General features: G+C 43.1%; 4 protein-coding genes across 13 annotated transcripts; all 4 read left to right on the top strand.

Moving 5' to 3' along the window:
* Positions 1–4,258: 4,258 nt before the first annotated feature.
* LOC105017554 (bromo adjacent homology domain-containing 1 protein) lies at positions 4,259–38,901 on the top strand. 2 transcript variants are annotated; one of them, XM_029114656.2, is made up of 7 exons: positions 4,259–4,862; positions 24,768–26,555; positions 27,003–27,361; positions 29,276–29,435; positions 31,568–31,647; positions 32,094–32,185; positions 33,908–38,901. In XM_029114656.2, the coding sequence occupies exons 2-7, from the start codon at positions 24,788–24,790 to the stop codon at positions 34,095–34,097; spliced, it is 2,649 nt and encodes an 882-aa protein (XP_028970489.1). In that variant the 5' UTR covers positions 4,259–4,862; positions 24,768–24,787; the 3' UTR covers positions 34,098–38,901. The 2 variants fall into 2 exon arrangements, with proteins under 2 accessions (XP_028970489.1, XP_019911979.2); XM_020056420.3 differs by lacking the exon at positions 4,259–4,862 and adding an exon at positions 21,152–21,302.
* Positions 38,902–40,875: 1,974 nt separating this feature from the next.
* Positions 40,876–55,038, top strand: LOC105017529 (echinoderm microtubule-associated protein-like 1). 4 transcript variants are annotated; one of them, XM_010882207.5, is made up of 7 exons: positions 40,876–41,151; positions 45,074–45,259; positions 52,655–52,802; positions 52,992–53,114; positions 53,444–53,472; positions 53,865–53,891; positions 54,314–55,038. In XM_010882207.5, the coding sequence occupies exons 1-7, from the start codon at positions 41,001–41,003 to the stop codon at positions 54,607–54,609; spliced, it is 960 nt and encodes a 319-aa protein (XP_010880509.1). In that variant the 5' UTR covers positions 40,876–41,000; the 3' UTR covers positions 54,610–55,038. The 4 variants fall into 4 exon arrangements, with proteins under 4 accessions (XP_010880509.1, XP_019911632.1, XP_012993927.1 ...); XM_020056073.3 differs by having other exon boundaries at positions 40,878–41,151; positions 52,658–52,802; XM_013138473.4 differs by having other exon boundaries at positions 40,879–41,151; positions 54,325–54,472.
* Positions 55,039–55,931: 893 nt separating this feature from the next.
* Positions 55,932–109,360, top strand: evlb (Enah/Vasp-like b). Of its 5 annotated transcripts, none has more exons than XM_013138467.4 (13): positions 55,932–56,364; positions 92,672–92,846; positions 93,002–93,179; positions 99,549–99,615; positions 105,497–105,561; positions 105,719–106,008; positions 106,359–106,465; positions 106,642–106,681; positions 107,260–107,314; positions 107,453–107,513; positions 107,728–107,788; positions 107,881–107,938; positions 108,319–109,360. In XM_013138467.4, exons 1-13 carry the CDS (start codon positions 56,360–56,362, stop codon positions 108,354–108,356), a joined length of 1,200 nt encoding a protein of 399 aa, XP_012993921.1. In that variant the 5' UTR covers positions 55,932–56,359; the 3' UTR covers positions 108,357–109,360. The 5 variants fall into 5 exon arrangements, with proteins under 5 accessions (XP_012993921.1, XP_019911877.1, XP_012993920.1 ...); XM_020056318.3 differs by lacking the exon at positions 55,932–56,364 and adding an exon at positions 73,197–74,000 and having other exon boundaries at positions 92,672–92,840; positions 106,645–106,681; XM_013138466.4 differs by lacking the exon at positions 55,932–56,364 and adding an exon at positions 73,197–74,000 and having other exon boundaries at positions 92,672–92,840.
* A 751-nt stretch (positions 109,361–110,111) lies between these two features.
* On the top strand, positions 110,112–114,515 carry yy1b (YY1 transcription factor b). 2 transcript variants are annotated; one of them, XM_010882216.4, is made up of 5 exons: positions 110,112–110,782; positions 111,908–112,070; positions 112,658–112,718; positions 112,843–113,001; positions 113,335–114,515. In XM_010882216.4, exons 1-5 carry the CDS (start codon positions 110,236–110,238, stop codon positions 113,515–113,517), a joined length of 1,113 nt encoding a protein of 370 aa, XP_010880518.1. In that variant the 5' UTR covers positions 110,112–110,235; the 3' UTR covers positions 113,518–114,515. The 2 variants fall into 2 exon arrangements, with proteins under 2 accessions (XP_010880518.1, XP_019911878.1); XM_020056319.2 differs by having other exon boundaries at positions 110,113–110,782; positions 111,920–112,070.
* The last annotated feature ends 7,878 nt before the right edge of the window (positions 114,516–122,393 follow it).

The raw sequence follows: 122,393 nt of genomic DNA, 5'->3' as shown, positions 1-122,393 counted from the left end.
GTATGTCAGATTAAAAATGTCAATTTTATAAAGAATGTATTTCATTGATTATGGTTGAGATACTACTTCCATGCCCAGTGTGTCACCTTAAAACCAAAGAAAGAAAAAATCTGTACATCCAAGAATAGACCTCTTTCTGGAGGTCTGCTTATGTAACCTTTTATTCAATTCTAATGATTGGTATATGGGTTGAATCCAGACATAAGATGTAAAAGCCCTAGAACAAAACCTTTCCGCCCACTTAGAATGATTCAGAGGTCTGAGTCCCTTTCTGTGTGGACAACATTGAAAATAAGTTTGTTGTCAGTCTTACTAAAAAAATGTGTCAGCAGCATTCATACAGGTATTTGCATCTAAAACACATCTAGTTCAACATCACTAAATGTTCACTCATCCTCTCTCCCCTTGTTCCTCTTGTCAAACCTCCAATCCTTCAGACACCCACTCTCTCCCCGCTGTCTCTTTTCCCTTTCATTTCTCATCCTCACTCCCTCGCTTCTTTGTCCTCCCCAACACTTACCCAGTCTAATTTGAGAGCTGCAAAGGAAAGTGAACGAAAGCATAAAGGACCTTGCAGAGGGAATTGTGGAACTTGCGAGACCGAAGCAGGGGATGAGTTGTCGAGGACGGACACATAGGATGAGTTGCATTCACGTCATGAAGAGTGAGTGAACGAGTGAACCCATTGGTGCATGAGTCAGGACAAGAGATGAGAAACATTTAAATCAAGCTTCTGTTCCGCATTGAGATATTAGAAGCCCAATCCTAAACCATCTGTCCACCTCATAAGCCTTACCCCCTTATGCACCTGCAAAAGTTTAAGAGGATTTTATTGTTATATAAATAATATGATAAATGTTACGCTTAGCCTATCTGAGGACAAAGTGGAGCATTTACCAGCTTGCTTACACCTGTAAAACCCTCTGAAATGTCCACTAGTATGAGAGGGGGGAGGAGTCGATTTGGGACTGGGCCACAATGATTGGGTGCCCAGCGATGAGTGAGTGAATGAGTGAGGAGAAGGAGACACAGAAAGGAAGCCACTTTCAACTGTTGAGATGTGGCCCCCGCAAACCAGAAAGAGTGGGTGGAGTGTCTGCCGATACATGAGTGAGGAGACGGGATGTCCTCAGCCCTGCGGTTCCAAGCCTATAGCCCATTAGATCGAGTCCAATCTTGTCTATTGGTTCCACCAGTTCTCTAAAGCAGGTCTCCAACCAACACCACACAGCCTTGTTGAGAGCACCCTCTTCTTCTCTCCGTTCACACAGACAGACATTTGTCCGTCCTGCAGCAGCACTAGTTGTAAAAGTGGCGCTATCGAGCCAAAAAGGCTCCCTGAAAATGGTGTACTATGTCATCAAATCCACTCACTTTTAAACTTGCAATTTCATGGCTAACTCACATATGATATTTATTGTACTTATTGATTATACACAAATACACCATATATTACACATCCAGTCCAACATGGGAGATTTAAAACATTATTTTGTTGATCGTAAAAGTCCAAGACTGCATCGTTAATGAAATGGCTATCTATCTCCTCCTCTTCCTCCAAATGTGCCCATTTTGTTTCATCTGAATAACGTGGTCTACTTCCAAGGGTCTTGGAATGCCATAGAAGCCTCAAACAGAAATCTTAAAGACGACTAAGTCCTTGTGTAATAAGGAGTAGGCTATGCTCCCTGGCCCTTTGCCATTCTCTCTTTTGACCGAAACAGGACAAAATGGCCCCTTGACTGACCGCCAGATATAGTCAGTGTTCTAACAGTCTAATGCTAGAGTGCATAGGCCAACAGACTGAACATGGCCCAGTGGCTTCACCTAATGGTGCTGTTAGAACGGACAGTTTTGACAGAGGAATGATATGGTTTCATTGAAATGCTATTAGGGACTTTTGTTTTAATAGTTTAGCCAACAGCTTAATTTGACCTCTGACATCCTCTGATGTATGTAGGCCTGCCTTAATTCAAGTGTGGCAGACGGTAAATCATTGGAGCTAATTATTCATTTCATTGCAATTCCATGTTTAAAAGATTAAACTTGGTATATATTTGAAATGTTATGGTACATTTGCTTTGGTTGGAAATGGTATTGGGTCAATGTAAATAAATATAGGGCCATTCATTTTGATCCACAGGACTCCCTAATATCATTTGTCTGCAAAAGCATACCGCATTACAGACTCTTCAGCATATGTAATTACTGTGATCCATAAATGCTATTGAATAATTGGAATTGCTATGGAATGTTCAGTGATGAAGCATAAAGGGTAAGTGATTTTACAGTTTCTACAATGGCCTACAAAAGCAAACTTCATATGCATTGTGACATCGTTGTTGCTCAGGTTACCAATATTCTATAACTCAAAACAATGGAACATAAAGTGGTTTGTGGTTTGACACTATGTTTTTTTTCATTCCAAAAGAGAGAAATCATGGTTTTAAGGCAATGGCTACAAAAAAATATACACACAACATGCAATGTGTTCCCATTTTTTTTGATTCCAGAAATGTTTCCTATGCACACAAAGCTTATTCTCAAATGATTTGTACAATATTTTTTTTTACATCCCTTCTAGTGAGTATTTTCTCTTCGCAAGGACACATGTTGTCCATCCACCTGACAGGTGTGGCCAATACAGAAGCAAATTAAGTAACATGATTATTACATGGTGGACCTTGTGCTGGGGACAATAAAAGGCCACTGTAAAATGTGCAGTTTGGTCATTACAATGACCTTGATTTTTCAGGTTTTGAGGGAGCATGAAATGAGCAGACGGTATGACTGCATGCATTTCCACCAGTTCATAAGTCACCACAATTTTGCTTTAGATCATTTTGCAGTAATTGAAACTGGCCAGACATCTGGTAGACCAAATATAACCATGCTAGGCAAGGACCTCCACCATTTTTCTTCAATGTATGTTGGTAAATAGGAAATCTTTGAACTTGTTGCATGTTGCATTTTTATTTTTGTTCAGTATAGCTTAATGAGTAATAGATAAGAAGTTTAAATCAACTAATGCTGGGATGAACCTGGCTGGAAGAGGATCCAAATATATTCTGCCACCACGCAGAGTGAGAAGGATCGTTGGAGGGGTAAAACATTATTTAAGGATCACCATTGGAGAGTATCAGAAGTTGGTTGACTCTTGCAGTCATCAAACTATTGGGACGTATTGCCAAAAGATAGCCTAAATGTCAAGACATAAACGTAAAAAAGAGATCATCCAGGGGTACAAACCCTACCCACTGCGATGAATCGGGATGGGTATGTTGCATTGTAGTACTGTATTAACTGCAAAGGCCAAGTGAACTTGGTTAGGAAACATGACATCATGGATTCATGTTACGCTTGTTTAATACCTGATTTTAGAGCAAACGTGTCTGCCTCTGTAGGAGGCTTAAAAGTGGATTGTAGTTGGTTATTCCTGTCGGACAATGATTCAAAACATCCCGCCAGATCCACTCAAGATGGCTCAGTGACCACCGAATCAAGCTTCAGCGATGACCATCCTAGTTCCCTGAAAACCTGCAGGGTGAGCTGATGATATTCCACAAAAAAGGATGAAGGGTTGTGAAGAATCCGGGGGGATTCTGTATTCTTGAATCGCTACGTGTTCCCGGCTCGACAGTTATTATAGTAGACTCAGTGCTGTTATCTTGGCAAGGATCGGTTCATGAAGTATTAAATGTATGGGTGCCTATGACAGGGACACATATTTTTCAGATTTTAGCAGATTAACGTTTTTGTTTTATCGGTATAGCGATTTGATACTAAGATTTAATAACGATGTTCCAAACATTGCTCCGCGTGTCTACTTCATAGGGAGCAGAGAGCCACCAGAAAGGGTAAATGATCAATTTCGGAAATAAACTAATAAGAACACGTTTTCAAGAAGATACACATGAGTTTATACAGCAAACTAATCAGTAACATACTGGGTTTGAGTATATTCACCTTGTTAATAATAGAAGATGTAAGCTGATTCATTATGTTGATTAACTCTAAAGATCTGTCTACTCTAAAAGTTGCATCCAATAAAAGTTGCATTAAGGGATCCATGATGGCCCTTACTCATCCCTGAACGGTATTAACTGTTGAACAGTTGCCTGACCAAAAGCTGGTGCCCCTTTAAAATGCTATCTGTGTTGTGCTCGGTTGTGCTCACATGTGATCCGACACAGCCGCTCATGGATGATGCTGTTATGTAAAACACGCTACGATAATAAAATATGTAGTATTTTATTACATGCTGCCAAAACATTGCTGAAATTGTTTACTGCTTGGAAGCCTGGTCGATTGATGGTTGTTACACTTTTTACAGCCAGTGCGACAGGGTAGGTTACGGTAGTTTGGGTTGCAAGCAACCTTGTTTGTGACTGGTGCGCAACTGAAAACTGCTTCGCAGTGCCAAAACGGATAAAGCTACGTGTATCTCTACACTTCAGCCCGCCCCAATCAACTGTATGAACTCGTGTGTGGAAATAGATCCGTGTTTGAGTTGATGTAACGGTGGTAAACAGTTACAGAGAGTAAGCTACCTTTCGGAGAATAGGTGGAACATGCTGCTTAGAGTTGTTTGCTTCTTTCGTCGATAATTTTTTTGGGGGTTCCTCGAATATAGTGGAAGAGTCGAGGAAGCCAAATCTAATTCGGCGACATTGACTTTCGCTGAAGGCTAGTCAGACAAGCACTTGCGAGAACAGAATCTGAATCCCAAGCATCGGACGATTTACGTAAGCAAGCTATCCACCTCTAACAACAAGGTGTCCTGGCTTGGATTATAACCTACCTTACCTACATCGCAGATTGTAAGCGTGCCAATTAGAAGAGTGCCACAGAGACCCACACGGGTGAGTAGCTTGCGTTGCTGCCTCCTTTCTCCGTTGAGTTCGTTAAGATAGGCGAGCTAAATAAATGCCACAAAACTAGCCATTCGATAATGCTGTTCTTTGCGTAATGGTTAATGCCTTTATTGTGGTTGTTTTGAGTAGTGTGTGCGCGAATTAGTGTGGAAAATAGCCTTGAGAATAGGAAGATGTTTCGGGGAGTGGTAGGCTACTTGTCTGTGCTGCTAGCCAGCCAGCGTGCGCTAATGTAACTCCACCATAGACCAAGTGAGCATTCGGACTCGACATCGTATGATCCCTAAGAATTCAATTAGTTTTTATGTCTGTGTAGTTACAAAAAGTCGCTAGACTTCTGTGAATGCAATAATTAAGAAAAGTTATAGCCTAATACACATCTTGAGTTGAAACACATGAATTAACTTGCTAACCCACATGGATTCATTGCTCTACAGGAGAATAACGTTAGACTAATTGGATAGGTACATGTTAAAGCGTTATTCCTCCTTACGATCCATTATAACATATGTATTAAGCTTTGTTACTTTTTGAACATAATATCGGTGTTACTATTATTTTATTTGTCGCATCATTCTTCAGTGCCAGCTCACTATTAGGTGAAAAAGGCAGTCCAAATGGGAGAACCATTTTTGTTTCCAGGTTTCAGAATCATTGTGGGTTCCATTCAGAGCCCTCTGTGGAAATGGTTCTATCAGGAACCGAAAGGGTTTTACTTAGAATAAAAATGGTTCTACCTGGAACCCCAAAAGCGTTATTCAAAGGGTCCCCCAACAGGGACTGCCAAATAACCCGTTTGGAACCTTTTTTTCTGTGTGCACACGACACAGATGGGCAGGACTCAAAAAGCTATTTAGCATAATCTAGCATTGATGTATCATAGACTTACATTTTATCATGACGGTCCACAGATGGTGATAAAGATAAGTCACATGTACACATTTCTAAATATTATAAAATGTATTTAGCGGTTAACATTTTGTGTGAACCAATAGACTATAGTCAGTCACCGACTCAAGCAGGTGCACTCAGTCATTGATGTCATAAGAAAATGTGACATCATTATCCAAGTTCCATTTACATCATAAAGATGATATCAATCATGAGTTCCAAACATTCCAGCTCGCTTATCTCCTGGATACGCAAAATGTATTCTTCTGCTGTGGTATTCTTTGCCACATATTTTAGTCTGAGACTGCTTGCATTGCAGTTGTTTAGGTGACTCAAATCGAGGAGGTTGTACAAAATACAAAGTCGTCTATGATTACAGACTTGTAAATTTAATGTAAATGTAACTGGGGTCTCGAACAGCTCAATTGTTGGAACATGGTGCTTGCAAGGCCAGCACCATGTTTTTTTTTTTTATGGGCTGACCAGATTATGGAGTTAGTAGGGATCCATAGACAGGAACATTCTTGGCCAATACTGATATTCATATAACACAGTCAGCGAATGACGATACAGATGTTTGTTATTTCTGTACCCAGGCATAAATTAAATAAAACATTTGCTTCTGATGAGCCTTCTTATTGGCAAATTCAATCATACAAATAACCACAAAAATAAGTCTATTAATATATGGACATTTTTTCATTTTTATCATAATATATGCACATCCCCTTCTTCTAATTGTACATTATATAATGTCTGGATATGAATGTTGTAAATAAAGTATTAGAAATCGACAACAAAACTGCAACAGAAAAAAAAGAATAACAATAAGACACATGACTTACTGGACGGTATTGGATGCCTATTTAGACGAAAGCACAATCAATCTGAAATAATACTGCAAATTTAAAGCAATCGGCCTATACTGATTGTTACATTTTAGCCTATAATCAGCCAATGATTGATGGCCGATATATCGGTGCATCCCTAGAAGATAGCCTAAACAAAACTACAGTATTGCTCCACCAGCCTGTAATGATGTCACTTACTTTTACCAGTATACCAATAGGATCTTGCTAGCTTGTGTTTAGCTCTGTTCTTCTCTTTTCCTAGGATCTGCCTACTTTAACCTCGCCTTGGAAATGGCAGCTTGTGGGCTATTTTGGTTTAGTTATCAAAATCTTTTCTATTGTTTATCAGATTGATGAGCATTTGAAATATTCAAATAATGTCATGACTTTTATTTTAAAACTTACTATGCTTTTTGAATTTAACATAAGCTGAACAATTTTGTTGCAATGTGAACTCTCACTTCGACTGGCCAACTTGTAAAGGTGCAATCTAAAAGTTTCCTTGTGGAAGATATTTAGACAGGGGACAGCAAAAACCCTGCTGGCAGGTGTTTTTTTGTATTATAATTATGTCACTGCTCCCTGATCATCCCCTCAGATGAAAATCTATTTCTCCAGTTTTAAGGGCTTCTCAGTAACATTAAAAGGACTAAAAATCCTCAAACAATCCTTTATAGACTAACTTTGGTAGGCATTCCCTGTATGGTGAAGCGCCTTGCAGAGATTCATGTAGAGATTCTGTGTATCCATGGCCACACCCCTCCTCTCTGTATCTGCCATTTTTTTGTCCATGGTGCCAAACATTGTGTTTCAAAGCCCTGGGGAAATAATGACACTAAAGACATTATTTCACCTTTCAGTATCAATCAGAAAAAACAACAAAGATAACATCGTACACACAATAATGACACTGCTAATGCGGCTAACCTGTTTGTAGATACACTGATTTGAAATACAGAGGAAAGAAAAGACTGTCTGTTACACCAGTCTGACATACATATGGTACACACACAACATAAGAGGGCTCTGTGTGAAGTGCATTTACTTTTGTAAGTCATTTGATCTGTTTTATTTATTATTAATTTGGTCAAGTTAACTATATTTATTGGTGTGTCTGCGTGTGAGCGTGTGCGCGGTGGTGTGCATGTGTTTGGACAGTCATGCATGTGTTTTACCTGTTTGTAGAGACTGTTTCCCTAAAAGGCACTCGTTTGACATCAATTGAAACAGCCAATCTTTTGTATTTCGTCTTTTTGTGGTCAGGTTAAACAAAATGTACTCACGTCCTGTCTGTCTGTGTCTGTCTTACCTGTTTCTGGAGGCTGTGTTTTCCACAGCGTTCAAACCACCCTGCTGGACACACTTAAACATGGATTGAAGAGGAAGATGGAAGGAGATTTTGAGTGTATCATGGCTTTATTTTTACGCTAAATGAAAATAAAAGTGCATCATGTGTTGGTCGCGTGTGTTGTGAGATGAAATAAACGATCCCAGAAATGTTCCATGCATAGGAAAAAAATATTCATTTTGAACTTTTATTAGTGAGCATTTCTCCTTTGCCAAGATAATCCAACTACCTGAGGGCATATCAAGAAGCTGATTAGACATCATGATCATTACACATGTGCACCCTGTTATAGGGACAATAAAAGGGCGCTCTACTGTACAGAGTAAAGTACAGTTTTGTCTCAAAACACAATGTCACAGATGTCTCAAGTTTGTCTCAAGTCTGAGACCAGCCACCCAGAGAACTGATGAAACTGGCTTTGCGAAACTGAAGAAGTTCTGCCCAAACTGTCAGGGAACTGTCTCAATGAAGCTAATCTGCATGCCTGCAGTCAGGTCTTGACCTGACTGCAGTCCTGCACTGTATCCAACTTCAGTGACAAATCCTCACATTCCATGGCCACTGACACACTGCAGATGTGTGCTCTTTGCGGATAAAGCTTGTTTCAGACTGTAAAAGGGCAAATTGCAGACAACGTGTGTGGTGTTCTGTGGGTCAGCGGTGTGCCGATGTCACCGCTGTGAAGAGTGTGCCATGGTGGCGGTGGGGTTATGGTATGGGCTGGTTTAAGCGACTGATAATGAACACCCTTGCATTTTATCCATGACAATTTCAATGCACAGACAGACCTCAATGAGGTCTGGAGGCCCATTGTTCAGCCATCACTTCATGTTTCAGCATAATTCCACAGGACAAAATCAACAGCCTGACCAACTCTTATGTGATTGAGATGTGTCCCTCTTTCTTCCAGAAATTGTGGTCCCATTTTCTGATCCACTCCATAGTTTTTTTTTCAAGGTATCTGTGACTAACAGATTAATATCTGTATTTCTGGTAATGTCAAATCCATAGATAAAAGGCTACTCACTTAATTAAATTCAATATTTTTATATGAATTGTAACTCTGTAACCTCTTTAAAATGGTTGCATGTTGCATTTATATTTTTGTTAAGTGTTAAGGATGGCTTTCATTTGTCAGTATCAACTCTTGCTAGCTAAAGTAAGATAGCATAATGTTTGAATGGTTGCGGCCCAGCAACAGTGTTTCAAGTCAACGCTAAAGGGGGTTCTTGGATTTGCTATGTAGAGTGACTACCGTAGAGGCCAATAAAGAAGGGCTGATGGCTGATATATCAACCCGATATATGTATCAGCTCAACCATATCTAGGCTGTTTTTATATGCGCAGAACATGCACAGACACTTAAACAGGCGTTGAAAGATGCTGTAAGGTACATGCATGCAGAATGCATTGGGAATGGTTTGAGATCTTGATAGGTGTTATATCATGGGATTTGTAAAATGTATTACATGACTATCCACATAATTGATGACGCAGTACACAGATGAAAATAATGCTTTTCAGTTAATAATAGTTAATGGCTATTACGAAGAGGTCACATTGATTTGTTTTTCATTGGTCCTTAATGACTTGAGATTACATCAAGTATCAACACATGAGAATTTGCTGTTTAACTCTGGAATCCAGCTGCTAGGGGCAGTTTTAATAGTTAAATCAATCAATCAAATGTATTTAATAAAGCTCTTTTTACATCAGCAGTTGTCACAAAGTACTTTTACAGACCCTGCCTGAAATCCTAAAGCGCAAGTAACAACAGTTAAAGCACAGTGGCTAGGAAGAACTCCCTAGTAGGTTCCAAATTTAAGATGAAACCTAGAGAGGAACCAGACTCTGAAGGGTTGTCTTTTCTGTTCTGACTGTTCTGGGTGAAGTTTATATGACCCCATGACCTTCTTGTTTTGCATGTGAGCAGACTCCTTAAACAGAATACAAGTCAGCTTCATAACCAGGTGGACAGGGACAATCAGGTGTGGTCTGGTCAGTGGCAGCAGGAATTGTCAGGCAGCAGCTTGATCTGCAGCACGACCTGGAGGACTTTGGACAGGGAAAGCTTTGAGTCATTCGGGCCAGGTAGTCCTGAGGCATGGTCCAAGTGCTCATGTCCTCCTAAGGTCAAACAGGACACTAGGAAAGTTTGAGAGAGCATTTCTAGGATTCACAAGAGCCTTTTTCGCACTGCATTTTTCTAAGCCCTGGGCTATCTTAGCCCCAGGCCAAGACTGGCCCTGTGTTAGTTTAGTCTGTGTTCACACAAGAGTTCGTTAGCCATGGGCTACGGTTTAACCCTAGGCTAATGATTCACATTTGTATTCCTATGCCCTGGGCTAACAGACAAATACGACACAATACCATTTTACATTTTATCTAATTATGTACATCACTGTCACGCGATCAATGTTATGCTACCACGATTCAATTAATGACTTTATGACATCAGTTGATCAAGATGCCCACCTGTCGATACATGCTTTCACAACTTTGTTAAAACTACGCAAAGAACAGAAAAACAGTGACATGAACATATGTTCTCGAGGCAGAGAATGTGACTAGTCGACCTTTATTCTTTTGACATATTTGCAAGATTTACTACTTTGCTACGATTTAGCTGGTATAATGAAACGACGGAAGTTTGCAGAGTGAAAGGACCAAACAGAAATTCATTGTAGCTGTTGGTTACGACGTATGTATTTAAATTAAGTGAAAGGGCAGGTTTTGTCATTGGACAATAAACGTTCTATGGTTTTGTTCCTGACCCAGTTTCACACTGGTTATTTTGTCAACATGTTTCTGGGGCAAGCCCTGAAAATTCGGTGTTAACCCTGCTCCAGAGCAGGGCCAGCTAGCCCTAGGCTAAGGGTGGTGCTAGCCCACTTCAAAAATGTAAGTGTGAACACTTGTTTAGCCCAGTGCTTAGGAGGGTCTTATCCCTAGGCTAAGGTGCAGTGTGAACACACCTTGAGATACCTAGGCCTACTTTTCAGACTGACCCTTGTCCCCCGTTCATAAAGTAACAATTAGGACTTTAATTCAATCAATCAAATGTATTTTTATATCAGCAATGATCAGATAGTGTTTGTACAGATACCCAGTCCAGAAACTCAAAAGAGCAATCAACAACAAGAGTTGATGCACAGTGGCTAGAAGGAAACTCCCTAATCCCCCCAGTCCACCAGAACATACACTATTACAGCATAATAACTAGGGACAGAGTCGGTGGGGGTGGGTGGATCCGGTGACATTTATACCCTGTCCTGAGGGTGGCGTAATAGCTAGAATTTTCCTCCCCCAGGTTTGGGCTTGAGGACAGTCCTCCCAGTGGAACACATAACCCCCAGACTAAACTTCATCATAGATAATTGCTGTAAAGAAATTAGGGACTGAAACAGGGGGCTGGTCACTTGCTGCCACATCTGAGGTGTTTAGGGTGGTGGCCCCGAATTAGAGTGGCTGTTTGCCAGGGTGTTGTGGCCTGGGATTGTCAGGTAAGTTTAGGCATCACAATTACTGTGATGCCTAACCTTACCTGTAATCTAACCATAATGCTAACGCCATTACTTTCATGCCGCTACCTGCAAGTGTTGTTCCTAACAATACGTTTTTGATTTTGAATCAATTACATTAAGGACCAACATAATAGCAGAATGTTAAGAAACATAGAAATTGTGAGTCATTAAAGACAATTTGATCATTTGATCAAACAAGTTGATATAATACCTGAAACAATCTGGAGTAATTGCTTATTGCACTGGGAAGGTATGGGCACAGTGAAGTGATGGAGTAAAGGACTCTTTCCCCTGTCTCTGTACCCAGGTTCAGTAGAAAATATTTTACTCAGCCTGAGAGCAGGATGAGTCTGGTTCTGATTCTGGGTAGGTTAGTTTTTCTTTAGACCCTAGGGAGGACCAATGACCTGTCAGCAACCTTGTAGAGATGGAGAGACAACTACAAATAGGGCTGAGATTGCTTTATGCAGGCTTGCATCGTCAGTATGCACCTGTAATTTAAAGATACTTACACAGTGAGTCTCTGTGTGTGTGTGTGTGTGTATGCATGTGTGTGAATGTATTTCCCCTCTTTGTATAGATGAGAAAATAATGTTACAAATGTCCAAATATATTAGAAAGTTGTATTATTTATATTATAAATTGATCAGAAATGTTATTTAAACAAGAAGTTAAAAGAAACGGGAAATGTTAATTAGCCTGGAAGAGGACGTGCATCTACATTGTCACCACACACAGCGAGGAAAACTTTTCGAGTGACCAAAGAATCTCCAAGGATCACAGCTGAACAATTGCGGACATTAGTTGTGGAGGGTTGCCTTGAAGAAGCCTTTGCTGACATCAAGCAAGTTCTCATCAAACTCAAGTGCCTACAGTTTGCCAAACGTTAATTTGAGCTTTAAATGGGACCAGGTTCTATAGTCAGTGGAGACCAAAATATAACTTTTTGGGAACAAACACCAGAGGTGTGTTTGGCGTAGACTGAAAGATGCAGAAAAGTACCTAATTCTCACTGAAGTATGGTGGTGGATCTTTAATGTTGTTGGCTGTTTTTCTTCCAAAGGCCCCGGACAACTTGTTAGGATACATGGTATAATGGACTCCATCAAGTACCAGTACATTTAAAATGAAAACCTGACTGCCTCTTTGAAGATGCTTAAACTGGGCCGTCGTTGAATCTTCCAGCAGGACACTAATCCAAAGAGCACCTCAAAATCAACCCAAAAATGGTTCACTGGCCAGAGAATCAAGGTTTAGCTTCTACTGAACCCCATAGAAAACCTGTGGGATGAGCTGAAGAGGAGAGTCCACAAGTGTGGACCTTGGAATCTGAAGGAGAGGTGAAGGAGTGTTTCTGTGTGGAGGAATGGTCTCAGATCCCTTGCCATTTGTTTTCCAACGTTTGATTTTGCTCGTATTTACAAAGAATGCCAATATCAGTGAAGGGCACTGTATTTTGTGGATGTAATAAGAATCACCTTTACTTTGATAAAGACATTTACACATACCCAGAATTGTACTTGCTGTGAAAGGTAGACAGCGTACTGAGACACAACTTGCAAATATTCTATGCAGATTTGGCATACACTTACATACAGTGAGGTGTGAACGGTATTATCCAAATATATAGGCACACTAAACAAAGATGATTGAATTATAGTGTACTAAGTAAATATTGCAAATATTGAGCTATGTTTCGATATAATACATTCACCCTGAGAGATTTTGTTTAACTAGTAATTAATCTTTTAAAATCTAAAGTAACTGTTTAAATCTAAAAACAGTCACACTTATTTGCACCACTAAAGATAAAACCAAAATAACACCCCATTACTATTCTACTTTTTAAAATGAATCTCAGGTTAAGAAACTATGTTGTGGCTCACAAGGCTTACTGTTTCAGTGGGATGAAAAAAAAATGTGTTAAAAAATGTGGTTAAAAACATTATAATTTTAAAAGACACAGAACTCAAACGAGAATATGAATGGCTCTTGACCTTCATAAATCACACATTGGGGACAAAGATATACTAAATTGAACATTTTAGTGACTAGTCAGTCTATGGTTCCAATCCTGGTCAGGGCATACGTCAATGGCCTCATCCATGTCTAGAATAATGAATTGGAAAAAAGTGGTAGCATTTTTAAATACTGCTTACCACTATAAGGACATTATTGAAGAGGCGTTATACCACTGGGAAAGTAGTAAGCTATACGGATGTGTAGGGAAGACGCTCTAAGAAAGATGGTTCAGAAGGCAAATGAAAAGGACAAGTGCCAAGTTCTAGGATTACAGAATTAGTCTCAACTAAAGAATCATAGTTATTGTGTAGGGCTGCACAATCAATTGAATTATCATTGAAATTGCGAAATTGACATGTGCAATATCAAAATCGCCAACTTGCGTGATTTTCAGCTCCAAAATGGTGAATAATATGCACTTCACGCAAGGCAATTGTTTTTCTTGTGGGTGCTGTAGATATTTTTGTAGATTAGTGGCACCAAGATATATTGTCCCACATACAGTGAGGGAAAAAAGTATTTGATCCCCTGCTGATTTTGTACGTTTGCCCACTGACAAAGAAATTATCAGTCAATAATTTTAATGATAGGTTTATTTGAATAGTGAGAGACAGAATAACAACAACAAAATCCAGAAAAACACATTATAAATTGATTTGCTTTTTAATTACTGAAATAAGTATTTGACCCCTCTGCAAAACATGACTTAGTACTTGGTGGCAAAACCCTTGTTGGGAATCATAGGGGTCAGACGTTTCTTGTAGTTGGCCACCACTTTGCACGAATCTCAGGAGGAATTTTGTCCCACTCCTCTTTGCAGATCTTCTCCAAGTCATTAAGGTTTCGAGGCTGACATTTGGCAACTCAAACCTTTATCTCCCTCCACAGATGTTCTATGGGATTAAGGTCTGGCGACTGGCTAGGCCACTCCAGGACCTTAATGTGCTTCTTCTTGAAACACTCCTTTGTTTCCTTGGCTGTGTGTTTTGGGTCATTGTCATGCTGCAATACCCATCCACGACCCAATGCCTTGGCTGAGGGAAGGAGGTTCTCACCCAAGATTTGATGGTACATGGCCCTGTCCATTGTCCCTTTGGTGCTGTGAAGTTGTCCCCTTAGCAGAAAAACACCCCCAAAGCATAATGTTTCCATGGTAGGGATGGTGTTCTTGGGGTCATAGGAAGCATTCCTCCTCCTCCAAACACGGTGAGTAGAGTTAATGCCAAAGAGCTTGATTTTGGTCTCATCTGACCACAACACTTTCACCCAGTTCTCCTCTGAATCATTCAGATGTTCATTGGCAAACTTCAGATGGGGCTATACATGTGTTTTCTTGAGCAGGGGGACCTTGCGGGCACTGCAGGATTTCAGTCCTTCACGGCATAGTGAGTTACCAATTGTTTTCTTGGTGACTATGGTCCCAGCTGACTTGAGATCATTGAAAAGGTCCTCCCATGTAGTTCTGGGCTGATTCCTCAGAGTTCTCATGATCATTGCAACTCCTCAAGGTGAGATATTGCGTGGAGACCAAGACAGAGGGAGATTGACAGTTCTTTTGTGTTTCCTCCATTTGCAAATAATCGCACCAACTGTTGTCACCTTCTCACCAATCTGCTTGGCGATGGTCCTGTAGGATATTCCAGCCTTGTGTAGGTTTAAAATCTTGTCCCTGACATCCTTGGACAGCTGTTTGGTCTAGGCCATGGTGGAGAGTTTGGAATCTGATTGATCGATATCTTCTGTGAACAGGTTTCTTTTATATAGGTAACAAACTGAGATTAGGAGCACTCCCTTAAAAAAGTATGCCCTTAATCTCAGCTCGTTACCTGTATAAAAGACACCTGTCCACAGAAGCAATCGATCAATCAGATTCCAAACTTTTCACCATGGCCAAGACCAAAGATGTCAGGGACAAGATGGTAGACCTACAGAAGGCTGGAATGGGCTACAAGACCATCGCCAAGCAGATTGGTGAAAAGGTGACAGCAGTTGGTGGGATTATTCGCAAATGGAAAACAGAAAAGAACTGTCAATTTCCCTTGGTCTGGGGCTCCACGTAAGATCTCACCTTGTGGAGTTGCAATGATCATGAGAACGATGAGGAATCAGCCCAGAACTACAGGCGAGGATCTTTTCAATGATCTTAAGGCAGCTGGGACCATAGCCACCAAGAAAACAATGGGTAACACAGTACGCCATGTACAGGCCCATCTGAAGTTTGTCAGTGAACATCTGAATGATTCAGAGGAGAACTGGGTGAAAGTGTTGTGGTCAGATGAGACGAATATCGAGCTCTTTTGCATCAACTCAACTCGCCGTGTTTGGAGGAGGAGGAATGCTGTCTATGACCCCAAGAACACTATCCCCACCATCAAACTTGGGGGTGGAAACATTATGCTTTGGGGGTGTTTTTCTGCTAAGGGGACAGGACAAGTTAACCGCATCAAAGGGATGATGGACGGGGCCATGTACCGTCAAATCTTGGGTGAGAACCTCATTCTCTCAGCCAGGGCATTGAAAATGGGTCGTGAATGGGTATTCCAGCATGACAATGACCCAAAACACACGGCCAAGGCAACAAAGGAGTGGCTCAAGAAGAAACACATTAAGATCCTGGAGTGGACAAGCCAGTCTCCAGACGTATAAAATCAGCAGGGGATCAAATACTTTTCCCCCTCACTGTACCTCAGTGAGCCATGACAATGAAAACGAAAAATCCTGGAATGCTTCTTTAACAGCTGCACTACAGTATACAGCACATTAAACTCTGCCCATCTCCCTGCATACAGTGGATATAAAAAGTCTACACACCAGGTTTTTGTGATGTAAAAGAGTAAGACAAATCATGTCAGAACTTTTTACACGTTTAATGTGACCAATAATATGAACAATTCCATTGAAAAACTAACTGAAATCTTCGAGGGGGAAAATGAAAAATAAAAACCTTACAATAACCTGGTTGCATAAGTGTGCACACCCTCTTATAACTGGGAATGTGGCTGTGTTCAGAATTAACCAATCACATTCAAATCATGTTAAATAGAAGTCATTACACACCTGCAATCATTTAATGTGTCTCTGATTAATCACAAATTAATTTCAACTGTTCTAGTAGGATTTTCCTGACATTTTCTTAGTTGCATCTCAGAGCAAAAGCCATGGTCGGCAGAGAGCTTTCAAAGCATCAGAGGGTTCTCATTGTTAAAAGGTATCAGTCAGTAGAAGGGTACAAAATAATTTCCAAAGCATTAGATATACCATGGCACACAGTGAAGACAGTCATCATCAAGTGGAGAAAATATGGCACAACAGAGACATTACCAAGAACTGGACATCCCTCCAAATTTGATGAGAAGAAAACTGGTCAGGGAGGCTTCCAAGAGGCCTACAGCAACATTAAAGGAACTGCAGGAATTTCTGGCAAGTACTGGCTGTGTGCTACATGTGACAAAAATCTCTCATATTTTTCATATGAATGGGCTATGGGGTAGGATGGGAAGACGGAAGCCTTTTCTTACAAAGAAAAACATCCAAGCCTGGCTGAAGTTTGCAAAAACAAACATCAAGTCTCCCAAAAGCATGTGGGAAAATGTGTTATGGCCTGATGAAACCAAGGTTGAACTTTTTGGCCATAATTCCAAAAGGTATGTTTGGCGCAAAAACAAAACTGCACATCACCCAAAGAACACCATACTCACAGTGAAGAATGGTAGTGGCAGCATCATGCTTTGGGGGTGTTTTTCTTCAGCTGGAACCGGGGTCTTAGTCAGGGTGGTGGGAATTATTAACGACTTCCTTTGCAAAGAAGAGTGGGCAAATATTGCCACGTCAAGATGTGCCATGCTAATAGACCCCCTACCCAAAAAGACTGAGTGCTGTAATAAAATCAAAAGATGCTTCATCAAAGTATTAGTTTAAGGGTGTGCACACTTATGCAACCATGTTATTGTGAGTTTTTTATTTTTGCCCTCAAAGATTTCAGTAAGTTTTCAATGGAATTGTTCATGTTATAGGTCACATTAAAGGTGAAAAAAGTTCTGACATGATTTCTCTTTGTCTCATTCTTTTACATCACAAGAACCTGGCATTTTAACAGGGGTGTGTAGACTTTTTATATCCACTATATGCTGCAACTGTAATTCTTAAATTGTTTACATCAACTGTTAATTAATGTATCAGATATATTCACAGTTCACATCCCATTATCTTATGTATATTGAGGAATAAAGTTTAAGTGTGTGGTGGCTTGCCATTTATACTATTCTGTATAGTCTACATAAGCCATTTTGTTTAAGATATGTTTTATTGAGCATTTCATTTTAAGAACAACAAAACAAAGCAAACAATATTAAAAGGGAAGACTCTGACCCATACCCCCCCAGCCCCCAAGTAAGGAATAGTAAGTTAACATGCCTTCTGCTTACATGTTATAAACTATTGAAATGACAGACTGCTGTAATATGTATGATGGATTTTGATGGACATCTTTTTAAGATTCAAATGCCTATTTTAGACTGCATGCGTAACAAACGGCACAACATCCATAACAGTGCTCTCTAAAGTATGAATGGAAATTAGTCTATTTAAATGTAGTTTTTTTGGTTCAGCAAAGCCTTTTGTTCATAGTGGCTATCTATGTTGGGACTTGAGATTTACAAAGGTCAGTTTTGCTTGTATGTTTAGTCTTTCCAAAAGCTTGTCTAGTTTATATCACTTAACACTAACTTGTTACTTTCTTATTACAATGTACCAATAATGAGAAGTCTGATTTTTTTTTGGGTCCCCCAGGGGGTAGTCCTGGTACAAGATTGCCAAAACAAAAGTTTTATTTCCTCTTTAGTTTGTTCATTCTGTGAGACCTAAATGTGTTTTTGCATCCAAATGTGAAGCACTGAAATCGTCCACATTTGATTATTTCACTGTGATGCGGAAACAATCATAGGAACTAGCCAGCATATCGATCCACCATTGGTTAAATCAAAACGACTGCTCACCTATGACCGAATCGCGTTCATTTGACTACAGCACTAATGTGTCTCGATTATTTCCTCATATCGCTTGTGGTAGATTATTATTTTAACAATATTGTTGAGAGTAATACATTTCCAGTGGCTTCTAGAGGATACCTCAGGTTGATGGGGGATTTGAGTGAGTACTGAAAGTTGAGAGCAAATATGTCTGGACATGAGACTGACCATCACCGTCAATGAGTCCATGTTACTCCATGGACCTCTGAACTAAGCTGTTTGAAAAGATACTCTAGGATTTTGGCAAGGGTCAGATGAGCATGTGGATACCTTTTCTTTGTTTCCATCCAACCATGTATTTAAAGAATACATTATTTAGTTTTGCCAGCCAATGGTAGCTAGCATGAGTGCAACAGATGTAATTAGCGTTAGTGCTAAAAGGTACCATAGACATCCAGTCTATGAGCTAATGTAATTCAGATTGGATGAGTGGAGATACATAAAAATATAATCCACAAAATCAAAATGGATTCCTGTGACAGTTTTTTCTTTCAAAGTTTTTACACTGATAAAACTGCCCTGGAAAAAACAGCATTGGAAATGTTCCCTTGCAATTAGGTAGGTAGATGAAGAGATGGTACAGCATTGATGTGACAGATACGTGGTGTGGGAAATTACCAATTTGAATTAGTCACTCAGCTTTCTCCTTCCTGTTCGCCTACATTTGACCAGACTTTAAAAAACAACTCCATGGGGTGGTTTTAGGTGGTATGTAAACAGTCGGATAGCCTAATATTTCACCTTAAAGGAGTGTTGTTTAAATGTCACTACAAAGACTTTTGAATCCTTATTTTTGTTGTAAGTTTAAAGAACATAATTTTTTTGGTCTCTTCATTTACAGCTCTATGCATTTGCTTAATACACACACACACACACACACACACAGAGAGAGACACACATACTCGTTTATTGCCTTTTAGATATTGATCTCGGTGTAGAGGATACTGAAGTTGGCAATTAGTTGTCTTGAGTGTTTGCATTAGGCTACATTTTATTTGTATAACTGAGGTCTCATCAAGGTTAAGACAGTGGACCCCTAAAAAATGTATTGGCTTGGGTTGTGTGAATTGTTTAGGAGTTGAAAACGGATGGTAACAGCTTTTAAAAAGTTCCATTCTTAGTCATGACTGTTGACAGCTTATTATCTCGTTATTGGGCCTACAAAACACATGCATGTACATCTTTTCTGTAGTACAGTTGATGAGTCTGGGGATATAAAACAGTTGACATTATAAATGTGTTTCATTATTCCACGAGTGAAGATGGCGTTATGTATTAGGACAAATAGGCAATAACAGTTGTCTCCATAAATAAGGCTTTAACAAATCGTCTGTTAGTTATTTTAAGTTACGTTCGGGTTGTAGCTGCCTTTTCGTCAACTAATTTTCTGATGGAAATTGTGCAGATATATGGACTGATATTAACATATAATCTTAGCTTCAATAGGGATATTCTGGAAACATACATCAGAAAGAGTGACGTTTGCTGGTTGTGTGGCTAGATGTCAAGGCCGTGAAATCAGTCATTTTCACCTTCATGCGCAAAGCGTTGTGGGTGTTAATCTCAATACTCTACAGCAGCTTCATCTCTCTTCAATCCTTCATCTCGATAGGAGCTTCCTTTCTCCTTAGTTTGCCCAAATCTGAAAACACATTAAGGCAACGGTGGATAGATGGGAATTTGCTTTCAGCTGTCTAGTTCATATCTGTGTAGCTGAAAAGAGACCATTTAAAATCGCTGCCTAGGTGATTAATTTAATCACCTGACACCTGCGCAAAAAGAAGGCCCATAGTGCACTACGTTTTTGTATCAGTAAATTTTTTAGCAATAACATTTTGTGCGTTACAACATGGACTGGGAATGAATACGTCTTATTGTTGTGATGATTTAATTCATCCGCAACATGACTGGGTCGATAATGAAGTAGATCATGTAATAAAGCTATCAGTGAAACAAGTAGGTGTAACAGCGGTAGGCTAATGCATATGAAGTCATTTTGGAGCTTAGATTGTAGTGTTGGAATTATTTGTTATAGATTAAAATTATAATATTTCCATAACCAATTAAAAAGGTTTGTGTGGGCAAACAAATGAGTCACGTCATTGAGGACTGTGATCTGAAAAGCGTTGTTATTTTATTTCACCACAGGGAATGGGAATGAACTGTTTCCCTACATTGTATTGGGTGTTCATAGCAATGTTGTTGTGATAGCTGCCTACACACCGGGCGATGTGTAAAAACATGGATTGTGGTTTACTGGATGTGGTGTGGTCACGACAAAATGACAGGGTGAGGCTGGCGTTGGGGGGGGGGGGCATCAACGTTCCACGGTGTTGAATTAAGTTAATTCTAACCACTTCGTATGGGGACGCAAATTCTACAAAATTATGTTTAATTTATTAACAATCAGTCTGCATTTTCGCCATTGGAGGAGTGGGATGTCAGCGAGGCATGTCTGTATAGCAATTGGTTAAGATTAAGTTTTCTGCAAATCGTTGAAGCCGAACCAGGAAGAGCAAAGCACATCGCGCAGGCAGCCACCGTCCTCTCGCTTGCTCGCTCGCTCGATCTCTCTTTCCTCCTCTCCTCACTCTCTCTGTCTCGCTCCCTCTCTCTCTCTCTCTCTCTCTCTCTCTTTCTCTCGCTCCCTCTCTCTCTTTCTCGTTCGCTACTCTCCTGCTCTCCCCCAGTACAGAGATCAGTTCAGCCATCACACCAGTCCAGGAAAATTTCGACGCTTCTCCAGGCATAGTGTGACGGAGTGTGTAAGTTAATATCTCAAAAATATTTCTTCCGTAATGATATTCGAGTGCGGAGTGTTGAAGTTGCCTTTGAGCCCGTCCAAAAAGGAGTGCAGAACCTATTTTCGCTTCGGCGAACGAAACCCCTTCTGGCTGCCATGCAGAATCGATAGCTGTAGCTTGCTAGCATGCGATATCCCTGGGTTTTAGACTAAATAGTTTTTGAATATATAGTTCTTTCGATGTTATTTTCGTTAATAGCATGGAATATCTGTTTGTGGTACCCTTATGTTGGCCGCGGTGTGTGTTCGGGTCGCCCACAGCCCCGTAGATGGCAGTTACTTTGGATGGCAGGCTACTCACAAACGTCAAGCGAGCGAGGCGCTGCCTGACTACTATATATCGGCCCCGATGTCCTCAAGTAGGCTATCGGACGTTTGGTATGTTTGAAGTCAAATAGGTCACCAGGGCGAAGCTAAGGTGTTGCATTTAATAGTTGAAACGATTTAGATAAGCATCACACTACCTTGTCCCTTTCATGGCAAACAAACTGACGTCGCTTGTTTTTATTCTGTCATCGAAAGTGTTCAAAATATCTCCAGCATCAGTTTAAAACACCTTATCCTGTGCGGGATATTTTGATCGAAGTTGTCGGTCTGCTTGTCATGGTCCCTATGTCTCTGTGTTAAGGTGTTATTACATAGGTTAATGAGTGGGTGAATGCCTGATCATGAAAATTAGCCTGTATGTTTAGGCTAATTACATTTGTCTAAATGCGGAGTTGGTTGCAGAGTTAGGCTTGATATATGTGTGTATGTGTATATCTATATATATATGTGTGTGTGTGTGTGTGTGTGTGTGTGTGTGTGTGTGTGTATGTATGTATGTATATGTGTGAAGAAACGCGGCTATAAACACAGACATCTAATATATGTGTTTATAGCCGCGATACTACACAGGACATTGTTGTTTGTTATTGTAGTCTATAACTTATTTGCCGAATGAAACCAGTGGCAGTAGGTTCTATAAAAACCAATTATTTAATAATGTGTTATGATGTCTGGTTGGTTTCTTCACATTTAGAATACTTGCTGTATGGAGAATATTTGCTGGATTAGAATGTCGGGTGAACTTCATTGTGTGTTTCAAATGCCAAAAGGTGTCAAAAGATTGTCCCTCCGCAGATGGAATTCCCCGACTTATCACATGATCGATGAGGAGGATTCTTGTTTTCACTGTTTTATCTATTCAATGTTAATTATTATTTTAAGATCTTATATTATCCAGTGTTTGTAAGTAGAACAGTAAGCGTATTAATGGAAGAACATACCGTGTGAAAAGTTGCCTTCTTGACTGCTTGGTAGAAATGCAAAAGCAGGATCAAATGTTCTTAAGCGTGTGTGTAAAGTTCGGCCCAATTATACATGATCGCACTGGGGGTCCGTGATCTCTTTGCTAAAGATGTAAAGTGAAATTCAGGGAAATCCCTTTTTTAATGACAATACTTAGTAGGGCCAAATTGATATCGGTATCAGCTTAGCATATTGTCAAACGGATTACATTCGTATTTTTATAGTCACGCTCCTCAATTTTCCTTGATTTATTTGATTATTCATGAGATTAGCGTTGGTGATGTTATTGACGAAAATATACATATGCATAAACTGCAGGTTATTTCTGTGTATTGTTCATAATGTGGACATAATGTGTCTATAGTTTCTGCTGCCGTAAAAAAATTCCAAACCCTCATCGAGATAGTGTCTAACCATCAACAGGCCTGCTGCTGAATGTTGACAATCAAATGTCTGTTGAATTCTTGCCCTTTTACCACTTTAAGAACGTTTTACTTTGACAAAACCAATCCTGATTTCACCAATCTTTCCATTAAGAGACATGATTATGTTTTACTTTGTCAAGGCAATAGATCACCTATATACCAATTATATTTCTGGTTATTTTTGTCGTTGTTGTGCATATGGGTAAAATGCGTAGCTTCTTTGGTACTGTATGTGTCTCTTGTTAGCCTGGTTTCATGTTGGCCCCTAAGCCTTTTCCCCAGGGGCCCTACCACTTGAATGTTTACAGAATGGTAAGAGATGTATAGGAGAGAATGAGTAAGCAGTATGAATATGTTCTATGTAGCCATCCTTGATCTTTTGTAGACGTGGATCTGTGTAGCTTTCATATGGCCTGCATTTATTTCAGGTGTGTAGAAGGGCTAGTGATAAGGGACAAGAGATCAAAATGTAACTGGGACATATTTAAACCAGTTCAAATGAAAGGGGTATGTAGATATGGAAAGGGGTTGAGCTAGAGTTTCCCAAACAAGTTTGTCCCGTGGCCCGATTTAGATATTGACATTTGTTTGTGATCGCACCATTAAAAAAGTGATATCTACAACAACAAATGTTTACTTTCATAATTGCAGCTTTGACAGTCACATACTTTTAGACTAGTATTTAGTTCTGAAGGAAGAAAGTTTAAAATGGCTGAATAATAATCAGATATTACTTGTGTATATGAGTTTGTGTGTAAAAACAGTTTGATAGGTTTGCCGTTAAAAGGACATTGCATACAGTTTACTTCATTACAAGATTTTTCTTTCTTCAATGTATAATGATAGTGTGCACAGGCTTTTAGTCTTTGCAGCCTTTTTCAGTTTGTAGGAAAATTAGGGGTTGTAATATTTAGCAGTTTAAACCATTAAAAGTAAGTCACATTTGTAGGTAGAAGACTGAAACCCTTCAGTTTAATACGATCACATTTCATAGATACAAGACCTCTGGTTTTCAAGCACTGGGCTGTCGGGTTTGAAAAATTAACAGGGCTGTATTTATTAGGGCACTCTGGTGAAAAACCGAAACTATAAAAGCGTTTCTTATTGGGCAAATTCAGGTAATTTCCTGCCTGTTTTTATACTCTGCTGCCTAACATCTGCCTAACACCTTGACCAACCACGCACACGCACATGCATTTGCAAGTTGGCTTTGTCTGGTCTCGACAGAGGCAGTCAAGTCACACAGGCCAGATACCAATACTTAACCGTGAACCAACTATATTAATTTGGTGACAGGTTGAAACACGCATGAAACATACATTTCAGCCAGAGATGAATATGTGTACTTTTTTAAGCTAAAATGTAGTAATTTTTTGTCCAAGGGCAGAACGGGAAACCAGTGTTATTGTAAGTTTACATTCACTAGTCTCTTTGTTCATTTGTCAGTGACCGATGCTGGGGGGTGTATTAATGTATGCACTAGCTATAGTAAGTCACTGTTGATGAAAGCGCCCAGTTAAATTATGTAGAAGGAAGTTCAAGTGTAGCTACTGGCAACGCAGACGTTCGTTGACACCCGCATACTGTTTAGATTGAATAACCTGCTACGTGAAATGTGTCCGTTCTAGTCAGGTTGCAGTGAACACAATGCAGACAGTCAGCCGTTACAAAGCTGATAGGAGTGACATTAACAGTACCTCTCTCCTGCTTAGGCCCAGCGGTGCAGCATGTGATGACCCACGCCCGGAACAAAGGTTCCCTCAGCCAGAGCCGCAGCACAGGGAGGCGGGAATACTGCCCCCATAGGCCACATGGTGAGACCATGGGCTGGGCCTGGCCTGAGCGCACACTGCGATTTGGCAGGACCATGAAGAAGGGCGGGACCAAGCAAGGAAGGGGAGGGGCTAAAGAGATGATGGACAAGAGGGAGAAGACACGAGAGCGAAACAAGAGGCGGAGCAGGAAGTCCTATCCCTTGCGAGGAAGGGGAGGGGCGACAGAGGAAGAGGGACTTAGCTGTCATGTTTTACTTACCCGATTGGAGGAGGACATCCGGGAACAAGAGGAAAGCAGCGAGAGGTGGAGTGATTCGCCCGATCAGCCGCTGGTCAAAACAGAGCAAGCGAAACGGAGCAAAAAACTGAGCAAAGGAAACGACAAAGCCAAGAGGAAACTCACGGCTAAGAAGATGATACCAAAAACTAAATCAAAATCAAAAACCACCATTAACAAGCAGGAATCGCCATTTCCGGAGCCACGTAAGCGACGGCTAGCTTCTCTCAATGCCGAGGCAGTGAACAGTCTATTGTTGGAGAGACCCTGCGAAGCCCAGCCGGCTGCCAAACAGGCCAGAAGACAGCAAGAGGAGACCACCAGCAGTGAGCCAACCTTTGGGATGGATCCAGCAAGGGGAGGCCTGGCCGGAGGTCCTAAAACTCCAAAAGCCAGCAGCAGCAAGGCCTCCACATCACACAAGTCAGAAATGTGCCAAAGGTCCAAGAAGGTCCCCAAGAAACAAGCCAAACAGGACAGAGGAGAGAACGAGACCGGGATGATGACTCTGCAGATGCTACATGCCCCTGCTCCTCGCCGGCTAGCCGGACTCAACGCTGCTGCGTTGCTAAAGTTAACAAGCACATCCGCGACCAGCAAACAGCGAGCGAGAACGACGTTGACTGCTACGACGGGCGACAGCAAGGCCACAAGCCCCGTGACGGTCGTCACAAAACCGAAGCAAACGAGACTGAGCCTGGCGCCGCCTAAACACAAGGGGAGGAAGTTGATTCCGGAACAGGGAGGCTGTTCAACCTGCAAGAAGTCCAACTTTGAGCCCAAAGTGGAGTGGGAGTCTGACGGCTGCACCCATCGGCTAACCAAACCTGGCTACCAGGCCCGCAGCATGCTAGCCTACCCGCTAAAGCCCCTGGTCAAAGAGGAGCAGGTGGAGGCGGAGCTGAGCCCGTACTACTGCTGCCACCCGGAGGGCTCAGTGGAGTACTGCCACCCACTGGCCTTGTTCCTGGGTCAGAAGGCATACCCTGACTCGGAGGAGCGACCTTTGAACTCTCCCATGACCTCTGTGAAGCGGGAGTGCCTGGTGACGACTCCCTCCATGGCCCACGCCCACCCGCATGCAGCCTTGACCCTGAGCCCGCACCCGTGTCTCTGCTCGGCTGACCCTGCCTGCTTCTCCAGCTACTACGTCCACATCGCCCACCCCACGCACCCCGGGGCTCCATCGACCGCCCTCGGCTCGCGACCACTGAACTTTGGTCCGTCAGCGCTGTGTCCCGGCAGGGTGCCTGGCTCCAAGCTAATGGGTCCCCCGGTGTCCCACGCCTCGACGCTGGCCCACCCGGCCTTCTGTGGCTCGGTGGGGCCCTGTTACAGCGAGGCCTGCCAGGTCAGCGGCTACGCCTACAGAGCCATGCAGCCAGTGAACAGCAGGGGGTGCTCTTTCTCCACAGGCTGCTCCGGTTGTACCCATAGCATCAAGACAGGTAGGTGGTGGACAGTGGAATGGCTGCCCACTGACTAGGTCTTGTTTCCTGAGGTAACTAGTGATGGCAGGTTTCATACGCTGACTGAACCCACTGAAACGGCACAGCCTCATACAAAGGAGTGCAAATAAGAACCTGTCATTATCGTGTGTTTTCGCATAGTTTTGATTCATTGTGTGTCGATTTCTTTATTGTCTTCCAAGCGGAAGACCTCTCTGTGTCACCCTCCCCTCAGTCTTTGAGTACATTACAGTAAACAAACAATATCTACAGGGAACCAGAGGAAATAATGACATTGGAATTAAGTTAGGCCCATGTGGTGTGACATCTAGTTAGGTCTATGTTGCCTTGTGTATTGTGTCAACAGCAGCCTGTTTCTTTCTGGATGCCTACTTTCAGTGTTGACACTGGTGTCTTGTCTTTTCTCTCTCTCTCTCTTCCCCCCAGAGAGTTACTCCTCCCCCAAAGGCGAGCACAGCCCCTCCACTCTGGTATCCCCCTCCCTCCCCCTCTCGGGCTGCCCCCTCCCCACCGCCCCCTCATCCACCCAGGCCAAGCCCTGTCTCCTCACCCCCCTGTCCGACCGCAGTGTACCCCAGGGCCGGCTGAAGCTAGCTAGGGAGTGCCCTCAGAACACCAAGCCCCCCCACGGCTCTCTGTCCATGGGGAGGACCAGGCTGTTGCAGAAGCAGCCAGCCCCGACGCCCAGCCTGTCTCCGGCCAAGCAGAAGAGGGTCAGCCACCGACGTCCCACCAACGGGTGGCTGCCTGTGGGAGTGCCCACGGAGAAGGAAGTGTTCATTGCGGTGTGTAGAATCAAGTGTGTGTGTGTGTGTGTATGTGTCTGCCTTTTAGGTACAGAATGTTCACTTTCGTCAAAGCAAAGCGGCAAACTGACCATCCTGAGCTTTCAGTTGGCTTATCGTTTGTTCCAAGTCTGATGTAGCAATTAGGGATGGGCACGGACTGTCAAATATACGAATATCCTAAATTAATTTAGTATTTGTGTACTTGTGTGTGTATTCAATTTGGCCCCACAAGTTTCTTTGCATAGCCTGTATGTATTTTTTTGTTGAAATATATAGAACTGAATATTATTTTTCTAAATACTATTAAAATTCCAATCCCAAGTTTTTACATATGATATACCATGACATTTTAAAAGATTATAATTTTCTACGTTGTTTTCATAACGTGGACATTTGCACGTGTTTGTTGTTTACAGTCGTCAATCAAAGTGGTATAGTGTGGTGGGGCCCAGTGGGTGGGATATATTAGGCCGCAAGTGAACATTCTCTCCATAAAGTTGATGTGTTAGAAGCAGGAAAAATGGGCAAGCGTAAGGATCTGAGCGACTTTGACAAGGGCCAAATTGTGATGGCTAGATGACAACTGGGTCAGAGCATCTCCAAAACTGCAGCCCTTGTGGGGTGTTCATGGTCTGCAGTGGTCAGTAACTATCATAAGTGGTCTAAGGCTCATTGATGCACGTGGGGAGCGAAGGCTGGCCCGTGTGGTCCGATCCAACAGACATAGCACAAATTGCTGGAAAATGCTGGTACTGATAGAAAGGTTTCAGGACACAGTGCATCGCAGTCTGTTGCGTATGGGGCTGTGTAGATGCATTCCAGTCAGGGTGCCCATGCTCACACCTGTCCACTACCGAAAGCGCCTACAATGGGCACGTGAGCATCAGAGCTGGATCAAAGAGCAATGGAAGAAGGTGGCCTGGTCTGATAAATCACATTTCCTTTTACATCACATGGATGGCCGGGTGCGTGTGGGTCACTTACCTGGAGAACACATGGCACCAGGATGCACTATGGGAAGAAGGCAAGCCGGCGGAGGCAGTGTGATGCTTTGGGCAATGTTCTGCTGGGAAACCGTGGGTCCTGCCATTCATGTGGATGTTACTTTGACACGTACCACCTACCTGAGCATTGTGGCAGACCATGTGCACCCTTTCATGGCAACGGTATTCCCTGATGGCATTGGCCTCTTTCAGTAGGATAATGTGCCCCGCCACAAAGCAAAAATGGTTCAGGAATGGCTTGAGGAACACGACAGGTTAATCCAATCCAATAGAACATCTGTGGGATGTGCTGGACAAACAGGTCCTATCCATGGAGGCCCCCCGTGCAACTTACAGGACTTAAAGGATCTGCTGTTAACATCTTGGTGCCAGATACCACAGCACACCTTCAGAGGTCCATGCCTCGACGGGTCAGGGCTGTTTTGGCGGTGAAAGGGGGACCTACACAATACTAGGCAGGTGATGGGTCATAATGTTATGGCTGATCGGTATGTATAAACGGCATAGTCTACTGTTAGCAAGTGGATGAATATTAACTAATTTGAGGGAAGATGGAATATATTTAAAATCAAAAGTGGTATATTGTGGTTATGTGTTGATAAATATTGTTCTCTAGTTCTGTAGCCAAGTTTTGCGTGTCTTACCACGTATGCTCGCTCGCTCTTTGGTCACACGAACGGCCATCAAGCCAATGTTCATGGGAACGACACCCACTCCTTCGCTCGTCATGTTGCATCGTTTGTTTTGAAAAACATGTATTTGGGTGAACCGAATACTATTCCAAAAAGAACTCTAAACTCTCCGGATAGGAAGATCTTGTCCCGTGCACATTCCTGGTAGCGATGTGGCTGATGTAGCCGGGGACTGGTTTGTCCTTGTTGTTGACCGTTGCGTCTGTGTTGCTCAGGGGGAGGACGAGACGGCCTTGCGGCAGTGTTACGAAGGAGTGCAGCGAGACGGCGAAGTGATACGCGTCCGAGACACGGTGCTGCTGCGCTCAGGTCCCCGGAAGAAGTCCCTGCCCTACGTCGCCAAGATATCAGCGCTCTGGGAGGACCCCAAATCTGGTGAGACAGTAGGATGTCTGGACCTGTTGTTGGGCTGTAATCATAGGTGTGTGTGTGTCTGGGTATTGGTTGTTGTAGGCTGTGAATGGTTGTTTGTGTCAGCTGCCTGTGATGTTATTTGAGGACTGTTGTTTACGTCTGAAATGCTGCTTATGTCTGGCTGGTGTGTGTGTGTGTGTGTTTGTGAGCATGTGTGTGTGTGAGCGTTTGAGTGTGCGCGCGTGCTTGCCATTCCTTTGTTCTTCTATGGTTGTCTTACTGATTCTGTTTGTCTGCACGCGTGTGCGCATCGATGCGTCTTCCTGTCCGGGGTTTTGTTTGGAAATACGATTTATTAAAAAAACATCTAAATATGAATGCAGTTAGGCCTATAATCTAAAATAACAGGGGTTTGTTAGCTTGTTTTAAATTATTTCTGGATTGAAATAGGCTTTTGTAGTGGTGGGGACTGCAGTAATAATGGTGGCTCGTTATAGTTGACAAATTTGATATGAATATAAATTGATCAGATAGAATAGCAGGAACATGTGAAAGTTGGTTTGGTGTCTTTAAGGTGAGACACAAATATGTGCACACTTTGAATAGTTATGAATTTCAGGTTTGGATTGCCTGTAGATGTGATCACACCAAAACTAAATTGGTTTAAACAATCCAAAATGTACTGGTTCAGTAATTTTATGCTTATTAATGCATCTAAGAAACTACTTTTGATGGAGCGGTAACATGCAGAAGACATTGCAAGAATTCTTTATTAGCTGCAAGGCACCCAATATGGCCAATTCTTGTAGAAGTCTACTTTGAGTCAAACTTTTTTGCCAGATGCTGAGAAATCACTTCCCCGGATTTCATTTTGTTTCATTTTTGACTTTCAAGTACTGTTCAGATACAGACAAAGTTTTGGGTTTTCCACTGCGGGTTTTCTGTCTTCAACTGGCCAAGTTTCGGAATAAAAATCTATAGGACATTTTTTCTATTCATCTGACAAAATCAATTATTGTTTGGACAACAAAATGCATTCTTGTTATTTGTAAATGTATTTGTATTTATTATGTTGTTTAGTGTTTTCCCACCAAATAAATTATTTCTTCCAAGGTTAAGAGCTTTAAACAGTTTTCTCCGGTGTCCTTAAACCTGTGAACTGTACTGTATTAGAATGTAGTACAATAGGCTATACATTTTAAAATTGGTCTTGTAACTTATTTTGGCCAAGGAGCAAGACCATTTTCAATAGCAACCACTGAATTAATTGTCAATAGCAACCACACAATTAAAATGCTTATAATTTAAAACATACATAGAATCAAAAGTCCTTTGACAAACAATGTCAATTTTGCCGGTCTGAACATCTTGGTACGTATTCAATGGCCCTTTATTTCCCATTTGGAATGCACTACGAGCTCATTTTTTTATAGTTATAGTTCAGAAGTATCAATTCTATCAACAATATTTTCTCAGGCAGTGTGGGTGTGTGTGGAGGTGTTTTACCGACAGAATTAGGACCCGCTCTTCTCACAAGGATAGTAAAACATCTTAATAGGACCCTTCAGCAGTAACCCATGAGGGAAATGTGAATGTTTCGGCTTGGGGCTAGGATTTGGTTAAAACGAATCATTTGGGCTAGTGTTAAAATTTGGGTTGAGTTTGGGTGTAGTCATTACTGATTAGATTTATTGTGATTAGGCATTAGGACTAGGTTAAGTTTACACTTAAATAGTAGGTTATTGACTTCAGGGTTAGGTAAGGGTTATGATTGGGGCATTAGTCCAACTATGGGATATATACACCTGGAGATACTTGGCCAATTCACAGAGGGTTCTTGAAGAAGCTTATAGGACTAGACCTATTAATGAACATGAGGGGATACTTCAGTGGCACAAAGATAGAAAATCTGACAAGGTTTCTTTAACTGGCCCCCGAAAGGAAAAAGGCAATATTCGGTTTAGGGTCTGTTTTAGGGTAAACCAGTTTCATTTAATGTTGGAATTGGGGTTAGGTTTAGGTATTGAGAGTTAGGACTGGGGTAAGGTTCAGGGTGATGGGATATAGAACTTGGATTAATGTGTTTCTGGCCCCTACTGGGATTGAAAACTTTGTTTGTGTGTGTGTTCTAACAGTGTGTGTCCACTTCTCAGGAGAGCTAATGATGAGCCTGTTCTGGTACTATCGACCTGAACACACACAGGGAGGCCGGGACCCCAGCATGCACTGTGAGGTGAGGACAGCTCTCTGACTCCCTACTCTGAATGACTCAACTCTCTCTGACTCCCTACTCTGAATGACTCAACTCTCTCTGACTCCCTACTCTGAATGACTCAACTCTCTCTGACTCCCTACTCTGAATGACTCAACTGTCTCTTACTCCCAACTCTGAATGACTCAACTCTCTCTGACTCCAGCTCTGTAAAACTGAAGTCTGTCAAACTCCATTTCTGAATATGTCCGCTCCCTCTGACTCCAACTCTGAATAACTCGGCTATGCCTGGGCTGCATCTCAATGTTTGAAAAGGCATCTGCTTATCTCCAGTTCTTCATGTCAATAGTCTAAAGAGGCCATTTCTTATCTCGTCTGCATGTCAATAGTCTGAAGGGGCTTCCTCTCAAGTCTTTTGTCCTTTGATTGTGTGGTGATTTGATATTTTTCCTTTTCCCTCTTTTCAGAACGAGATTTTTGCCTCTCGGCATCAGGACGAGAACAGTGTGGCCTGTATCGAAGACAGATGCTATGTACTCCCACTAGCGCAGTACTGTAGGTAAGAAAACGTGCCCACACACACAGACAAAGACATCCCCTGTGAAACTCATCGCCATTTCCCATTACAAATCCATGGTATCACACACAGTAATACATATTATCCTGCAACCTTGTGGTCAAATTAAGATCTTGCATCTGTAGAGGGTCAACATACTTCACACAGTTTTATAAGAGATTGCAATATGGCCTAACCCAATGGGGGACCAAAGGGTTCAAAATTAAATAGTTCAATATATAAATAATTAATTAAATAAATATGTTGAAAAATGCCATTACATTTTGAAATATGTAATTAAATGATAAAATATGCAATTAAATGATAAAATAGGTCACAATATTATGAAATAGGTCATGATTTTATGAAGTACATCTTAAGATTGGGAAATACAATGTATTATTATGAAATATACCATTATTTAAAAAAGAAGCATCCTAAAAATGGTTTAATAATAATGTGCCACTTAAAGTAATATATTTATTTATATAACTTATTATGTATAGATTATTTCATTTTGACCCCTTTGGTGCTCCATATAACCCATGTAGCAAGCACATTTATTTATATAGAACAATTCATACATAAAAGCAATTCAATGTGCTTTCCAAATAAAAAGAAAAAAAATACAATGGAATAAAAACAAATACTAGATTAAAAATATGGAATAAAAACAAATACTAGATTAAAGATATACATAAAATAAGCAATTCAATGTGCTTTACATGGATTTTTTATTTTTTTAAACAAAATAGAATAAAAAAATTACTAGACCGGTAGATTCCGTAGTAGATTCTGTGAGGAAGCTATGTAACTATAAAAACTGTAAGGCTAATAGTGTGGTAAAGTTAAAGCGCTCAGTCATAGGCACGTGAAAAGAGAAGCTTGTTAACCTGGATTTCGAAATTGATACGTTTGGGGCTCATCTAAGATCTTCTGGTAGTTTATTCCAGTTGTATGCAGCATAACAGGATGGCCATGATGGCCGGTGACCGGTTTGATATGACTGCTGAACGGGAGATCTGAGTCTTTCAGAACACCAAGATTACGCACCTGGTCCCTGGTTTTTAGGGCCCGAGAATCCAGCTCCTTACCATTACTAGTTCTCTTATTTTTATTGAAAACACAATAATGTCTGTTTTATCTTGGTTTAATTGTAGACAATTTTGATTCATCCAGGTATTTATGTCCTCTATACCATGACTCATTGTGTTTATTGAGCTGTAGTCATTCAATTATATATTTGAGTATCATCTGCATAGCTATGGTAGTTAATGTTGATCTGCATAATTTGTTTATTCCAGAGATAGCATATAGAGATTGAACAGAACCAGTCTCTGAGTCCTCAACTCTCTCTGACTCCAACTCTGACTCCAACTGTGAATAACTCAACTCTCTCTGACACCAACTCTGACTCCAGCTGTGAATAACTCAACTCTCTCTGACACCAACTCTGACTCCAGCTGTGAATAACTCAACTCTCTCTGACTCCAACTCTGACTCCAACTGTGAATAACTCAACTCTCTCTGACTCCAACTCTGACTCCAACTGTGAATAACTCAACTCTCTCTGACTCCAACTCTAACTCCAACTGTGAATAACTCAACTCTCTCTGACTCCAACTCTGACTCCAGTTGTGAATAACTCAACTCTCTCTGACTCCAACTCTGACTCTAACTGTGAATAACTCTCTCTGACTCTCTGGATTTTCTTCCCGTCTCCAGATTTTGTGCCTTGGTGAAGCGGCGTGCGGAGGGGGCACCCCCGGGCGCTGCCAGAGTGGTCCCCTGCCCCTCGGACTTCGATCCGCCCAACCACCGGCAGGTGCCGGCCAACGTCGACCCGGAACTGGTGTACCTCTGTCGCCATGTGTACGACTTCCGCTATGGGCGCATCCTCAAGAACCTGCAGTAGGGGGAGGGGGCTGCGAAACGAGACACACCCCCACGCAGACACAACCACACCACTAGCGAGCACACACGCTCCTACACGCGTGGCCGATGGGTGATAGGGGGAACCCCTGAAGTACTTTGTGGGGGGACCGTGAATTGACCCTTGACCCCTGATTGCATCAACTGGAGGTTGAATGCTGAAGTATTGAAGCGGGGGACATGGATATCTTAGTTCCCAGAACGAAGCGTAAAGGGGCGGGTAAAGAAGTACGGTAGCCCCCCCCCCCACACACACACACACACACACACACAAAACTGAAACCAGACAGGCTTGGAGAGGTGGATTCTTTCACCGAGATCTGCTCCTCCACATCACTTACAGAGGTAGCGGTCCCGGGTAAACATGTTCTGCTGTATCAGGACCCTATTATACATCAACACGCACCAACTGAACTGCTGATGACCATACCAAGGAGAGGAACTGCACTACCAGAGCGACGCCGGGCTCATGTCATTGTTTTAGAGAGAGCCCGGCAATGAAAGCCCTTCTTCTGTTTTTCTTTACATGTATTTGTCCCTGAGAAGACTGCGATCGAGATGAGCATTTGGAGCACGTGCACGGCCTGTCGGGGCTGCATTGAAACCACGTGCGCAGGTTCAGAAAGGAAGTGGAAGTCTCACCTTCCTCTCAGCTTGTTTGTGAGAACAGAAAACGGCGATGACACACTATTCTGAAGTACCTGAAATAATGCCCTGTTCCCTATATAATGTCCTGCTTAGGGCTTTGGACAGAGAACCTTCATTATATGGAGAATAGGGTGGTTTGAGATCAGACCCCCAACCCTGACCCCGTTTTGTTTTCTGTTTGTGAATGACTATTGTCATGGTGATTTTGTCCCAACTGTCCATTGGAGAGCCCTGTAGTAGAAAAGCTGACTCCTACCCTGCTCTTCCATGGACACCCGAGGAGGGCTGACGTCAGTGCTCAACCTTCCGGAGACGTTTGAAGAGTGGAAAGCTCCGGGACGTTGAAATGGAAATGGACCGTATTGCTTATTCTACATGTCTATGTTAACGTGGCTTCTTACAACTGAAATGTTGCACGCTCCTGAACCCCTGCTGCTCCCCGAGACTTGCCTTATGACTTGCAGGTAGAGCTTTAGGCAGCTAGTCCCACACCGTAGACAGCAGATGGTAGAACGGACAACAGCCAGAACCCGTCCCCCTGAGCAGAGGGACATTGACAGGACACTGAAAAGACATCTCTCCGGTTGAAGTGATATTGAAAAGACGTTGAAAAGATGCCTTTCAGAGAACTCCGCTCAGCGGGGACCACCTGGCCCTCGGTCCAGGCGGTGTGTGCGACCTAACACTTTGCCGTGGTTTGTTTGCGCAGAAACACGGAGAATCGCCGAGGCGTTCTGAGCGTTAAGCGTCAATCCCTTCAACATTCCAACTCGGGACATCCAAAACGCCACTGGTCCATGTGTCCATTCTACTCTTTCTTATTCTAGCCCCCCCCCCCCCCCCACCCCCCCAAGCTCTGCCCTCTCCACGATAAACCAAAGGATGTCACAAAGCAGAGCACCACTCTTCCTCCTGCCCCTCCCTCCCCCTTTCGTCTCCCCCCTCCCTCGTTAGATTGCACTAATCCATTCCTTAATTAGAACGTGTATGATTGTGTTCTGATTTATGTTCAGCTACTAATATATTATATTATTAACGGGGGACAATACTGTGTATTATAACTGTCTGTGTGCTTAGTAGAGAATGGAAACTAAGGCTGTGTTATGGCAACTTTATCAATGCAGAACTACTTCATGGGTTTTACCTTCCGAGACGTCCGCCAGCATACTATCTGCGTGCCACTTCCGGGGGTGGACTGCCTAACTCTTGAGTGAGCTTCCTGGGTCACGCAGGCTTTCACTCCGACCCTGCTCTAACCCCTTACTAGGGGATTCCGCTGTTAATTGAAGTCGGGCTGGAGTGAAAAGCCTGTATACCCTGTTGCTCTCCAGGAAGAGGGATGACCCCCTTGGCGTATTTCTTTACCGAAAATCCAACCTACCTGTCATCCACTTAATGGAATAATATGTATGATGATCAGTCATTCCTGCAAGGGAGTGGATCCATTCTGGCGTTTTTGGTGTTTACACACTCTGTCCAGATGGGTCGTCAGGTATGCGTTGGCGTCTTGGTGTAACTTGCTGTGCGGATCAATGTAATGTGATGTTCCAGAGGTTTCTGTTGGAATCTTCTGAAAAATGTCTTTTTGATACGCATTTTTTGAGCAGTTTTTTTTTTTTACCACAATCATTCGACATTGCCTTGTAACCTTCTGTCTGCCACATCTAGTCAAAGAGAAATGGCAGTGTCTGACGGTTTTAGTTATTATATAGGAATGAGTACTGTGGATTGCTTTCTTGCTCCACAAATGTTCTATTGCTGGACTTTGCATCTAATCTGCAACGTTTTGAATAATACCCAAAAGCCATCACAGATGTTCTCCTATCTAACAGTTTGAAATCCACCCCAAAATAGACTAAAAAAAGCTTGTATCTGAAGTTATAATATGGTAGAAATGTTAACATTTTCAATAGGTATTTTCTTCTTATTGGTGCCCAGATTCTTTAAAAAGTAATATATTCTCCTACTTTACAATCTTTCCTTATTGAAAATATTTTATGTCAATTTCTCAAGATGGCATATGCAATATATTTTTCAGAGGGACTATTTTTGACAAATGTATGTGTAAATTGCAGAAGATGGAAAAGAACATTCTTTTTAATTTAATATTAGATTTGTTTTGAATTGGAATCACAACCCCTCTCATTGTTCCAGGAAAAGGAAAAATGGAAGTGTTTCTTTTAGTTTAATTAATTTCTGAAATGGTTTGGAACATGATATCTGAGGTCCCTACCTAAAAAAGAAAAAGAAAGAAAAAAATATATATTTTAGTTCCACTTTATTTTACAGTCCAGTATTTACCTGGTATTTTCTTTGAATTCATATGGTATCATGGTAGTTCTCAATTAATTACTTAACCATGACAATTTAGTTTCTTAAGTTTCATTGGAAAAATTACAAGTAGGTTCCTTAACATTACCAACTGAGCAGAATGTTTTGTTATTATCAAAAGAGCGAAAGAGCTATTTAAGACACAAACCTACTCTCCACTTTACTGTGGGCTTTGCATTGATTTGCATTTGTTAACACCTAATTTCCTTCTTAATACTAGATAAATACCAGCTAAAAGAGGACTGTATATAGAGTTTTATGAAATATAACATGTACATACAATATCTGAATTCTGATCTTGTGGCCCCTGACCTTCTGTACACTTGCAGACAGACATTGCACCGTAGTAGTATTTTTGCAAGACCTGTAGCTAATGATTATATTGAAAAGTATTAAATAAATATTTAAATGGAGTAAACAATACAATATATAAAGATTTCAATTTAACTTATTTGGAAAATGTGTTTAATTAATTGAAAAAAGTTATGTTGCTAAGACTCTTATCGTCAAAAATGATTTGTTTCTTATTTCTTTTGTATCTTATGAGTTTTCAAGATGAAATTATTGAATCGAGATTCACAGAGGTTGTAGTCATTTGTATTTTGCTAGCTAGCAGTTTGTGCTAGATGCTGTATTACGGCCCTACCAGACAATGGCAAAAGTGGGTATAGCAGAAACAGACTGGCACTAGATTTAGCTTCTGTCTAGAGATGCCTACGGGCATCATGGGTGAATAAGACCAAAGCACATCTTGACACCAAGTTAGTTAGTTAAAAGTTACACGCTAAACATGTATCCAGGATCAAATATTTCCTCACTTCCTTTGTAGTAATAGATATGGTTGGAGGTGTAGATCAGTGGTTGGGGGAGTGAAACTTCGACCCGGTGTTGTCTTGGCTGACCTTAGAGTTTTGTGTGGTTGCCATGGGAACAGAGTCACCCCGAGCCCTACCCTAATCGATCTGTCCAATTACAGGACAGAGTCACTTTACACCTGTGACGTCCCTTCGCGGAGGTGTTCTGTCTTGTGGGGTTTCGCTTTTCAAATGTTCTGTGACGTCGAAAAACTACCAATTTAACTAATTTACTTTTGGATTTGGGGCTCATCGTTTTCTCACGGGTGGATTCAGGGGACGGGTTTCAGATACTGACTCGGTCGTGATCCTCTGTCCTGCACCATCTTGCGAATCAGATGGATATTGGCTTCACTCCCAAGGGTGTATGTTTACAGATCTTTGCCCTTAGAGGGAGCCACGTGACGTTTCTAGAGCAGTAAACCGTGACTCCGTCCCAAAGCTCTTTAACGTTTCTGTTCCTCATGGCCTTCGTGGAGGTCAACCGTGAGGGAGAATAGACACAGGAAGGAGACTAAACGAGGCCTGTGGGTGATGAAAGGAGACGCCGGATTACGTTGGGACTATTGGGACAGAGTCGTTGTGGCTTACTTACGGTTTCCGTGGTTACACGGGTCAGACACTCCTGGTCTCTGATATCCACTGTACATTCACACACACCCAGGAAGTGTTTTTCTCTCCACTAGTCAAAACGAATCCCCTGACCAAGGCCTGAAACTCTGCTTTTTGTGTTCTTCTGTATTACTGCTAAATGTCAGCATATATATTTTGATATATTTAAAAAAACGGGGATCTAAAAGTCTAGATATTTTTGGAGTAGAGAAAGGATGTGTGTATCAGATAATTGTTACTGTCATGCTCTCTGAAAATCTCTTGAATTTTTGGAAAGAACTCTAGCATCTCTGCTGATTTAATGTTCCATTGAAAGACTATTTATAAAGTTTAAGTCCTTTGTGAAAAAAAGTCTTTGGTGTGTTTTTTGTGTGTGTTCATTTGAAAAATGTATATTTGTTATCTTGGCTATTGCTATAATACTATGTTGGTGGCCAGCAACCGATGACCACTAGAGGTCAGTGGTTACACTACCACTTTGGGAAACAGGCTTTGGACTTTACTTAGCCCATATTTGTATGTTGTGTATCTCTGCTCATAGCAATTCCATTGTCCAGTGCTCTGAGCCCAGAGGCTAGCACATTACACCTGCAATACTGACCCAAAAACAGGACAGTATTGCACTAATAATTTCTCACTTTCTCTTTGACAAAATGTTTTCTTCCATGAGATCTCAGAAGATGGACCAGCCCGCTGGGCATTTGCCTTAACTGCCCTATGGTCAGTCAGTTTCCGAGTAGTACCCAGCTCAAACCCAATGTGTTGTATCAATGCACGGGCAATCCTTGCTCCCAACGGTAATGTAGTAGTAATGTAATTTAAAACAACTACGAAAAATCCCAAGGACACTTGAAGAACAATGTCATTAAAACAGAAGAAAAGCTACAGTACATAGTTCAGCAAGAGTGAACATCTGAGCTAGGCTGAGTGGGAAGGCCAGGCTGAACAGGTGCTGTTGGAGAGTTTTTAAAGTTGCGTATTCATTCAGAGCTGGGGTGCTTGGGGAGAGAGTCCCAGAGTTCAGGGGCAGCGGTTCTGAATGGAAGAGGAAACGGGCACCTCCGTTTGTTACGGTCAACTCGGTGCTGGAAAAAGGATTAAACTCTGCCTCTTCCTCAATATTAAACCATGTCTGCCGTCGATGGCGCATCGGCGCCGTTGGTAAGGTACTCCCACTCAACAGATAACTGACATAGTATCCAGAGTAGAGCCAATGACTCTGCTGCCTACTCATCACTTCAGTATTTCAGTCATTTTCACTCTAGTTTAAAGGAAGCTGTGGAAATCTGCAATAAAATTCACTTCTATTGCCAAATAGCTTTTAGAGCAATTTGTTTTATTTTCAAACGCTGAATTGTGCCTAAAATCTGTTTGTGGAAGGCAGTGGCCGCTGCGATAGCAATATGCACTCAAACTAACCACAGGTATTAATCAACTGGCTTTGTTATACCACATAGCAAGTGAGCAGTGCAAGAAAAAACACACTAACACGGCACATTACACGGCAGAGCATCTGTTAGAAAACCAATCTAGTAAGTGCAAAATAAACAGAAAGGAGCTTAGTATAGGTGTAGCTGAGGCCCTTTCATCTGTTGTTTAACCGTACATTGGGAGTAGTAAGATGGAGTTTCCCATCCACGTGTTATAGCTGGTCTTGGATCAGTGGGCCACCTACATCTGAAGCTGCAATTCCAGTAATTATAATGACCATGGCCAGCTTATTGTCCTTCGGATGCTTTAAATGAATGGTGTTTTCCTTCCTAATCTTCTGTAGCTCATCAGCCCTTCCAAGCCTACGCTGCAGAACCCAGGCAGCCTGGCAGTCTGATGCAAGCGCTCCGGCTTAGAGAGGCTGGATGGACACGGTGAAAAATGTCAGCAGTTTAGAACCAGAACAAGATCCGTACATGCATGCACGTTTGGTGAGGAACATGAAGAGTGTGTGTTTCCTCAGCCATTCTCTCTATGGCTCGGAGAAATGTGTTGCTTAACACCCAAATACAGAAATGCCCACCCAGGAAGACCATGCATTTTCACATGGTGATAAATGTTTTATATAGGTTTGAGACCAGGTTACCTCTCCCCCTCTCCCTCCATCTTTCCTTACCTCTATCTCCTTCCTTTCCTACTCTCCTCGTGTCCTCTGTCGCTTCTTTCCTTTCCTTCTTTTCCACTGCCCTGACTGTTTCGTGACTGAAGGCTTGAGATGGCTTACGAGGCCCTTTAATCTCTCCTCAATTACATCATCACCCCCCCATCAACCACCACGCCCCATCTACGGTCCTCTCCCGCTCTGGAATGAGGGATGAGAGGGCGGGGAGGGGAGGGCTTCGGGGGAAGGTCATTCACTGAGCTCAGTCAAAGGGAAGGAGCGTGAACAAGATTCAGCCTTGCATATGACCACACCTCACACACACTGACATACACCCAGGCAGGTCGGCATGGCGTCTGGGACGTCGATGGAGGACAGTCCCATGGAGGAGTTGGTGGACCAGGGTTTGGGGATGGAGGAGACGGGGCTCAGGAGGTCCTCGCTCAGGGGGACCTCCCGCCAGGACTCCCTATTGGCTCCAGACACTGACTTCATGACAGGTATGAAGGTGTGTGTTGGTGTGGGACGACTGAAATCTTGGGGGGGGGGGGTGGAGGATTCCCGAGGTGTTGTGCAAAATGATCACAGGTGAAGAAACCAAATAGCTTTTTTAAGGTCCTTAAAAACAATTCAGTAAGTTCTTTGGGTCTTCGCCACACACTACAAGGTCCCCAGTTTACTGGAGAATAAGAGGCGTTGTTGTGTGGTTGCGTGGCTGTGGGGAGTACCAAACGTTGAAAGTTTGAAAAAAAGATTATGCGCGCCAGCTTTTGTCCTCATGGGACCATTGGTGTTAGTAGGACTGAAAACAGCAGGGCTTTGTGTGGGTATGAAACAGCGTAATGTCTGAAATTAATAGACATCTGGCTTGTGCCTTTTACAAACCAGGCCATCTGTGTAACGTGAATCCCTGAGTCCTCTTCATCCCCATTAATGCTAGCTAAGGGCTTGCAGTTAAGGTGCGTGCTCTGGCAACAATGCATATAAAACAGTGAAATATACTTGGTCAAACATTTTTCAAACACCATGGAGACTTGCAAGATATGCCAGAACATTCAAATTGACCACACGGCGGCGCTACAACGGGCACCTGATCTGTTGATCAGTTTAACTAATGTCACACAAGCTCAGGGAAACTAATTTGATCATCCCATACGATATCAATCTCAGACACCACTTTAACCATTTTGATCAAACCTGGGTGAGCTCTGCGTCTTCCTAAAAAGATCGGGAATCAGTTACACTGATTGGACCAATGGGGGCGCTATAATCTACAGAAATCCTTCAAGTGTGCTATCTTTTTGGGCAAATGGGTGTTCTCCATCATTTCTCTGGGACGACATGTTTACTGTCATAGGGTATTGTTGGGTTTCTGCTATGTTCTGTAGCGTGTCTATTTCGTAATCCTGTTAGCATGAGAATGTATGCGTTTAACTCACATCCATGTGTGTATGTAGGCATGCACGTGCGGTGGTGTGAAGGCTGGCCAAGGGGTACAGGGTTATGGCTTTGTTTGGTTGAGGCAGTGTAGCAACAGAGATTGAGCTGTGTGCTGCTAATTCCTTTTTCCAGTGCTGGGATTACAGGCTATTCTAATCCCAATCCCATATGGTGTCTCTGGAGGTGACACAGGCCAAGGCACGTTAACGCAACCCCACGCAGCACACTGAGGAAGACAGGCGGCTGATCGGGTTTTATTAAAGAAAACTAATTTAAGCACACTAAGAATAGCCTGCAATTCTATGTTTTATTACATGGGTTATTCTTTGTTTCATTGTATGGATTATTCTTTGTTTTATTATATGGATTATTCTTTGTTTCATTATATGGTTATTCTATGTTTAATTATATAGGTTATTCTTTGTTTTATTATATCATTTATTATATGGGTTATTCTTAGTTTTATTGTATATGGTTATTCTATTATTTATTATATGGGTTATTCTTTGTTTCATTGTATGGATTATTCTTTGTTTTATTATATGGATTATTCTTTGTTTTATTATATGGGTTATTCTATGTTTAATTATATAGGTTATTCTTTGTTTTATTATATCATTTATTATATGGGTTATTCTTAGTTTTATTGTATGGGTTATTCTATGATTTATTCTATGGGTTATTCTTTGTTTCATTGTATGGGATATTCTATGTTTAATTATATAGGTTATTCTTTGTTTTATTATGTGGTTTATTCTTTTCTTTATTATATAGGTTATTTTGCTATATTATATCATTTATTTTATGGGTTGTTCTTTATTTTATTGTATGGGTTATTCTATGTTTTATTCTATGGGTTATTCTTTTGGTGTGTAAATCTGTTGATTTACATAAATACTGAGGAGAAACCATGTGTCCCTGGGTCACCCTATGTCTGGGCTAGTTTATGGTGAATAATCAGGTGTTTCTAAGAGTATATTATATGTGAATGGTAAATGTGTTTTTGCATAAGTATGCTGCCTCCCCCTGAGACAGGCGTGGAGAGTTGAGTCAGGGGTCAAGGGCTCCCATTATGGAAGGCCACCCTTGAACAAGTTTGGTAATGGCCTTGCCTAGGGGCACATCACGGCTCTGGGATTATCTCCTGACCATTTGTTTCTTTTATGAAATCGGTCTTTAAACAATATTTCAGGTTTTTAACCGTTTTTATGAAAAGTAATCTAAAAAGCAATATTACATTTAATGTAAGAAAAACTAAAATCCACTTTCAATGAAGGACTTCGCTAAAACTAGGTTGTTGGTGATCTCGGGTAGTTTACTGATCTCTCTGTCTACCGTCGTTGGATTGCGTCGTCTTGGCGTGACACATCTGGCTCCTCCTGTGATATCTCAAGCTGTGAACTGGCAGCAACTGGTGGTGTGTCACCTTCAAGCTCTATTACTCATAGTGTTCTGTACTACTGTAAATAGATGACCCGGTGGATCAGATGATCAATGAACCGGACAAGCTGCTTACAGCAGAACAACAGGACAGGCATCCAGAACCTGACTGGGTAAGAAGAGAGCACAGGCACTCCAGATGGTTTTCTCTCTCTTACACACCCCATTTCATCTTCTCACTCTTTCTGTTTCACCACTCCCCCTATCTCTTCATAGCCCCCTCTCTCCATATCTCTTCTTCACATCCCTCTTTCTCTACATCTCTCTCCCCTTTCGACAGAAGGTTTATCAGGGTGGGGGTAGGGTCGCACTAGCCAAAGAGGCTCAGTCTGAGGGATTATCAGTGTGCTACACACACACACACACACACACACGCTCCAAACCCCACTGTTTAGGCTGAATGGGAAATCTGATCAAACATTAAACCCAACTACCCCTCCTCACACACACACACACACACGTGCGCACGCAGACACACAAACACACACATACACACACAGACAAGAATACACATGCCCCAGATCCCAATCGCAGATCAAGGCTTTAAACAATGTTGTAAACATCAGTATGGCCCACATCGGGACACACCACCCACCCAGAGAGACGGATGGAGCCAGAGGGAAACAGCACCCAAACATCAAGACATTAACCTAACCATGGACTCTGTCTTGACTGGAATTCTACTGTCCAGGGAGAAAGTGCCATCAATATAAGCGAGGAGAAACCTGTAATGTTTTGACCGTAGCCTGAAAGGAAAGTAGAACAGGAGATTTGTGTGTGTGTGTGACATAACCGGAGGAGCGGATGAAACTGTGGCGATGAGACCTAGCAGACATCAGCCGCTGGAACACTGAGAAACACACAGAGGACACGCTCACTCAGATGGAGGAAGATATTGTCTGTCAGATGTTAGAAGAGAGGAGGAAGAGGAGGATGAGAAGGAGGTCTGGTGTGGAGGAAGGTATGAGGAATCGTCCTTGACTCCTCCCCTCAATGCATTTCCAATGGTGGAGGAACGTCTCTAATCTGTTTGTTGTGGTGCAGAGGGCACCTATTATGTTTTTCTTTGTAGTAGCAGCTGTATTTCACTTGAACTCTTTAGTATTTCCCCAGAACCGTTCATTTCAGGTTTTCTATTCCCTTTTTTATATCCATATATGTACAAATGGGTACTATTTCTTAGGCCTGTTCTTTCCTACTGATGCCATTTATAGAGGATGTTCTCTAAGGTTCTTATCTGAAAGAAGTATGTGCTTCCGGCATGTCTATGTTTTCTGTAGCGTGCTTGTGCGCATAATGTGTGTTTTGTGTCCATCTCCCCTGAGTGTGCCATAGTATTTTACAGCATGCATCTACAGTATTTGTCACCATGTATGCGTGTATTAAGTACAAGTCTGAAAAACACAGTTGGAAGAATCTGTATGGCTCAGCTGGGAGCATCCGTAATGCCTTGTGGTTGCCTGCACGGTCGTGAATTTCCCAATCGTCGCCTGGGATACGTGGAGCAGCGGCTTCAACTGAATCAGTGGTTCTGCTTCCCAGATGACCGCAGCTCCGCGGCGAGCGGCGTTGACGTGGCGGACCGCCTGACATACCTGGAGCAGAGGATGCAGATGCAGGAAGACGAGATCCAGCTGCTGAAGATGGCCCTGGCAGATGTCCTCAAAAGACTCAACATCTCCGAGGAGCACCAGGCCGTCAACTCCAAGAAAGGACCTGCTGGGAAAGGTACGAAAATACAACCGCGCGCACACACACACACACACACACACACACACACACACCCACAGGTATAAACATGCATAGATTTGAGTCAACAAATCAAATGTATATTCAAAACGTACCAATGTTGTTTTGCGCATCGACACTCAAGAATACAAACAGCACCTTTCTCCCATAGAAAGCCTGCCAACATCCGCTGACCCCGACCCAATGTATGCCTGCAATCTGAAGGCCACGTACAGCCAGCCAATGGATGTGGCCTTGGCCCCAAAATATCAGCACTTCAGATGCTGAAAAGCACCGAAAGCGATCTGAAGTGGGAGCTGAGGCTATTCAGGCGTGACACTAGATGTTGGTTTTTCATTTCTTTCGTAAATGACCTCATTCATGTGGCAGTCAAATGACTCGCCCGCTTCCAAAACAAGCACCTCCCCCATGGCCTCTGCCCACAACAACATCTGGTTAATGCGGTACACCAAGGAACACGTAATCGCACTCACACAGTGCTTGCTGTAAGGTCTGTAATTCTTTGTACAGATGATGCTGTGCGCTTAAATAGAATTCTCCAAGATAGGTTGGCATTCCTACAAATATACAAATAAAATCTAATGTAATCTGCGCTAACGTTCACATTTTTTTTAAAGGTAATTTTTATTTAAATTATATTTCAACAAGTGGATACATAATGTTCACTTCAACACTACTGAAAGATAAAGGTAACCTAATTCAACAAATGACATTGAAAGATTATACAATCATTGCAATCATTTATTTATCAAAAATCAACAGAAATGCAATTTCATAGTGCGGAAAAAGTAAGTACACCCCTTAGCTCGTATTGCCCCCTTTGGCATATATAACTTGTAGTCATTCTTATGACTCTTACATCTCTTACATCAAATGAAAGGATTTTGCCCACTATTCATTCCAGTACTGCTTCAACTGTGTCATGTACAAGGGCTTTCTGGCATGCACGGCCCGCTTCAAGTCTTCCTACAGCGTTCCAATAGGATTGAGATCTGGGCTTTAACTTGGCCATTCCATAACCCGCCATTTTTACTTTTTGAGCCATACTTTTGTGGCTTTGCTCCAAACGCTGTGCATTTTGGAAGATCTGTTGCAAGATCCACGTTCGGTTAAGCTTAATCTTTTTGACAGATGTTTTCACAACCTCCCCAACAAATCACTGGTACAATTTGGAACTCATGATTGACTGTATGATATGAAGTTGGCCCTGAGGTAATAAAGGAGCACCAAACCCCAATGCCTCCATGCTTCTTTTGTTCAAAGGCAATATTTCATTTTAGCCAAACATGGCAACTGGCATTAAGGCCAAAAAAATCTAGTCTAGAATTTTCTCCAATTTGTAGATGATCCATCAGACAGTGGAATGATGTACTTCGGATTGCTTGTAAATACCTTTGTAACCCCTCGCAGATTAATTGGCATCAATAATCTTTCTTGTGAGGGCTTCAGACAGGGCCACAGACCCATATGGCTAAGAACAAACCAGACCAGATTTCTAATCTTCATGGAAGGCTGTACCCTCCCAATTTCTCTCTAATGGTTTTCTAATCATTTGTACCTGATTCAAACTTTTGCCATTTCATGTGTCGGCAAAGGTATGGGGGACTAACTTTTTAGGGTGTAAGAACCTTTTCCGCATAGGAAAATTGCATTTCTGTTCATTTGAATTACATTAATGGTATGAAAGGAATATTTTGTGTGATTTGTTAAATTGGGTTACCTTAATGAATGACTATGCTGAAATGTAACTAATATATCTATCAGAACTCCTGCAACATTTATTACATCCTCCAATCGTCCCCGATATCTGACCTGAAGTGTGGCCAGTGAAGAGGACTTGTTAGCCAGTGACTGATAAGATCCCAACTGTGATATCGGAACAACCTAAGACAGGCACCGTCATGCATCTGGTCACAATCCACAATATACATACCTGAGATGCATGCAAACATGTGGTGCTTTCCAGGTCCGGGGAGTTTATCGTGTGTCAGTCAAACAAATGCACTGGATTTCCAACTGCACACATTGCTACAGTCTTACTCAAGACTGGTGCACCAACCCACGTGCAGATTGTTTTTTTGTGTGGCTTTCCTGCAGTGTGGGCCCTCACATCTCCCGAATATAAAAGCAAGGGACGACGCACCACTTACATTGTATTGCCTGAATGTATTTTGTGTGTTTTTTGTGTGATTGAGTGAGAAATTATGCATTAAAAAGGGAAGAAAAAGGGAAAGAATAATGGGTGCAGAGGTGATGCTATTGACAGTATTCACCATTGACTTGGTTGACATTAATGAATGATCTGCACAATGAATATGATTCATAAAATATGTACAGAACAACTTTTCAGTGGGTGCACTTACTTTTTCACGTGACTGTATCTGTAATATATACACTCACCTAAAGGATTATTAGGAACACCTGTTCAATTTTTCATTAATGCAATTATCTAATCAACCAATCACATGGCAGTTGCTTCAATGCATTTAGGGGTGTGGTCCTGGTCAAGACAATCTCCTGAACTCCAAAATGAATGTCAGAATGGGAAAGAAAGGTGATTTAAGCAATTCTGAGAGTGGCATGGTTGTTGGTGCCAGACGGGCCGGTCTGAGTATTTCACAATCTGCTCAGTTACTGGGATTTTCACGCTCAACCATTTCTAGGGTTTACAAAGAATGGTGTGAAAAGGGAAAAACATCCAGTATGCAGCAGTCCTGTGGGCGAAAATGCTTTGTTGATGCTAGAGGTCAGAGGGGAATGGGCCGACTGATTCAAGCTGATAGAAGAGCAACTTTGACTGAAATAACCACTCGTTACAACCGAGGTATGCAGCAAAGCATTAGTGAAGCCACAACCTTGAGGCGGATGGGCTACAACAGCAGAAGACCCCACCGGGTACCACTCATCTCCACTACAAATAGGAAAAAGAGGCTACAATTTGCACGAGCTCACCAAAATTGGACAGTTGAAGACTGGAAGAATGTTGCCTGGTCTGATGAGTCTCGATTTCTGTTGAGACATTCAGATGGTAGAGTCAGAATTTGGCGTAAACGGACTGAGAACATGGATCCATCATGCCTTGTTATCACTGTGCAGGCTGGTGGTGGTGGTGTAATGGTGTGGGGGATGTTTTCTTGGCACACTTTAGGCCCCTTAGTGCTAATTGGGCATTGTTTAAATGCCACAGCCTACCTGAGCATTGTTTCTGACCATGTCCATCCCTTTATGACCACCATGTACCCATCCTCTGATGGCTACTTCCAGCAGGATAATGCACCATGTCACAAAGCTCGAATCATTTCAAATTGGTTTCTTGAACATGACAATGAGTTCACTGTACTGAAATGGCCCCCACAGTCACCAGATCTCAACCCAATAGAGCATCTTTGGGATGTGGTGGAACAAGAGCTTCGTGCCCTGGATGTGCATCCCAGTTGCAGTTGATCTCCATCAACTGCAAGATGCTATCCTATCAATATGGGCCAACATTTCTAAAGAATGCTTTCAGCACCTTGTTGAATCAATGCCACATAGAATTAAGGCAGTTCTGAAGGCGAAAGGGGGTCAAACACAGTATTAGTATGGTGTTCCTAATAATCCTTTAGGTGAGTGTATATACAGTTGGGCTCAAAAACCCTTGGAGAATTGATCATATATGTACCATTTGTAAAGGAAACATGAGTGGGCAGGCAAAACAGATGTCTTTTATTTCTTATGGGATTCACATTCAATTGTAGGTCTTAACAGAATGGCACAATCATAAAACAAAACATGGCAACAAAGAAAAAAATGAAATGACCCCTGTTCAAAAGTTTGCATAACCTTAGTTCTTAATATTGTGTATTGCCCCCTTTAGTATCAATGACAGCATGCATTCTTTTGTAATAGTTGTCTATAAAGCCCCACATTTTTGCAGGTAGTATAGCTGCCCATTTGCCTTTGTAAAATACCTCCAGGTCATGCAATGCCTTTGGTCGTCTTGCATGAGATCTCCTCGAGTGGCTCGATGATATTAAGTCAGCAGGCTGTGATGGCCACTCCAGAACCTTCACGTTTTTCTGCTGTAATCACTGGAGGGTTAACTTGGCCTTGCGCTTAGGGTCATTGTCGTGCTGGAGTCCAAGAGCATCCCATGTGCAGCTTTCGTGCAGAAGAATGCAAATTGTTTGCCAGTATTTTCTGATAACATGCTGCATTCATCTTGCCATCAATTTTCACAAGAATCCCCGTGCCTTTAGAGCCCACACAACCCCAAAACATCAGTGAGCCACCACCAGGCTTCACAGTGGGGATGGTATTCTGTTCACTATACAGTAGGCCTTGTTGACCCCTCTCAAAACATAGCGCTTATGGTTGTGACCATAAAGCTCATTTTGGTCTCATCACTCCAAATTACAGTGTGCAAGAAGCTGAGAGGCGTGTCAAGGTATTGTCAGGCATATTGTAACCAAGCTTCTTTGTGGCATTGGCACAGTAAAGGCTCATTTTTGTTCAAGATTCGTCGTATTGTGCTCCTTGAAACAACCACACCGTCTTTTTCCAGAGCAGCCTGTATTTCTCCTGAGGATACCTGTGGGTTTTTCTTTGTATCCCAAACAATTTTTCTGGCAGTTTGGGTTGAAATCTTTCTTACTCTACCTGACCTTGGCTTGGTATCAAGAGATCCCTGAATTTTCCCCTTCTTAATAAGTTATTCAAGGGTTTGGATATCGTTTTATATCCTTTTCCATCTTTATAAAATTCCATTACCTTGTTATGCAGGTCTTTTGACAGTTGTTTTCTGCTCCCCATGGCTCAGTAACTAGCCTGCTCAGTACATCCACATGAGAGCTAAAAAACTCATTGATTATTTACACACAGACACTAATTGCAATTTAAAAACCCACAGGTGTGGGAAATTCACCTTTAATTTCCATATTCACTTGTGTGTCTGTATTAAGGCCAAACATTCAAGGGTATGTAAACTTGATCAGGGCCCCCATAGGCCATTCATATGAAGAATACGGGAGATTGTTGTCACATGTAGCACACAGCCAGTACTTGCCAGAAATTCCTGCAGTTCCTTTAATGTTGCTGTAGGCCTCTTGGAAGCCTCCCTTACCAGTTTTATTCTTGTCTTTTCATAAATTTTGGAGGGATGTCCAATTCTTGGTAATGTCTCTGTTTTGCCATATTTTCTCCATTTCCTGATGACTGTCTTCACTGTGTTCCATGGTATATCTAATGCTTTGGAAATTATTTTGTATCCTTCTCCTGACTGATATCTTTCAACAATGAGATCCCTCTGATGCTTTGGAAGCTCTCTGCAGACCATCGCTTTTGCTCTTAGATACAACTAAGAAAATGTCAGGAAAATCCTACTAGAACAGCAGAACTTTATTTGTGATTAATCAGAGTCACTTTTAATGATGGCAGGTGTGTAATGACTTCTATTTAACATGAGTTTGAATGTGATTGGTTAATTCTGAACACAGCCACATCCCCAGTTATAAGAGGGTGTGCACACTTATGCAACCAGGTAATTGTAAGTTTTTTTTTTTTAAACATTTCCCTTCGAAGATTTCAGTTTGTTTTTCAATTGAATTGTTCACATTAAACAATCTGGCATTTTAACAGGGGTGTGTAGACTTTTTATGTCCACTGTACATGTATATATATATTTTTTGTTTGTTTGTTTGTTTATATATATATTTATATATATAGCTCTGGAAAAAATTAAGAGACCACTGCACCTTTTTCTTTCCTTTCCAAAAAAGTCAAAAAGGAAGGTTTTGAGTGAGGAACAGAAGGGTTAAATTTAAGAGACCATTGCAAATTTAAAGCTTCTATTCCTCACTCAAAACTTTCCTTTTCAGCTTTTTTGGAAATGAGAAGAAAAAGGTACAGGGGTCTCTTAATTATTTCCAGTGTAATATATATATATATATATATATATATATATATATATATATATATACAGTCATGGCCAAAAGTGTTGGCACCCCGGAAATTTTTCCAGAAAATTAAGTATTTCTCACAGAAAAGTATTGCATTAACACATGTTTTGCTATACACATGTTTATTCCCTTTGTGTGTATTGGAGTGATTCCCTAGTGTTCAATGGGATTTAGATCTGGACTCATTGCTGGCCACTTCAGAACTCTCCAGTGCTTTGTTGCCATCCATTTCTGTGTGCTTTTTGAAGAATGTTTGGGGTCATTGTCTGGCTGGAAGACCCACGATCTCGGACACAAACACAGCCTTTTGACACTGGGCCCTACATTGCGACCCAAAATCCTTTGGTTAACCTCAGATTTCATGATGCCTTGCACACAGTCAAGGCACCCAGTGCCAGAGGCAGCAAAACAACCCCAAAACATCTTTGAACCTCCACCATATTTGACTCTAGGTACTGTTCTTTTCTTTGTAGGCCTCATTCCGTTTTCGGTAAACAGTAGAATGATGTCCTTTACCAAAAAGCTCCATCTTGGTCTCATCTGTCCACAAGACATTTTCCCAGAAGGATTTTGGCTTACTCAAGTACATTTTGGCAAACTGTAGTCTTGCTTTTTTATGTCTCTGTGTCAGCAGTGGGGTCCTCCTGGGTCTCCTGCCATAGCGTTTCATTTAATTCAAATGTCGACGGATAGTTCGTGCTGACACTGATGCACCCTGAGCCTGCAGCACAGCTTGAATTTCTTGGGAACTTGTCCGGGCTATCCTGCGTTGCAACCTTTCCTACATTTTTCTCTTCCGTCCCCGTCCAGTGAGATTAGCTACAGTGCCATGGGTTGCAAACTTCTTGATAATGCTGCGCACTGTGGACAAAGGAACATCTAGATCTCTGGAGATGGACTTGTAACCTTGAGATTGTTGATATTTTTCCACAATTTTGGTTCTCAAGTCCTCAGACAGTTCTCTTCTCCTCTTTCTGCTGTCCATGCTTAGTGTGGTACACACAGACACACAATGCACAGACTAAGTCAACTTCTCTCCTTTTTATCTGCTTTCAGGTGTGATTTGTATATTGCCCACACCTGTTACTTGCCCCAGGTGAGTTTAAAGGAGCATCACATGCTTGAAACAATCTTATTTATCCACAATTTCGAAAGGGTGCCAAGAATTTTGTCCAGCCCATTTTTGAGGTTTTGTGTGCAATTATGTTCAATTTGCTTTTTTTCCTTCTTTTTTTGGTTTTGTTCCAATACACACAAAGGGAATAAACATGTGTATAGCAAAACATGTGTTCATGCACTACTTTTCTGTGAGAAATACTTGATTTTCTGGACACATTTCCGGGGTGCCAACACTTTTGGCCATGACTGTATATACACAAAAACACCCAGGAAGATACATACACACATCCTCCTCACTCACGTGTTGTCTGTGTACCAGTAGCGAGGCCATTATCTTTGGCCCTGCCGTCCAGACCATCAGTTAACAGCCCCGTTGCTCTGAAAAAGAGCTCCACCACCTCCACGCTGCCCTCTACCCCGACCGCACGGAACTACAGCCCCTTGCCACCATCAGCGTCAGCCAAGAGGTACAGTACACAATAACTCACAGTCACCTGCAAACACACCGAGGTACAGTATGACCGGCGTGCTGTTTCTCTAACTGTAGCATTCGACACATTCCAGCAAATTGATCATGCACCTGCCTTTCTCTCACTTTTTAATGTATCACTCCTCCTGTTTCACCCACTCGGTTTTCCTCCCTCTACCTCGCCCAGTGGTGTGAAGAGTCCGGCTGGCAGTGTGAAGGAGATTCCGTGTACCTCTAAGATGGCTCGGCATGGCCCCCGACTTGGCCCCTTGGCCTCCTCGGCAGCCCCCAGCAGCAAGAAAGCTGAGAGGTAGGTTGGTAGGTGGGCACTGCAATCTCAAAGGCCTTGGCAGGAACAGGAAATGGTCTTCAAATGTGACGTATGTCCTGTTGTGAGTCTATACTTGTTTTTTTTTAAGATATTCAGACCGGGAGTCACAACCTTGGTTTTATAGGTCACTCTTGTTTTTTATTCAGCCACTAGTGTATACTGAAGTCCAGTACGGGGTGCATAAAAGCCAACAGGCAGTTTGTGGCCCAATTGGGCTAGACTTGTCCATCCTTGTTCTGGAACTGGTGAGTCATTTGCCTGCTTGTGTGACAGGACCTTACTAGTCTTTTCTCCCTCTCTGCTTGCAGCAAAACCAAGGAGCCTGCAGCCAACGCAGGTAAGAACATGAGTTCATTTATAGTGTAGGACAGATGTTCCTAGCTCCAGGCCTTAAATACTCCTAAAAGCCTCCCATTTTTGTTGTAAGGCCTGATGATAAGTTGACAAGTATAATCGGGTGTTTTAGTCCAGGGCTCCAATAATAACGGGGATACTCAAAGACCGGAGTTGGGAACTACTGCTGTAGGGCACTCTTCTGACCAGTAGGGAGCAGCACTGAGCTATATAATGGGCCATTGGGGAGAGGAACTGACGATTTATGAAATGGAAAACAGCTGTTGGCTAGATTGATTTTACTGCAACATGCTGTTAGATGGCAGAAGTGACATGTTTGGAACGGCCGCCCTACCTCCCACTTCGAACTAACTGCTCTGTTTTGTTTCTACGCAGGGTCGAGGCGTGTGACACATTGTAAAGGTAGGCCTCAGCCCGAACTCCTGGGATAAACATTCTTGAACTCCGGCTGGATATTTGAATCTAACTCTGTAAAATGGCAGCATTATACACCACCAGCTGTTTGATCCTCACACACTTTCTTAATCTCAGAAAGGACAACTTCTATGAGGTTTATGGAATAATACCGACTAGAAGCTCAAATGTAACCTGTGGCCTCTTCTGGTTTCTGAAGGGCAAGTATTGTATTTGAACTGTGGTTTTATTCTTGTCTTTCATTTTCTCACCATGATCTGTCTTCCCTGCCCTGTCCAACCTTCCCCTGCCCTGTCCATCACACACCCAAACCCTCACCCACTCCTTACCTACTGCTCCCCTGCAAACCCAATTTCCCTACTCACACCCCAACCTTTCACCCTTACCCCTCATTTCACCTCTTCACTTAGTGACTATGCAGATCTATCTGAGCCCCCTAACAAGAAGGACTGGGTCTTCTGAAGCAGCTAAATCCGCCCCCACAGTCCCAAACTCCAGACCCACCAGAACCCCCACCCCCCCAGAATCCAAAGGAGGCCCCCACACCTCGGACCGCAACAATTCAGAGACACCCAAAAAAGCACCTCCCCCATTCACCCTCCCCCTGCAGAAAAGCAACAATGAAATCACATATTCTCCTCTGGATGCGTCCAATTACAAAAGCCCCCTCAAATCACCAAGCCAATACTTTCAGATCTGTTACTAGGCAATAGACTTGGGATAGATGTTTCGCTAACCACTGGTCTGGGCTCAGATATAGTTGGTTTCGGTTAGAATTGAGAAGAGGGTAATCTGATTTTAGATCTGTGGTTGAGTGTAGGCCTGTACGCTTACTGTTTTTGAGAAATTCGGAAGATGTTTGTGTTCATAGCAACGTGAAGGATTTAGAAGTGGAGGTTGTCAGTAATGACCGAGATCGGCTTATAGTTTAAACGTTTTGGTTTTGCGGTTTTTGTTTGACCACCAAGAAAGAGAATAGGGAGTTTGTTTTATTTCATAGAACCTTCCACGCTTCTCTTGTTCCTCTTGTTTAATCTATTAAGTATTTCTGTCTCTGTCAACTGAAAGTTTTCCCCCCTGTTTCTGTTTTATTGTCTTTGTCTCTGTTGAGTCAATAAACATTTTAGTAACTACCTGCTTCGACTATACTTTCAATTACATGTTTGAAATATCTGTTTGTAAAATAACAAAGAAATGTTGGTTCTGTATTTGTTGTATGCACTGGATACAAGGCGAACCACGGAACAAAATTACTAAACCTTTTCAAATGTTCATAAATATATAAAAATAGATGGCTAATAAAAAACAATACAATACGAATAACAGCATTAGCTTATAAGTGTCTCTGTGTGTCTGTGTTTCTGTGTCGGTGAAGCGTGAACATTTCTAATGGGTGACTGTGTGCCTACATGTATGGTCCAGCTGAGCAGTGAGTGTAGTTGTAAGACCAGGTAAACGGTTTAGCAGTTCTGATAGAATGCAGAAACGGCCTCCTATTGGAATGATACCCTCTGCTTCATTACCGTTCCAGTCTGACCGAAGGTAACAAATGATCAGCTGGGTGTCAAGGCTCCTCGATCACGTATACCAGTGCGCGTGTGTTGCAAAACATATTTTGGATGAGCTCTGCAGCACCCCGGTGTGGAATTACTGGCATATACTCTGCTATTGGCTTATTAGCTTACTTTTTTGAGGAACTGGCCAACAGCTGGCCATCGTGTTTGTGCAGTCTACCAAAATGGGCTGAATAAGTATTTGACGAGGAAATCCAATTCCTAGCATCATGCATTAAACATCTCAACAGTTGTTTTTAAACAGTACAGTCTACTAGCCATGCTAAGGATACTTTTGCAAAGGTGGGATAGTTAGCTTTTTTTTTGCAACAGATAGAGCAGTTGTAGGCCTACGCACAGAGGAGAGGGCGCTGACCCACAGCAGACGAAGCCATCGTGAGTCAGTGCTGAATATTTTAGCCAACCGATCTCTCCCTCTCTGTCTATACACCCCCCCCCCCCCCCCAACACACACACACACACACACACTTTACCGCGTCCACGCTCATTGCTGGAGAACGGGAATATGGCAACTCAAATGCCGCTGTCACTCGCACCGACCGGTCTTTCGTCAGGACAGCTTTCCTTAGCGCTCTGAAATGGGACCGACAACACCAGCACCACCTCGAGAGGGACTGTAGAGCGAATCGCTTTAAAATAGAGACTGAAACTGTGGAATCCTTTTGTAGCATCTTCCCCACCCTGTCGCCTTTCCAGCATCCGCCTTGCTTAGCACTTCCCCGGCAGGCTTCGTAGCATCGGCGTAGACGTTGTAGCGTAATATTAGCCAAAGCCTACGATATTTGCATTGCCTATATTCTGGTGTGATAGAAAAACCAAGACAGAAGAGAAACTGAATACTAGTCGTTCTTCATTTGTTACTAAGGTGGAGAGGAGAGGAAGATGAGGTAAGCAAAAGCATGCGCTTCATTTTACAGCCCTTTCACGTTATTAATTCACAATGAACGGCACAGGCTGCTGCTGCAACGCTGGATTAGATTCGAGGATCTTTTTATTAGATGTTGAAGGATGACCAAATATAATTTATGTTTTCCGTGATGTCCTGAACGCACTCAGAATTTCATAGGGCTTTTATTACAAAAAACGCAATTTTGGAATTACTGTCTAGTCTATTTTTAAGCCTGAAAGGCGGGGCAGGTAGCATTGTGCCGTGTTGCTGTGCATTCTTCCTGTGAACAGGGGGAATAACTCTTATCCCTTTCAAACAGCAAATAGGAAGGACGTGGTTTATTTCATTTCATGCACACGGGGAGCAAGCACTGATAAAACACGCAAGCAAACGTCTCCAGGACTTGGCCAGTTCTCCCATCGGTTCTCTGTGGTGTTGAGGGAGTGGTCTGAGGTGGGAAAAGATCTGTTGTCATAGAAACCAGACTACACACGTGTGCGTGATGTGTAACGCACTCCGTGGCCACTTTATTAGGTATACCTATCTAATAACGGGGTAGGTCCCCCTTAGAACCGCCTGTGTTCTCAATTGACACCATTGATTAAACAGTGATTTTGGTCCATTCTGATTCAACTGCATCCGTCCCTGCAGATTTGCATATTTATGCGGTGAACCTCAAGTTACACCAGGTCTCAAATGTGCTCTGTTGGTTTGAGACCCAAGGACTGTGCCACATAATTGGTGTAAATTAAAGTTACTGTCATGTTTGTGTAACCACCTTGATATGATGCGTGTTTCGTGACGTGGTTGCATCTAGAAGTGTCCATTTGAAACTGGTAGACTGTGACCATGAAGGGATGAACATTGTCAGTGACATTCAAATGATGCTCAGTTGGATTTAAGGGACCTAATGTGTGCCCAGACAACATTCCCCACTATTAGAACTCACCAAGCCTGTACCGTGGACACAAGACAAGTGCATTCAGAAAAGAGTGGTTATTTCTGTATTTGTGGCCTTTGTCAGCATCATCAACTTTGGCCATTCTTCTCTGACCTCTCTCATTAACAAGATGTTTTCACCGACAGAACTGCTGCTCACGGGATGTTTTTGTTTGTAGCACAATTCTGTTAACTCTGTGGTGGGTAAAAATCCCAGGTCAGCTGATTATGAGATGCTAGAACCGCAATGTCAGGCACCAGCAATCATTGCATGGACATAGTCGCTTAGATCACGCGTCTTCCCCATTGTAATGTTAGGTCTTACAACAACTTAACCTCTTGAGTTACACCGACATCATTTGCTTTTTGGCTATTTGTGTGTACCTAATAAAGTGGCCCAAAGCCCTGGTCATAACATAGACATTTGAAATGGAATTGTTATTCTCTGATTCATTGGACCTATTTGGATTGTAGGTTACTGTATTCTGATCAGAAACGCTATTGATAGGTTCACAAAAAAATAACAACATACAAGCACTTTTAAATGCATTTTATATTAATAATTGTGCTATATGAATAAAGTTTGTTTGTTTGAAGTGCTGTTTAATCACGCCATCAGAGCTTGTTTCTACAAGTCCATATTTAAACAAGGTACATTTGAGTCTTCTGGGAAGCCCAGTTACAATGTAAACCTCATGCCTTGAGGTCCAGCAGCACGCTGAGTTGAACACACACACACACAGGTTTTTAACACCATTGGCTTTAAGTGGGTTTCCTGGTTAAATAATGATGAAGTAAAATTAACTGTGTTTAGTTGTAATTCAAGAAATAATTTCCCCTTGTGTTGATAGTATTGAGTGCAAAATGTGTTTAGTGTTGATATAGCTGAGTGACAAATGTGTCTTGTGTTGATAGTGTAGAGTGCTGTATGTGTCTTTTGCTGGAAGTATTGAGTGCTATGTCTGTCTTGTGCTAATGGTATTGTATTGACTGTGGTTTCAGTTTTTGTAAACAGCAGGTCCCACTGTTTGAAAAGTGTCCACACCGTTACAGTTTTCCACATTCCATGTCACTGAGCCATACCCAGAAGTCCCTTGTTCCCCATCTGCACGTTATGCGCGACCACAGCCACCCTAAACAAAACGGATAGTTCATCCTGTCTTCTGGAATCCCCCAACCCGTCACAACCAGCCTTACTTACTGAGTAGTGTTACTCTGAACGGTGGCCTTTGGCCAATCATCAGAGGCGTTCGTGTCATTATGTGGGTGACTGGCAGCATTTGGCACAGGTCTTCTACAGGCGGAGGAACCCCACAGTGAAGCTAATTGTTATTGGCAGAGCTTTGGGCAGCCTGCGTGTGTTCCTCTGTGGGCGTGTGTGTGTGCGCACACATTTTTCAGTGAGTGTTTGTGCATAAGCGCTGCATGTCTGTAAAGCTGCATCTCCTGAGGTCGGAGTGCAAGTTTGCCAGGAGGGCAATGTCAGTCACTGCCCTCTACGCCCCTAGGGCAGTACCACCCCTCCATGCCCCCCCCCCTCCCCGCCTATTCTTTCCCATCCACTATTATCAGCTTGTAGTCCACACTGCCCTCCTTGTCGCCTTGTTCCCAGCCTTTCCCTGCCAACCCTGCCTCTCCGGTACCCTCTACTGATCTAGGCACCCTCTACTGCCACCCTGGCGCCCAGAGCATTTCAAGTCGTGGACGCCACTGTGAGACACTTCTCATCAGCACCGTTTGTATTCTCTAACCCTGTAAGCAGACTACGGCTTAAGCTTACCCAAACTAACCGTGACCGGCTTCAGCGATGATATAATGTCTCGGCTCCGGCTGGGGATTAAAACATGTTCACTCTTAGGGGTGTACTGTAGGTGGCATCATTGACTGTGGTTCAACAATTCTTCATCTTATCCGGCTTAGTACTGTGCACGTGTGTGTGTGAATGTCTGTCTGTGTGTGTTGTTAGCGCGTCATATGTCATTCGCGTGCTTGTGCATTTACGCGTGCTCTTGGCTGATCGTGCCTGCGTGTGTGTGTGTGTGCTGTGACCAACTTGCAACTGGGTATATGGTCATTCCCCTGCTGTGTGTGTAGGCCATTAAGTGATGGTTTGCTTTCTCCAACAGTGGCTTGATGCCCATTGATTCAAACCAGATACAGCCCATCACATCCTTTAGTCAAGGGTACAGACTAAATAACATCATGTTCCAACTGTGTGGCTTGTTGTGGCACAGAGGGGTGGCCTTTTCACCATTAGCATCGGGCCTATGCCGCCAGGGCAACCACCTGCGCCTGAACACTGTTCGGCGGTTTCCCCTTCCCCACAACCGCTCACAATCAGGCCTTGTTTAAGGGAAGATAGAAGGAGCCCAAGGGAGCAGCACTGGAAGGAGAAGCTGCAGCAGATGCCGGAGCTTCAGGAGATACGAAGAGAGAAAAAGGCAATACCAGGCCTCAGCCCCCAGTGACCAGAGGACTGAAAGGAGGAAGACGATGGGGAGACGATGGCTGCAGAGGCCATCTGACCGGCCACACCTCCCAAACTTCACCGTGAGGCCTCCTGAGATGCCGCCACCTCCCCAGCACCGTGCTTTGTGGCCTGGTTTATTCCCCACGTCCTTTTTTTCTCAGGCTAATATTTGCCCTCAAGGGCCTTGAACATTTGCCCTGTGTCCTTTCCCTGTCTCTCCCCGTTTCAATATCTGTTCTTGTTCCTTTCCGTATAGGGTGAGTCCGCAGTGAGAACTGAAATCCGTCCTGAACTGTTGGTGTACCCACGGTGACATGCGTTCAGTCGCATTCATAAGTGAATTTCACATTGCTAATTGAGTTTTTTATTGAACCGAACCCCACGAGAATGGGGCTTAATTGAGCGAGAAATGAATCATCTGAATGAACCCTTCCAACATGTGGGGGAGGGTTGGGATCCGGATTTAAGGAGGGCCCGGTCATATTTAAGTCTACCTCAGACATGTTATACCCCATTCAGTCCCAACAACTGATCCTTTGGCGTGGTATTCTTAAGTCTTTCTTGAGGTGAGCTGCGATATCGTTGCAAAAAGTAGGTCTGGGGATTTGGACTTAATGTGGATTTTGTTGAAATGAATGAAGACCCTTGGCTATATCTCTGAAGAGTGTATTTAGTAGTATTACATGCCTGTATTAGCATCATAATTGTGAGATTGTAGCAGAGTTAGCCACCCGACTTGACATTCAAAACTGCAGTTGGTATTGCATTTCGGGTGCAATCAATGGAGTTGGGATTTAACAGAGGAAATACAACCGTTTCTTTGCCATTCAGAGTAGTTTGGTGAATTAGCATGGATTTACGTAAGGAAATCAAAAGTGTTTTTGCCTTTAAGTGAATTGGAAGGTTAACTGGAAGTGTTTCAGTTTGGGGTGAGGGTACTCTGGGGGAGAATCATGGGGTTGTTGGTTGACCTACAGTCTATTACAGTGGCTGTAATCTGGATCAGATTAGGAGTGTCTTTTCAATCCCTAGACAGTTCCACATTGGGGGCTCTACACCAGGATCTGTATGTGGTTTTAGGGACAATGAAATATGCAAAAAGTATTATTATTATTATCATGCACATTATTATTATTATTTATTTATTAAGGAAGGACTAAATTGCATAAACTGAAGTCCCTCCATTTCTCCCCTTTTTTGTGATGTTCAATGAATGGGCCACACACCCCAAACCTGAAGCACCTTATATCTATTATAAATTGATATGAAAATGTATTTAGAACGGTTAAACAATACTGTTTCGTCATGCCATTGTTTGATAAGACAGCTTTTAGCCAGTCGGTATCAGGAACTGAACTACCAAGATTAAGATTATATACTATAAGTCACTGATGCACTAAAACCACCTCTAGAGTGAATTCAGACAATTCAATATGTACTGAAAGCATGTGGGCCATGGATTCAACTAGATGCGTATTGATTTGGGATGCTGTTGGCTGGCGTGTGTTTCAGTGTTGTGTGACCCTTGTGTGCTGTTCTGATATGTGTGAGTTCATTTCCAGTGGCCTACAGATGACCACTCAATATAATTATTCTAGTTTTATGGTTGCTCTCTCCCTCCATAGTTCTGACCCCCAACCACCTCTCTCAATTCAAAAGTGCTTCCAAATTAAGTGAATTATTATAATTATTCATATTAAGTATTAATGTGATTATTATTAATTAGCCCAGAGACGAGGTTCCTCACCTCCTTTTAAGGATGCTTTGAAATCAATCAGTAGAAAACAATGTGGAACGACATTTGTTGTCTTTGTCAATCAGTCTGTAAGCCTTAAGCTGGCTGATAAATGGCAGTAGCATCATCTAAGGGATCGGCATGTGTCGTCTCTTATTTCTCTGTACTAAAGACAAGAAAGCATGTCCACTGGCAAATAAAAGAACTGTCCTTAAACTGAGCACAGTTGATGTTTTACAAATGAGTTCTGCATCTGTCGAAAAGAGAGCAAACAAAATAATTGAAGGTGTTCTTATCTTAGTCTGCATTTATTATAGTGAATGTAGACTACAAACACAGCAGAAGCATGAGGAGCGTGCAGTTTGGTCGTACACGCAAGGATCACAGTACCAGAGAATGTTTCCAGGGATGCTGGGTAACTAACCATGGATTACAGCACAACACATAGTGGACAGCAAACCAATCCAGGATCAGTGGGTCACTGTGACAATTGCCTGCTACTACTGTGTAAAATATTTGCTACCCCACAAAAGCTTGGCTGAGTAATTGCATTAGCCTAGTTACAAGACTCTCTACAACCTCTTCAGCTGTAGTGCTTGTTAGGGGACAGAGATCTGTCTGTGGATCCATGAATACAGCTGTTGGGAGATTCAGACAATCCACTTGTTTCTTATAGAAGTCCAGTTCTGCAGCGGTGAGCTCTCGTCTCCTACTCAAGAGCTTTAGGGATCTGTAGGGCTTCCCATTCTCATGCCATCTCTCCAGGGTCAAGAAACAGTCCGGGCATGTTGTCAGGAGGACCATAGAAGAAGGGTTAAGAAACACTGAGGACCACGTCTTATTGTCATGCTGAGTGTAGTTATAGCTGATGCTGATGCACATTGTATCTTTTCCTCCCAGAGTACCGTTATAGAACAGTTTGACATCAATCGTTTTTTCCTGAGTATCCACAGAGGCATGTATCCAGGCACTGTTGATATGGTTTTCCTTCCAGTAAACGTTCTCTGAACTCACAGCAATAGTGGACCACATCCCCAGAGTCTGCAAGTTGGAAAGGCAAATTTGACAGAATGACTGGGACAGCCGAGGCGACTGACAACATCTGCCTTACAGTGGTTGAACAGATAGACAGGAAGGCATGTGAGGTGCGAGGGTATACAAAGGAGAGACTAACGGAGAATTAACTGCTTGTCTTTCTTTTTTAATACCATAACGAAACGCACCACACAGTCTCAAACTTAATGACACAGTAACCTGTGAGGTGCAGGTGAAAACAAGGAACTCAAATGGACACCATGATGATGAGCATGTGTGTTTGGGTGCGCTGCTGCCATCATTTGCCGGCGGTTAGTACTTCGGCGAGGTGGAGTTGCCAGACAGGTTGACAAGTAGGCAGACAACAAGGCAGGTATAGAAGCAGATAGACAAGCAGGCAGCCTGCCAGACAGTCAGTGTATCTCAGTAGAGATGGTACCTGGTTCAGGCTGCTTAACTCCAGTGGTTTCAGGATCTCCTCACAGGTTAGAGGGGCTGCCTGAGAGCCCCCCAATGAGAGAAGGCCCAAGAAAACAGTTAGACACACTGCCGGCATCATATTCCAATGTCTCACTATAAGGTCTCTATGTCTCACAGTGTCTCTGTACAGTGAGCCTGTGTCTGCCTTTCTATTTCTCAGCAGTTCTTGTATGGTTCCAGTATTTTATACGCTCTGTTTGTTCCACTGTGCCCTTTTACGGTACTACCAGTTAGATTCCAAGAACATTTGCTGTTTGTTTGAACTGTTTGAACCCCAGTCCCACTAGAGTTGCAAAATTTTAGAAACTTTATCGGTGGAACTCACTCCAGCAATTGTACAATTGATAGAGAATTTGTTTAGCAAGGAATTGTTTTACTTGTTGAACTGGCCTGTATTGAATAGTGGTAAGAAAGAAGCAGGGGTTACACTTTATTTTGAGGGTCCCAATTTCCTTCTGTAGATGTTCTTTGGATAGAACTACAATCAACATATTTTCAACCAACTATCAAATGATAAGCAACTGCTTGTTAAGGTTAGGCGTTGGTTTAGAATATGGTTTAGGGTAAGGGTTAATGTTAGGACAAATGTTAAGGATAATGTAAGGGTTAGGATTAGTAGATAGTTAAAATGTTATTGATAGTCTGTAGATAATCTGTAGAGCATCTATAGATACACTTTTATAGATACACATTTGCTGGCTTAACATACAGTAGTTACGTTATAGTAAGCCTTAACCTAAACTGTATACAGTTATATTGTGACTGTTTCTGGCATGAAAAAGTTCATCTTCCGTCTCGCTATGAAATTAGACAAGCATTATATTCCAATGTAAGTCTGTCTCTGCCTTTTTAATACTCATTGGTACACGTATGGAGTATTTGATATGCTCTGTTTGATTTGCTGTGCCCTTGTATGGCACGACTGGCTGGATTCCAGGAACTTTGGAGGTTTATTTGCTTTGTCGGGGCCACAGTCCATCGACAGTTGCAAAATCTAGAAAGGTTATCAGTGGAACTCTGACAACTATTTATACCGTTTCTTTCTTAAAACAAAAATAGGTTATCAATATTTCTGGCACCCCGGAGATCATAGGCTATTTAGACCAAATTTTGGTATTGTTTATCTGGACTCATGGACTGGTCTTTTAGATTCAAATCAGTTTTAGTAGAGTTTAATTCTCTTTTGTCGAACAGCGATGTTGCTTAATGTTGGCCCTTGTACCGGGTGAAATTCATGATACCACAGACCAGTAGAAGCAAAATAGACCACCACAGTGTTATAAGTAGCTGAAACTTTCATTACCACAACCACATTAATGTGGCAAACTGACACATTTGAATTTAGTAAAATATTGAGAGAGGCCAATCATCCTATAGAAGGAGCGACAAGCATCAGTGGATAGCAGTGGAGTAATGGTGCACCAGTTAACCATATCAAGAGCCCTGCATGAAACTGGCCTGTATTAGAGGTCTCTGTTACATTCAGTACCATCTGAATGCATTATTTTGACCCAGCAGCAGTGTGTGAAAAGGTTGTGTTGTTAAATGAGACCACTGTAGAGGTCATTGTCCAAAACTCTGTGGCAGGGACGTAATCTGCCAATACCTCAACTAACACCATCCATATAGTGAAGTGTGCTGGTGGCCACATCACCCTGTGGGGGTGCTTCTTATCTGCGGTGGTATCTTGTTAAAATTGAAGGAAATTGATTGTGCAAAATACAGCAAAATACAGCAAGAGCACCTGATTAAGTTCACTAAAACAACAAAAGCTTGGGAGGAAATTCACCTTTCAGCCAGACAATTATCACTTCATCACTGTGTGCAATGCTGGTACATACAGTGAGGGAAAAAAGTATTTGATCCCCTGCTGATTTTGTACATTTGCCCACTGACAAAGAAATTATTAATCTATAATTTTAATGGTAGGTTTATTTGAACAGAGATTTAACAACAAAATAATCCAGAAAAACACATGTCAAAAATGTTATAAATTGATTTGCATTTTAACGAGTGAAATAAGTATTCGACCCCTCTGCAAAACATTACTCAGTTCTTGGTGACAAAACCCTTGTTGGCAATCACAGAGGTCAGATGTTTCTTGTAGTTGGCCACCAGGTTTGCACACATCTCAGGAGGGATTTTGTCCCACTCTTTGCAGATCTGAAAATTATTAAGGTTTTGAGGCTGATGTTTGGTAACTCGAACCTTCAGCTCCCTCCACAGATGTTCTATGGGATTAAGGTCTGGAGACTGACTAGGCCACTCCAGGACTTTAATGTGCTTCTCCTTGAGCCACTCCTTTGTTGCCTTGGCTGTGTGTTTTAGCATTGTCATGCTGCAATACCCATCCACGACCCAATGCCTTGACTGAGGGAAGGAGGTTCTCACCCAAGATTTGACGGTACATGGCCCTGTCTATCGTCCCTTTGATGCGGAAAAGTTGTCCTGCCCCCTTAGCAGAAAAACACTCATAAAGCATGTTTCCACCTCCAAGTTTGATGGTGGGGACGGTGTTCTTGGGGTCATAGGCAGCATTCCTCCTCCTCCAAACACGTTGAGTTAAGTTGATGCCAAAGAGCTCGATTTTGGTTTCATCTGACCAAAACACTTTCACCCAGTTCTCCTCTTAATCATTCAGATGTTCATTGGCAAACTTCAGACGTGGCTATACATGTGTTTTCTTGAGCAGGGGGACCTTGCGGGCGCTGCAGGATTTCATTCCTTTACGGCATAGTGTGTTACTAATTGTTTTCTTGGTAACTATGGTCTCAGCTGTCTTGAGATCATTGACAAGATCCTCCCGTGTAGTTCTGGGCTGATTCCTCTCAGTTCTCATGATCATTGCAACTCCACGAGGTGAGATCTTACATGGAGCCCCAGACAGAGGGAGATTGACAGTTATTTTATGTTTCTTCCATTTGCGAATAATCGCACCAACTGTTGTCACCTTCTCACCAAGCTACTTGGCAATGGTCTTGTAGCCCATTCCAGCCTTGTGTAGGTCTACAATCTTGTCCCTGACATCCTTGGACAACTGTTTGGTCTTGGCCATGGTGGAGAGTTTGGAATCTGATTGATTGCTTCTGTGAACAGGTATCTTTTATACAGGTAACAAACTGAGATTAGTTTGCTCCTAATCTCAGCTCGTTACCTGTATAAAAAACACCTGGGAGACAGAAATATTTCTGATTGAGAGGGGATGAAATGCTTATTTCACTCATTAAAATGCAAATCAATTTATAAAATGTTTGACATAATTTTTCTGGATTTCTTTGTAGTTATTCTGTCTCTCACTGTTCAAATAAACCTACCATTAAAATTACAGACCGATCATTTCTTTGTCAGTGGGCAAACAAAGTGGGGGATGAATCTGTACGAGCCAAAACACATCTGTTATTGCAAACAACGTTGACTCCACCAAATATCAATGTAGTGGTTGAATATTTATGCAACCTATTTATCAAACCTATATACCCTAACATAAAACCAATGTAATTTTACAAATGTTCTTTTGCATCTCTGTGTTTTTAAATAAAATAACAAACAGAATAACATTTCAATATACCATTTTTAATTCCGTAAATTAGTAAAATTTCAGTAAAAATCGGTCAGGGGTTTGGAAAACCTTTGCAAGCTTCTGTATTTATTTTAGAAAGGTTATTATTTTTTGATAGAAGCAAGAAAGTGTGAAAGACGGTGGAGAGATTGTCCTGAAATGGAAGAAGGCCAGAACCAAACCCACACCACATAATTGAATGTGCTCCAGCGGCAGCTTAAACCACTAGAGCCCTTAAGGCTATAATAAATGATACAATTGCATAAATACACAGATGAGACGTTTTTCCATTTCTATGTTTAACACAAAAAGCATTTGATTCTGTGCTGTTCTACCATTCCTGTCCGTGTAACTGATGTGAGAGGGCTAACTAGTTAGTGGTATGCGCTGGTAGAGTTTAGGTCAGTGCCAGGGGCACCAGCCATCTTTTAAAGGTGATTAACATTTGAAATCCAAAGTTTATGTCCGCGGAGGGTGGTATTTTAGAAATTGTCAGGGAGGGAGTTAAATCCAGACTAATCATGGTGCAGAAACGTTACTTTGCTTGAGGAATGTGGATGGGTAGCCAGGCAACATGTTTCGCACTCTTGACAGTGTGATTGATGAATGTGCACATTCTCGAGGACATTGTTTTAGCTTTGCTCATGCCAACCTGTCGACTTTACTGGCCTGGGAAAATCATTGACATGACTAAAATATGTACCATATAGCATGCTTTACCTTGACTAAAGTATGTTTTATAGTAATAAACGGTCCTGTACATCAACAGTATGTGCATTGCCTAAGCACGTCTATATTGCCATTCCTGTTCATGGTAAAATGCATGGTGGGTAAACCCCTCATTTCCTGTTGTGGCAATCAGGTAGGGATTTTTTGACCTATTTTGACCTATTTAATCTTTTTGACTGGGTTGTATTACTTTCGGGAAGCTTTTTCTTGTCCAGCTGTCACAATGTTATACTGGAATGGAAGGTGGTACTTTGGTTATAAAAGGTGAAGTGAGTTGGTGAAGCTGCCCTAAGGTGGGCAGGGGAGAACAGGAAGGAACACTGTTGAGCCACAGTTCACCGGCCATGCTTCGTTCACTACTGTGTAGTGAGATCATCGCCGGGCAATTTGGGCTATTGCAGCGCGTTGTCAGATTAATCCTCACAGACGAGTCGGGTAATCAAGCCGTTGAATGAGAGAAAACAAGCCCCCGTTCATCTCCCACACACACACACACAAAGTCACACACACACACACACACACACAAAGACACACACTTTTTCCTACATCCCCTCTGTCAAGCTCCCTGCAGTGTGTGTGGTAATTAAAACAGATCAGCTCGTGTGTTTCAACCTCTTTATGTAGGCCTATTTGTGTGTCAGAGTGTCTGTGCTGCGGTCCAATCCCCTGATAGGATGAGCTTATGTGAGTTACCCATGAATACAGGGGACATCACGGAACTAGACACCTTCCCCTCTCTCTCTCTCTCTCTCTCTCTCTCTCTCCCTCTCTCCAGCTCCCTCTGTATTTGTCAAGACTCAGGGGTAAGAGGAGCAGCATGTCAGATCTGTATCCCTACCCCGTTCTGCCCTCTCCTACATCTCACTTAGAATCTGCTCTGCTCTCCTCCTCCGCTCTCCTCCTCCGCTCTGAGGCCATGCAGTCGTGGGATAAGTGTGGGGAAGACGGACGTTAGTCATCTTTTTCCACAATCTGTCCATTCAGTTCTGTTGACAAGTGAGACAGTGTGTTCCTCTAGAAATGTGTGTGTTTCCAGTGTGTTCCTCTAGAAATGTGTGTATTGCCAGATCTTCATTAGTGTTATTACACTGACAGTGAGGGATTCAAGCAGTGTTTGTAAGCCATTCACAGCTGAGAGTGCTTGTGTGTGTGTGTGTGTGTACGTCTTTATGGTGGACATATTACATGGAGTGTGACTCACATGTTCCGCTCAATCACAAGGTCTAAATCTTGCTACAAAGTCCCACATGTGCAGTTAGCTTTGTGTGTGTGTGTGTTTGTGTGTGTGTGTGTGACACTACACATGTTAATTTAGAACAAGGCCATTATCGCAGGAGTGGCAGGATGACTGATGGAAATAGGAAGGAGCATTTCTGTGAGTGGATTGAACAGCACCGGCAGAATGGCAATCCCACCCTTACAGTTCTTAGCAAATCATCTGTGGCAGGGTGTTGATTGGCAGCTGAGGTGATGGATATGATTGGCTGCTGCAGCTGCCCCTCCTGTCCAATCCCATGGCTTGCCAGTCTTTGACCTTGGTGAGAGATCACCATACGGGATGGCTGCCAGCCCAAACAAACTCACACTGCCTCCCCTCCCCTTTATTCTGTCACTTCTCCTTACCCTCTATCCGCGTTCGTCCTCCCCCTCCACAGGGTTTCCCTGTCTGCTACTTCCTCTACCTCTATCTCTTTTTCTTCTCTCTCTCCTTCTCTCTCCCTGTCTAGCTCATTCTCTCCCTCCATCTCGTGTTGTGTCAGACAGAAGGCCATACCCCAGGCAGCATGGAAATGATTGGCTGTTCCAGTAGCATTCTGACAGACACACAGATGGAGGTGTATCTCTTTAAGGATTAGAATGCCATCTAACCAGAGAGGCTGATGTGGGAGGAGGGTGCAACAACATCAACCATTGCAGTTTTTTCTTCATATTATCCCTGTTTCCTCTTTCCAGTGTTTTATCCTTCTAACCTACTCAGGTACATCCGGTCTTTCCTGTCTCACTACCTGTTTTGTGTCTGTCTGTTTCTGTTCTTTCTTTCCAACCTGGTCCCGCTCTCATCTCTCCCTCTTTAGGCCCTTTCTCTCCCCTGTCTTTTGATTCCTGTTCTTCCCATCTTTCTCTTCCCTTCTCCTCACTCTGTTATTTTTTCTTTGTATTCGTTTTCCCACCATCCATCTTTGTCTTTACTGTCTTTTGATCAGTTTCTTTTATGTAATAGTCTCATTCTCTGTCTTTTGATTTCATTACTGACTGGGACATTTACAGTTCTAGAAGTTTTCAGCACACACACACAAATATTGGCACCCCTTATGAACATTGATTATAATAAAAAAAAACATCCTAAACTCTATTCCTAACCTGAATCCTAAACCTATCACCTAACTCTAACACAAGAGTTAGTGAGGAGTGGCCAAATCCCTTCACTTAAAATTCTCCCATTTCAAATCTTCTATGGTTTACAACATTGCTCCTCACTAGTATTGTAAGATAGGCAGGCACACACACACACACACACACGATGGTCAGTAAAACTAAATAATATCGTTAGACTGAAGTGGGGTTCAGTGTGTCAGGACCCAGTGACCTCACAGCTGATGGATGGTCAGGAAGGTGTATGGTGTGCCCAGGGCTCAGCTTGGCCCAACTGTTTTACTACTAGCTCAATCAACATACACGTAGGGCGTGTTTCACAGACACGGATTAAGCCTATTCTAGGACTAAAACATCTAATACTTGATAGTAACGTAAAAAAAGAGTGTGAATATCTGGACAGGAGGTTTGGTCATGGTTCCTTGAACTACCTTAGGAGATCTGCTTGCTGGAGGAGTTCAAAACAACCCAACCCGTTAATTGGTACAATACCATTATATAGTTAGGTCCAGAAATAACTGGACACCGACACAAGTTTTGTTATTTTGGCTGTTCACCTAAATATATTCAAGTTACAGTTAAATAATGAATATGGGCTTAAAGTGCAGTCTCTCAGCTTTAATTTGAGGGTATTCACATCCAAATTGGAGGACGGTTTAAGAATTACAGCTCTTTAATATGTAGCCCCTTCTTTTTCAGGGGACCAAAATTAATTGGACAATTGACTCAAAAGCTGTTTCATGGACAAGTGTGAAGATCCATCAGAGAGATGCCAGGATCATTGGGAATGGCCAAATCATCAGTTAGGTACATTCTGAGAAAAAAAGAACGTACTGGTGAGCTCTGCAACACAAAAAGACCTGGACGTCCACAGAAGACAAGTGGTGGATGATTGTAGGGTCCTTTCCATGGTAAAGAAAAACCCCTTCACAACATCCAGCCAAGTGAAGAACCCTCTCCAGGAGATAGACATTTCATTATCCAAGTCTACCGTAAAGAGAAGACTTCATGAGAGCAAATACAGAGGGTTCACCACAAGGTGCAAAACATTCATACGCCTCAAGAATAGAAAGGCCAGATTTTGCCAATTAACATCTAAAAAAGTCAGCCCAGTTCTGGAACAGCATTCTGAAACTAAGATCAAGCTGTACCAGAATTATGGGAAGGGTGTTTGGAGAAGGCTTGGAACGGCTCATAATCCGAAGCATACCACATCATCTGTAAAATACGGTAGAGGCAGTGGGATGGCATGGCCATGCATGGCTTCCAGTGGCCCTGGGTCACTAGTGTTTATTGATGATGTGACAGAAGACAGAAGCAGCCGGATGAATTCTTAAGTGTATAGGGATTTATTGTCTGCTCAGATTCAGCCAAGTTGATTGGACGGCACTTTACTTCACAGATGGATATTGACCCAAAACATACTGCTAAAGCAAAGAAGTGGAATATTCTGCAATGGCTGAGTCAATTACCTGATCTCAAACTGATCAAGCATGCATTCAACTTGCTGAAGACAAAACTTAAGGGAGAAAGACCCATGAACAAACAACTGAAGACAGTTGCGGTGAAGGCCTGGCAAAACATCATATAGGTGGAAACCCAGTGTTTGGTGATATCCATGTGTTCCAGACTTCAAGCAGTCATTGCCTGCAAAGGATTCTTGACAAAGTATTAAAAAATGTATGATTGTTTAAATTTGTCCAATTACATTTGAGCCCCTGAAATAAGGGGACTGTGTATGAAAATGGTTGCAATTCCTAAACGTTTCATACAATATTTTTGTTCAACCCCTTGAATTAAAGCTAAAAGTTTGCACTTCAGTTGCATCTCGGTTGTTTAATTTCAAATCCACTGTGGTGGCGTACAAAGCCAAAATTATGGAAATTGTGTTGTGTCCAAATATTTCCAAATAACTGCACGTCATCTAAAGCATGCAGTAAGCATACATGATATCAACCAGTAAACTGCAAAAAAAGAAAATGTGACTATATTTGAAAAGATTTCTGCTTGAAATAAGTGAAATTATCTGCCAATGGAACAACACAACTTACTTGATATTCAAGGCATATTTTCTAAAACCAAGCAGTATTATCTAATACAACTTTAGCTAGTTAAGGACAATTTACCTTATTTTGAAGGATAGTTCGATTTTTACCTGAAAACAAGATAAATATACTTGATAAGAGAGATTTTTTGCAGTGTATGTTTTGAATGTTGTTGTACTGCTACGAACTAGCCCAGTGGACAACAGACTGACATAGGACTACAGACACCACAGCCTTTCTACAGACACAACAGACTCAGCCACTGCCTCTCTACAGACACAACAGACTCAGCCACAGCCTCTCTACAGACACAACAGACTCAGCTACAGCATCTCCACAGACAAGGAACTGAATCCCATTAAGCATCAGAGTGTTTTAGCATAATACACAGCATCTCTTTATATTCATCATAATATATTAACAAATCAAAAATCGCTTCTGGTGGTTAGAAAAAGTCCTAGTCAGATCGCATCACTAAGAAATGAAATTGTCCGTGACAAATACAGTTGTAATTACATTTCAATTTCAGTCATTTCGCAGATGCTCTTATCCAGAGTGATTTACAGATTTACAGAGCAGTGGACTTACAGGGAGAACCACATTGCACACTCATTGCTATTTTTCATTAGAGGAGTGCTACTTGTATGCTCTTATACTGTAGAATGAGATGGCAACCTGTCTCCATATAATAATCAAGTCATTTTTTTCCTTTTTTGAAGGAGTCCATTGGTGAATGTGGATGCCATCCTAGGCTGACATCCAGTATTAGAAGGATTGAGGGTGGTGGTCTGATATGAGAACAGCAGATGAGATTACGAATCTCTCCAGCAATGCCAGATATATAATTTATCCTTTATGGTAAAAAATTTTTTTTTATATAGAACCAATCAGGGGTTTTACATAGGCTCTGACATAGGTTCATCTTCCAACCAAAATAAAGTTTCACAAAATGGACAATAAGGCACTACTGTGGTAGTATTGAGCTGTGTAGAAAAAAGCTGCTGTTCAGTTGTTGAGCATTTGGTTTTGTGACTGGCCCAATACCTGTGGTTTGGACGTTCATTTGAACCAGAGAATAACTTGTACCTCTGTCTCTGTTTCTCTGCATATTAGTGTGGGCGTGTTTGTGTACGAAAAACAGAGAGGTTGTGTCTCTGACCGCGCCCCGGCGTGACACCTCAAATCAGACAGGAGAAAGCCCGGAGCCGTCGGGTGAATTAACGCCAGTCGTTTCCACTCTCCTCCCCTCTGCTCTTCCCACACTGCACGCAGCCTCACACATTCCTGGCCGTGCCTATCAGAGAGCTGGAACAGGGGAGGAGAGGAGAGGAGGGATGGAGGAAAAGAGAGGAGGGGGAGGAAAGGACCAGCAGCCTGGGGGAGGGGGAGAAGGAGGAGGGTAGAGAGGGCGGAGGGGAGGTGGTAATCCAGTGAGACACAGAGGAGAGAGGCAGTGTGAGGGCCACGCCTCCCAGAACCAGGACTCACTCCAGCTCTCCTCTCTCACTCTCTCTGTCCTTCTCTCTCTAAAATAACCAAAGGGCTCTCATCTCATCTCCCGTTCATTTCTCTCAGACTCGACTGAGGGCTGTTCTAGCATTTGTTGTAGCATTCATTTGTTCCCTTTTTTCTCTTTCCTTTCCATCTCCTTTCTTCCTCATCCACCTCACCTAAAATCTTCCTGCTGTGGCAATGAATGGACCGTGGTGACAAAAGGGCATTTCTGTTTCTTCCACAAGGCATTGTCACTGGAAGCATCCTTGTTCTTTTATTAGCATTTATTTCTTTATTTTCTGTGAGTGACTCTGTTGCTGCTGAGGAAATAGGTCAGTGTGTCTGTGAGGAGCCAGTGGAGGCGATCAAGTGACATTGCTGGAGAGAGGGAAAGGTGCCATCCTTTATTTCTGCAAAGAGGAGACTGGAGGGGGATGCCTAGCTCAGTCGCTCGCCTCTTGTGAACCCCCAGCCCCCCTCCCCGCCACAGACGCCTCGCACACATCCCAACTGAGGGGATGCCTGACATGTCATCACTCACCTTTGACCACTCTCGTTAATTCACGCCACAGCCGGACGGACCTACCGAAAAACTGACATTGACAAACTAGAGAAATAGCCTCCCGCCTCCCCCTGGTATTGTCTGACGCGTGGGAGCTAGCGCTATGGATATAAACGTGCAGTCCCACCGCTTCTATTTCCCTCAGATTTACTGTACGGAAGCCGCGTCTACTGGAGCCCAGGCCCAGATCACAGCGCAGGATTTTAAAGTCAGGTAGGCTACCAGGGGTGACTGTACGGGGTACCGACGGCTACGGCCGTGCCGGTTTACGCGAAGCTACGACAGGCTGGGCTGCGACAGCTCAGCGGAAGCGCCGTAGTGACTGAACCGCGCAACACATTCCAGCCAGTTCGCGCCTGCTTCCTCGTTGATCAGCGGCACTTTGGTTTCTGCCAATTCTATAATGACATCATCCATAATCATATTCCCTATGTAGTAGAGATTTGCTGCGTGTTCGTCACTGCTGCCAAAGCTAAATCCCCGCGTCTGTTAATATTCAAGAGCAGACTCTGGGATGGGATTGCAGATAGATATGCAGAGGTTTCAATAGAAATGCAATGTTTGTAAGGAGTGGGATGTGCAGGCAGCCGTGTGTTTACTATTCTGTGCATTGCGTTTCTATGTGGCAGCTGGCAATGGGTGTCCTTGCGGAGGGACTGGAGTGGAATGTTAATGCTGTGCAGTCAAGGTCTTGATCGGGGGATGAGGAGAGAGGAGGAGAAAGGGGGAGAAGAGAGGAGGAGGCATTGATGGCTTGTGAGGACGCTGGCCAAGGCGGCTGGGGTGATGACAGTGGTGCTGTTGTGTTAGTGCTTCAAACGTGTGTGTGTGTGTGTGTTTTCTGGCTGTAGATTGTTTGTGGCAGCGACTGTGGTTCTTTGTTCTTTTCTGTCTGCCCTTTTCTCACTCTTCTTTTCTCTCAGCTCTTCCTCCCTGTCCCTCTCTCTCTCTCGGTTAAAGCTCCCAGCTCCTATGGTGTCTTGGCTTCGAGTGGCCCTCTCTGATATAACAGCAGTTGTCATGGTTGCTGAGGGCTCATGGACTGTCTCAGAGTCTTTTGTCTTCAGCACGATCGTTGTGATCGAACGTGGATATGGTCGGTTGTAGCTTCCACCCGAACACTCCTCTTTAACATTTCAATCCGAAAGGTTGGAGAATAACTGTTACATCCATCCATTTCTCCATCCATCCATTTCTCCATCCATCCATTTCTCCATCCATCCATTCCTTCTTCCATCTGTTCGTCCACCCATGCGACTCTCCATCCCTCAGTACATCATCCATCCATTCCTCTCTCTGTTGCCCGTCAGTCCACTTCTTATCTTCACAGTTTTCGATGTCACCCTGTTGTAATCTTGGGTGTGATCGCTGGTGAGATTTCCCCTAATGATTCAGTCAGCAGCTTTGAAAGACTCTGTTTTCACAAGTAAGCTGCTTTTAAGTAAGTTAACTTACCCAGAGCCACTCATGATTAGTGCATTCCTCTTAAGACAGTAAGTGGATTTCTTCTCAATGAAGAAGTTATCAGCAAAGGGGGGGGGGCATTCTTTAGATTTACAAGGATTTACGATGAAGAAGGAGAACTGACCCTACTCCCACGGCACAATAATATAGCAGAGTAAAACCTTTGAGCTGAGACCGGGGGGTCCTGTGACACAGGCAGGAAGTCAGTCCACTCACATTGCCAAGCATCAACCAGAGGGACACCCACCAACCGCAACCACTCTGGATGTGAGAACTAGAAGCTTTTATCTGGACACTGTTCAGTCTTTCCTTAAAAGACACAGTGTAAATCCAGCATATTCTGTGTTTTTCTTTTACTGCCGTCTGGCTGGCTTGGCCATCTGTGGTCAGAGGATCAGAGTTTCACTGCTATTTGACTTGGACAAGAGAATCGTTGAGAATCAGTGAATCGTTACCACGCTGAGAAATAGGAGAAATAGGAAAGAGAGACAGTCCGACAAGATGGAGAAAGAGGCACAAAGAAGAGATGTGAAGTATAAAGAGGGTAATATTCAGGAAAACCCAGAGATATAGTCAACTCATTAAATCTTGAGTCCAAGTTCTGTCCAGGGTCCCCTGTGTTCTAGTCTGATGTTGCTAAATCAGAGTCCAGTCCAACACCCAGCCCCTAATGGTCAAGTCACAAGTTGAGTCGCTATGGCGAAAGTCTGAGTTCTGGTGATTGAATCCTTGGCCTAGAGCAGCTCAAGTCTGAGTCACTGGGTCCACATGAACTAAAAGTTATTTGCTGTGCTGACAAATGTTTACATATTGGCTACTGGCAGTGGTTAAGTAACCAGGGGGTGTGTTTATTTGGCCAAACAAAATATTTAAGTTTTAGTATGTTTTCCCAAATTCATTATAAATGGAAGGGACTGGGACCTGCTTGAATTTGCCCAATTGAAACGAATCTGTTTTGTTTAGCAGAATAAATACATGAATACAACCCAGCCCTGTCATTAAAGTTCATGTCTGGAAATGTGGCAGCCTATTTATGGAAGACAGTATAGCTACTTTATTTGTTTAAGATGTGTCCCACCTATGTACGTACTATAGAAATGCAGTTGTTAGCGCTGATGAAGGGTCATATCTTTTGAGCGGTTTAAGGCTAGAATCAAGCCATTTTCACTGACAAAAAGCCAGAGACTTTACAGAATAACTTGGCAATGGGATACAATGTGGAATGTGGGATGTTTTTAGAGATGACAAAATCAGGTAGAATTCAGATTTACTATTAAACTGAACACTACAGGTTTTAATTTCGTAGATCAGCTTGGTTTTCTTAACCATGCAAAGGGTAGCTAAGTAAAAAGTATTTCAAGTCGTTCAAGATAATGGGATTTAGACTTTGAGTCACCAGTGTCCAAGTCCAAGTCACCAGTAGTCGAGTCCAAGTCATCAGTCCTGACAATTGGGACCCGAGTCCCAGATACTACTGGAAGAACCCAACCGACAGTGAAAAAAAGGAAATCACAACAATAAAAACTCTTAGCTTCTTACGACGTAATGACTTCATGCATCACTTCAGCCCCTTTAGCAATATCTCATTTTCATCAGTCTGGTCTGATGCAACCACTGCTGTTCAGTTGGCATGCATATGCAGGTACACACTCACACACACACACACACACACACACACACAACATTCATACACCCACACACACACACACACAACATACATACACACACACACACAACATACACACACACACATACACATCACACACACACACACACAACATTCATACACTCACACACACACAACATACATACACACACACATACACAACACACACACAACATACACATCACACACACAACATACACACACACATACACAACATAGACTCACTCACACACACACACACAACATACACACACATACAAAACATACCTACACACAACAGGAATGGAAACGAACCGGTTGGTTCTAATTATTTGCTAATGCATACTGTAGGCTTTTCACTTAATCTGTGTGTAGTAGAGCAGAGCAGTATGTCAGCTGACTATCACTAAGCAGGAAATGAATGCGGCTTCATGCAGCTGGATCAATACCCAGGACAGTACAAAGAGAGGGAGAATAGAAGGGATTTAGATGAAATCGGAGAGGGATTGAAAACAAAAATCTTAAGGCAGTTCAGGAGAGATTAAAGAGGGATGCTGAGGAGAAAATCTGAGGGTTGGAGCGGAAAGAAACAGAAGTTGAAACAAGGGATGAGGGTAGTAAGGAGAGAAGCCGGGGGAGTGGGGGATGGGGAAAATTGACTGGGTAGGCAAAACAGGATGGAGGAAGCGAGGAGAGACAGAAATAGAAAGGTTTTAGTTATAGCTGGAGAGAGTGAGTGTCAGATATAGATAGATACATAGATAAAGAAAAGTAGGTGATTTAAATTATGAGGGTACATGTTTTAGAAAAGCCTTTGTGAATGATTCTGTTTTTGTTTTTTTTACTTGTCTGGCTTCCATGGCAACGGTGTCTGTGCATCCCAGAGTATTGCCAGGTAACCATGACAACCAGCCAACGCCACAGGAGTAGATGTGAGTGATCCTGGTCTATGTGTACATGTGGGGACTGGAAGTCCCCACTGAGATAGTAAACTCTGGAAAGAAATTGACCCCACAACTTAAGGTTTTTTGGCAGGCAAATAAATGACCAGCTTAGAGGAATAGGGAACATTTACAATTGGGCATAGTCTCTAGGTTTAGGCAATGCTAGTTAGGCATTGAAGGGATAGTTTGTCCAAAATTAATATTTGTCTAAAAGTCCACTTACCAAGATATATTCCTGAATATGCACATAGTCATTTATTCAAACAATCTATTATTCAGCTCTGTCCCAGTCTGTAATTAGCATTATTAGCATCATCAAAATTAATGAATGGAAACTGTTCGTACCTCTATCACAGAGCTGCATTGCAAGCTGCAAATTAAGACTAGTGGTGTTGTTTACCTCAAAGAACATGTTGTATTTCTCAAAATAAAGTTTAAATTTTCGCAATATAAATCTCATTTCAAATAAAAGGGTACTTCCTGTATTTACCAGTCAGTTTTGTTCACAATTGTATCATTACAAGCGTTTTTAAGAGTAAATGTATACATTACAGTAAACAAAAGTTACAAGTAGCTAGCTAGAAAGCAAGTTACCTATTTCGTCGTTGATATTCACCTCAGACAGTCAAACTTTATCTGCTTGAGAGCTAAAGGAAAATACATGTATATTATGTCTGACTCTGAATACAATCAGGTAGGACACTTTGGGGGATAGAGCCTTACTTGTTCTAACCAGCATACACAGAGGATGAATTGACTGAAATAGACGTTTCGGACAGCAGCTTAAGGGGGTTAATCCCAAACCCTTGCCCAGAATATCCGGAGGCAATGTGTACTTTGTGTATTATAACATTGCATTCGGAAGTAACACTTACAATCTGCCTTGTCTCCACGGGTTGAACTGGGTCACTGGATAACTAGATGGAATCGCCTTCAGTCCTCTTCTAAGTGAACGTAGGTTCTCTGCAGTAAAAAGTTTCTCGCATAGACGACTCGTGTGTCTTGTTGACCAAGTTGCTCCATTGATTCTTCCATGATATGACTCAGGAAAGGCCAAGGTGGTTCCCAATTGCAGAATGGGTAGAATGGAGCAGGCAAACAGCGTGGTCAGATGTAAACAGTAGTGATGTGCAGTTCGCGAACGATTCATTCGTTTTGAACAAATCTTTTTAGTGACTCTGGACTCAAAAGTGTTTTTTTCTAGTGACTCCTTCAATTGTATTGTTCATTCGAACGTTTGACAGCGGGTTTCTACAACATGATCACTTACTTCATACCCGGTCCTCCAGCTCAGTTCTCTGATCAACTTCTATGTACATTCACAGAGAAAAATAAATCAAGGCAGGAACTTCATAAAGGCATGCTTATAACTGATAAGTGAACACAGACTATAATAATTAATATTAGTTAGTTGATTACTGATGCCATGAAAAACAGATGAAAACAAGCACAGAGCCACTGCCTTGGCCTGAGTAATAAAGACTTGTGAACGACTGACTCGTTCAGTTTAATCGTTCAATTGAACGGTTGTTTCGTTAATTTGAACGATTGGCTGCGGTGTTCTACCCAACTACGGAATGCGCTGCTCGTTTTACTTTCACAAAGAAAAATAGATCAAGATAGTAGCATTATAAAGACATGTTTGTAACAGGTAATTGAACACATGGTAAGTCAAAAATAATGTAGTAGCTGATTTTTGATTGTAATGATAAACACTTGTGAATGACTGACTGACAGTTTTATTGTTCAACTGTACGGTTGTTTCGTTCATTTGAACGGCTGCCAGCAGAGTTCTACCCCAACCGCTGGCTTTCAGCTCTGTAGCCTAATTTCCGTCCAACAGCTGTTAGTTTTGACGTTCTTAAAGAAAAGTTGATTAAGAAAGTAGCATTGTAAATACATGTTTGTAACAGATAGTTGGATGCATGGCCTACAGTAATTAATGTAGTATTTTATTTTTGGTTGTGATGATAACGATCAGCCATAATATTATAACCACTGACAGGTGAAGTGATTAACACTGATGATCTTGTTATCATGGCACCTGTCAGTGGGTGGGATATATTAGGCTGCAATAGAACATTCTGTCCTCCAAGTTGATGTGTTAAAAGCTGGAAAATGGGCAAGCAAAAGGATCTGAGTGCCTTTGACAAAGGATACATTGTGATGGCTGGAGGACTGGGTCAGAGCATCTCCAAAACTGCATCCCTCGTGGGGTGTCCCCGGTCTGCAGTGGTCAGTACCTATCAAAAGTGGTCCAAGCGGTGAACTGGCGACAGGGTCATGGGCAGCCAAGGCTCACTGATGCTCGTGGGGAGATAAGGCTGGCTTGTGTGGTCCGATCCAACAGACAAGCTACTGTAGCTCAAATTGCCAACCCTAACCTAACCCTCATCCTATGCCTTAATGCCTAACTAGTAATGCCTTGGATTTTAGTAAGGTTTCCTTGTCCAGGATACCATCAGTTTGCTTTAAAATCCTGCCAAATAACTGGGAAGGACAAAAAAGCATTTGCTTAGCAGGCAAAGAAAAGCTGTCCCTGTCCAAAGTCCTCTTGGCTGTGTTACAGATGATTCCGGCAGCCAGTGCTCTCACTCCATCTGATTGTTCCTGTCCTCGTCCTCCTGGTCGTGCAGCAGACCTTTGGTTCTGTTTATAGACTCTGGACACAGCCCACATGCTTTCATTTATTATCATATTTTACTCTTATCATCTTTACCTGGCACAGCCAGAAGAGGACTGGCTACCCCATAGAGCCTGGTTCCCCTCTAGGTTTCTTCCTATGTTCTGACCTACTAGGGTTTTTTTCCTAGCCCCTGTGCATTAACTTAATTGTTGCTTACTGTTTGGGGCTTCAAGCTAGGTATCTGTGAAAGCATTTTGTGACAACTGCTGATGTTAAAAGGGCTTTATAAAATGCATTTGATTGATTTGATGAAATAATCTGTAAAATAATGCTAAAACATACAAAACAAAGAAACTGCAGTGATTTCAGGCTGAATGCGTTGCCAGGTGCACATCCAGCCATAGCGTGAGAGGAAATTATGCTGTCTGTCATTCTGTAATTAAAGTGAAGCAGACTGGATGGGTTGCCAGTTCCATTGTTCAAGAAGCGAACAATTGGCCTAAATAGTCTGATTGGCCATCATAAAAGATCTAACTCTAAGCAGCAGGCTTTTATAGTATCAGATGAAGGGCACTTCTCACATAAATGGCCTTGAGGAGAAGTTGAAAGTCTGTCTGGATGGTTTGGTGAAATCACCATTAATGTTCCCCAAAGATATTTTTACAGCATTCATTCTGATATGCAGTATAAAGGGAAACATTTTTTTTTGTGATTGCTAATCTTTGAATACTGGCACACACACACACATCACTGAGATGTTTTTACCTACTCTACTTTTAGGTGCACTGTGATCAGCAACGTCATGGAAATGAATAGTCATTGTACTTAATGGATCAGAATCTCTGAAAGACAGGCTGGGGTGGTAGCCCTGTAACATCATGGTGAAGTAAGAAACCCCTGGGCTCTCATCCCTTATTATCTCGTCCTTTGGTCATCCTCTCACTCTCTCCATGGCAGAGGGAAAGATTTTTGCGTGTGTCTGATTGGACTGTTCCCACCTCCTGTTGTATCTCTCTCTCTCAGCATAATTGGAGAGCCATGAATTTTTTAAAGCAACACTTCACATAAAGATTTCTTCCTTGGTTGCCCTTCCTCTCTCTGTTTCTTCCCACTCCCTAAGCACTTCTGCTATAGCATTTGATTTGTTGACTCACTCAGGTTTGATTGAATGTTTCATAGAAACACACATTCCCAGAGCACCTACGCTATCTCTGCTAATGTGTGTAAAGCCAAAGTGTTATTTCAGGTCGAAGTAGCCTCATTGCCCCTTTTATTCATTCCAGTAACTACTCACCTGGGGGATCAGCTTCACAGGATAACGAACTAGAAGGACAGTGTCATGTCTGTCTTTCTGTCTGTCTCCAACACACTGCTAAGACAATGATCAACACCCTTTATGACAAAATTAGCCTCCACTCTCAAGATATCTTGTCATATTTGTCGCAGTTTGTCACATTTGTCTCTCTTAATCATAATTTTCTTTCACCTGGTTTGGATTTAAGTCACAGTGTTGGAATGCTTATAGTTCTGCAAGAAGAGATCCCAGTTATTTTCCACTCTCCTCAACCTTGGGCTGACAAAAACCTAAGAAATCATGTCTGAGATGATGTTGGACAAGATGTAAAGTTTAATTTGACTGGTGTGCTTTTCTCCATGAGATGAGCGGACTGAGTCTAATCCAAGGTATGGAAGATTGTATTTTGGCCTGCAGACTTAAAGCCTTTGGCTATGTTTAGCCATGCAACCAGTCTTTGGCCTAAATACCTAGAGAAGTTGAAAATCTGTTAGTTTTTTTGGTGAAAAACGGACACCCACACAAAATGAGGTTGCTGCATGATACCATTCTGACTAAACCTTGAGGAAGTTGGGTTCACAGGCCCATATGAAGCCTTTTACTGGACTTAAAACATATGAAATTGTGATTTTCTTCTAGACTCCACTGAACATTTATTTTGAGTCCATCAGCGGGTTTCATCTAGGCTTGCAAAACCTATGTTTGTTGTTCTTAAAATGTCTCATCTTGAAACATAGTTTGGCTGTATAGCAGGTATGGCCTGCCATGGTTTTGCTGTTGCCCTGCAGTGACTCATTCAATATGTGCCTTCCCTGATCTGTTGCTGTTGACCGAAGTGTATCCAAAGATGTAGAAGATTGTCTTGCAATCTGATGTGGCAGAAAGTACTTTTATACCCTTACATTAATCTACATGATTTCCTCAGAAAACCATTAGCATTCCTCTCGCAAAATCTCTCGCTTCACTGAAACCTCCCCACCTTCCTCTCTACATCCTTTATGATGCTGCTCCTTCTCCTTTCTTCTTGCAATTTCTCTCCCTCTCTCACCCAATTCTCCCCCACTCCCCCTTTTAAAGCTCTCACCGTGACTGTACTGAGGGAACTATTAAATGTTTTTTTATGATCATCTGTGGGAAGCAGTGAATGGAGTTTTCATCCCTCTGCACTGCTCAAAAGCTTTTAAGTAGAAATTAAACTATAAATTCAGACATGTTTTACGGTTCTAAGCCCTGGTTTGATATTGTTCTCACCGTTCAAGTCGATGGTATAGGTTCTAAAGAACCCAAATCCTACACAATATATTGCATTGCACAAGAAAAGCCCCAAAGACATACCAAAGCTGGCACAGTGTCTCTTTCTAAGTATGAGGTCTATAAGACCTGCTCGGCTGTGTTGGACCATAAGGTGTCTGCACTTGAAAGCAAACTCTGTGAGCGGAATCATCAATAAAGAGATATACAGTGTAGCCTAAAGAAAGTGGAGTTGATTTGCTTAAAAAGGTGTTTGATCACTAGAGGATGTGGCATCTCTGTATCATAATTTCCGCTGTCTGAAATTCAAGCAACTTTGCCCGTCTGTAATTCCAGCTACAGTCTGTCTGCATTACAAGCAACGTTTGTCTGTCTCCTTCGTCTGTCCGTTCCTCTGTCTCTCCTTTATCCATCTGTCTGTATGTAAAGCAACTCAGACTGTCTGCCCATCTGTCTTTCTGATTGAATGTATGAAGTTTCAGAAAGTGTCCATGAACGTGCAATGTATCTGCAGTAATAGTGGAATGCTGGTGAATCACAGTTTTACTTACTAGTGTCGTGATTGGCTGTGGTATTTGTCTTATTGGTTTCTTTCACACACTAAAGAGTGTAGGGAATCATTGTGCCATCTAAATTGGTTTGAAATATATTCCCAATAACAGAAAAATCATTTTTAAAGCCGTTTAAAACTGGTGGACAAAAGAGGCTAAAAGGGGAACGGGAGATTCATATTGAATTGTACACGCTGTTCCTGCAATTCACCTGTTTGCCACACGGGGAATAAATCCTGTGAAGCCCTTTAAAACCCTTTTTATTGATATGACATCACAGCTCCTGACTGCAGCTCATTCATCTTTTCTTCCTCAACCATATTTTCTAGGCCAGCCAAATATTCCTCTCCAGTTGTCATGCCAACAGATTAGCGTACTCTTCGGTGGTCTTTCTTCTGCTGAATGAGTGAGTCTGCAGCAGACAGAGTGTGTGTGTGTGTGTGTGTGTGTGTGTCTCCACACGTCAAGGCTCTAAATACACTATTATAGACACAAAAACACACTTGCAGATACGAACACACTCCAGCCACAATGCAAATGTGCAAACACAGTTCTAAAACAAAGGTCAAGACACATCCTTGGGCTACATCAGTACTAGACTGTTGAGATTTCCTTCTCCTGGATTATGAACCCACCCGAAAGAGCCCAGCAGAACCCAAACAGGTTATTCAATTATTGGGCTTACCCAAATATATGGGCCGAGTGAACAAACTCCAGTATGTTAAAAAATATCTCTAATATAATTTAATCGGCTGGACGTCTAGAAACGCAGGTCAATTCTACTTCCCGGACAGGCTCTGTTCATATCACTGCTGTCAAGCTGGGTACAAGCCTGCTGTTCAAATGAGAAGAAAACTCCATCTCACTCCCTCTTGTTCATTTTCTTCCTCTCTCTTCCTTCCCCTCTACCTCCCTGCATCCATCCTTCCATCTTTTTCCCCTCTTTCTCTCTTTCTCTCACTCCAGCGCCAAACCTCAAATACGCAGGCAAGCGTCTTATATAACAGGCTTCCATAAACAGCCTGACTTTGTGCTGGCATGTGTGCAGAAGGCTTTCGCAGAGCTACTTTCACAAGCGCACACACACACCTACAAACACACACACACGTACACACAGTTATATATGCATATGCACAGGAGCGTACACACACACACACACACCCACCACATAATTTGGCATAGGCCAGAGAAATGCATCCAGTAATGTATTTGAAAGGTCCAGAATGAGTGGAATGATGCTGTCCCTAACCACACTTCCAGATTCAGACACATTTTACATCCCTAGTGGTTGAGGCAGCAACTGCATGCACATTAATCAGATCTCAGATCTGTGGTTAGGGTCACTGATTGTTGCAGGGGGAGGGATTGTCAGGGACTAAAGTAGCAAATAATTTTCATCATTGGCCTCAGCGCTAGGAAATGGGATTCCAGGGGTTTAACTGTCTTTAGCCCCACTGTCTATGAAAGCTGCTTTGGGTTTAGCCAGGGCTAGGGTTAGCCTAGCATCGCTAGGGTGTGCGATAGTTATACATGTTTAAGCCACCCCCTGTTCCCTCTTGCTTTGATGTTTGATGCATTGCATGTGCACAGAGACGCACGCACCTACACATAGCTTGCTTTCATTCGCTTCTTGGCGTGTGTTTGCAACTGAACTCATCTGACATTAAAACCTTATATTAGAGACCCAGAGAAAATTGTGCTAAACAATATTTTGTCCTGCCAGCCAGCTTAGTGGCCGCTATCATCCGCCGCTGGCACGGCAACACAAAGACAGCTTCTGTCCAGGGCTTTCCTCTCCTTTCACCGTTTTACCATAACCGTGACCTGGCTTGTCGTCAAAGTCATCTTGACAACATGTAGAATGTAGCGACGTTTGTGCCGGGCTAACTAACGCTCCAATTGTCGTTTGCTTTGGCAACGTAAACAACTATTTCCAGTGCCAATAAAGAGCCTTTGAATTGATTTGAATCACAGTGAAATAGAGACAGAAAGAGAGAGACAGAGAAAGAGAGAGAAAGAGAGGGAGAATGTGTGAGAACCGGCTGCACAGACCCCAGAATCAAAAACCTAGAATCAGCTGTTAAAGTACCAGAACACACTGGATTCTCCAATCATACTGAATGACCTACAGGACAAAATAGAAACCTTCCAACCCAAAACGGCTGTGGTGTTGATGGCACACTTAATGAGTTGATGAAATTCACAGACCAGAAATTCTAACTTTGGAGCCATGCTTGAACTTTTTATCTTCAACCCTGGCCTCTTCCCAGATATTTGGAACCAAGGTCTGATCAGCCCAACCGACAAAATCATTAACAGCAATATTTGCTCACCGAAATCAATACCGTGAGCAAATGTCTGACTTCTTACCAAAACACCACCAAACAGACCATGTATACACCCTGGACAACCTGACTGACCAACAAACACCACAAAACAGACCATGTACACACCCTGGACAACCTGACTGACCAACAAACACCACACAACAGACCACATATACACCCTGGACAACCTGACTGACCAACAAACACCACACAACAGACCATGTACACACCCTGGACAACCTGACTGACCAACAAACACCACACAACAGACCACATATACACCCTGGACAACCTGACTGACCAACAAATACCACACAACAGACCATGTATACACCCAGCACAACCTGACTGACCAACAAACACCAGCAAGGTCTTCTCATGCTTTAGTGATTTAAAAAAAAGCCTTTGATTAAATTTGGCTTGAGGGCCTCCTGTACAAATGAAAGGAAAGTGACATCAGGGTTCTCACAAGATTTTATAAAACTGGTGTACAGAAACAATAAGTATGCAGTTAAAATTAGCAACAGACATTTCCGGGCCGGGGCTGAGACAGGGGCCAGCTTGAGGACACCTCATCAACATTTCTATAAATGAGTCAGCTACTGTTTGCAGATGATCAGGTGGTTTGGTCTCCAACCAGAGAACGCCTACAGCAGCATTTGAATGTTCCGCTCAAATTATGTAAGACTTGGGCCTTGATAGTGAATCTCAGTATGTCAGAATTATTTTTTTGGGGAAAAGGCCCAGATGCCAGGACCACAAATATACATTGTACTATTGCCCTAAAGCAAAAAATTTACGATATTACAGCCGAAATGTCATCACCACAGGTAACTTCAATGAGGCTACATCCTGAGACAAGAAGGGTCTTCTACGTCAACGAGAAGAACATAAAACTTGTTATCATAATTAGAATCTGTTTTAAAATACAATCTGTTATAGAACCCATTGCCCTTTTGTTTTTGTGAGATGTGGGGAATTTACAAAATGTATTTATTACTGTGGTGTGGCTGCAGGCAGAACAGAACTGCACTTCCTAACGTCCTCACAAATGTATGACCACATTAGAGACACATATTTTCCTCAGATTATAAAGACTTACAAAGAATTTCAAAATCAAATCACACATCGACAGTCTCCCATATCTGTTAGGCGAAATACCACGATGTGCAATCACAGCAGCAAGATTTGTGACTCGTTGCCGTGAGAAAAGGGCAGCCAGTGAGCCATGAACATTGTGAACCTAACCAGTTCTCATCTATGTATTTGTTTTCTCTTTGCACACACACTCAAAACTGCTTGGTCGTTTTTGGTACACAGTACATAGCTTATAATATAAGACAAAAAAAAGCCTTGTGTGTACTTTTAGTTCAGTTTTATGTAGAATTTTGTTTTCATTGTTCTTATTCATTATACTTTTTTTGCTTTGCCGATCAAATGTTTTCCATGCCAATTAAGATTGAATTGAAATTGAGTGTGCGACAGAGGGAGTGAGAGAAATTCAGAGAGAGGGAATGTCTGATGAACTGCTCTGCTGTAATGGTGGGTAATGGAGGGAGCAGGATAGGAACACTTCCAGACACACACAGTGTCATGGATAGAGATCCTGGTGGCAGACCAGTTATTACCAAGGCATCACTATAGGCCAAATTCTGACTCACTAAGGAGACTGACAGTCTGACTGAATGGGGGCACTTCTCTTTATTCAAACCGTATTCTGTCCAATTGTTTGTGTATGTGTGTGTGTGTGTGTGTGTGATTCTTTTTCAGATTCATTTGGACAGTAGTTTTGTTGCCATTCTCTATTAGAGGTCCTAACAACACACAACCCCTAATTGTCAAGAGGCTAAGCTTTACAGACTAAGGAGTCTGCCTCTCTCTCATACATACACATACGGTTGGTGGTCATTTCATTAGCTTGCATCAATGTGAGCGTGATGGGATGGGACATTATGTCTCCTAGCAGGGCTAATGCCGCGCCCCAATGGACTACGAGACCAGTTCAACGTGCTTTCCTGTACATTTGAGCTGTCATCCAACATCTTCACAATATGAAATCATCACGAATTGGAAGCATGTCATTGGATTTAGGTTTACAGTTGCTGAAAACATTTTTACAAATCCCTAAAATCCATTACGTCAATGGCTTCTTCCACATCCAATCGGTTTTCCACGTTGATTCAACATCATCGCATGTATTCTTTTTTTTCAATGCTGTGGAAACAGGGACTATATAGAACAAGATTACATGGAGTAAAAAAAAAAAAAGTGCAGTTCTCTCTGAGCCATTTAATCATCCAGATTTGTGGTGCCGGTTTCACTGGAGTCCATTGTAATCTGCTAGAATAGTGTTGATTCAGAAGTGTGGATCTGCTGGACTCACTGATAATGACCTCTGGTACCAGAGAGGCTAGATTTGGTGTAGTGGCGTGTTTGTTTTAGGAGTGTGTCAGATGTGAATGTGTATGACCGAGCATCTGTCCACACTGTGTGTGTGTGTGTGTGTGTGTGTGTGTGTGTGCACATGCTTGGACAGGTAGCGTTTCTGCTCAGTCTGACAGAGTTGTTTTGCTACTCACCTCTGTTCAATGAAGTTATGCTAACAGAGTAAATTTAGTGCGGAGCTTGGCTGTTGTGTCGGGAAAATGTGACGGGAACGAAAGCTTTAATTCTGATGATTATAGGGATGAGATTGCAGCAGGACTCCCTCATCTAGCTAGGGGTAAACAGAAAGATTCACACCCCTCATCTCTCTCTCCATCCCTCCCTCTTTCAGTTGCCTGTAACGGGAGGGAGTAGAGGCTTCCTGCACGTTCTGCCACAGAGAGCCAGGACCGTTCAGACGATTGTCCAGTCTGCACTATTCAGTGTCACACGGCCCGGCCATTATTGAACCCAGACTACAGTATGAACACTGTGGCCATTATACAGGGAAAGGTCAGATGCTGGCCACCAAGCCAACACCCTCCCGCTAACGAACCCAGACGACAGGGAGGGAGAACGGGAGGGGACGTGCGGGGAGGGACAGAGGGAGGGCAAGGGAGCGGGAGGGTGAAAGAGTTAAAGGTGAGAGCGAGTGAGAGGGGGAGGGAATGGGGGAAGCGGGTGAGAGAGAGGGAGGGATGGGGGGCCGATATGATTATGTAGAGAGAGAGAGAGGTCAGGAGGTTGTACCGAAGACTGACCTCATCCCCACTGTTATCTTGCTGCCTCTAAAAGCCTTCCCAAAATCACATGCCCATTTATTCAAACTCGAAGCAAATCACACTTGACTGGATCTAAATGGGAGCATGAGATGTAGCAGCATTTACCAAACTCTCTTCCCTTTTTAAATTAATCACGCAATTTGGACTTGGAAGACCTCTGTGTGGAGGGGCGGGGGGTGAGGGGGTGTTCAAAGGGTTTAGGCTCGTGAGTGATGGACTGAGAGATCACTCAGTTTAATCCAGTGGTTGTTTTGTGTGCTCTGGCCATAGGCTTTCATTAAATATCTGTTGTGAGGCTCCGTGAAAGCAGACGGTTCAACAGAGAGACAGCTGGAGGGACAGATAATGGGAAGCAGAGATTGAGGTTCTCTACCTATAGCTAACAGACCGTTAACCCTGCACTGACCTGTGTCCCTTAGGAACATCCTTAATGACCAGTCATTATGTCACTGTGTGTGTGTGTGTGTGTCTGCATATTAAGGTTAGGAAGTGCGAGGCACCATACAGTACAATGTAAAAGGTATTTGGGTTCTGGTGTATTACGATTCTCACAATTTTCACGATTCTACTTGTGTCATAATTAAATGTGATTCAGATTCACTGATCCAAACAGTTCAACAATGTCTGCTTTGGGGAGACATGAGAGAACCATGAGGAAACAAGATTTGTTTCGGTCCCAGAATTAAAGTTATTGACCACTAATTGATTTATAAATAAAGCAGACTGAGTACAAGCTATGAATAAAAAAAAAATTTGTGCATGTACAGCAAATTAGAGGCAAAATATTATCACAATATTGTCAAACCAATACAATGTATACTGTCAAAAATATCAATATATGTTCCCTCATCAGTAGTTCCTCTGTGTGTGTGTGTGTGTGTGTGACTCTCAGAGTGCCACTGGGGTGCCAGGCGATCCAGAAGCGCAGCGCCAGCGAAAAACATCTGGGTCAGACCAGCTAGAGTACAGTAGGCTGAATGACAACAAAGCAGGTCAAAAGGCTAACAGTAAACCATGCCAACAGTAGACAGGTTGGAGCTGCGCTTCAGAAATACTGGAAATGTTCAGGTCCCTCATCAGAACTGTCACTGTCTGTCTGTTCGTCTTAATCTGCAGTAAATCTGTCCCTTGGAAATCTCCATAGTACGGGATGGCTTTTAAAGTGTGTGTCGCAAACATTCACCTCAGGTGTAGCTTTCAGTTCCTGCCCCTGTCAAGGCAGAACTGACTGACTTATTCATGTCTGAGAGAGCTTTTGTTAATATTTCAACGGTTGTGGCAGGTGGTGTTTAGGGAGTGTGTGTGTGTGTGTGTGTGTGTATGCTTTTCTAATCCCGGTGGGGACAAAAAATCCCTGCAGGGATAGTAAAACAAGACAAATCTTGACATCATGCTATTTTCGGTTAGGTTTAGGATGAAAGTGCCAAGTACATTTAGGGGTAAAAATTTGGTTTAGGGGTTTGGATTGAGGTTAGGTTTTTTAAGGCAGGGTTAAGGATCGAGCTAGGGGTTAGAGAAAATAGGACTTTGGAATGAGAATCATGTTTAAGGTCCCCACAAGGCTGTGTTTTGGTGTGTGGCTGTTCGTCACACAATCTCTGTACAGTTCTCACACATACTTGCTCCCTCACTCTCTTTATTGCGCCGTCTTCTCTCCCTTCTTTTGCATGAGAGCGTCATTTATTCATGTTGGGTGGGGGGGGCTGTTTTCCTCCCACTGCCTCAAACTCCTTTTAAAAAATGAACTTGGCTGCAGAGTTAAAGGAATGAAACAGCTCACTGCCTGGCCTTCTACACTGGCGTGTTTAAAACCTGGATGAAAGCAGCTCATTCTGAGTGTCTGTTGAGCATCAGTCGCATCATTCCAACGTGGACACTCTCTCGACCTGGCATCTCGGTTTGTTCATCGCCGTTGTTTAGAACCCGACGCGTTCTCACTATAAATGCGCTGGATTTAAATAATGGCATGTTTTTTATTGTTTTTAAGCAGCCCACGGGAATTTTTGATCGCTGGATTGAAAATCAAATCACCACAGGCAGGTTGGGTTTCTAGCGCCTTGAGGTCAGTTTGTCCCTTATAGATGTTGGTTGGTCCAAGTTAGATCGTTTGTTTTTCTGGTATTAAATCAGTCCAAGACCAGGTAAAAAGAAGCAGAAGTGTTTTGGTCCTGCTGGATAGTAATTGCATGGACCTGGCTCCTGGTCACCTGTATTCCCCCGTCATCCACTAATCTGTCTGGACTTTGTGAACTGGTCTTATGGGACTTGTTGGAGGGGCTTAAGAAATCGGAAGGCCTAGTCAGCAATTTTATCCACTAGACTCTCTTTCTCTCAGTCGCTCATCGTCTTGAGGTAGCCACTCAACGTGAACGGACATCTCTCCTGGCCTATTTCTTCTGGCTGCTCAGGAGGGACTTCAATCCTGCCACTCAGGACTCGCCGGGCCGGCTCTCAAACACTTCTTATCTCGTGCTTGGCTGTCTTTCTTCCTGTCACACTCAATTCATCTCAGCCGCTCACCTAGCAACTCACGCTGGCTCCCAGAACCCCGCCTTCCTCTCACTCTCCATCCCTCTCAGTTTCTCAACCATTCTCTTTGCCTAGTTAGCATGTCTCTTAAGAAACGGCCTCTCATTATCTCCCTCTCTCTCTCTTTTCTCTGACACAGCTTTTTCCCTCTGCCCTGGGGGATGGCCACTAATTTTAGCCTGGCATTGAAGAAGAGGCACAGATGGGGCTCTCTCTTGTTATTGAAGTGTACATGCCAAATGCACCCCTCCCCTTTACCCTTTCCTCCTCTCACTTCTCTCTCTCCTCTGACACGTCTGAGTCATTTATCCTATGCTCATATCCAGGCTTAACTCACTTCCCCTCTTCTTGACACACTAGTTGGACCTAATAGAGGAGCATCTGTACAGTGTGTCTCTACCTGGTAGAAAATTGCTCTCTGCTACAGTCCAGGATGCTTTTCAACATGAGGAACTGTTTTCATTTTTTTTCATTTAGGCTAGAGTGAAATTTACAAGTGGGGTTAGGTTTGAGTTTAGGTTAAGGATTAGAATCCCTGTGAGGATTTGAAACAAAGTCAGATGTGAGTGTGTCCGTAGCGGGCGCGGTGCTGTGAAGGTCAGTGGAGAGAGAATTTTTTGGGGTTGTGATGAAAGCAGTCAGAAGGGGGGAACCCCCCCGATGCTAGAGGTGCAGACACACATTAAACTGTACCAGCAGACTCTGGCCCATTAGGTTGGGTTTCCACTATTAATCCTTCGCCTGATGAGAAAGTTTGGTAAAGTCCCCTTTAGGATACATAACTCCTTCACAATCCAGTGCTAAAGTGAGTTCATCGGTCGGTTGCCTGTCTGATTAATGGCTGATCCCAAATATGCATTTCCCACTTTGGTTGACGGACCAACCGTGAATCGGTTGATTTCTAGTCTCACGGCTGACTCCTGGCTGTCTCCCAGGCGACAGCTTCCGTGAAGGCGTGCAGTCACAGCCGCCGGGGGATAGGGGTCTCTTGGCCAGATTCAGCGGTTGATAGACTAACTGGGGGATGTGTCTGTTTTTTCGTTTCAGTGAGCAGAGTATCTGCCAGGCCAGGGCGTCTGTCATGGTCTACGAGGACGGCAGTAAGAAGTGGGTTCCCATCAAACCAGGCCAGCAGGGCTTCAGCCGCATCAACATCTACCACAACACCGGTAACAACACCTTCCGCGTGGTCGGAGTCAAACTACAGGACCAGCAGGTAGAGGTACACAAACGCGCGCACGCACACCTGCACACAGAAATGCACCTGAACACATACACGCTCGTGATTATTCTCGGGATTATGCTCATTTGAAATGGCCTTAAAGGTAAGCATGTGCCCCCCCCCTCCCGTCCACCCACACCCCCCCCCCCCTTCAGGTAGTCATCAACTACTCCATAGTGAAGGGTCTGAAGTATAACCAGGCCACGCCCACCTTCCATCAGTGGCGTGATGCCCGCCAAGTCTACGGACTCAACTTTGCCAGTAAGGAGGAAGCCACCACCTTCTCCAATGCCATGCTGTTCGCTCTCAACGTCCTCAGCACGCAGGATGGAGGTAAGAGTGGTAGTGTTGGACTTGGTGCGTGCGTCTCTGCTTGTGGGGCCTTTTTCGAACAGCTTGGTGGCTAATAAAGAGCGTGCCTGTTGCTACTGACTGTTGCCTTGGGAATAATCCGTCTCCCAGACACTTCAGCCCAAGTCCGTGAGCATTTGGGCTGAAATAACATCATAAAGGGGTTTACGTAGACAACTTGGTGTCGGCCTGCTGATCAGACGTGTCCATTTTTTAAACCCCAGTGTGCTAAAGCCTGACATTTCGGGACTGACAGATGGACCATCTCAGGTCACCAGAGACCAGATCAACGCTACTAATGACCGGACACCCGGATGGCGCGGTGACCACGCAACTACCTCGCAGTTCTGCTGTGTCACTGCGACCAGGGTTTTAATCCGCAGTGTCGCAGTGTTCGGACAGAGCCAGGAGGCCGCTGTTCATGCGGGGCTTGACTGGGGAGGCCAGGGTATATATGAGTCGGTTTTTACCACAAATAGGGGCAACAGCCTGGGAGATTGGGAGTGGCCTGACTATACACAGGCAACATGATTTGAGCCATCTCTTTGTACAGTGAATCCAATTCCTTCTGGCCAGGAAATAAATGGAGCCAGTTATAGACAGGGTTGGGGGGTTAATTTCAATGACCATGTTTAAGGATTGGAATGAAAATGTACATCCACTGAATGGGCTGAACTGGAATGGCGACAGGACAGAGTGGTCCTCCTGGGTCGCGACGGTAAGGAGATACGGAAAGGTCCGTTCATGTAACATAGTGGAATAGGAAATGCGAGTTTGTCTGTCAGTTTGAGTTGATGCTCAATACAGTTAATTCAGTTCTCTGTCCACGGGAGACGTCTGGTTCACATTGTCTTTACTGGCCTTTAGCAGGAACTGGCTTTCAGAGTGTTGCTTTCCATCACACATTGTGGATGTTGAAAGAGAGCCATAGGAGAACATACAGAGAAGGGAAACTTAAAAAGCTGTTAGGAGGCTGTTATCTGGACCCCAGTAGAGGACATAACATGACGACACAGCCAATGAAAATACCTCTTCTACTGCTGTCCCTCTTCACATCATCCGGATAACGTTGTCACCTTACAGCGAACCACAACATTTACACAGGAGGTGAAGGAGTACATTTACACAGGAGGGGAAGGAGTACATTTACACAGGAGGTGAAGGAGTACATTTACTAGAAAGATAGTGAGCTTGAGCTTCCCAGTCACTAACATCTCATAAACGTACACACACACATGCACACCCATGCACACACACACGTTGTCTTACTGCGGGCGCAGTCATACACAATGCCTTGTCATAATCTCCTGAGACAGAGTGAAAGGGAGAGTGGATGACGCAGAGTGGATGACGCAGAGTGGATGACGCACAGTGGATGACGCAGAGTGGAAGACACAGAGTGGAAGACACAGAGTGGAAGACACAGAGTGGAAGATACAGAGTGGAAGATACAGAGTGGAAGACACAGAGTGGAAGATACAGAGTGGAAGACAGAGTGGAAGACACAGAATGGAAGACACAGAGTGGAAGACACAGAGTGGAAGACAGAGTGGAAGACACAGAATGGAAGACACAGAGTGGAAGACACAGAGTGGAAGACAGAGTGGAAGACACAGAGTGGAAGACAGAGTGGAAGACACAGAATGGAAGACACAGAGTGGAAGATACAGAGAGAATAATACAGAGAGGATGAGAGAATCAAGTAGTCGTTACAGTAGCAGTATTTGCTATGTTCTCGCTCTTCTCTCCTTTCCTCTCTTGGTAATTAAAATGAGTCATTGAGAAGTTCTCTCTAAGGCCCAGTCTTTGCATGCTGCCCTTTTCAACTGCTTGATACATGCACACACATACACACAAGCAAATAGAAGCTGGTACAGAGAGAGAGAGAGACAGAGAGCAGGAGGAAGACAGAGAACAGGAGGAAGACAGAGAACAGGAGGAAGAGAGAGAGCAGGAGGAAGAGAGAGAGCAGGAGGAAGAGAGAGAACAGGAGGAAGAGAGAGAGCAGGAGGAAGAGAGAGCAGGAGGAAGAGAGAGAGCAGGAGGAAGACAGAGAACAGGAGGAAGAAGGAGAACAGGAGGAAGAGAGAGAGCAGGACGAAGAAGGAGAACAGGAGGAAGACAGAGAGCAGGTGGAAGAGAGAGAACAGGAGGAAGAGAGAGAGCAGGAGGAAGGAGAACAGGAGGAAGACAGAGAGCAGGAGGAAGAGAGAGAGCAGGAGGAAGAAGGAGAACAGGAGGAAGAGAGAGCAGGAGGAAGAAGGAGAACAGGAGGAAGACAGAGAGCAGGAGGAAGAAGGAGAACAGGAGGAAGAGAGAGAGCAGGAGGAAGAAGGAGAACAGGAGGAAGACAGAGAGCAGGCCCTTTCATCTGCGTAATAACAGAACAAAGTGTGTTCAGTAATGGCAGATACACCCCCCCTCATCTCTCTGCTCTGTCCCCGGGTGTCACAGACTGTGCACACACACATACGCACACAAAGCCTGCAGTGACTGTCGCAGAGATCAAATGAACAGCAAACTGTGTGTGTGTGTGTGTGTGTGTGTGTGAGTTCAGCAGATGCTGTGATGATGTCAAGGGTAAGACACCCTTATCTGCAGGAGAGGCTTATACAAACCAACACTCTGAACTGGGACAAACACAGATATTGACACTTATACAAACCAACACACTCTGACCTGGGACAAACACAGATATTGACACTTATACAAACCAACACACTCTGACCTGGGACAAACACAGAAATTGACACTTATACAAACCAACACACTCTGACCTGGGACAAACACAGATATTGACACTTATACAAACCAACACACTCTGACCTGGGACAAACACAGATATTGACACTTATACAAACCAACACACTCTGACCTGGGACAAACACAGAAATTGACACTTATACAAACCAACACACTCTGACCTGGGACAAACACAGATATTGACACTTATACAAACCAACACACTCTGACCTGGGACAAACACAGATATTGACACTTATGCACTCGAACAAACAGGGATTGGGTTACTACTCGGAAAGAGGCTTACTGGAACAACAAACCACACACACAGTGTTAACAGTGAAACATGCTGATAGACTGTTCGTTAAGGCCTGTAGTATATTGCAATATACCACATAAACAAGTTTTTTTAGATTTTATTATTATTATTGCAAATGAAAAACTTTAGCTCTTTGTATGAATGCCTTTGGCAGTGGTAACAGCTTCTGGTATGCATCCACCAGCTTTGCACAACTAGATTGGGACAGGTATTCACATTCATCCTTGCAGATCCTCTAAAGCTCTGTCACATTGGATGCTGAGCGTTGTTGAGCTACAATCTTCAGGTCTCTCCACAGATGTTCAGTAGGGTCCGGGCTTTGACTGGGCCACTCAAAACATTCACAGACTTGTCCTGAAGCCAATTCAGCATTGTCTTTGGGTCATTGTCATGCTGAAAGATTAATCTTCGCCCCAATCTGAGGTCCTATGCACTTTGGATTAGGTTTTCTAAATGGACCTCTCTGTATTTTGCTCTGTTCATCCTTCCCTCATTCCTGACCAGTCTCTAAACTGTCTCTCAGTGTCTGCCACTAAGAAGCATCCCCACAACATGATGCTCCCACCACCATGCTTCACTGTAGGGATGGTATTAGCCAGGTGATAAGCGGTACCTTGTTTCGATCAGACGTAGCGCTTGGCATTCAGGCTTCATACTTCAATTTGGATCGCATCAGACCAGATAATGCTTTTCTTCATGCTGTTAGACAAATAAATTGCCCTACGTCTGAATCTACTTTCCTGTTGCTAGATTAGTGTTTAGGGTTTGGGAGTACAGGACAGGACCTACGCTGAACACGCACTCCTGCTGCTGCCTAGAGGTTTAGGTTACTGGAGATGACACTGGAGACGGGGGGGACGGGGGGGGGGGTTGAGGGGGAGGAATGGATGAGGCAGGACAGAAGTGACCGGACAGGTGAGAGAGACGGCAGGAGGTGGAGGAGAGGGAGGTAGAGGTGGGCTTGGGGCGAGCGATGGTGAGCAGAGAGTGGGTCTGTCAGTGCTTCTGTGTCTGCTACAGCCGATTCTTCTTCTTCAATATGTCATGTAGGTACTGTCTCTCACAATCTCCTACTGTGGGTGTGGGTGCGTGCATGTGGGTTAAAATTGTGTGTGCAAGATCTGTCTGGTGCTGTGACTATTAGAATGTTGCGTGTATGAATTTGTGTGTGTTTCTGTGTATGTTTTGTGTGTGTGTTTGTTTGGTGTTGTCAAAGGCTTTCCAAAGATTTTGTCTTGTTAGTGTGGAAGAATATTAGATATACTTATTGTCCTGGCAGGTCGTTGTTATACTGAAAGTTATATGATCTGTTTCACCTGTGTTGTGTGAAGTTGTTTCAGTGTGTCTTCTGTAGTTGAGTGAATTGTCTGTATGTGGATGTTGGCATTAACTGGTTAACTGTTGAGAACTTGCTTGTCACAGTGTGTGTGTGTGTGTGTATATATATTGACTCATCAATAAGTCAATTAGAGATTAAGTAGCAGTATTCAGACTGCATGGCCAGAGGTCTTCAGCACAGGGAGCGGGGGGGAGGACATATCAAAGTATTGGCAGGAATTTAATGAATGGAATGGTATCAAACACATGGAAAACATTAATTCCATTCCAGACATTACTATGAGCCTGTATTCGCCAATGAAAAGGTGACTGAAGCCACCTGTGATCGTGGGTCGGATTTCTTTGATGTTTTGTATTATTTGGAACAACGTAACTCGACCAACCACAGCCAGCAACATTTTCTCTGACCAATCACTGGTTGCTATGGGGATACTTCCATATATAGTTACCCTCTGCGGAGTAACCAGCAAGAGGAACTTCCAGTTTGTGGATGTAAACAAGGCAACACACCATTTTATCCCTGGTCCATTTTACTGGACTGGTTGAACATAGCAGAACAAAAGAACCTCCACCAAAAGTTTTATCTAGTTAAGACTGGTATGTGGGGGATCTTGTTCCTGGTGGTTTGTTTACGAAAGCTATATTAGGTTAGACAATTGTGAACAACAACAGTGATTCTAGGTCATACTCGAAGCCTTGAGGGCTGTTATGTCTATTTGAAGGTCCTGTTTGTATGTTTAGTTCAGGTCTCGCTCATTCCCTGTGAAACCAGTGATAACTGTAAGACCCTCTTTCTCTCTTTGTAAAAGTTGTGCTTGGGCTACTTAACTAGTCTCTCTAATGATGTATCCCATCTGGGTTCCATTACACAATATTTCAATGTTCTATTTTAACAATTCTGAAAGAGCTACGTACAGAGCTAAGCGACTGGCCACATCTCTACCATATTCATTTAAATAAAACAAAAATAGGAGCTAGCAAAGTGGATATCACTGACGGTTACTTTTCAAGCATTTCGGAATTGGGATTGGGATAATTAAAATCAATTACCTACACTCGGGTCATGTACTGTGAAGGATTAGTATGCAAATTCTTTCAGTCGCCAGGTTCTGCCATGTCTAACTGGGATTTGCTGGGAGAGACTTGTCTGTCCAAAGAGCAACGACCCGACAACATTAAAAAAAAATCTGTTCTGAAAGTTCCCATGAGAGTCCACTCTATGTACCAAAGCTGTGTTGCTGCTGTTGCCTAGCGCCATGTCTGCTGAGTAACAGGAGTATGTGTGATGTAAGGACGAGTGACTGACAGCTGTGCTGTAAGTGGGAGTGGTCTTCATCACCTCTCACCTGACAGGTGGATGACACACCCTTGGATCCGATGACACTGAGGAGAAAGCCCTGCCCCTTCTCTCTTTTTTCCCCCTCTTTTTTTCTGTCTCCTTAACTGCAAAATATACATGTTCCAACAGTGGTAAAAAAGCTACAATAATATTAATGGTGATGATAATAATAGTTTGAATGGAGATTCATAATAATTATCGTTACCATGCTACTGGTAACTAAAATAATAAATTAAGTAGTAGTAGGTTAGCCAGTCGCAACATTACTGAAAAGCTAGATGGTATGATTTGAAAAACCAAACTGAAAACCAAACTGAAAACCAAACTTAAAACCAAACTGAAAACCAAAGGCAAATAGGTTTACTTTCATTAAGTTTCCACATTTCGCAGGCTGTCCCTCAGGTTGTGGCAGAACACCACGTGTTTGGCTACCAAAACAGCAGAACATAACTGCACAACTCTCTCCCCCTCTCTCTTCCTCTCTCTCACCCGCTCCCCCTCTCTGTTACCCACTCTGGTCTGGGACTAACATAAACAATGAAGTCGACTGTACAAAGAATGGGAACCAATATCGCTGTTTTTCTCTCCCTTTCCCTTCCTTCCCTCCTCCCAGGCCCAGTGGTCCAGCGCCAAGTCCAGAATGGGCCCACTACAGATGAGATGGATGTGCAGAGAGCGAGGTATGGCGTAGAGACTGACACTCTCAATAGAAACAATTTAAACTTTTAACACATTTGCATGTTAGCCTTTTTCATCATCAATATTGAATGCTGAAATTGTGTGATGGTTGACTCAATGAGCTTGTGTCCCAAATCTTAAATCTCCCAATGTATGTTGAAATGTAAATTGGTTGTGGCCTGGTTCGTCCACCGGTCCAAGCTGCTGCCTCCAGTGCGCCTGTGCTGCTGTAGCGCGGGTTCGAATCCAGCCCACTGATCAACAAAACACTCTCCTCTGTCTTTACCCACTGATCAACAAAACACTCTCCTCTGTCTTTACCCACTGATCAACAAAAACACTCTCCCCAGTTTTTACCCACTGTTGCTAAAGCATGAAACATGCCCAAATTAATACAATAAAAACTGTTTAAGGTTAGCTAACAGTTATAGTAATAGTTATTTAGGGTTATGGTTTATGGAAGGTATAGGAAACTAACCTTGGTGAATTATCCCCTCATTCAGCTCATTTGGCTGCAATATTTCACTCAGTGACTTGTCTCTTGGCCGTGTGGGAGCCTTCAAATGACCTGACATGACTATGACTTGTCTTTAGAGGAAGAGTCATGACCGAAACAGCCGACCGGCGTGGCGGTAATGACACTGTAACACAGGTCAACCTGGACCATGACGGCGAACTCAGCCGACACAACATCCGGAGCCGTGTCCCAAACAGAGGATTGGATCAGCCGTCTGTCCGTCCGTCTGTCATGGACTGTGCGATGTAGAACTGCTTGTCGCTCAGCGCAGTCTGCTATTAGGCAGCATAAGACCCCGAGATGACCCCCACCCCACCCCCACCAGACATCTGTCCTCATAAACCTTATAGTCCCTTCCTCCCTCCGTTCTCTCCCCCTCTGTCCCCCCCAATAGAGTAGCTGACAGGACAGAGAGAAGGGAGAGAGTGAAAGAGGATAATAACTGTACAGTGAACCAGGGAAAACAGGGAGTATTTTTTTCAGCTAAGTCGTAGTGGACCAATTGAGGAGAATAGATGTTAATAGCAGATGTGTGCTTGGGTTTATGCTCCAGGGGCCTCATTTATCAAGCGTGCGTAGGAATTGTTCTTACGTGGAGGTTTGGAATATTCCCATGAATAGCTCAAGGTGCGATTTATCAAACATTCATACGAGCGGCGTACAGACACTTCTAGGAGATTTTCCTTGATAAATCTCACCTATTCTTAGTCTATAAGCTCTTGCACAACCACAAGTATTTGCATACGAGACGCCCAATATTATCTAAATTAGTTGAATCACCACCATTAAAAAGGGAGCTCACAAGTTAAACTAGAAATTGTTAATGAAAATGGAGCAAGAAATGAAAGGAAATATTTTTGCCCAAAATTAAATGAAGGTTTTGGTGTTTGCTGCTGTTTTATTCAGGACACTTAGTGGTGCTTTGACCACAAAAAAAGAGAATATTGTTTGGGAAAAGGTAGTGATTGCTATTAACGCAGCAACTTCTCAGAGGCGCTCGTTGGCAGAAATCAAAATAAAGTGGTTTGATTTAAAAGCCGTAGCTGTACACAGGCGGGACATTGCTGCAAGTGGAGGTGGACAAGGTGAGACAAGCGTTTCTCCCACGCAATAAAACATTGCAGCAATTGTTGGAGAAACATCGCCATCTGGAATTGTGTCAGGGGGAGACAGTGACCTAGTCGCAGGTCCTGCCGTGTCTAATTTACCGTCTCGTGGTCAGGTTGAAGGTAAGTAGATTCATAATTTGATTTTCAACGGTGTTGTCAATCTTATGGTCACCATTTTATTTGACATCAGAAAATTATAATCTGCTCTGAGGCAGTAATCGAATCATTCAATAGCAGTTGCAGTGAGTAGAGACAGTGCCAGAGTCATCCTGGGAGAGACAAGTCGTCGTCGTCGTCGTCCCCCCTCGCTGCAACCCACAGTGAGGCACCACGCTCCCGCGCCACATCAAGCCATGATCCAAGGGTCCTGACAGAATCAGTCCTACGGAAACACGACATATGAACAAATAAATGAACAATTAACTGGCATCTGCACTGCACTAAAAAGCAATCAATCCCTACAGTAACTGGTTAACTGTGCCAGTCAAATGTTCAATAAATGAGCTAAAGGCATGTGGACTGTTCTGTTTTGGGGGGGGGGGGGGTCTTTTCCGGTGTATACTGCAAAGCACCCCCAGCAGATGACGAAGAGAGCCACCGGCCTTTCAGAGTTCCAATTGTGCGCTCCACGATCGACCTTGTGCCACTGTGAAGCATTATAGGCTCTCTCCTGTGCCATCACAGGATTGGTCATCAGCCACAGTTTCCATGGATAACCTCTGTCTCCTACAGGGAGAGTCATGTAGGTAAATAGAATCCACTAATGGCAGATACTTGATGCCTGGGAAATACATACCAATAAGCCTGCCATCCTGAACAGCTCCCTCCTGTAAGCCAAGGTCAACGTTGCTGTTCCATCTTGCATCACGTTCAACAGCATCTTTTGCGCATCCGATATGATTTGCACGTTAATTGAGTGGAAGCCTTTTCTGTTGACGTAATTGTGGGGGTGATGCTTTAATTGCAACGTGGGTGCAGTCCACCGCTCCAATTGTATCTGGGAAGCCGTCGACCGCAAAGAAGCCTCGTTTGTCTTCTACCTGTTGGGGCGACTGTGTACGGGAAATTGGTGTACTGATGGGATTTACTGATGATTGCGTGTAAAACAGCAGGCATCGTTTGGCTGATGGAGGGTTGTGAGATGCCAGGCCGATAAGCAAGCTCACGCTGAAAAGTGCCCGTCGCCAAGATACCCAAGGTGGATGGCACCGAATGTGCACTGGAATGGCATTCCTTCTCCTTGTTTGTCTTTGTAAAGTTGGTCTTAGATCCTCGCACGATTCCACTAAAATGGGTTCAGGGAAACGATATCTGCTAATGAGCCACTCACTACTTTCTGCAAAAAAGTCATACCTGTCTTTAAAAATGCGCTCTCGACGAAATGCAGCGTGTGCTAAATCTTCCAACTAGATCTGCCATCTTCTATTAGATATTCCATGTTAATTGACAGTCTTTTATAGTGTTCCACGAACATATTATTGTTGTATCATACATTACACTACATTACATCAATTTGCCAATATTAACAACTCCCTTTATTGTGTTCAATTATATCATTCCCCGTTGCTGTCCCTGTCCAAAGTCCTCCTGGTTGTGTTGCAGATCAAGACGATACCTGACGATTTCAGCTGACACCTCTCCCGTGTTGTCCCTTTCCTTGTCCATCTGGTCATGCTCCCGACCTTGGCTTGGTTTAAATAGACTCTAGACTCAGCCCACATGCATTTATTAATTATTACAATTGTAATCTTAATATGTTCACCCAGCACAGCCAGAAGAGGACTGGTCACCCCTCTGAGCCTGGGTCCTCTCTAGGTTTCTTCCTAAATGTTGGCATTCTTAGGGAGTTTTTCCTAGCCACTGAAATTCAACACTACTTTTGTTTGCTCCTTGGGATTTAAGGCCAGGTGTTTTGTAAAAGCACTTTGTGAAAACTGCTGATGTAAAAAGGGCTTTATAAATACATTTGATTGATTGATTGATTACAATATTTCATTAATTCATTATTTCATGGAAATCCTTGCGAAATGATGCATTAATTGATAAATGAGGCCCCAAGACTTTCAGATTGCACTTCTTCATGGAGATAGTGAAACTCAAGCTGTTTCTGGTATCTATCTCCATGCCCCCAGGGAATTACAACCGTTGTTGCCTGAGTTATTTCTGCTTCGCTTCGTTTCATCTCAACTCCAAATGCCAAAGCAGGACAGAACAAATTTGATTGTATTATGGAAATATGATCACGTCTCAGTAAAGAGAACATTTCTGGAGCTACCACTAGTGGAAAAAGGCAGATTTGCACATTAGCTGTGTGCTTTTTTGAGATCATAAGCTCCTGTATATGTGTGTTCATGGGGGATTCTCTACACTCCAGGCCTGTCCAAAGTCTCGATCAATATGCACGTATCCAACCCATACGCCACACAGAACACACTCCGCAAGACAGCGGTGCAAGACAAACGCAGGGTTACATTTGAAATGAAGGTGTGGCGGAGGCCAAAAAAACGAGCAGGGCAGCTGTCGAGGTATCAGCCATTTACAGGCGGCCTGAGGAGAACATGCCTGATGTTCAGAAACAATAGTGTTTAAATCTCTTTACTTATGTACTGTTATTGATGCCTTTCAATAAAAGGTCAGGCTGTGTTTCTGTGAGTGTGTGTGTGTGTGTGTGTTTCTGTGTCAGTATAACAGTGTCTGTCTCACCCATGTGGCTGCTGAATCAGCACATCTCTGCAACAAGACACAGCTGGAAAATTCCACTTTCTCTCTCGCGCGCTCCCTCTGTTTATCTGTCCTTCTCTCACCCTCACTCACTCATCCTCTCTCTCTGTTTATCTGTCCTTCTCTCACTCATCCTCTCTCTCTGTTTATCTGTCCTTCTCTCACCCATCTCTGCCCGGAGCTCTGACATATGCTTCTCATATCACAGGGAGAGAGGGACAGACAGGGGAGGAGTGGGACTGCTGTGAGTGAACAGCAGGGAGAGTAGCACTCGTGCGATAGTCCAGTAAACCGCTGCGTGTGCTTTGACCCATATTTTACCTCAAATTAGCTTTGTCCAATTTGCAACAATGGCACGTTGCAAAAGCTCCTAAGAAGGTGTGGGATAGTCAAAGATCAATACATGTTTCCTCCAAAGCACATCTGATTCTTATCATATTGCTTGCTCAAACTGGAACTTTTCACTGGCACGCACGCACAACCACAATGGAGTTGTTCGTCCAAGCACAAAGAGTTGCTGAAACACAATTCCGGTATGTTGCGGCCAGAAATACATTTTTTAAATCCAACTGCAAAAAATCTATTTGTATAGTTTATTACCATGAGCATCCTTGAAATGCCCAGTGTGTCCCTGTAGGTGTTAGGATACAACTTTGAATATATTTACATACATGATAGGATGTTCCAGATTCCACCACTTACATAGAGAAGTCTTTTAACTATGGTTAAATCAGTCTTGTGACATCACACAGCTGATTAAAAGTACCATCCCAGTGGCAGAAACCAAAGATCATTCATTTCACCATTTCAGAGTGGTTTTTTTTACTTTATAGTGTGGAATTATCATTAAACAAATTGAACATTTTGTTTTTGACTCCATAGGGCCTTCAGAATGTAGCTTTACTTGTCTGTAGTGCACATAAGCAGACATAACTACATGCTACTTTAACCACAAGCCATCCTTTTAGGATGACCTAGGACAGCTTGAGAACTATTGAGCTGTCGGCCTTGAGGCCAACTGACTGGGGTCTATATCTTTGAAGGACTGGATGTCACATGTTAATGTATAGATCCACTGATGATTGGTTCACCACTACACTGAACAATTGAAAAGAAAATTAATAATGTGTCCGTAATTGACACCATCTCCATACTGCTCAAAACACTATGGGCTGGAAACCAGGTTCTGGTGACTGGTGGAAACACTTCTAATTGGTTACAGACACAGACCTGGAATAGCATATGAGTGTGATTAACAAAAATCTGAGTTTTTTTGGCCATCCAGAACTGGATATGCCTACCTCACTCTCAGCCTGTCCTTATTACTGTCTCTCTGACTGACTGTGCTGCGACAGGTGTGACTGTCTGTCTGACTGCTGTGACAGGCGTGACTGTCTGTCTTACTCACTGTGCTGTGACAGGTGTGACTGACTGTCTGACTGCTGTGACAGGCGTGACTGCCTGTCTGTCTGACTGTGCTGTGACAGGCGTGACTGTCTGTCTGTCTGACTGACTGTGTGTCTGTTGCCTCCCCAGGCAGATAATGGAGCAGCAGCAGATGCATGGCCACATGGAGAGGGAACGACGATCCTCCAACCCAGGTGAGGAAACCCTCCGGCCTGCGAACAGCGGCATTGCCTTCCTTACTGACGTTTGCACTGGAGCATGAAAAAGATGTACGTCGGTCTTTACGCCTTGGCATTGACTGTCCAAACAACACAGACAATGTCTTCTGAAATCCTTCTCCCTTCTCACCAGGTTCCCCATTCTCAGGCCACCCCGGGGTCCTTTCCGTAGCGGCCCCGGCCCCCATGCCTCCCCCCATGTCCATGGGCTGTGGCCCCGCCTCTTTAGGTGGAGGCCCCCCATCCCTTGGCGTTCCTATGCCACCTCCGCCGCCTGGTCCCCCGCCCCCCTCGGCAAGTGCTCCCCCGCCCCCCCTGCCGCCGCCGCTGCCCGTGGTAGGAGGGGGGCAGGGCGAGGAGGCGCCCGCCCCGACGGGACTCGCCGCCATGATCGCTGGAGCCAAACTGCGCCGTGTTAATAGGGTAAGACGCCTAACGCACCCAGCATAGCATGCTACTCACCCTACAGGTCCAGGTCAGAGAGCAGACAATACTGACACATTGATGAAAACATGTTGACAGAACTGCATCCTGTGAGGATGCATGTAAAGTAGCTTTATGGAAGTTGCAACAAAGCAGCCGTGTGACCTCCTCTTCAGCTCTTCTTCCCCTTATCTATGACCTGACAACAGAGGATAGGTGAAAACACAGGGAACTCCAAACCCAGCTTTTTATATCACTGAAGATTAAACTGACAACTAGTTGGGTAACACACTCTGTCTGATCTTCTCCAAAAATACTGTGTATGTGTGTGTGTGTGTGTCTCTGTCCAGCCTGAGGACCCTAACTCTTCAGGATCGGGGGCCAAAAACGATGCTAACAGGACGAGTGGTGGAAGTGGAGGACTGATGGAGGAGATGAACGCCCTTCTGGCGCGGAGGTCCGAGCATAGCGTTAGAAAGACTGGGCTTTCTCACTCAGAAACAAAGTCAAAATCACCCCAACATACAATTCTGATCTGAATGATTCCTGAACGAGACTGGCAGCCATATTGCATGTAGTGCTTAGATATCAGACTGAATGAGAGTCTAACTTGAGGCTTCTTCTTGCCCCCAGAAGGAAAGCAGCTTCAGAGAAGCCTGAAGAAAACCAAAATGTGAGTGAAACTAACCGATGACATGACAGTTACTTTTTGTTTGTTCTCATTTAAAATGGACAGCCTGGCTCACTTCTCCCACTGTTGACCACAACATCCTCCTACTGTTGACCTCAACCTCTTCCTACTGTTGACCACAACATCCTCCTACTGTTGACCACAACAACCTCCTACTGTTGACCTCAACCTCTTCCTACTGTTGACCACAACATCCTCCTACTGTTGACCTCAACCTCTTCCAACTGTTGACAACAACAGCCTCCTACTGTTGACCACAACATCCTCCTACTGTTGAACTCAACCTCTTCCTACTGTTGACCACAACATCCTCCTACTGTTGACCACACATTCTTCCTACTGTTGACCACAACATCCTCCTACTGTTGACCACAACATCCTCCTACTGTTGACCACAACATCTTCCTACTGTTGACCACAACATCTTCCTACTGTTGACCACAACATCCTCCTACTGTTGACCACAACATCCTCCTACTGTTGACCACAACATCTTCCTACTGTTGACCACAACATCCTCCTACTGTTGACCACAACATCCTCCTACTGTTGTCTTGCAGGATGACCCCAGTGGGTCCGCTTCACCCAGTGGCAGGGGTGGACCCAACGCCACCGGTATGCATTGTTTACAATACATACATAATGTACCACAAATACAGCACATAGTATACTACACAACAGCTGAAACATTTAAAGAGACATGTTTAGGTCATTTATTTCATCCCCTTAACCCATCTTCTCTTGGCCTTTCAGACGGAGGGAAGAAGCCGTGGGACAGAGCCAACTCGGCGGAAAGGTCATCGCTGGTATCGAGGTGAGAACCTTGGGGACTCAGTCCCTAATGACATAATTAGGTTATGTAATCGAGGGATTGGCTGGTTAACTGGGTGAAAGACTTTTCACGTTTTGGTGTGCACACTTAAGGCTTTGTTCTTCTCAGGCATGTTTGCTGCCTGTTATTAACACAAAGTTATTATGAACATAATACTGGTGTTATGAGTGAATATGTGTGTTATCATTTCTTGTAGGGTAAGACCGGTTGGGAGCAGCAGTGATACAGACGCCTTAGACTTTGATAGAATGAAGCAGGTAAGGACACTGTCACACAGTGCCACATATGCATTGTGAATTTCAGAAAATATGATTTCCCAGTCATAATTCACTATTTGTATGTGAAACAGGAAATCTTGGAAGAAGTAGTTCGTGAATTGCACAAGGTGAAAGATGAGATAATTGATGGTATGTTGTTTCTGAGTTTCACATTCGCTTACCATCTAAAAATGTTTCAATAGAAAATTGACTATCTTTGGATAATGGCTCTTCAGTATGAATACAGTATGATGTTCAGATGCAGTCTGGTGACATGGGTCACACATCAGCACATACATGATATAGTACACAATTTTCAACAACCGGGTTTTAGGTGCCACTTTTACAACCAGTGGTCATGAATTCCATAAAGTACATATTAAAATAAGCCTCTTATTGGTAGAGAGGAAAACTTGATACGTATTATCCACTAGGTGGCATCAGAGACCAAGAAAAATAAATACTAATGCCAATTGTTGTTAGTTTACCTCAAGGGTCTCTGACTGAACATTCCTTTCTACCTCTTTCAGCCATTAGACAAGAACTGAGCAGAATCAGCACTACATAATTGTTCTTGTGACTCCACCTTTGGAAACCATCTGCCCCTCTGCAACTACTGTTGCGTCTGAGGAGGCAAGAAGTGGATTGAGGCCGGAACAAAACCTTTTTATTTATTCCACGTTGCTGTGATGTTGAGGCAATGTCACAATGTTGCTGTAACACTACAGGAACGTTTTGTTAACATTACATTTGGTTTGGAATAATGGCATGGATGGGGGACACTCTCGCACTGATTTTCGCTGTTTCTCTGGTTTTGTTTTTCTCTCTTTTTTTTCTCTGTCTATCAGTTACCCATGTTTGCTGTTTTGCTTCCAGTCATAAAGGAAGAATTTATGAAATTGAATAGAAGTAACATATTGTTTTTTAGTAAAATGATTTGCCATTATTACTATCATTACATTTTATTATGACTTATTTTTATTATTGTATATGTAATGGTGTGAATATAAGTTGTATTAGTTTTAGTGACCACAATAGTAAAAATGACAATAATAATGATTATGATAATGATGATAATAATAATTGCATAGAATTTTGTCAGCATTTTTTTATTGTTATTTGTTCTTGTCCTTTTTGTCTTGGTTTAATAATGCAATTATAAGCACATATGGATTTATTTCTCATGACCTGACCTCGAGATTTTTTAAAGAGTTTTGTATCCTTTTCGCCAACACAAGTTGTGTGTGTGTGCGTTTTAGTGTGTGTGCGTGCGTGCGTGTGTAATCACTGACTGAAAGATTTTTAAAAACAGGTCTTTAACCTGAATGGGAGGGTGGCATATGAACTATTGCTCTTTGGATATTGCAATCTTATGAAAAAAAAACATCAATCCACCAGAGTATTTGTGATCATGTTGTTAATAAAATGTTTATTGGCTGCAAGGATATGGTGAAGTATTGTTCGTTTTAATATTTCCTTTACGACCAAGTGCTTCCTGGTTTGAAAATAAGATGCGCACCAAGTTTAAAATGAATACAAATAAAACTGTGAACAATGTCTTCGATAAATGAAGTGGTCTCTGATTGTGCAAATCTGTTTTTAAGTTTTGCTTGATTAACTGATTTAAGGTTTATTCTCAAGGATTTACTTTGTCTGTCAGACTGTGTATCAAATACACTATGGGCAATTATGTGCATAATTTGGTTTATCAGTTACCTTGAGTCATACATTGTGATAACAGCTATCAATTTTGAGCAGTGAATTATTCTGGATGTAGGATTAAATGATTCCCTACATGATGGAGAACCCCATCTGTAGCACGGCTTGGCACCCTCCTGATATGAATAGACTAGCTGTCAGTTTGTGGGACGGTAATGCAGACACATGACTGCACCACAGGAGGTACTCAATACACTGGAACCTTTATTGAGAGGAATTTTATACCCATGTATATAGCGCCATCTGGAGGTTGGATTAGAAAAAAACTAAAGACCAAATAGAGTAACATACTGTCAAATGACTGGGTATTTGAGGAAGCCGCTCCTCTATGCAAGTCATTTTATTTTGTGCATTAAAATTTTTTAGATAAGTATGATGTTGTGCGAAGCAGTAATGTGACTTATAGGCCAGTTAAAGACGTCTAACTGCGTAATCTGAAAGGAACAATCACATCTAAGTCATTTATGTATTCATTCACATGTGATTATTCATGACATTAGGGAATATATAACGAAATTTGGTCTAAGCATTTACCTCACCAGACACCGTTCGTGAAGTCTCGCGTTGTTTGTGATTTAGAGCATAGTAGTGACGAGAATTTGTGGTGTGGGACGGAGTTGAGTTATTTGTGTTATCGAAAAGGGAGAGAGAGCAGGAACAGGGGGTGTGTTTGTGGGGCAAACGAGTACAGCGCAGGGTGCGTGAGAAGCAAGCTGGCGGAATTCAATATGGCATCCGGCGATACGCTGTATATTGAGGCGGATGGCACGGAGATGCCGGCCGAAATCGTGGAGTTGCACGAGATAGAGGTGGAAACAATACCGGTGGAGACTATCGAGACTACGGTGGTAGGGGGAGACGAAGATGAAGACGAACAGCCGATGATAGCACTTCAACCGCTTGTATCAGACGATCCGAATTCGATCCACCACCACCACCACCACCACCATCAAGAAGTGATCCTAGTCCAGACAAGAGAGGAGGTTGTTGGCGGGGATGATTCCGATATGCATGCAGACGGGGGTTACGAGGATCAAATTCTCATCCCTGTCCCAGCACCGGGCGTGGAAGATGAATACATTGAACAGACTCTTGTTACTGTGGCAGGGAAAAGCTCGGTGGGTCGGATGAAAAGAGGGGGAGGCAGCAGTGGCAAGAAAGCGGGCAAAAAGAGCTATTTAGGCGCTGCTGAAGCGAGTGGTAGAAAATGGGAACAGAAACAGGTGCAAATAAAGACTCTAGAAGGGGAATTCTCGGTTACAATGTGGGCTTCGGGTAAGTGGTCGGTTCTATGTACAGTAGCTATCTGTCAATTCCAAAAGTGTAGCTATCTCTCCCGCATTGTTCGTGCTTGATCGTTAGCTTGTGCAAGGGGCCTTGTTGGAGGGCGTTGTCCTTCTCTGCACCAGTGTATTTCCTCGGGTAGTTCACCAGGCCACCTTCGGCATCACTTTAAGAAGTTTTCGCTGCAGAATTGCATCTCAGTTAGATTGAAATGTTTTTGTTTTGAAGGGAGGCCATGTTTTTAGATGTTGCTGGGCGCCGCCATGTTCCCCGAGAACCAGTATGGCGGCCCGAAAAAATGGCGATAGAGCAGCCGGGCGAAGATGGCGGCGGTTGGGGGAACGAACGCGCTGCTGGTTCCAGAGAGTAGGCCGCGATGGCCTAACTAGCCAGCCGTTAGCTATTGCAATAACTAGCAAGCTAACAGACAGGTTGTGACTGACTAGTTAGGTGTTGTAGTGAATATTTAGCTCTGTACTCTAACCCTCTGAATCTAACAAGTGAAGTTGAAGTTATGTTCGATTTCGACGGCTTGCAAAATCTGTTCTGTCAAAAAATAACATTTCTACTCCTGTGTTAATTGCATAGCTAGCGTTAGCGTAATGTTGCTTTTTTGCTTATAGCAGCTACAGTACAGTAGCGAGTTATCAATCGAGTTGACTTTACAACTCTAGCTATTAAAACGTTCTTAAATTCGAACCTTGGCTTGTCCGGCATTTCATGATAAAACTTGTCCGCTTTTCCATCGAGTAGCTATGATGAATCATTTTCAATTATTATATTTGCGTGTTAGTTAACCCATCAACCGGAGCCTACTAAAATCCGAGCACAGCACTAGCAGAGCTTCCTTACAAAAAATATTGGCCGATAAACGGTGCAGGGGTATTTGGTGATGCATGCTAATCATTCTTATTCCAATCATCAGCAATGTCTCAAAAGTTATAACTATATTGTATTTCCACAATTATTAAGACCACAACCACACATTTCCTAAATAGCTACAATGACATTCTAAAATTATAACTGCGGTGCTGTTTACATGTCTGTTTAAAACTGCAGTGGTATACCCCGATCTTGTATCGCTATTTTCGGTTAAGTCCCTGCATTGCATCCTAGATGACAAAAAAGACATCGACCATGAGTCGGTTGTTGAAGAACAGATCATTGGGGAAAATTCCCCTCCGGACTACTCTGAATACATGACGGGGAAGAAGCTGCCCCCTGGAGGAATACCTGGCATCGACCTGTCGGACCCCAAACAGCTGGCAGAGTTCGCAAGGTCAGTGGCTGTCTGTCTGCTTAAGCGCTTCTGTCAATAAGGATATAGTAAACACTCACAAGGGATTATTTGGCCCAAAGCAAATAATTTCCACCTATGCTCTCTTGTAGCACACCTTGTGAAGTGGTGTTTAGAAAAATTCTAGTCAAGTCTTGAAGACAGCACTCGGTGTAGCAGCTTTTCTGTACTAGATGTCAGAGGTATATAGCCTAATCTGCTTCCTTAAATGAGTTTTGAGCTGGCCACGGCTATTTCTGACTGTGCCATTTGGATGTTGTGTTCTTAGCCCCTTCATAAACTCTGCGGGTCCCTATGGTCAGAACCCAGTGCGGTAAGTTCTAGAGGTTTATACCTCAGATGAACACTTAACACACACTGGCACAGAGAAACCTGAACACGGTGAACATAAGGAACTGGCTACAGTTTCAGCCGTACTGAAACATTTGGTACGGGTGTTGGTTTATATTCATTGGTTAGGAATTGAGAATGGTTGTCTGGCTTTTGTATGTGGACAATATGCCATTTGAGTTCTGTTCCCATTGAATGCAGAGGCTTAAAAATTCACTCGGAATTTGATGTTTTCTCAGGATGAAGCCAAGGAAGATAAAAGAAGATGACGCTCCCAGGACGATAGCCTGCCCTCATAAAGTAAGTGGTCTGCTTCCAGGGGTTTCTGTCCTACCCGGTCACCCTGGGCCCTGCATACGTGATGCTAATCTTGAAACGATTGTGTGCGTCCATGCTGTCTTAGTACCTGACCTCTCTCCCTCAGGGCTGTACTAAGATGTTCAGGGACAACTCGGCAATGAGGAAGCACCTTCACACCCATGGGCCTCGCGTACACGTCTGCGCAGAGTGCGGCAAAGCGTTTGTAGAAAGCTCCAAACTCAAACGCCACCAACTTGTACACACGGGGGAAAAACCCTTCCAGGTAAACACCCAGACAGGGACACACTCTTACATGAAGGAGAACCCCAGTTTGTACGTTGATGTTGTATTCATAACCTGTTGCTCCAGTGGTCTAATTTGCCATTTGACCTAAATGTTCACATCTTCTAAACCTCTCTGTATATAAAACAAGGTGAGGTTTGTTCATAAAGTCACCATTCAAAATATATATAGTCCCATAATTTGAGTTTAGGATTTGCAGGGCGATTGACCCCCTAAAGAGTAATGCTCACAGGGCTATGCACTTCTGCCATTGATTCTTATATCCTAATGCACGTCTCCTCTATTCCATCCATGGTGTTCTTTCTTTGGACAGTGCACCTTTGAGGGCTGTGGGAAGAGGTTTTCGCTGGACTTTAACCTACGGACACACGTTCGTATCCACACCGGAGACCGGCCCTACGTTTGCCCGTTCGACGGCTGCAATAAGAAGTTCGCCCAGTCAACCAACCTCAAGTCTCACATCCTCACACACGCCAAAGCTAAAAACAACCAATGAGAGCCCCTACCGACTGGCCCCCTCCCAAACCCCCCAGAAGCCTCTTAACGACGCCACACGTCAAACCTCCCCGGAGGAAAGAAACAATTTAAAAAAACATACCTTGAGCGAAACGGAGAGAAAAAAAGGAGACGAAAGAAATTCGAATGGTACTGAAATTCTCCTCAGTCATCTCCCGTTGGATTGGCTGGCTGAGGAATTAATGGCACTTTTCCAAAAGAATCAACCCCCCCATTCCCCTGCTCTCCCCTTGACAGTGGCATCATGTTGCCAGAAATATGGAACTCATGGATTAACATCAGAGACTATTCTTTCTAATATTAAGCTATGCGAGAGCGGGGGCAATCTGTCTGTTTTTCCATTTTAAATGAATTTCCACCAACCGGTCTTCATATCTTTCTGCATAGCTTTTAATTTTCTATTTTTCCTAAGTGTGCATATTGTACACTTATTATCGGAGATATGTTCCATATTACAACATATGGTTATGCTTTCCCCCCCTTGAGCATTGACCACCACGACTGTATCAAAGTTCTGGAAGTCCCTCACATTAGACCAGTTACATAATGTTGCTTCAAAGTATTTTCTGTACAAAGTAATTTTTTGGGTTTGAATCCTCATCCCTTCTTTGGTATGTATTTCTCCTAACCATTCAATAATCTCGTATACTTGTATTGTATGGCTGTATTGAAATTATGTAGACATTGATAGAGGCGTGATTTAAAGTGTTAACCAATTTACCTTTTAGTCATGAGTTGCTTTATCTTTTCATATCTTTGTCCCTTGCGGAGAAACGGGTCACTACCGTTGATTTACTACTAGCCTGTCTCTGTTGCAGCACTGAAAGACAATACAACAAATCGCCAACGTGACCATCAGTTTCTTTGTTAGAATGTAATGTACAGGTGTCAGTCAGCCATGAATTTTCTTTGTTGGTATTTACACCCATGTATTTCAATGGCCCACAATAAACAAATAAAACGGTCATCCCAACTCTATTCTCCCCCTCATTCCTCTTCCATGCCTCATATGTGTGTGGATCAAGATGACAAGGCTACCTGTGATGTACCATGTTACCGAAACCTTACTATAATATATATATATATATATATATATATATATATATATATATATATATATATATATATATATATATATACATACAGTATCTCACAAAAGTGAGTACACCCCTCAAATATTTGATTATATCTTTTTGTGTTACAACACTGAAGAAATGACACTTTGCTTCAATGTAAAGTAGTGAGTGTACAGCTTGTATAACAGTATGAATTTGCTGTCCCATCAAAATAACTCAAAACACAGCCATTAATGTCTAAACTGCTGGCATCAAAAGTGAGTACACCCCTAAGTGAAAATGTCCAAATTGGGCCCAATTAGGCATTTTCCCTCCCTGGTGTCATGTGACTCATTAGTGTCACAAGGTCTCAGGTGTGAATGGGGAGCAGGTGTGTTAAATTTGGTGTTATCTCTCATACTGGTCACTGGAAGTTCAACATGGCACCTCATGGCAAAAAAAGAATTGTTCCTCTACATAAAGATGGCCTAGGCTATAATAAGTTTGCCAAGACCCTGAAACTGAGCTGCAGCATGGTGGTCAAAACCATACAGCGGTTTAACAGGACAGGTTCCACTCAGAACAGGCCTCGCCATGGTCGACCAAATAAGTTGAGTGCATGTGCTCAGCGTCATATCCAAAGGTTGTCTTTGGGGAATAGATGTATGAGTTCTGCCAGCATTGCTGCAGAGGTTGATGGGGTCGGGGGTCAGCCTGTCAGTGCTCAGACCATACGCCGCACACTGCATGAATGCCAACATGTACTGTGACATACTGAAGCAGAGCAGGATCCCCTCCCTTCGGAGACTGGGCCGCAGGGCAGAATTCCAACATGATAACGACCCCAAACACACCTCCAAGACGACCACTGCCTTGCTAAAGAAGCTGAGGGTAAAGATGATGGACTGGCCAAGCATGTCTCCAGACCTAAAACCTATTGAGCATCTGTGGGGCATTCTCAAACAGAAGGTGGTGCGCAAGGTTTAAAAAATCCACCAGCTCTGTGATGTCGTCATCGGGTAAGTCGTTCAGGAGGCATCCGGAACAGATGCCCAAGCCACCTCAGCTGACCCCTCTCGATGTGGAGGAGCAGCGGCTCTACTCTGAGCTCCTCCCGGGTGACCGAGCTTCTCACCCTATCTCTAAGGGATCGCCCAGCCACCCTGCGGAGAAAGCTCATTTCGGCTGCCTGTATCCGGGATCTTGTCCTTTCGGTCATGACCCAAATCTCATGACCATAGGTGAGAGTAGGAACGTAGACTGACCGGTAAATCGAGAGCTTCGCCCTTGCGGCTCAGCTCTTTCTTCACCACAACAGACCGATTTATATAGTGTTATTAATAAAACTGTAGTCAGTACAAAAATATGGGACCTGCCTTCCTTATATGTTCATTACACACCAATGGTTTATTCTAATTCGGCATTTAGGAAAATCTTTTACGGCTCTGTCATTCTGGTTTTTATTTTCATAATTTATTTCATTTGTTAGTATATTATAGCCACACGGCCTGAAATAATAGGCTATATAATGAATGTCACTTTTAACCAAATTGGAAAACAGTTTTGTGTTCAGTGAATAGGAAAGTATTATAAATTCAGCTAGAAAACATTGTTTTAAGACCATTCATGAAAGTGGTTGGTTTCTTTTTGCAAAGCATATAAAAAATGTTTTACCAACACAAGCTTTTGTAACATCTGGTGGTTTAATAAAGGGACAATCCTAAATAGAACCCTTAGCTGCATGCCCTATGCACTGCTGAAGAACAACAAGGATTTGATTAATGGAAGTAATATGGTGAATCTTGCCCCTATCTTATAAAAGAGCAAGATGCAGCTATTATCAGATTGCTTACACTGGTGATATTCACTGATCTTCACAAGTGCTTAGATATCGATTTGGGATTGGGCCATACCCTCCCAGTCCCTTTTTAACCCTGTGGTGAAGTGTATGTTGAAAGACCTATTGCTTACATACTGGACATAGGCTTAATCCTAAGAGGATGATGTAATGTCCACCCTAGCCTTTCAGAGGGCACGGTGGAGCTATTGCCGTATTACCAATGACAAATCCCCCCCTGATAGTGCGTGGGGCTTAAGGGTCGATTTGAGATTGGGCAGTAGCTTATTGCTTGTCCATACTGTGGAGACAGCCAATTACTCTCCTATACCTGCGAGAAATGGCAATGCTTTCGGATCTACATGAAGTGCCCCGGGGGTTGTGAATGGTGTCGATTTGGAACCGTGCCATGGTGCTTAATACAAAGTACATAGACAGAGTTCTTTGCTGTTTTGCATGTGTTGCAGGTTTTTCCTCATACCTCAGCATCCTGCTGATCCTGCTTCCAGGAACTCTTGGTCAGTTACTCATCAATAATCACCACCTGCACGTCTGAGGTGTATTGTATGTGAACCTACACACTTAAGATTCTGAGACTGAAGCCACGTGTACTGACATCCTGTGGTGAAGTGGAGAAAATGCATCTAAACATGTTATAGTCAGGTTTAAACTCTTCTATGCACTCTCATCTGATGTCCTGAGCTCTTTTTTGGAGTTTTGACCACTTGGCTGGTGTTTTGACCTTGAGGTGCGGATTTTAGAAAAGGGCGCATGGTGGATTTAACTGAACTGAAGTGAGAATAACAATGTTTTCATAAATCCCTGACGTAGAAAAACGAAAGTAGGCTACTCACTTATGTATTTCCCCTGAAGAAATTCATCATTTCAGCTCAATTGCATTCTTAAACACCACAGAGGACTCAGGAGGGAGGCTCTGATACCTCGTTGAAATTCACAACCTGTCTATTCATTCCGTCGGATCTTGAGAAATTCTGGGACACGACTTTCTTACTGGTGTTTAAAAGCAACTGTCATATCGAGCTGTGTTTATGTGTTCCTGTGTGTGTGTGCATAATTGTAAATCTCATTCAGACATGACTTCACATGGGCACCCAAGCCTTTTGTTTATTTAGGTTGCATTTATTCAGACGATTGGCTGTTTTGATTGACTAAGGCAGGGGATGGTGAAGCACTCTACTTGATATGCAGCTGAAGTCTGTCAGGCCTCCAACACCTGCTCTTTCAGATGCATTTTTTCATTACGCTCTTCTCTACCATGAGCGGATGAACTCGTCTTCATCAGGTGTAGACGGATGGTTTAGCCTGGCTACGGTTCTGCTGGTCTCGGCTTCAGACAACTCTGCTAGGTTGTTGTTGCCATGCCAAACAATCTGGCCTCACCGCATCTAACTCTTGGATGTGCTCTAATAAAAAAATAATTTGACGTTGTTTGGCTAAAATCTATGGGCGCATAACTCTTGAAAAGGTTAGACTAGCCAACATTTCAAAACTAATTCTAACTGGGAAGGAAACGTACGCTAAAACTACAGCACTAACATTATATCCATCCCGCAAAGTAGCCCATAGGAAATCCACCAGGATTCGACCCTGAGCCCCTGTCTAATTAATTATTTAGTGTTTTACATTCATTAATGATGTCCCTGATCTTCGCGCTGCTCTGCGCCTTGTGAGTTTACGCCCATATCTTAACCATATTACGAATGATGTCTCAAAATACATCCACGACACAGTGCACCGCTTTTGACCGCATTATACTTTAAAAATATTCACATATTGTCACTTCCCCTGGGTCCCTTACCCCGGCCATTCACCAGACTAGGGGCCAGCTGAAAGTCCAGCCTATGGCCAATTACACGCGTGAAGCGGTTCACTTATGCGTGACAAATTGGTTGCAGTGATATCTGCTGTTGAGGCGTCTCGCGGTGAGGATCGTTGCTGCTCTTGACACTGACACGTAGTTGTGGCTCTTTGCAGTGGGCACATCTCACTTCTCTCAGATGCTATTTTCATGCAGAAATATGTTGCCAAGGTAACAATGACTTGAGCCGAGCGAACGCTGAAACACACTCTGAATTCCAGCGGTAGTCGCTCGAGCAGAGCCACAAAACGCACTACTCTGCATCAGAAACAGGGAAGATTGGTTCACAGACAACAACTAAAAAACATTAGGCCTACCATTGTGTTGCTTTTATGCTTTCAGTCATATTTTTCAGAATAGGTGTCTGGGTGGCAATTTACATTTTTCCTCATAAGGATCAAAGAGTCTTATGTCGTTATGTAAATCATTTGCCCCTTCATTTTTATGTAAATTAAAGCTTTGAAATGCGATGCACATCAGAAACGTGTCGACCTTTTATTTGATTAATGCTTCATTTATCATCCTCATCACGCACGTCTCCCTAGCTCATTCCATGCGGTCACCGAAGGTTTCACGTGCGCTACTCTTCAAAGAAGCATTGCTATTGCATCTACATTTCAAATAAGCCATCTAAAAAGCACTGCATAGCAACTGAACAGCTGTATCGCTGATTTTACACTGTAAACATGTTCACGTTTGTTAGCTGATATTCCTCTCCCAAGCACTTGAATTCCCTCCTGGGGCACTGTCCCATCAGCCATAACGTTTGACAACTGATCAAACAAATTACTGTATTACTATTACACTGATCAGTTAATGCTTATAAAACCCTGGCCTGCGTGGCAATGTTTGACAATGGTTTGATTTCTCAGTATACTGACAGCTGGATGACATCTGGGTAGTCATTTGTTGTTAACGGACCTGTCTCATGTTCCACGTGTGATTAGCAGTTCCCAAGAATAATCCTATATTTCTTGTTGTAGTTGAACATTGCCCATAGGCATAGACTTGGGATCAGCTTTCATTCCCTTTAACCCGACATTAACCATTAGTGAATGAAAATGTAGCGCTGGCCTGGGGTCAGCTTCAAGGGTTAACTTAATCTGCATCTCTGAGGGGGCTCAGATTTAGTTATGTTTGAACAGAGAGAAGTAGTTCCTCGCCCCAGTACTCTCTATCCTCTATTACCGGAAGCCTGCAGTGATAACAAGATTAGCATAAGCTTGGTCTTAGCAAGTCACTGTGAATGAATGGGCTTCTTAGAGAGGATTAGCCTTCCCTCTCCCTTTGCCAGGAGCTGGTAGTTATCGAGCTGACTAACTGACGGGCAGCCTGCTAGCCCGTTAGCTAGCTTCACATCTCTCACTCAGCAATACTGGCTAATCAATGAGGAATCCATCACCGCGGTGTCTTAGGATGGAGGCAGAGAGCAAATCACCTTCATAAACGATAGCAGCTATCAGGCAAATGGGTCCTAATGGTGCCTAGCTTGTCTGCTTTAAACTGATGGTGCCTGGCTTGTTTGGTGTAATCTGGAGCCAGCCTTTCAACCCTCCGTCACCTCAAAGAAAATGAAGAACTGGGAGAGAGGGCCAGGCAGAGAGGGGTGGGGTCATGGAATCAAAATGAGGAGATAGCAAAAAGAGAGAGAGAGAGAGAGAGAGAGAGGGAAAGCTGGGGAGATACCCTTGTTTGGAATTGAGGGAAAGTGAGAAATAGAGGAGAGGCTGAGAGTGGAAAGGCAGAGTTGGGGATGCATTGTTTGAGAACAAGAGCAGAGAGACAGAGGAGGGAGGAGAGCGAGACGGAGATAGAGAGGAGAGACATCGTTGGGGATAAAATTGTACACACCAAGATGAGATGCAGACCGAGCGAGAAAGCAAGACGGAATGAGAGAATTTAGAAATGGAGAAAGAAAAGGAGAATCTGTTCTAGCGTTGAGACGCCTCAGGGAGAGAAAATGGTGTGGGTTCATGTCAGCATCACCTGGTGTAGATGAACTGTTTTGTCAAGTGTTTCTCCCCGGGTCCATCTGAACCACTGATACCTTGAATATCTTCTCCCACACCCCTTTACATTTGGAATTTGTTATGTAGTACGATGAATTATGTCCATTAGAGATTTCCATTAAGGTTGTCATATTTTATCAATTCCATCAATCTTCTCGTCACAGCGAAGTGACTTTGACCGAGCCTAGTCTGCATATCTGTTTAAATACAGTCGTTTACTACCGTTCACCAGGGAACAAAGTCTCTCCGGCTCAAGACTACGTTACGTCATTTAACCAATGTTATGACAATTACCGTGGAATTACATTGGAAGTGAGCCTCAGCCAGAGTAGGCAGATAGACAGACTGGCAGACAGTCAGAAAGACAGACAGGACAGACTGGCAGGCAAGCCCTACAGTAACAGTTGGTGCTAAGTAAACAAGGATGTCTTTGATTTGGCCATTTCAATTAACCATCTCACTCTCTCTCTGTACCCCCTCCATGTCCCTCCCGGTGCAGGCAGTACAGGAGCTTCCCAGAAACAGTAATCACATGCACTATTAATGAGACATGTTCTGGACCCATTTACTGCTCTTAATAATGCATACTCTCTGGAATTGTCTATGCATATATTACACTGTGTATTTCACACACACACACACACACACACACACATGTACACAGACACATTGTGTCGTTCTGTAAGAGAGATCTCTGGTGGTCATGTTGTACCTTTGGCCTTGGGCGAAATACTCTCACGTAAGAAATGAGAACCTGAATGTCTCTGGAGGTTCTTTTAGACGTCAAAATACACAATGACTTTTGCAAATGGACATAAGCCACTCTTCCCCGCGCTCACTGTTTCGCATATGTCTGGCAGGCTTCAGTGCCTGTTGCGCCGAGATAAGCATGATTTAGCCTACTCTGGAGGACGCTAAGTGTTCCCACAACAATGTAATGATGATGTTACCCACTGTCATCAACAGTCCCACATCTCTATCAGTCCCTCTCTCACTGTGATTGTAATAGGCCCTTCACACACTGACTCAACGATCGGTTTAAACCAAGCAATTGGACACAAATTGGTGCCATCAGTGCATTGGCGTGATAGCTATTCTCCAAGTCCACAATTACAATTAGCAAAAGATTACTAACGTAAATTATCATTTTGATACAATTGTTCCAGGAAGTGAATTGTTATGAACCAATTCTGAGAAACAAGTACAGCATGAATGAAAGTCAGTCGTTGACAGCATGTTGTTTATTTAAGGTATGATGAAATTGTGATTAATGATTGGCTGGTCTGTCAGTCGTCTTCGTCGTCCCCGTCCGCCCCCTCGGCTGAGAAGTGATTGGCCATTCCGCCTTTGGCCCTGACAGCTCGTTACAGCCCAGTGACACATGATTGGCTGCTTAACCCCCTGCTGAGCGGTGATTGGCATGTTTGACTGACTTGGATCGAGTGGCCTGGCCCAGTGACACATGATTGGCAGTTTAGTCTTTCAGGGGGACAGAGGGGTTTCAGAAGAAGAAGATTTATGTCAGCGAAGTGTCCAGTAAGGAGGAGAGCCTTTTAGAGGATCATGGCAGAACGAGGAGGAGGGAGCTGGGGCCGTTGGTGGCCAGCAAGGAAAGAGAGGTTTTAGTTCTCTGCAGTGTGGGAGGGGGAAGAGTGCGGTTCTGCATTTGACCGCGGGGCACATTCTCTCCTCACCAGTCTCATTGACAGACCTCCAGCAGCGGTCCATTCCCTCCAACACCCCACCCCTTCTCAGTCCTGCAGAGGTGTGGTGAATTCTGAGCAGCTGTAAGCCGCATGGCCGACTTCTGCAGACTCTGTTTTCTCTCCTCACTTCCCGTTTTTTCCCTCTCTCTTTCAGGCCTCTACCTCTCCTCGTTCGCGTCCCCGTCTCTTTCTCAAACCAATTTATTCACCTCTCCCTCTCTCCTCAACCCTCTCTATTTTACTCTACCCCCCCCTCCCTCTTTTCTTGTTCTACTTTTCCCTTCCCTATCTCTGGCTCTCTCTCTCTCTCCCCAGAAAGGCATCTATTATTAACACACACCCCTGGCACCCACGATAGACTGAGTGGAGG

Source organism: Esox lucius, chromosome 18 (genome assembly GCF_011004845.1).
Source record: "Esox lucius isolate fEsoLuc1 chromosome 18, fEsoLuc1.pri, whole genome shotgun sequence".
Taxonomy (NCBI): Eukaryota; Metazoa; Chordata; class Actinopteri; order Esociformes; family Esocidae; genus Esox; species Esox lucius.
Note: the sequence above shows the minus strand (reverse complement) of the source record. Positions and strands in the feature narration are given on the sequence as shown.

Excerpts from the sequence above, each read along its gene's own strand:
- LOC105017554 (XM_029114656.2), top strand. The coding sequence starts at position 24,788 with ATGACCCACGCCCGGAACAAAGGTTCCCTCAGCCAGAGCCGCAGCACA. Across the intron at positions 26,556-27,002 it reads TACCCATAGCATCAAGACAG|AGAGTTACTCCTCCCCCAAA; the intron begins GTAGGTGGTGGA and ends TCTTCCCCCCAG. Across the intron at positions 32,186-33,907 it reads CCACTAGCGCAGTACTGTAG|ATTTTGTGCCTTGGTGAAGC; the intron begins GTAAGAAAACGT and ends TCCCGTCTCCAG.
- LOC105017529 (XM_010882207.5), top strand. The coding sequence starts at position 41,001 with ATGGCGTCTGGGACGTCGATGGAGGACAGTCCCATGGAGGAGTTGGTG. Across the intron at positions 53,473-53,864 it reads GGAGCCTGCAGCCAACGCAG|GGTCGAGGCGTGTGACACAT; the intron begins GTAAGAACATGA and ends GTTTCTACGCAG. Across the intron at positions 53,892-54,313 it reads GCGTGTGACACATTGTAAAG|TGACTATGCAGATCTATCTG; the intron begins GTAGGCCTCAGC and ends CTCTTCACTTAG.
- evlb (XM_013138464.4), top strand. The coding sequence starts at position 73,891 with ATGGATATAAACGTGCAGTCCCACCGCTTCTATTTCCCTCAGATTTAC. Across the intron at positions 107,514-107,727 it reads AGGTCATCGCTGGTATCGAG|GGTAAGACCGGTTGGGAGCA; the intron begins GTGAGAACCTTG and ends CATTTCTTGTAG. Across the intron at positions 107,789-107,880 it reads ACTTTGATAGAATGAAGCAG|GAAATCTTGGAAGAAGTAGT; the intron begins GTAAGGACACTG and ends TATGTGAAACAG.
- yy1b (XM_010882216.4), top strand. The coding sequence starts at position 110,236 with ATGGCATCCGGCGATACGCTGTATATTGAGGCGGATGGCACGGAGATG. Across the intron at positions 112,071-112,657 it reads CAGCTGGCAGAGTTCGCAAG|GATGAAGCCAAGGAAGATAA; the intron begins GTCAGTGGCTGT and ends ATGTTTTCTCAG. Across the intron at positions 113,002-113,334 it reads CGGGGGAAAAACCCTTCCAG|TGCACCTTTGAGGGCTGTGG; the intron begins GTAAACACCCAG and ends TTCTTTGGACAG.